At 46.5% G+C, this 117,076-nt stretch overlaps 1 protein-coding gene across 1 annotated transcript; it reads left to right on the top strand.

The window, feature by feature from the left end:
• Positions 1-11,844: 11,844 nt before the first annotated feature.
• On the top strand, positions 11,845-83,071 carry CDHR3 (cadherin related family member 3). Its single transcript, XM_029234022.1, has 18 exons — positions 11,845-11,890; positions 26,024-26,223; positions 32,365-32,530; positions 35,933-36,030; positions 45,462-45,556; positions 46,334-46,438; positions 51,146-51,294; positions 53,217-53,406; positions 65,494-65,665; positions 66,917-67,019; positions 68,230-68,328; positions 69,781-70,007; positions 72,302-72,473; positions 74,027-74,277; positions 75,994-76,175; positions 78,230-78,239; positions 81,196-81,244; positions 82,767-83,071. The coding sequence occupies exons 1-18, from the start codon at positions 11,845-11,847 to the stop codon at positions 83,069-83,071; spliced, it is 2,619 nt and encodes an 872-aa protein (XP_029089855.1).
• The last annotated feature ends 34,005 nt before the right edge of the window (positions 83,072-117,076 follow it).

The following is a 117,076-nucleotide window of genomic DNA, read 5'->3' as shown; positions in this document are numbered from 1 at the left end:
CCTTCCTTCCTTCCTTCCTTCCTTCCTTCCTTCCTTCCTTCCTTCCTTCCTTCCTTTCTTTCCTTCATTTATGACAGCGTTGTAGTGGAAAGTATCCTAACCTGTAAATGGGGAGACCTTTGTAAAAATCATGGGAATGATGTAGTACTCAGTGACTCTCTGTGGGATGCAATAATACCATGTCTGAGCAGCTGCAATGTGCCAGGACTGGATGCTTCACAGATGCTCCCTTTGACTCTCATAATCAGCTCTGTGATGGAGAAGATACTATTATTTCTACCTTGCACATGAGGAAGCAGAGTCAGGGGGTTTAAGTGACCTGCCCAGTCACAAAGCAGGTAAGTGGAGAAGCAGTGTTCCACCCCCACTTCCAATCCTCACATACATCATTCACTTGTATCCTGAATAGTTTCTGTTATGGGTTGAGTTGTGTTCCTCCAAAAGATGTGCTGAAGTTCTAATCCCCAGTACCTAAGAAAGTGACTGTATTAATAATATTAGTCAAGGTTCCTTAGAGAAAGAAGACTATCTATCTATCTATCTAGAGGTTTATTGTAAGGAATTGGCTCATGTGATTGTGGAAGCTTGGCAATTCCAAAATCTGCAAAATACGCTGGTAAGATGGGTACCCAGAGAGAAGTTTCAGTCCGAGTCCAAAGGCAGTCTGTCTGCTACCAGAATCCCTTCTTGTTAGGAGGAGGTCAGCCTTTGTTCTATGTAGGCCTTCAACTGACTGGATGAGGCCCACTCATGTTATGAAGGGTAATGTGCTTTACTAGAAGCTTATGGATTTACATGTTAATCTCATTTAAAAAATACCTTCACAGAAACATCTGACTAATGTTTGACCAAATATCTGACTGCCATAGTCTAGTCAAACTGACACATAAATTAACTATCACAGTGACCTTATTTGCAGATGTAATTAGTTAAAATGCAGTCCTAGGATAGACTTCAATCCAATATGACTGGTGTTCTTATAAAAAGGAAAACTTGGACACAGAGACAGACAGGCACACAGAGAAAATGCCACGGGAAGATGAAAGCAGAGATTAGGGTGCCAACAAACCACCAGAAGCTAGGAAGAGGCATGGAACAGATTCTTCTTCAGAGCCTTCAAAAGGAACCAATTTGCTGACATCTTGATCTCAGACTTCTAGCCTCCAGGACTGGGAGACAAATTTCTGTTGTTTAAGCCACCCATCTTGTGATACTTCTTCATGGCAGCCCTAGCTTCCCATAATCCAAACAGTGCAGAAATAGAGAACAAAGATACCAACTCCTCAGCTTCAGAATCCACTATCCAACTATGGACAGAAGAAAAATCTGAAATAAGATATAAGCAGGCAGCACCCATTTCTCCCTGCTTTCTCTCCATCCACATCCTCCCCCACTTCCAAGCTAACAGATAAAGCCCTCAACCCGAATAGAGAGAGCACAGTTGAAGAGGAAATAAGAGAGTTAGACACAGTGTGGAAGTTGTGCATCATTTCAGTCCTCCCTACACGAGCCAGCTCACAGATGTGGGTGTGTCTGTTGAAGATACACAAGGGATTCCTTCTAAGTTTGGAGATCTGAGAATGGAAAGGACCTGTACTCTGTATGATGGATGACGTGCAGGGCAACTGTAAGCTTGCTCCATTGTTGTGTATCAACCATGGGGTAGAAATGGCAGCATGTCATACAGGGCCAGAGGCTATCCTGAGTTCCCTGTATTCCTAAAGGGGTGTGGTGGCCATCAGAAAATACCCAAGACTCCTGAGTGAGACACAAGAGAGAGCAGGCCCATGGGGCCTTGAGACCAGAACAAGGGGACACTACATCAGAAGGGTGCAGCCCATGGTCAGGACTGCGGGAGATCCGGGAGGAATGTTTAGGCAGGATGGGGTGCATCTGAAGCAGCAGGCCATCAGAGCACCAAAAAGTAGGTGTCTAGCCACCACCCCCTTCCCAAGCCCTCAACACCATGTTGGCAAATGTGAAAGCAGCCAGACATTAGTGTCAGCTTCAGGGATAAGGAGAAAGAGGGAGAAGAGAATCTTGATTGTGAATCGGCTATAAAACCAGACTGGGGGCTTCCCTGGTGGCGCAGTGGTTAAGAATCCGCCTGCCAATGCAGGGGGCATGGGTTTGAGCCCTGGTCCGGGAAGATCCCACATGCCTCAGAGCAACTAAACCCGTGCGCCACAACTACTGAGCCTGCGCTCTAGAGCCCATGAGCCACAACTACTGAAGCCCACCCACCTAGAGCCCGAGCTCCGCAACAAGAGAAGCCACCGCAATGAGAAGCCCGCGCACCACAACCAAGAGTAGCCCCCGCTCACCGCAACTAGATAAAGCCGCGTGCAGCAGCAAAGACCCAATGCAGCCAAAAAATAAATAATAAATAAATAAATAAATTTATATATATATATAAAAAACAGACTGGCTAGGAAGGCACTGAATTTGACTGTGTGTATCTGAAAATAGCTAGATTAAATTTTCTGTATCAGTTTAAATGAGAATCAGATGGAAAATCTCCTTTCCTGGTCATACCTTCATACACGTGCAGATTTGTGCATTTACATACACATTTGGCATCTGTTGGCAGAATCTGCTGTTTCTCCCTGACCACCATCTTCTGAATCAGAGCTCCCCAAGGCTGGGGACCTTAGGTAAGTCACCCTTTATGTTGTGCCCTGGGGAGGTCTATGACGGCAGTGATGGTCATGTCTAGATGGCTACTGACCATCCATTCCCATGCCTCAGGCCCTTCCTCAGGACTGTTTATCCATGAATTTTTTTTTTTTATCTATTAAGCAGCCACTTTGCCTATGAATCCTCCACAGCCAGATGTCTGTGACATGATATCTATATTCTCACATTATCTGTTGAGAGACAAAGGCAGCAGCTTGAAAGGCTTAACTGGTAAGTTCTAAGTGGTGGTTCATAAAGTCATCAGAACAGAAGGCGTTATCTGCATGTGAACGTGCTTTCCAAGAAGTAACACACACATATTAGTAACAGTCACATATTTCCTGCTGCTGCTGTGCTCCTCCTACTATTATTATCACATTTGTAGAGTAGGAGAAAGATAGCAGGGCTGAGAATCCAGAGGCCTGGCATCCATTCCCGGACCTCTACTAACTGGCTTTGGGAACCAGGGCAAGTCATCTAAAGTTTTTTCTTATCTAGGAAATGCAAAGCTTGTATAACTCACACAGGACTCAACTAGAAGATCCTTATGGCCCTTTCAAGCTCTAAAATTCTATAGTTTTACACAGTTCTTACATTTTCTAGTTGTTTGAGGGAACCTCATGAATATAATCAAATGAATGTCCAGAAAACTTAATGATCTCTTAGGAGATCAGAGGAGAAAGAGTTTTCTTGTTTTTAATACAGTAGAAACTTGAAATGCAGGTTAGAGAGGGCCCACAAAAGTACAGAGGGTTGTTTAAAGCCCAACTGCTTGAATTGGAATTTATTTTTAATGTGGGTTTACCCACCACACAAACACATGCACACACACACACAAAAGAATCTCATATTAAGAGGTAATATGTTTCTAAAAATATGCATATTAAGTTAAATTTTTGTTAATTGAAATATTTTGATTACACAGAGAGTATACTAATTTTTTTCAAAAAGAAAGAAAACCCTAGTAAGTCCTCAAAGCTAAGCAAAACCAAACCAAACCACACCAAACCAACACAATTCTAAATTTTTGTCTTACAAGGACTCATATTATCATTTATTTGCTTACAATTAAGAGTTTTTTCCCTTGGAGGTCAGTTTTTAAATGAGGCATACCTATAAATGATTATGATGCAATAATAACAATGATTTTCATACGCTCTTTGTGAATTTTGTTTACCGTTTTGAAGTTTTATTTCACTTACAGTAAGTCTGGTTATCTGACACGCCTCAGCAGGAGTCATGATTTGTAGGCACTTCTTTCAAATCTATTTATGCCTCTGGTTTTGAAAATGTAACACAACAAAAATTAATAATAATATCATCATCTACTCAGTGAATATGTGTTTCACCTGGCAACAGACCATTTGAGCTTTAGAAACAGGTATCAACTTGTACGTTTTCAAAACGAGGAAGTTACAACAGACCTCGAAGAACAGCTCATTTTGTAGTCTCACAGCAAAAGTCGAATGTTGGAATCGTAGGACATGAAGGATAAAATGAAAACCTTAAAAGCTACTGGAAAGAAAGACATATTTCTCAAAACAAAAACGAAAAACCACATCAGACTAACAACAAACTACTCGCAAGTAGGAACAGATGGCAAGAATACAGGGAGAAAATATCTTCAAGGAGTGGACAGAAAGTAACTGTCAACGTAGACTTATACACTCAGTTAAGCTATTAATTACAAGTGCAGGTAAAGTAAAAGGTATTATTACAAAGTACTTATTGCCCACTGACTGTAACTGAAAGAACTACTAAAGGATATAAGTAAGAAGGAAAATGCATCTAGAAAAAAAGGACTGAGATGCCAGAAGCAAAGACAGGCAAAGCAATCTGCAAAACATCTTGGTAAATATAAATATTGACAATGTTTATGGTTAAAATTCCAACCCTTTTTGATGTTTCAAACAAGGAGGAACTTAATTGTAAATAACGTGGAAAACACAGAAAATGGGAGGAGGAGTTTCAGATGGAAGTTAAAAACTAACCAAGGTCTCTGTTTTGGGAGGAGGAAAATAAAAATAATAATGATCTTAACATCTTTTTGAAAAATATAAAGTTATGTTTTATGTTTTAAAATGTATATTACAAAAACAATAGAAATGGAATGTGTATCTTCCAAGTTGATAGAGAGAAGATAAAGGAAAATAAAGAGAAGAGTGTTAGAAAAAGAGAAAGAAGTAAAGGTTTGGTTAATAGTAAAAAAGAAATAAGAGTAGAAATGAGACTAAATATCTCGTCAACCAAAATAAATGTAACTGTAATTATTTGTTAAAAAGAAAGGGAGTTTTAGGTTGAATTTTAAAAATCAAGGTATAACCTATCAATCAAGAATCATACCTAAAAATTTACATAGAAAGTTTGAAATAAAGACACACGAGGCTAATACTTATCAAAGCATATTTTGTTTTCCTCCTCCATAGCAGGACAGATTTGCATTGGGAGCTTATATCAGAGACTCTAAGCTAGTTTGTTAGCATCTCGAGAGCTTTTTCATTCAAGCACCTCCACGACCAGCACAGTGCCTTACACATAGTATGTATCTAGTAAATGCTCACAGAAAGGGCAGATAGGAAATTTTGGAAAAGCATTTGAAATTATCTATCCCACCACTTAATTTTACATGTATTATGGGACATGTATTAGTTGACTTTCCCAAAGGTACACAGGTATTCCTACTACCTCTAGTAAATAAACACCCTATGCCCTACAGTTTACAATGGGCTTTTAACATTTTTTATTTAGGTATATTCATGTAAAAATGGACTGTGTACAACTTGACGAATTTTGACAACTGTATATGCCCCTGAAACCACCACAATCAGGATGCAGAACATTTCTATTACCCCAGGCCCTCTGAAGTTTACCCCTCCCTCCACCCCCATCCCTAGGTAACCATGGATCTGCCTTTTGACATGATAGATTGGCTTGCATTTTCTAGAATTTTATGTAAATGGAGTCAAACAATACGTGCTCTTTTGTGTCTGGCCTCTTTTGCTGAGCATGATTTTGAGATTCATCCATGTTGTTGAATGTATCCGTAGTTCTTTTCTCCTTCTTCCTTCTTCTCCTCCTTCTTTTTTTTTGGCTGAGCAGTATTCCATTTTATGGATGCACCACAATGTCTTTATCCATTTGCCAATTGATGAACATTTGGGTGGTTTCTAGTTTGGGGTTGCAGTGAATTAAGCTCTATGAACATTTATGTGGACAAGTCTTTGTGTGGTCATGGGTTCTCATTTCTTTTGGGTAAATACTTAGAAGTAGAATGACTGTATAGTAGGTTTACTTTTTTTTTTTTTTTTTTACCATTTTTATGGAGATATAATTAACATACCACACGACTCACCCATTTAAAGTGTACAATTCAATGGTTTTTAGTATATTTAGAGAGCTGTGCAACCATCATCACACTGAATTCTAGAACATTTTCATCACCTGAAAAAAAGCCCTCTTAGCTATTATCCTTCCACCACGTCATTTCCCACACCCCCAACCACTAATTCATAGCCAGAATTGCTAACTAGAGGGCTGTGGGTATAAATCAGGTCATCAGGCTCTCTGGTCTCTGGGCAGGTAAGGGTAATAAGGACATAGCTTCATGCTTAGGCAAAGGCAGGGACAGTAGAACTGTGTACTTGAGCCTGAAGAATGAGACTCACTTTTGGTGCCCACAGGGAGTTAGTGACACTGACGACATAGTCTCCATCTATTCAGCCCAGTGCTTTGTGTGGGACGGGATTACTATATACACAGCTGACAGGCACGGGACATTCAGTCGCCTGCCTCCATGCAGATGTGGGGAACGAGGCCAGGAAAAGCAAGTCATGGCCTGATTCTTTCATGCAGGGGGAAGTCCCAGTTCTTTCTTGAATGGCCTATTCTGGGCTGGGGGAAAATCCCTCCCTCTTTTCTACCAGGTACAGCGGGGAACAGGCTAGAGGCACATTTTCTTGGCTTAATTGTTCTATCCTAAGCTTAACCACCCATTTGGAGATGAAGAAAAAACATTATTCCACTGTCCCCAATCTTGGAGCTGATCAGGAGGGTTCTGGGTAAGCTGGTTAAAGAGAACTCTGAGACAGCTGCTGGAAAGCAGAGTTCCCACTGGATCCTACCTCATACCTGAAGGAATGTCTCCAAAGAAATCAGAGGCCCCCATTGGAAATAAAATCATAAAAGTATGTTTTAGTCTAATCAGGCTGCTATAACAAAATGCCACAAACTGGGTGCCTTATAAAAAACAGAAATTTATTTCTCACAGTTCTGAAGGCTGGAAGTCTGAGATCAGGATGCCAGCAATGGTCAGGTGAGAACCCTTTTCCCATTGCATCTTCACATGGTGGATGGGGAGCTAGCTCTCTGGGGCCTCTGTGGTGTCTCATTTATAAGGGCACTAATGCTTTCCATGGGAGCTCCATCTTCATGACCTAATCAACTCCCAAAGGTGCCATCTCCTAATACCATCACATTGGGATGTCAACATATGAATTTTAGGGAGCTACAAACATCCAGACCATAGCAAAGTACTAGAAGAAAATATGAAATTTTAAAAATTATCTCAGAGAGAAGGTTTTGTGTGCTACTTAGCCATGGAATACAAGATGATAAATTTGACTATATAAGAATTAAAAATTTTTTACATGGCCAAGATTCCTATAAACAAAGTCAAAAATAAAATGATAAGCTGGGAAAATATTTGCAATGCCTATTACAGACAAAGTGTTAATTTCCTTAACATATCAAGACTTCCCACAAGCCAGCAAGAAATGTACCAAAAATCCAGTAGAAAAATGGTAGAAAGGAACAGAAAAGCCACAGAAAAGGAAAGAGTATTGATTCCTTAATATTGGGGAAAGATGCTCAACTCTACTCATGAGAAGGGAAATGCAAATAGAAAAGAGATACTGTTTTTTGCCTGGAGGTGGACACCACATCCAGACAAACTCTGTCACGAACAATCACACCTCCTCTCTATTCTTCTAAGGGCCCTTTCATCTTTCCTAAAAATCACTTTCTCTCCCCTAAGATCATGTACATCCCCCTTCCCCTTCCCCTATTAAGATGGTGTTTAAACCTGAATTCTAAGCCACCGTGGGATTCACTCACTTTCCCCTGGCTATCTCCCCTGTATCCATGAGGTATACATGTTAAAACTTCTCTTGTTAATCTGTCTTTTATTACAGGGGTCTCAGCTAAGGACTTAGAAGGGCAGAGGGAAATTATTTTTCCTCTCCTACAGGGCCTTGGCTTCAGAGGACCCCATCCGGGGATGTTCAGGACCAGTCAGGGAGTGAGTGTTCCTGAGGTTCCAGAAGGGAGGAAGGCTGTGGAACTTTATTTCCTTCTCTGAAAGAGCGGAGGGTCTCTCACTGGTTGGGTGTTCTGGGTGGGGGAGAGAGTGGCACAGGGCAAGGGAGCGGAAAGTAAATTTAGTAAGTTCGCAATATTTTGCTCAGTGTTACACGTGAAGCAACCAGGATGCAATGAATATGAGCTTCTCTAGCCTGGAAAGGCTTGCCAAGACTGGCTGGAGACAAATATGTGGGAGAACCATGGGAGTGGGGTGCTAAAGCCATGTGCGTGCTGGTCCAGTGGCCCACAGGGGAGCCATTGTAGAGAGCTGCAAGAAGCTTCATGCCATCAGCATGGCCACTGCCGCTGGGAGTGTGAGCCGGGCCCTGAGTGCTTTCTGCCCAAGGCGGGCCTGCAATGTACAGGTGCTTGAGTGGTGCAACCTGGGTGTCCCATCCTAGGGTTTGGATCCTAGAAGCCCATGGTTCCAGTACTGGATGAACAGGGGCCATGGACAGAGCTTCCCCACAGATATAAAGATGGCTGGGTTTGTTGGCTCTCCCCTCACTGCCCGCGGATCTGCTGAAGGAGCTGGACTCTGGAACATTCACAGCAATGCTTCTTCTTGTCATCTTAAGTCTGTCATGTTTCAAGTACATTATCGATAACGTAAGCGTTTGTAGGCTGCAAGCAGTCCATCCGTAGCTAAGCGTGTTCCAAGGTCCAACTTAACACAGCTTCGGAACATGATTCCTTTGCTAGCAAATTAGACACTTGCAGTAGCTGGATGCCAGGAAAGTCCCTTTAAATACTTTAAGGGCCTGAACCATTGCTGATGTGGGAGAAGACTCCCCAGGTCTTTCATGTGAAGCTGGAGGGGTGCCTGCCCCAAAGATTCTGGCCCTGCCCTCCAGCTACCTGATCCATCTCACCTGGCTGAGACCTAGGTGGAACCAGGATTCAGCATCTCAGAGGTCAGGAACAAGACAGCAAGGGGCATCCGGGTCCCTTTCAGGCTCTGTGTGATTCTGGCCCAGTTGGGTCCTTGGTGCCAGGACCACAGGCTTTCAGAAGGAGATTTGAGCTGACAAACGGACAACAGAACATCATAATGGCAGAAACAACCTCAGGGCTGGAAACAGACGCTGTAATCACAGGAGAAAAAACCCACAACAAATTCCAAAATTTGACCCTTAAGATCCCTGGATCAGGGAGGGGAAGGACAGGGAGATTGCCCTTATGGTAGAAACAGGGTAACATGAAGAACGCAGTCAAGCTGAAAATTAAACAGACGTGAGTTTCTTTAATTCAAAGCCTTAATTATTCTGACGTCTTCCATAACTTAATCTAAGCCATCACTTCAGCTTTAATTATGCATAATGAAATGGATTACTTACAGTAACTAATATGATAGGAAAAACTGAGAGGTGAGAATTGGTAACTTAGCAACTGTTTATTCATCTTTTTCTTCAGCCCATGTTTATTGACTACCTACTATGTTGCAGCCTTTACTACAGTCCTATTAGGAAAAATATAGCATATACTATGGGCCAGTTTCTTTTACTTCATTAGCTCATGGACTGCTTGCAATAATACTGCATCACAGGTATTATTCTCCCTGATTTATAGAAGTGGAACTGAGATTCTGAAAGGGTAAGTAACTTGCCTAAGGTCACACAGAAAAAACTTTTTTTTTTTTTTTTGCCATTTACCTATTTTAGAGAGAAACATACAGACTGACATTTTGAATCTTAACTCCTGTTTTTGTTTTTGTTTTGGTCGCACCGCACAGCTTGTGGGATCTCAGTTCCCCAACTCAGGATTGAACCTGGGCCGTGGCGGTGAAAGCCTGGAATCCTAACCACTAGGCCACCAGGGAACTCCCTTAACTCCTGTTTTACATAGGAAAAGTCAACTTTTCCTAAGGGAAAAATGAGTGACCAAAATTGTCCTTTTGGGAAATTAACCTGACAGTTGCCTGTAGGATGCATCGGATGCTACAGAGACAGTCCAGGTCAGAGGCCAGGACCTAAGTCAGAGAGGTGGCAGCCAAACTGGAAAAAGAAGCTACATGGGGCACTGTGGAGGCTAGAAGGGGCTCGATGAAGATTTGGACATGATGGGCAAGTTACTCATCCTCTCCGAGCCTTAGTTTCCTTGTGCCCAGAAGGGGCTGTAACCGGTTTATTTAGCAGTTTCAATCCAGGGGCATATAAACAGAAATGTTTTTATTTTTCCTCCAGTCATCGTTTTTAATCTGCCTCTACTACATCTCCCTTTCTTGTTTCTTAATACCTTGCTTCCTGGTCACTTTCAGTTAGTCATCGTCCTTGATAGTCACAGCTTCCATCTCAAACTCAGTTCTCATTTCCAGCCTCTCCCCTGCTGCACCCTTGGCGCCTGGGCGTGGGGTGTGGTCCTGCTCCCTTGCCCTGGGGGGGGAAGGTGGGAAGGAGGGAGAGGAAAGGGGATGAGCGTGGCTCCCTAGCTGGCCCTCCTTGCTGTCTCCCTCCATTGGTTGTGGTAGCTCTCTGGGTTCATACAGACTAACTAGCCAGGGGTGACCTCTGTGTATCCAAATGCTGGTTCACTAGTGGGGCACACGTGCTCTTCAGAGCACCTGGGGGTCTCCCCGCGGCTCACGTCCCTGGTGGGGAGGAACAATGCCCCCATCCATCCCCTGCCACCAGCCTTGGGTTGCTGGGCACCCCTTCCCAGCAAGCAGTTCTCGAGTGAAAGGAGCAGGAGAGAGGGTCCAAGTCCTGCTTCCTTCCACTCTGTCCACTGTCTTCCTCCTGCACCATGTTGAGGGCAGGGGCTGCTCCACCACCACCTTCCCTCTGCACAGCCACCGCTCCTTGTCTGGGTGGAGGCTGGACTCGAGCTGTGGTTCACTCACCAGGTCTTGTAGCCTGGCACAGGGCTGCATGAGGCATGAAAGCACTGCACAGGGCAACACCTGGCCCCAAGGGATAGGCCACATCACCCTGCAGTGGGCAGAAGCTTCCTTCAAAATCTTCCTCCACTGACATCTTTGAGGGCTGGAGGGGCGGTGGATGGAGTCAAAGGGCAGTGTCTACAGTTGCAGATCTGCCTTGAGGAGGGGTCTGGCCCTTGGTTCCTCTCTTTATTTTATTTTTATTTATTTTTATTTTTTGGCTTCTCTCTTTGGAATGAGTGCTTTAGTCTCCAACTCTGAGTCTGACTCATAAATTCAGGAGAGCAGAAAAATTCCTACTTGCCTACCCCTGTTTCTGAGAATGACAACGTGCCTGGTGACAGGGAGCCCATCATGGATGACTCTGTTTATGTCCAGCTTTTACCATCCACTCTTTCTTTGCTCTTTTGACTTTTATTCTGGGGTTCTCTGTACAGATGCATGGTGGGTGTGGACTTTTTTTTTTTTTGCGGTACGTGGGCCTCTCACTGTTGTGGCCTCTCCCATTGAGGAGCACAGGCTCCGGACACGCAGGCTCAGCGGCCATGGCTCACAGGCCCAGCCGCTCCGCGGCACGTGGGATCTTCCCGGACTGGGGCACGAACCCGTGTCCCCTGCATCGGCAGGCAGACTCTCAACCACTGTGCCACCAGGGAAGCCCGGGTGTGGACTTTTAAGATGGACTCCTAGCTGACCAGGGCTGGTTGGCTGGCCTCTTGGTACCATGCGGTCACAGAAGGGGGGAATCAAAGAACAAACAGTCCTGTGGTGTTTGGAGTCTCCCTTAGTGACACTAAAGCCTCTGTTTGATTTCTCGCATGGTAACAAAACCAGGAGGGGAAGGTGAGTGGCACCTGGAATACACTCTGGGTGTAAGGCAGGTTTCAGGTCCTGGATAACACGCTGGAAGGGTGCACAGAAGTGAACTAAAGATGCAGGAGGCCATCCTCCTCCTGCTTCTCCTGGGCGCCCTGTCAGGTAGGAACTCTGTTTTGCCACCTGTCTTGGCCCATTCAGTTTGCTTGATATCATTGTGTAATAAAGTCCCCAAAGAGGAAATTGCCTCTGGGAGGCTTTGTTCAAGTGTGGGCTTCTCAGCATCAGGGGGCCCTGAGAGGCTGGGATGGCGTATCTGGAGAAGAGGGTACCCAAAAAGCCACCATCTAATCAATGTTCATACAGACTTCACTTCCCCTCTTGTGCTAACTGGCCTGTGTGGTCCTTTCAACACCTAAAATTGGGGAAAGAATTTTCCTAGTAGGGCTTTTTATGTATGTCAGCCAGCCTTTGTGGAGATTCTGGCCTTACTCTGGAGCCTTCTGGGGGCAAACTGAGGTTGCAAATCACCCTATGGGAAAACCGAGGTACTGAGGGGCTAGTGTCTCAAGTCTTGAGCAAAGAAAATTTCTGATAGAAGCCAAAGATTCACCTCGTGCTTCTGGCACTCCCTCTTCCTAACTCAAGAGCTTCAAGAATCTTGGATGATTTTTCAGTGTTGTCAGCTTGTATTACTTAAATTGAGCCTTCTAAATTAAATCTTATTTTTGAGTAGGTAGTATATGCATTATGTATGGAATTCAATCATGTTAAATTTGCAGATTAATTTAGGGATAATTTACATCTTTGATGAGTTATATAGTAAAAATGCTTAGAGGAGTGTCTGGTACCTAGTAAATGCTTAGTAAATGTTAGTGATTATTATGTATGACATTGAGTCTTCCTATCCAAGAACAGGGCTCTAGAAACTTGTTCAAGTCTTCATTTGTTTTCTCAGGAGTATTTGGAGAGTTTTTCTTTCATATAGATCTTGCAAATTCTGATTGTTTATTTCTAGTTCTTTTTCTTTTTAGCAGTTGTAAATAGAATTTTCTCTTCCCTCTTACCTTTCAATAGATTATTATATAATGTATGGAAGTTTTTTGATGAATTTTCTTATTATTTGTAATGATGTTTCAGTTGATTCTCATGCATTTTCCAGGTTTGAAGATGATAAATATTTGTTCTTTTCCTCGTTTGTTTTTTTTTTAATCTCTTATTTCTTTCTCTTATCCAACTACTGGGCCTGTATCTTCAGATTGTTGTTCAATAATGATGAGTGTATACGCTTGTCTTGTTCTCCATGAAGCATGATGTTAGCTTTTGGTATGAAATAGCTTTGGGTATGTTTTATATGTTAAGGAGATAGCTTTTATTCTTATTTAGGCTATTTGCTTGTAAGTCAAAATGGATTTTTAAATCAGATGTTTTTTCAAGATCTATAGAAAGGACCACTTGATTTTCCTCTTTGATCTGTTAATAACATAAATAAATCATGGTTTCCTAATAATATTGAACTGTCTTTAACCTTGGGCTTTTTAGAGGGCAGGAGGAACTGTGAGTGTGAAGCTGGGCCTTGAGCTTCTCAGACTCTCACTTGAAGTAAACATTGGAGATATTCCCAGAAATATAGGCTTTTAGGGTCATAATCATTTGAGTTAAGAGGTGACATTTATTGTCATTGGGGGAAGAGTGAGGTTAGGAAGAATCCAGCATCTTATACTGAAACATTATCATTTGGAACCTTCTCATCAGATGTGTGAAAGGAACAGATCACAAAAGTTTGCAAGAAATACTTGAGATTCTTTATAAAAACCACACTCCAATCCCTCCCTCTCCAAAAGACAATGCACTGTACTGCACTTTTGCCTCCACAGGTCAAATCCTACTTTTTGGAAGGTCTACTGTGATGCAGACTGTTTCTCCCTCACTTTCTTAGGTGAGTCTGAGAACCTGATCCTTACCCTTGATCTCAAAAACATCAGGGTCACAGAGGATTGGGAGAGGGGAAGAGCCACACCAGTCCCCGCCTTTGGGGAATTGGAAACACACATCACCAAAATAATCTCAAACAAAGTAACATTCTCCAGTATCCTTTTTCCTCTCGTTTGGTCTAACTCCTATGCATCCTCCAAGGCCCAATCAGGCCCAACCTCCTCCATGGAGCCTTCCCAGATTGCCCTAGCTCTTGGTGCACACTCTCCCTGCTGCACCCTGGAGCTCCTTTCGTCTACACATGGAATGCGTTTTAAGGGTTTAGTACAGAGCCTAACACAGAGTAAGTGCTCAACGAAAGGTAGCAGGAGTTATACTATAATTCATCCGTTATGTGTCTGCCCTGTCTCCTCAAGTGGAATGTCAGCCCTACAATAAGAGGTTTCACGTTTCTTCTTGCTCTGTGGTCCCTGAGTGCCAACACATATAGCGTAGCTAATAAATGTTGTTTTTGTTGATCATTATCCCTTTGGGGACCTGTTTTTTCCCCCACATTTACTGATATCCCCTAAATGCAGAAATTTAGATCATCTGCCTACTTAATATTGGCATTGAGATTGGCTTCTGTCTTCTTCACCTCCTATTAAGATGAGGGAAAGAAAACATTTTCTCTTTGGGATGCTAAAGTGTCCCATTCCAGGGACAACTTAGAAAGGAAGGCCCTAAAAGAACATAAACTACACAAGACTCCCAACTGTAGCAGGGGAAAGAGTTGAGATGAAACAATCTCTGGCTCCATCCAGACCAAAGGACCATGTGTCATTCGTGGGAGATAGAGGACTTAGCAAAGGCCCCTTGGTGTATTTAAATCCACTGCACACTGAAGTTGTCTCCACTTTGAGAAAGTCTCCAGGGAACTAGCTTTTGTCTGAGTCTCAGGGAAATGAAAAGTACCAGTGTGTTTAATGGAAGAAGGGCTCCTTGGTAGCTGGAAGACCCACAGGAACATGAAAAAGTTACCAGGCCCACTGACCTGAGTTTTGTCCACGGAGCACCAGGTGTGAGGCCATCTTGGTCTCTCTAGGACAATCCCCAAGTCTGCCATCTGGGCCTAGACCCCTGCTAGGTGGTGTCAGGAATCAAAAGAGGCCCCAGGCTCAGTGTATTTTGCTGCTGAGGAAGCAGGTGCAACCCCTCTTGAATGCTCTTATTAATTTGAAAAGGCAGGAAGGTATAGTCCATTTCCAGAAAGTCTTTCTGTGGGTGATTAATCCTTTGTATGGGATCCAAAGAACATTACAAAAAGTTTCTACTTTTTCTCTCATGTCACTTTCCTATTCAGACAACCTCAGAGAAGCAAAAGGCCATCCCTCCTCTCAGTCCTCCCTCCCTCTTCCTTTTCCATGGCAACCAGTTGTCTCCCCCTCACCTCCAGCTGAAGCACTCACTTCCTGGAATCTGCCTGCTTTTCCACCTCCAAGGAGCTGCAGGAGGTTTGCGAGAAGCCAGCCCCCCTCAGGCCAGCACCAGAGTGACGTGGCAAGACGAACAACCCCCTCTCTCGTTAATGATGACCTAGAGCCATTTACACTGTAGGTGTAAGTGCAGATTTCACAGAATCATTACAAGACTCACCATCCTTTCTTCTGTGTCCTACTAAGGGCTCCCTTCTATTAGCCTTTGCGGGGTAAAGAATCAGCCCCCCAAAGTGGGTGGGTGAGCATCCCATCCAGGAAGGCATACACTGTGGAAATGAAAGACATAGGATAGGAAGACGTTGCATATAGTGAAACAACACTGTATAATGTTTTCTAGTATGTTGAGTGTATGCATTTTCTTATACAGTACCTGTGACAGTGAATTCCAGTAGGGCTGCAGTTAGTCTGAGTGGCTTTGGTAAAGTTCCTGCACAGAGCTGACTCCCGTTCGAGGCAGGAAGCCTGCTGATTACTAGCACTGCTTTGTAACCACGGCTTCCGGGAGTTTGGGGACAGTTTGCAGCGGCCTGGAAGCATTGTTATTGATGACGGTGAGACTGATGATTGGCACCTGGCCTCGGTGAGCTCCTCAGAGGGCTCTGCTCTTGGCTCTGGTTATGTAACAGGATGGTACCTACAGGAGCATCAAAATAGAAACAGTTCCAGCAGAGACTCTAACTTGGGCTCACTGTTTCCAGGGTATCAGTGACTATGTTGGTGGTTCCTGATCTGAGCAAGTGCACTTTGTTCTGGCTCTTAGGGACAAGAGGACAGCAGAAGCTGGCACCGGGCCTCTCCCGTCCTCTTGCTACGAGGCAGTGTTCAGCTGGGATGCACATCCTTACTTGAATGTTGTTGCTATACCGAATCCTTTTTCTGTAATCAACTATAGATGTGGAAGCATTCTCATTTGGGTCCTGTGTGTCTTCTTGAACAATTGAACAATTAGAAGTGTTTAATGGCTACTGTCAGTGTAGCAACACAGCCCTGAGAGATAGAGTTGACAGAGGGCCCAACAGAAGTTAAGGGATCAGCCTAAGGTCACATAGTCAAGTAGCAGCAAGGCACAAAGCAGCTCTGATTCCAAATCCTTCTCTTTTCACAACACTCCTCTGACTTCTTTCACTACCATTTGGATTGGTTAATAGAGAGAATGAAGAGGTATTTATCACCTCAGGTGAGACCTGCCCTGTGTACCAAAAGCAGAGCTGTAAGTAAGAGCTGCTGCATCCCCGGAGGGAGAAGATGGCATTGCCCCACACTTCCTGGACCACGTCACCAACTTTGGTGTCAGAGATCCAGATGGTCAGCTTCCTCCCCTGGAACCGAGGCTGCGGAGGCCTTCATTATCCCCACACGTGCTCCAGGGAGGGGGCCTCCTTGGTTCCTTTCTGGCAAGGCAGTGGTTTTGCTCATTTGGAAACAAGCGAGCCCATCATCCAGCCAGCTCTCAACCACAAGCTAGATGTTTCAGTGGGCTCAGTGACTGATAATAAACCTTTTTTTGTGCTTTTTCTTTTTCAAAGTGTACCCGTCAAGCAATTATACTTTGCTTCTTAATTAAGATGCATGTGTAAGTCAAATTCCATTAAAGCCTCTTTCTTGCTCTCAAGCACTCAGACCACCAGAGAAAGTTTGGAACACCAGTCTCAAAAGGAAAGTGCATGATGTCTTAGGGAGAGTGGGCCCCTGGCTCCCAACTTTCCCTCTGCCACCGATTAGGTGGGTGCCTTTGGACACATACCTTGAAAAAAAAAGAAAAGAAAAGAAAAAAAAGTTTAAAGTCTTTACTGGAGTATAACTGCTTTACAATGGTGTTAGTTTCTGCTGTATAACAAAGTGAATCAGCTATACGTACACATATATCCCCCCTCTTGCGTCTCCCTCTAATCCTCCCTATCCCACCCCTCTAGGTGGTCACAAAGCACCAAGCTGATCTCCCTCTGCTTTGCGGCTGCTTCCCACTAGCTATCTATTTTACATCTGGTAGTGTATATATGTCCATGCCACTCTCTCACTTCGTCTCAGCTTACACTTACCCCTCCCCATGTCCTCAAGTCCATTCTCTACATCTGCATCTTTATTCCTGTCTTGCCCCTAGGTTCTTCAGAACCTTTTTTTTTTCTTTTAGATTCCATATATATGTGTTAGCATACAGTATTTGTTTTTCTCTTTCTGACTTACTTCACTTTGTATGACAGAATCTAGGTCCATCCATCTCACTACAAATAACTCAATTTCGTTTCTTTTTATGGCTGAGTAATATTCCATTGTATATACGTGCCACATCTTCTTTATCCATTCATCTGTGAATGGACACTTAGGCTGCTTCTATGTCCTGGCTATTGTAAATAGAGCTGCAATGAACATCGTGGTACATGACTCTTTTTGAATTACGGTTTTCTCAGGGTATATGCCCAGTAGTGGGAATGCTGGGTCATATGGTAGTTCTATTTTTAGTTTTTTCAGGAACCTCCATACTGTTCTCTATAGTGGCTGTATCAATTTACATTCCCACCAACAGGCCAAGAGGGCTCCCTTTTCACCACACCCTCTCCAGCATTTATTGTTTGTAGATTTTTTGATGATGGCCATTCTGACTGGTGTGAGGTGATACCTCACTGTAGTTTTGCTTTGCATTTCTCTAATGATTAGTGATGTTGAGCATTGTTTCATGTGTTTGTTGGCAATCTGTATATCTTCTTTGGAGAAATGTCTGTTTAGCTCTTCTGCCCATTTCTGGATTGGGTTGTTTGCTTTTTTGATATTGAGCTGCCTGAGCTGCTTGTGTATTTTGGAGATTAATCCTTTGTCAGCTGCTTCGTTTACAAATATTTCATCCCATTCTGAGGGTTGTCTTTTCATCTTGTTTATGGTTTCCTTTGCTGTGCAAAAGCTTTTATGCTTCATTAGGTCCCATTAGTTTATTTTTGTTTTTATTTCCATTTCTCTAGGAGGTGGGTCAAAAAGGATCTTGCTGTGATTTATGTCATAGAGTGTTCTGCCTATGTTTTCCTCTAAGAGTTTGATAGTGTCTTGCCTTACCTTTAGGTCTTTAATCCATTTTGAGTTTTTGTGTATGGTGTTACGGAGTGTTCTAATTTCATTCTTTTACATGTAGCTGTCCAGTTTTCCCAGCACCACTTATTGCAGAGGCTGTCTTTTCTCCAGTGTATATTCTTGCCTCCTTTATCAAAGATAAGGTGACCATATGTGCATGGGCTTATCTCTGGGCTTTCTAATCTGTTCCATGGATCTATATTTCTGTTTCTGTGTCAGTATCATACTGTCTTTATTACTGTATCTTTGTAGTATAGTCTGAAGTCCAGGAGCCTGATTCCTCCAGCTCTGTTTTTCTTTCTCAAGATTGCTTTGGCTATTCGGGGTCTTTTGTGTTTCCATACAAATTGTGAAATTTTTTGCTCTAGCTCTGTGAAAAATGCCATTGGTAGTTTGACAGGGATTGCATTGAATCTGTAGATTGCTTTGGGTAGTATACTCATTTTCACAATGTTGATTCTTCCAATCCAAGAACATGGTATATCTCTCCATCTATTTGTATCATCTTTAATTTCTTTCATAAGTGTCTTACAGTTTTCTGCATACAGGTCTTTTGTCTCCTTAGGTAGGTTTGTTCCTAGGTATTTTATTCTTTTTGTTGCAGTGGTAAATGGGAGTGTTTCCTTAATTTCTCTTTCAGATTTTTTCATCATTAGTGTACAGGAATGCAAGAGATTTCTGTGCATTAATTTTGTATCCTGCTACTTTACCAAATTCATTGATCAGCTCTAGTAGTTTCCTGGTAGCATCTTTAGGATTCTCTATGTATAGTATCATGTCATCTGCAAACAGTGACACTTTCACTTTTTCTTTTCCAATTTGGATTCCTTTTAGTTCTTTTTCTTCTCTGATTGCTGTGACTAAAACTTCCAAAACTATGTTGAATAATAGTGATGAGAGTGGGCAATCTTGTCTTGTTCCTGATCTTAGTGGAAATGGTTTCAGATTTTCACCATTGAGAATGATGTTTGATTTGGGTTTGTTGTATATGGCCTTTTTTATGTTGAGGTAGGTTCCCTCTATGCCCACTTTCTGGAGAGTTTTTATCAAAAATGGGTGTTGAATTTTGTCAAAAGCTTTCTCTGCATCTATTGGGATGATCATAGGGTTTTTCTCCTTCAGTTTGTGAAGATGGTGTATCACATTGATTGATTTGCGGATATTGAAGAATCCTTGCATTCCTGGGATAAACCCCACTTGATCACAGTGTATGATCCTTTTAATGTGCTGTTGGATTTTGTTTGCTAGTATTTTGTTGAGGATTTTTGCATCTATGTTTATCAGTGATATTGGCCTGTAGTTTTCTTTTTTTGTGACATCTTTGTCTGGTTTTGGTATCAGGGTGATGGTGGCCTCGTAGAATAAGCTTGGGAGTGTTCCTCCCTCTGCTATAATTTGTAAGAGTTTGAGAAGGATAGGTGTTAGTTCTTCCTTAAATGTTTGATAGATTTCGTCTGTGAAGCCATCTGGTCGTGGGCTTTTGTTTGTTGGAAGATTTTTAATCACAGTTTCAATTTCAGTGCTTGTGATTGGTCTGTTTACATTTTCTGTTTCTTCCTGTTTCAGTCTTGGAAGGTTGTCCCTTTCTAAGAATTTGTCCATTTCTTCCAGGTTGTCCATTTTATTGGCATATAGTTGCTTGTAGTAATCTCTCATGACCCTTTGTATTTCTGCAGTGTCAGTTGTTACCTCTCCTTTTTCATTTCTAATTCTATTGATTTGAGTCTTCTCCCTTTTTTTCTTGATGACTCTGGCTAATGGTTTATCATTTTGCTTATCTTCTGAAAGGACCAGCTTTGAGTTTTATTGATCTTTGCTATAGTGTCCTTCATTTCTTTTTCATTTATATCTGATCTGATCTTTATGATTTCTTTCCCTCTGCTAACTTTGGGGTTTTTATTGTTCTTCTTTCGCTAATTGTTTTAGGTGTAAGGTTAGGTTGTTTATTTGAGACGTCTCTTTTTTCTTGAGGTAGGATGGCATTGCTATAAACTTTCCTCTTAGAACTGCTTTTGCTGCATCCCATAGGTTTTGGGTTGCCGTGTTTTCATTATCATTTGTTTCTAGGTATATTTTGATTTCCTCTTTGATTTCTTCAGTGATCTCTTGGTTATTTAGTAGTGTATTATTTAGCCTCCATGTGTTTGTATTTTTTACAGATTTTTTCCTGTAACTGATATCTAGTCTCATAGCATTGTGGTTGGAAAAGATACTTGATATGATTTCAATTTTCATAAATTTACCAAGGCTTGATTTGTGACCTAAGATATGATCTATCCTGGAGAATGTTCCATGAGCACTGGAGAAGAAAGTGTATTCTGTTGTTTGTGGATGGAATGTCCTATAAATGTCAATTAAGTCCATCCTGTTTAATGTATCATTTAAAGCTTGTGTTTCCTTATTTATTTTCATTTTGGATGATCTGTCCATTGGTGAAAGTGGGGTGTTAAAGTCCCCTACTATGATTGTGTTACTGTCGACTTCCCCTTTTATGGTTGTTAGCATTTGCCTTATGTACTGAGGTGCTCCTATGCTGGGTGCATGAATATTTACAATTGTTATATCTTCTTCTTGGATTGATCCCTTGATCATTATGTAATGTCTTTCTTTGTCTCTTGTAATTTTCTTTATTTTAAAGTCTATTTTGTCTGATATGAGAATTGCTACTCCAGCTTTCTTTTGATTCCCATTTGCATGGAATATCTTATTCCATCCCCTCACTTTCAGTCTGTAGGTGTCCCTAGGTCTGCAGTGGGTCTCTTGTAGACAGCATATATACAGGTCTTGTTTTTGTAACCATTCAGCCAGTCTATGTCTTTTGGTTGGAGCATTTAATCCATTTACATTTAAGGTAGTTATTGATATGTATGTTCCTATTCCCATTTTCTTAATTGTTTTGGATTTGTTATTTTAGGTCTTCTCCTTCTCTTGTGTTTCCTGCCTAGAGAAGTTCCTTTAGCACTTGTTGTAAAGCTGGTTTGGTGGTGCTGAATTCTCTTAGCTTTTGTTTGTCTGTGAATGTTTTATTTCTCCATCAAATCTGAATGAGATCCTTGCTGGGTAGAGTAATCTTGGTTGTAGTTTTTTGTACCCTTTTTTTTTTTTTTTTTTTTTTTGCGGTACGTGGGCCTCTCACTGTTGTGGCCTCTCCCATTGTGGAGCACAGGCTCCAGATGCACAGGCTCAGCAGCCATGGCTCACGGGCCCAGCCGCTCCATGGCATGTGGGATCTTCCTGGACCGGGGCACGAACCCATGTCCCATGCATAGGCAGGCGGACTCTCAACCACTGCGCCACCAGGGAAGCCCCTTGGTTGTAGTTTTTTCCCTTTCATCACTTTAAATATGTTCTGCCACTCCCTTCTGGTTTGCAGAGTTTCTGCTGGAAGATCAGCTGTTATCTTTATGGGGATTGCCTTGTATGTTATTTGTTTCTTTTCCTTTGCTGCTTTTAATATTTTTTCTTTGTATTTAATTTTTGATAGTTTGATTAATATGTGTCTTGGTGCGTTTCTCCTTGGATTTATCGTGTATGAGAGTCCCTCCACTTCCTGGACTTGGGTGGCTACTTCCTTTCCCAAATTAGGGAAGTTTTCAACTATAATCTCTTCAAATATTTTCTCAGTCCCTTTTTTTTTCCTCTTCTTTCTTCTGGGACCCCTATAATTCAAATGTTGGTGTGTTTAATGTTGTCCCAGAAGTCTCTGAGACTGTCCTCAATTCTTTTCATTCTTTTTACTTTATTCTGTTCTGTGGTAGTTATTGTCACTATTTTATCTTCCAGGTCACTTATCCGTTTTTCTGCCTCAGTTATTCTGCTACTGATTCCTTCTAGAGAATTTTTAATTTCATTTATTGTGTTGTTCATCCTTGTTTGTTTGCTCTTTAGTTCTTCTAGGTCCTTGTTAAATGTTTCTTGTATTTTCTCCATTCTATTTCCAAGATTTGGGATCATCTTTACTATCATTATTCTGAATTCTTTTTCAGGTAGACTGCCTATTTCCTCTTCATTTGTTTGGTCTGGTGGGTTTTTACCTTGCTCCTTCATCTGCTGTGTATTTCTCTGTCTTCTCATTTTAGTTAACTTACTGTGTTTGGGGTCTCCTTTTCGCAAGCTGTAAGTTCATAGTTCCCATTGTTTTTGGTGAATGCCCCCAGTGGGTAAGGTTGGTTCAGTGGGTTGTGTAGGCTTCCTGGTGGAGGGAACTGGTGCCTGTGTTCTGGTGGATGGGGCTGGATCTTGTCTTTCTGGTGACATCCCTTAAACTTATCTGTAGAATGAATGAACTGAATATTTGGTGAATTTTATATCTTATTAATTGCTCTATTTTTAGGGTGTGGACCCTAGCCACTAATTATTATTATTACTATTGCTTTAATACTGCTAATACTGCTTTTAATAGCAAGGAAGCTGGAGAAAGTGGGTGTTGGACTAAGAGTTGGGAGATCCAAGCTTGGCCACCTTTCTTATCAGTGTCCCTGGAGTGTCTGCCTCAAAGTTTTTAGGGTTCAGTTACATGACCCTGGCATACATAACTTTTTCCTGGGAAGAGAGGCCTCCAGATGAAGAGCAGAACAGCTCTGGCAAGAATGTCAGCAGAAAGGGCATATTCAAAGACACAGCCTGGTTTTATCCATACATGGAACAGGTAATTCTCAACACAAAGTGCTTAAGGGCCACTGGATAGATCCATTTTTCCCTCTGAAATATTTCCCTCACTGCTATGTGAAATAGGACCACTCAGGGAAGAGCACAACAAGCTCTATAAGTGTAAGGAGGCAGCACGGAGCCATGCAAAGGAGTCCTGTCCTTGGAGTCAAAGACTTGGATTGGAAGGTTGGTTCTTCCATAGAATTAGCCTCTCCAACCTAGGGCTTATCCAAGTTATAATTAACGCAACAAGATCAATGGATACACTCCCCACGAAGCAAACTAGGAGCTTCGGCTGGAGATATTTGGGGAGCACGGCCTCTCCAGTTTGCCACAGGACCCGCAGCAAGGTTGGTGGCTGTGGTAATCTATCTGTTCAAGGTGAGGCTGTGGGGAGCCCTGAGTAGGGCTTAGCAAGCCTCTCATAGCCGAGCCCATATCAAGCTAATACTCCAGCACCATGCCTTATGCTGTTCCCCCAAATGGCCTCTTACAGATCACATCACTCAAATCTAACATCTTGGTCATGGGTCCAATCTCTTACCAGCTCCCAGCACCATCTTGTTATGCTGCTACCAGGTCATAGAATAACCACAATGCATCCCACATGCAGGGTCACCTGATGAGCATGAAGCAACAGACTGTCCGTAGTGGGCGACATGCAGTCTGTTATCTACAGACCCAGATGCATGAGCCAGAGCCCCCCATGGCCACTTACTGGGTGTGTAGTCTCAGGTGTGTGGAATCGTGGCAGCAATACCTACATCCAGGGACCACGGTTAGAATGGATGAAATCAGGCACACCTAGCATGATGCCCAGTGAGTAGGTGCCCAGTGAAGGTGAGTGGTTACTAGTTTCAGTCTGTTCCTTTGGGCTGGGCACTACCTTACCGCAGGCTATTCTTGAGAAAAATGTAGTGAGTTACATCTTTGTTTAAACATGCTCAGAGGCCTCCTTCCTCGTTGGCTAGAGGGGCACGAATCACTGGAGTGAGTGGGAGGGGGCAAGATCAGGTCGGGGGTGGGGCCCTTGGAGACAAATTGCCAACCTTTCATTTTGCTCATGACCATCTTGCCCTGCTGAGCTGGGAGGGAACACACTTGTGAACAGCTTGGGGGAGTGGGGTGGAGATTCCAGTGGTGGGAAAAGAGGGCTTGAGGGAATTATACCCACAAAACCCAACCCACCACAGCAGTTGATTATTTTTCTCGTTTTGAAAAACTATTTTGGGGAACTTTTTGCCTCTAAATACTCCAGGCATACTATTTTGCTGCTGGTTTTTTAATCACAAGAATGCTCTAATATTAAAGTCAATTTTAATAGATTGAAAAAATCCATTTGCATTCACATCACCCTAAACCTCAGCTGTTTTGACATTTCTGAGTCCTTGCACAGTCCTTGCCCATAAAATCGGGTAATGCCGCCAGCAAAAAATAACTTATGCATAATGCATTTTAGTCTCTAAACGAAATCAGATGATTTTAGATTTAGGAATGCTTGTATCGGTGAATGTGTTTATATTTCACTTTCTCCTGCATTTCTACCTACCTCTCTGCATCCCCTCCCCCAAATTTGAAATAAAAACATTCTCTTATACAAGCCAACATTTTCCCATAGCTTGTTTGTTTCTAAAAATTTTGCACCTTTCAGATCTTTCTACTGTTCCCCCCTACCTCCTCCCATTCCAGGAATTTTTGTCCCCAGTGGCTAACGGTGGCCAAGGTTGGAAGCTGGCTAAGAAGCAAGACCTCAGTGTAAATTTTGGCTTCATTACTTATTATTCACCATGTGTCCTTCAGCTTGGTTTCCTCATCTGTAAAATGATGACACTAATATTTATCTGAGAGGATTATTCTGAGGAGTAAATGAGAGAAAGTATTTTACATGATGCATTTATTTGGACCATTGGTTAAGTGGTAATTGTATTAATTTCCTAGGGATGCCGTAACAAATTACCATAAACTGAACAGCTTAAAGCAGCAGAAATTTATTCTCTCACAGTTAAGGAGCCCAGAAGTCTGAAATCAAGGTGTCAATAGGATTGGTTCCTTCCAGAGACTCAGGGAGAAGCTGCTCCAGGCCTACCTCCTGGTTTCTGGGGGTTGCTTGCCATGCCTTGGCTTGTAGCTACATCACTTCAGTTTGTGCCTCTTTCCTAACATGGGCTTCTTCCTTCTGTGTGTGTCTCTGTGTCCTATCCTGTTCTCATAAGGACACCACTCACTACATTTGGGGCCCACTCTAAACCAGCACGACCTCCTCTTAACTAATTACATTTACAAAGACTCTATTTGCAGATAAGCTACATTCTGATGTTCTGGGTGGCCATGAATTTGGGGGGGCACTATTCAACCCCTACAGGAACCATCATTATGGAAGCATAAAGAATATGACCCACTGCTCTCCTCTGTGCTGGCAAAATCCTGCAGAGTGTCAAGGAGACCTTAGAGTGTCCTGAGGCTTTCCTGGAAGAAACACATTTTCTCTGACATCATAACATTCCCTGTTTGTAATGCAGCCCAAGGTAATTCACGGGCCTGCCCTGAGTCTCTCACTACCTTCTCTGTGAAATGGGAGTCACTCTATCGAGCATGATGTACTGATCGACCCTCTCCATGATGCCCACAGCATCCAGTAATAATAAATCATTGTCCGTGAGATTCCTTAGGGATGTGGGGAGAGCTGGCATGATTTTGGAGTTCTCATGCACACTCCATTCTCAATGGCCTCTGAATCAAACACTGACAACGGAGAAGGAAAATAAATTCTTAGAGACTCCCTGGCCCTTGTAAGACAGAGGATGCCATGGCCAGACTGGGTCCTCCAAGGGGTGTCTGTCTTCTAAGGCATCACATTTCCCTCTCCCTGGCTCTTCACAAAGGCTGGGAGAAACCAGAAAGGAAGCAGAGAGACAAAAGAAAGACAGCAGCGTTATTTCCAGAATGACAGAAACAGATTTCATGGTTGTTTGCTGGTGGTTGTTTTCTTGGCTTTGAGATGATCTCGCATTCCTGTTTCCAGCTCTTGGCAAGAGTCTTCATTCTTGGGGCGTGACTGGGTTCCAGTGTTGCCCTGAGCTACGAGTTGAAGCCACAGACCAAGCTGCTAAGTCCTTGTTTCCAGCACAAGGCTTTGTGCTCATGTCATTTTGCATCCTTTTTAAATCCGCAGTGGGACATGCACTACACCTAATCCACTTACCTGCTACAAGCAACGTGGCAGAGAATTCTCCACCTGAGACTTCAGTGCACAAGTTTTCTGTGACATTATCAGCATCACTGTCACCTGTGATCCCAGGGTTTCCCCTAATCAACTCAAGTCCCCTCACTGAGGCCTTCAGGGTGAACTGGCTGTCAGACACTGACTTTGAGGTAAGCACCATCTTACTCCCAATAGGAGCTGCTCACAAAGAGGGGTCCTGAAGATGGGGTGGATGGGATTCTGGATCAGTGATCATTTCCTCCTCTTTCCCTGGTTTAATCTCCCCTCTTGTAAGATCCGGGCATTCTGTTTGGGGCATTCTACAGCCCTCTGTGCTAGATGCCCCTATAGCTTTGGACTTTTTCTCCATTTAATTCAGTCCAAATGAACAATATGTTCAATTTGTTACAAACAAAAGGTTTGTTTCTTATTGCCAACCACCCTCACACGATAACAGGTGTTAGAGGTGCTGACAGTAACTGAATTCTTTGGGTGGCACAGTTTGTGTGATGATCTCCTTAAAAACGAGGCCCTGATGAATTTGTACCGGGTGATTCTTCTTTTCTATGATTCTGTAATTTTTCAGAAGGAAATTTATGAGGAGACATTTCATATGGAAGAATGCACCCTTAACAAAAATATAAGTCTGGATGTCCAGCCATACTATGCGAATGTTTCCTCTTGGACAATTCAGACCCAATCATTCACATTCAAGAGCCACGCCACTGCTGCTCTGTTTTCTCGTTTGTCATTTGGGTCTTTTCCAAAGTTTTCACTTCTCCTTAGGCAGGACAAACCTGCTGATTGCATGTCTACTGGTAACCTCAAAGGCCTTCTAAGGATGTCTTTAGGGCCTAGGTGTCTGGACCCGCTTGTACTGCATTATCCCCCAGGCCTACCTCATTCCTCAATGGGCGTAGGGACCTCCCACAGTCATCATCAGCTTTGCCCCTGCCCCCACCTGCCGTTGCTCTGGGTTTCTGGTGGGACCCAGCGGGCCTGCTTGGTCTAGGCTCGGTTGCCTCTCTGAGATACATAAGGTGTTCTTAAACCCAGCTGATGGTTAGAGCCACTAGGGGAGCTTTCAGAAAGTGTGCATATCTGGGCCCCAGAGCAGACCTGTGGAGCCCAGGACTTGAAGGCAAGAGCCCAGCATCTGGTATTCTCTGCACCCCAGGGGTGGGCCCTCTGGTATGCAAGGAGCACACATTCAGGAAGACTTCACCTCACCATCCAGGGTACATTCCCAGGGCCCACATACTGTTTCTGTGACTTCCCTGCCTATCTACCTGCTCCCTTGACTTCCGGTTCATCTTTAACAGCTGTTGCTTATCTGTGCCTCTAAGCCTTGCCAGTTGCTTACACTTACAGAGCACGTAGTATACACCGGACACTGTGGAAAGTGCTTGACATGTGTTTACTCTTGTAATATTCACAACAAGCCAATGATGTTATTTGTATGATTATCCCCTTTGTACAGGTGGGGGAAATGATGCAAAATTTAACAGAGAGGTGAGATAACTTGCCCTGGGTTGTACAGCTACTGCTGTGCTGAAACTGGAAGGCAGGTAGTCTGGTTTTAGAGCTCTCACTATTTTTTTAAACAGCTCTATTGAGACATAATACACATAGCATATAATTCACCCGTCTAAAGTACACAAGTCAGTGGTTTTTACTCTATTCACATACTATCACCACGATCTAATTGTAGAATGTTTTCATCACCCAAAAACAAAACCCCAAGTCCATTAGCAGTCGCTCCCCTGTCTCCTATCCTCCCAGGCCCTGGGAACCACTAAACTACTTTCTGTCTTAATGGATTTGCCTATTCTGAACCCCTTCATATGAATGGAATCATATTGTATTTGGTTTTTAATGACTGGCTTCTTTTCACTTAAGCATAAAATTTCAAAGGTCACACATGTTGTAGCATGGATCAGTACTTCAGTCCTTTTAATGGCTGAATAATATTCCACTGAATGGATATACTACATTTTGTCTATTTGTTCATCAGTTGACAGATATTTGGGTTATTTCCACTTGAGAGCCCTCATTCTCAGCCTCTCATAGTCTGTAGCCTTTAATGATGAGGATGACCAAGATATTTCAGATTTTCAGATGTTCTAAAGCACATTCAGTGGCTTCCCTTGTGGTCCAGCGGTTAAGAAGCCACCTTCCAACGCAGGGGACTTGGGTTTGATCCCTGGTCGGGGAACTAATATCCCACATGTCACAGGGCAACTAAGCCCACGCGTCAAAACTACTAAGCCTGTGCGCTCTAGAGCCTGTGCGCTCTAGAGCCTGTGCCACAACTAGAGAGCCCACGTGCTGCAGCTACTGAGCCTGCATGCTCTGGAGCCCGCACACCACAACTAGAGAGAAGACCATGCACTGCAATGAAGAGCCCGCGTGCTACAGTGAAAGATCTCGCATGCCACAACTAAGACCTGACACAGCCAAATACACACATACATACATACATACATACATACATAAACATTAATTTAAAAAATGAGGGCTGTTTAAAAAATAAAAAGCACGTCCACATCCTGGTCTCTTAATTGTTACTACTAACACTGATATTATCACTATTAAAATTGCAAATCCCTATTCTAGAAATAACATCACAAAGAGACAGCAAGGTTAACTGCTGATTTGTCTGAGATCACAGAGCCAGAAAGGATGAAATAAGAACTTGACTCAGGTCTTCCCGTTCCCAGTGTCAGGCTCTGTCCCCTACACTGCCCTGCACATCTACTCCTGCTTGCATGAGCCCCCAAATCCTCCGCTATCATACCTGCCCTTCCCACATTCCATGTGTGATTCAAGCAGGGCTGTCAGTCAAGGAGGAGTTCCATCCTGTTCCTGACCTCTAGAAATGGAGAATTTCTGAGCCTCTCCACTGATCTAGGTCACGTGTTCAGTGTCCAGTCCCAGTCCTGGTGCCCTCCTGGCACCAGAGCCAACAGCTGCCCAGGACCCCGTGTCGGTATTAGGATGGGCCACAGGTTCACACGTCCTGAAGCTGTTCTCAAGAATTTGTTGCTGCTCTCCAGAAACTACCCAGTATTATCAACCATCCCCTGCAAGAAGTCGCTATTCTCCAACCCAAACTGCTCACAAGGGCTGTTCCTACAGAACACAACAATGCCATCTCTGTGGCAGAACCTGGCTCCTCCTTGACCCTCGGCAGGGTGACCTAGCCATAAGGTTCTGGGGTCTCTGGCCCAGAGGTCTGGTCACTGTTGGCCTTGGGACTCAGTCATGCAGGGCTTTCTGAGGGTGACCTCCAATCATGCCAGAGGCAGGCTGCCCTACTTTTGGACAGAGCTGCTGAGACTTCGGGGTGGGGGGTTAGGTGGATTAGTAATGCTGATGGTGATGCTGATGACGACAAGTCACATTTATGGCGCATTTACCGTATGCCAGGAGCTCCCCTAAACATTTTGTGAACGCATTCATTTAATCCTCATAACAATGCTATGAAGTGGTACGCTATTATTACTTACATGTTAAAGGTGGGGAAACGGAGGCATAGAGAGGTTGAGCAACTCGCCCAAGTTCACACAGCTAACTGGTGGCAGACTTGAGATTTCAGGTCAGGCAGGCTGGCCCCAAGAACACTTGCTCATCGCCCCCAAGCCGCGCTGCCTCACTCTTGCCTCCCAAGAGGGATATCCAAGCCTCATCCAGCAGCGCATGTGGCTCACCTCTGGAGCAGCACCAAGAAGGAGAGCTCTGAGGAGTCAGGGAGGCGGGACTAACGGACATCCACGAGAGCTGTAAGGGCAGGCGCTCTCTGAGGCTGCGTGGCGGCCGCGCTTGCCCCGCTGCCATTGGCCCATCTCTGAGCTTGACACCGCTCTGTCCTCATCTGCTGTCGTGAGCTCTGTGGACCTTGTAAATTTGGTCAGCCTTGTCCAGAACAACCTCAAACTTAACACACCTAAAACTAAACTTATCGTCTTTTAGCAAAACTCTGCAGCCAGATTGCCCACCATCAGAGAGACTCCACCACGCCCAGCTGTGACCTTTGGAGTTCCTTCTCCTCCCTGCTCTGGTCTCCTGATGTGTGAAAGGGGGAAGTTTTTCCAACCTATGGTTATTGCGATGATTAAATAAAATACTCCACAAAATGTCTTGGCCAGAGCCTTGCACATGAACATTTAATTAATGCTGGTAAAGACAACAGCAAAAGCAACTTTTCCATGTGTTGGCAGCAACCTAATTCCTTTGGTTCCAAGATATAACACTTCAGACTTTTTTTTTTTGGCGGTACGCAGGCCTCTCGCTGTTGTGGCTTCTCCCCCTTGCGGAGCACAGGCTCCCAACGCGCAGGCTCAGCGGCCATGGCTCACGGGCCCAGCCGCTCCGCGGCATGTGGGATCTTCCCGGACCGGGGCACTAATCCATGTCCCCTGCATCGGCAGGCGTACTCTCAACCACTGTGCCACCAGGGAAGCCCTAGACCTTTTTTTGACTGTTCTATTTTCTTCCTCTAGGGTGTTAGAGCCAGGCCCCAAGGAGAAAGGCTGTCAATAGGTAACATTGGGGTGAAGGATCTGCAAGCATGGAGTTCAGGAGAGGACTCCAGGCTTAGGTAGCTGGAAGCTAGGGTGTAAATCAGGAAGCACAGAGGACCATTGTGACGGGGTAGCTCTGGTGGATACACATTCACTGAACAGTTTTCGACATCTAATGATAATAAAACTCAGCATTTGCTGGGTGCTCGCTCAGCACCAGACAGGGATCAAAGTATTCCATGGATTAGCTCATGGAGTCCTCCCAGCAACTGCAGAAAGCAGATGCCATTAGTATCCCCACTTTACAGATGGTAAAATTGAGGCACGGAAAGGTTAAGTAATGGGAAGGCTGAGCTTTGAAGCCGGTCAGTCTGGCGCCAGAGTCTACACTCTTGACTCCTATGTTATGCTGCCTCTCACCTCCCACGTGCCAAGCAGAGAGACAGGTCATCTCCACTTGTGTGGAGCCCAGGCTGACCCTGTTCATTGGTGGTGACAAGATTACTGTGTTTTCCCCTCTCAACCCTTCTTCATACGTGCCCCCTCCACTGCATGTGCTCATTCACATCTGTGGCCATCCTCTCCTCTCATAATCAATCCAGATCGTACAAAGTCAAACACAATGCCCACCACCTCCTCCATGAAGTCCTCCTCGACTAAACACATCTCACAATGAACTTTTTTCCCCATGATTTTCCATAGTACTGTGGTCTAGCTCTTTGTTATAATACCTTGTATTATACTTCAGTTGTTTAACTAGGGCGAGAATTATTTACCTAACGATAGTCGTGTGGAAACAAAATCAGGGAAAGGTCAGGTAACTTTCCCAAGGTCACAAAGAAGTCCAGTGGTGGAAACTGGATAGGAGCTAAGTGCTTTTCTCAGTAGAGGATACTGAATGCCTCCCTGCCTGGCCCCAGTTGTATTAATAACCAAAAGGTTCTTCTATGAGCATAAATTAAGATATTTATGAAATTTAGTCCTTGATATCTCAAACGGCTCTGGGCCTTCTGGGAGCTCCACAGGCTAAGCTGGTGGCAGGGATGTGCATATAGATGTGCGAGGTCACAGACTGGCCTCCAGTTAACCTCAGCAGGGCCCTTCTACCATGGACCACAGGGATTCCTGCTGGCAACAGTCTAGATTCCGGTGATATGTCTCTGGCCCTGGTGCTTGGTGCCCCTTCCACATCTCCACTCCAAAACACTTGTCTTGCACAGGACACATTTCTGACAGTGGAAGAATGTGTGGAAATGTACCAAAAACCCAAAGAGCCTGTTGGTGTAAGTAAATATCATTTCTTATTTCTGCAGATGTATCCTTCTCTTGTTTATTCTTAGATGTGGCCTTGGGAAACTTAGAGGGGAATGATGAGTCAAGACGTAACTTAACAGCAATCCCAGGGAAGTGCAGCATCTTATTCTTAAAGACAAGAAAATCAAACTGTATTCAGGGTAGCTAAGGGACTTGCCTAGGAGCCTACCCCAAGTAGTGACAGGTTTTAAATTTTTCGGGCTTTCCATCTCCAGTAGATGGAACTAGGATGTCTCCTGAATATTTGTCTTTCCTATGAAGAGCAGTAGCCCACAGAGGAGTCCCTTTAGTGAAGTGTCACGGGGTTTGTGTCGGAAAGACACAGGCAAAACCACCAGTTCCCCTGACAGTGAGTGAAAGATGGTTTCCAGGGTGCTGGTTGCCTCCTTCCTAGTAATATCCCTTTGCAAAATGTGTGCATACAAAACAGATCTTCTTTCACATTGTTACTAAGAATTGTGCATTTGCTTTTAGGTTGTCACCACCGGGAAGGAACAACTAGATTTTGAAACAGGACCACACATATTTGATTTGCAGATTTGTGTGAAGGATGACGTGGGTGTCACTGACCTGCAGGTCCTGACTGTCCAGGTAACAGATGTGAATGAGCCGCCTGAGTTTCAAGGCAACTTGGCAACAGGTAAGACACACTGGGGTGTGCGATGCAGCCCAGACGGTGGCATCAGGCAGGACGCTGGGTGACAGAGTGAAATAGAAAAGTAAATAAACAAGCAGCTGTTTCCCTGGAAAAGGCAACTGCTTAATGAGTGGGGAATAAGTGAAACGTCCACCAGCCCTGGACTCCCAATAGTAACACCCAATAATTTACAAAGCCCTTTCCATCCATGGCTTCTCTTGGGCCTCTCCTGGGGAGGAACCTGGGGCTCAAGGACCTCAAGTGGATCATGATGGAGGAAACTGGGCTGAGCCCGTTTACAGGCTTAGCACTGGATACCGGCCATTGACTGACTGGTGCATTCTCCGCATGGATGCTGACCCCTCGAGGGGACTGTGTATTTGGGGTCTGCTACAGGGTAGGGACAATACAGGGGACCGGAGCATAGGGTAACATCCTGCGTGATCTCTCCCTGGCTCATGGCTTTGAAGGCCATCCATACACTGACAACTCCCAAGTCCACTGTTATTTTTGTTTGTTTTCTATTTTTTGGATTCAATCATCTTTATTAACCTATCAATGTCACATTTTATATCAGTACATACTACCTTGTTATTTTTTCAAAGGAATCTACTTTAGTACATCATATTAATAGTAAAAAGTCAAATAAGATGGCTAAACATCAACCTAGCGTATTAATGTCCTCTGGACAAGGCAAGCTAGAAACGCAGTCACTTTACACACATGTAAGGGTAGTGTTCCAAATTAACAAAGAAGCTGCTACACCAGCTTCACCCTTGAACTCCTGACTCAGATAAAAACTGTCCTACCCAACATCTCCATTTGGATGTCTAATGGACATCCATGATATTGTGATTTATAATAAAAACATATATTTTGTCTTTGTCCCCTCCTGGCACAGATCCTAAAATCGTTGGAATGTCCTAAGTGATAAGAGTGATAAAGGTGTCTTTTCTTACATTAATGAGGTGACTTTTGGACCCCACCTAAGGATGGGTGTTGCCCACTAGAGAAACCAACCATATGATTAGAAGGTTGGACAGTGGAGACGGGGGAGGGGCTGGAGATTGAGTTAAATTGGGTTCAGTCACTAATGGCCAATGATTTAATCAGTCGTGCCTACGCAATGAAGCTTCCATAAAAGCCCAAAAGAACAGGGCTCAGAGAGCTTCCGGGTTGGTGAACACGTGGAACCTGGGGAGAGTGGGTGCCTGGAGAGGGCATGGGAACTCTCTGCTCCTTTCCCATACTGTGCCCTATGCACCTCTTCCATCTGGCTGATCCTGACTTATACCCTTTTATAATAGCCCAATAATCTAGAAAGTAAAATGTTTCCCTGTGTTCACTAGACAGCAAACCCCTCTAGCAAATTATTGGAACCCGAGGAGGGGGTTGTGGGAACCTCCCATCTAGAGCCGATTGGGACGTGTGATTGGCATCTGAAGGGGCAGGGGCTGTCTTGTATGATGGAGCCCTGCAGCTGTGGAATCTGACGCTATCTCTGGGTAGACAGTGTCAGAATCGAGTTGAGTTGTAGGACACGCAGCTGGTGTTGGAGAATTGCTTGGTCGTGTGGGAACCCCCCTAGACACACACTGGAACTGGTGTTAGAATCTGACATCTCAGACTTAATGTGCCCCCAAACCACTCTTGACTCCCGTCTCCCTCCCCACCATCCCAGCCCAAATCTGCTTCTCTCATCTTTCCCATTTTAGTTACTGGCAACTCCATCTTTCCAGTTTCATGGGCCAAAACCTCGCAGTTACCCTTGATTCCCCTCTGTCTTTCACACCCAACATCAAACCCATTAGGAAATCCTGCCAGCTTCTAAGTTTATGCAGAATCCAACCTCTGCCCAGCAACCCCAGCATGGCTCACCGGGATCACGGCAGTGGCCACCTAATTGGTCTCCTGCTCTGCCCTTGCCCCCTCTAGTTGATTCTTCTTACGACAACCAGAGGGATATTCTTAAACATCGGTTAAATCAAGGCACTCCTCTGCTTAAAACCCTGCAAGAACTTCCCATCTCTCTCACAAGGAGAACCAGAGTCTCCCTAAGGTCCTATCAGATCCAATGAGCCCCTTCCAAACCCCATCTCCTCTCCAACACATCTCCCCTTCACTCCTCTGCTGCCGCAGTCCCGGCCTCCTCACCCGTCTGTGAATATCCCAGGCACGCCCTACCCCGGCATCTTTGCATCCACCGTTTCCTCTGCCCCTTCCCCTGCATCTCTGTCTCCTCCTTTCTTTAAGAATCTTGACTCCAATGTCAGTGAACCTTCCAGAAGCACTCTATTTAACATGGTAACCCAACTCACCACATGCCTTATCCCTGATTCGTCTCCGTAACATTGCTCAGTAACATTCATGTATTTCATTCATTTATTTTATTTTCTATATCTCCCCACTAGAATGCAGGCTTCATGACAGCAGGGTTTTGTGTTTTGTGAATGGCTGTACTACCAATATGTAGATCCGTGTTTGGTACATAGTGAGAACTCAATCAATATTTTTTTGAATGAAAGCCTGAGCAGTGATCAAAGCAAATATAAGCTGGAGCTTGGATGTAAGATGGCCTGGGTTTGAATTGTGATTCTATTACTTAGCAGCTGAGACAACCTCACAACTTCTCTGAGCCTGTGCCCTTGTTTGTAAAGTGGAGATAACTACAATACCTACTTTACAGGGCAGTTGTGAAGACGAAAGGAGGAAACATAAGTCCTCAGCATAGTGTCTCCAAAAGAGTGAGTTAATGTTAACGTTCTCAGTCATCTCTCAGAAAGCTTCTCAGAAAGAGATGCCAGGACAGAGCATGGCGGCCCCTCGGGCAAGCCTGGTGGTGCTAGTGACCCTGTCTGCTCCCTCTTCACCCTGCCGGCCGAGAACTCTGAAGTAGACGGAATCCATGTGTGGTCCCTTTCCTGAACCTTTGTAGCCCTCCCTCTCCTTTTTTCCATATTCTCTCTGTTCCACTATAAGGCCTCTCATTTCAGGGACTCATTTCTGCTGAGATGCTAAGTGCACTTGAGGGGTGACCTAGGCTCGGTTTAGGAGGAATTTGCACGTGAAAGTGGATCTGGAACTCACACTGGAGGTTCCCACTGGGTTACTTTCCACCTCTCTGTCCTTATCACTCCCCTCCCCACCAACCAACAGTACCCTAGTTACCTCTCAACCCGGGAGATACATAAAGACTTGACACCGGCTTGGTCAATCCTAGCTCTTTCTTAATTCCCATAAATGGATCCACCCATGCAAGCTGGTCAGTGGTCTTACTCATGGCCTTAATCACTGCTTTCTTCTTTCCCCCAGTGCTTGGCTCGATATGGCTGTCCTGGTTTGGGAATTCCTCGTTTGTTTTATTTAATAAAATGTTTCTTTTTTCCCCTTTGCATGCCGGTATAGGTCTAGACCTCTACATAGTGGAAGGAGCAAAGCCTGGATTCATTTACCAGGTGGAGGCCTTCGATCCAGAAGACACAAGGCAAAACATACCCCTCGGTGTAAGTCTCCTTGCTAAACTGCAGAGGGGCTTTTCTGTGTGGTCTTTGACACAGGAGCCTGGAGTCTCAGCGGGGTGGGCTGGGTGGGGGCAGTGGGAGGAATCTGCTGTCCACTGCCAGGCACAGAGCTCCGGGGAGGCTGGAATGGGTGAGGGGCTTCTGGGGACAAACACCCCACGTTGGATCCATGGCTCTGTGTGATCCTGGACAAGTTCTTAATCTCTCTGAGCTTCAATTTCTCCATCTATAAGATGGAAGAATAATAGTGTAGCAGCTACCATAGTAGGGGGATGGTTAGTATTAGGTAACACACATAAAGCCACTTAGTCCAGGGCCTGGTGTATCAAAATTGTTCAATAGTTGTTTAATTCTAAGGTGATAAAAAACCAGCTATATTATTCTAAAAATAAGCATAAAATGTATACCTCAAAGGCAGGCATTAACACTTCCTTTTCAAGAGATGAAGACAAGCTGCTTGGAGCCTAGTTTTAAAAGAAAATTAGAAGACAGTCCCAGGAGTTCCGAAGAAAAGGAGGATTTCCACAGAGAAAAGCAGGAGACTGAGTCCTGCAGCATTGCCTCATGGTTCAGTCTGAGACTGCTGATCCCCACCTTTTTAATCAGTTTCCTTAAGGGGGCTGCCAGTGGAGCTCTTGTAACCACTAACACTCAGGTCAAGAAGCCTCTTAGCTTATCCCTGGGCAAGGATGCCTCAGCTCCCAGCTCTGCCCACCGATGAGTGGGTGCACAGCTCCCAGTTTGTGTACCCAACGCAGCTGGGCAGCCCAGGCTGGAGGGGAAAACACCAAAGCTAATGCCACCTGTCTAATCTTGGAGCAGACAAAACTCCAGCAAACCCACCGTACAGAGAAGAGAATTCTTGAAATATGACACCTGGGGAATTGGCAACGCCAGGAGGCTGTCTCTGCATTTGCTGCGTGATTTGCAGCTTCAACTGGACTACTTTCTCTAACAGGAGGGAGCTTTGGGAATGAACTCCAGAACCAATAGAATATGGTTCTACAGGGTTTGCAACAAAGCTGTTTTAAGATTATTGAACATATCTTAAGTTAGGGAATAATTTGTTATCATTGGAAGACAATCCTTCTGTCAAAAAAACAACCAATCAACCCATTCGTTCATCCAAGATTCTATCTGCATGAATAAGTGATTAATATGCAAACACTTAGTGGGTCCCTACTACCTGCTAAGAGCAATACTAGGTGCTTTAAATGCGTACTTATTAATAACACACTTGTTCTATAACTTACAAATGTGTTTGTCTGAAAGTAACAGAAAACTTAACCACAGTGGTGGATATGAGATTTGTTTTCCTTCCATAACAAGAAGACCAGAGGCAGGCACGCAAGCAGTCCAGGGCTGGCACAGCTGCTACCCTCAGCAACCTTGGCTCTTCCTATCTTTCTGCTATTTCATCCAGTGTATGTTGGCTTTGTTCTCCCTTTGTTAACCTCATGATTACAAGATGGCTGCTGTACCTCCAGGCTTTACCTCTAAGTTCCAGGCAGGAAGAAGAAGAGAAAAAGAAAGCAGGATGGGGTACAGGATAAAGGAGGCAGGCCAACCTAGTTTGTCCCTTTTTTGGTGGGGAAACCAAGACCCTCCTGGAAACCCTACCCAGGGGTCTTCTGCTTACTTCTCAATGGCCAGAACTGTGTCTTATGGCCACTGTTGCTTGGTGGTGACCAGGGGAAAAGGGATTCTGGATGGACATTAAGTCAGCAACCCAAAGCATAGTACCACACTTATACATTTAGTTCATTTCAACATTTACCAAGAATCCACTATGTGCCAGGCTTTCTATTAGATGCTTTGGATACAAAGACGAATAAGACACATCTTTGTACCTCAAGAAGTTTACAGTCTGGATGGGAGACATTCATGTGTACACCAAATAATGATAATTCAATAAGATCATTACTATAAAGTTTGTACAAGATGCAGTGGGGGCAGAGTGGAAGGAATCTTGGCTGTGAAGAAAAATATTTATTTTTAAATCTCCATTTCAATATATATTTCGAAAATTAGGCAGAAGGAACAAGGTCATGGCCCTTTCAAAAATACTTCCTAAGTCAGGTTGTTACCCTTTCAGATGAAGGGAAGCAGCCCAGGTGGGGAGCAAATACAGTAGGTGTTGCTCCCTTAAAAGAAAATGTAATGCCATCCAAAGATATCGGAGAGCAGCTGCAGACCCTTGGAACCTGGAGCCGGGTGGCTGCAACTGTGGCTTCTGCAGTGAGTTTAGGATTGTTTGGAGAGGGGGCACTGCAGCAGAAATCGTTAATGAAGTATTTAACACCTGTGCTGGAACTGACAGCTGCACAGAAAGTCAACAGCCAGCCCTCAGGAGCAGTGAACATAACCTAGAAGGAACCTTTCTCAGACTAGCAAAAGGTAATAACAGTTCAGGAAGTAACATGCCACGGCCTTTGTACATAGACATTTTATTCTGCCCGCTTGGTGGTACTAAATGATATATTTTGCTCCCTACAAGGAGAAAGGAGATGGGTTAATTTGCTATTGACCAAACCTGTGCTTCTCAACCTTGGCTGTAAATTGAAACCACCAGAGGAACTTGCAAAAGCACAGAGATCTGGGTCCCACACCCTAAGAGTCTGATGTGATTGACCTGGGGTGTGGCCCAGGCATCAGGTTTTTAAAGCACCCCACCCAGTGATCTCTTGTGCTGCCAGGGTTGAGAACCGCTGCTTTTCTTTTTTTAATCGAAGTATAGTTGATGTACAATATTATAGGTTACAGGTGTCCAATATAGTGAATCACCATTTTTAAAGGTTATACTCTATTTAGAGTTATTATAAAATGTCAGCTACATTCCCCGTGTTGTACAATATCTCCTTGTAGCTTATTTAATACCTAATAGTTTGTACCTCTTAACACCCTACCCCTAAATCGCCCCCTCTTCCCTCTGCCCACTGGTAACCACTAGTTTCTTCTCTATATCTGTGAGTCTGCTTCTTTTTTGTTATATTCACTAGTTTGTTGTATTTTTTAGATTCCACACTAAGTGATATCATCCATTACGTGTCTTTCTCTGACTTATTTTACGGCTTTAAGACACTGTTTCCCACACTCCCCAGGTCTCTCCCTCGGAGTTTTGGATTCTGTGGGTCTGAGATGGGGCCAGGAATCTACAGATTTGCCAGATACCTTGGGTGACTGTTCTGGTCAGAAAGGCTGGGAACACTGGTTTATGAGTGCTTCTCACTGGGTGTTCAAGACCCTGCATGAGAACATACCTAGGATGCTTCAAAAACGCAGATTCCTAGACTCTGCATCGGAATGCTGAATTGGACCACAAACTTCCCAGGTGATTCTGATGTATTCTGCCCTTGGAGAACCACTGACCTGAGTAAACAAGCACAGACTTTAATAAAATACCAAAGCATGTGCAGGAAGCCACCTGGGCTTGGTTTGTGCCTGTCATCTTACCTGGTGGGTTCCAGGAGTCACCTTGCTCATGGCAGCGACTAGAGGAGGAAGGATAAATTAAATATTAGCTCTAGGACACTTCTGGAACCTGCAACTCTTTTACAACAAATCCTCCACCCTCATCCAGCTTAATAAAGTGAAACTGTGTTTGTCACAGATTGTGCAAAATTGGGGCTAATACAGAAACCACTGGTATTTGCTCCCTCCCTTTTAAAGAAAGTTCTAAAGCATGTGGTTGTACATTGTTTGGACCCGCACTGCCCAATAGAGCTAGACTGTGAGCCAGAAATTAGTGCTGTGCCTTTAAATGTTCTAGTAGCCCCATCAAGAAGGTAAAACGAAACAGATGAAATTCATTTTAATACAGTTGAACTCCATATATCCAAACTATTATCATTTCAACATACAATCAACATAAAAATGACTCGTGAGATATTATACATCCTTTTTTTCATAGTATCTCTTCAGACTCGTGTATTTTACACTTAAAGCTCATCTCCTTTTGGACCAGCCACAGTGCAGATGCTCTGCGGTCACAGGTGCCCGTCGCTGGTGGCCTCTGTGCTGGATGGTGTGGCTGGGGCCCAGCATTCGCTCCCCTGCCGGTACACCTTCTGTGCTGTGATGGGTGCAGATGGAGGAGGCTCAGAGGCAAAGCATCAGGACACAGAGACGCGCAGGACGGTCCCTGTGTGAATAATTAGATTTACTGGCATTTCTGCCTGCCCTTTCTCCACCTCCTGAAGGAGGCTCTCTGGGGCCCACTCCCTCCCACCCAACTCCCACACTCCCCGCCCCTCATGCTTGGAAATGGCCACCGTGACTGCAGCAGAGCTTCCTTGGAGACTCGAAGGACGTTAATCAGTTTCGCAGCTGGAGGCAAAGTGATCTAGTGCAGCAATTCTTCCATTAAGGGGCTTTCGCTTGGCCTTTCCATTAGGGAAGGACTTTTGCATAAAGTGAAATGTGCTTTGTCTCCACCAGGGCAGACAAAGGATGAAATTAAAAGAGCAATAACCTTGCTACCAGCTGGGCTACCAGGAGGGCAGCAGGGGAAGCAATTCTCTCTCCACCTCCATCTTGCTCATGGCTCTGAGAAGTGGCATCACCTTGCAATCTTCCTGAGAGTAGAGTGATCAGCAGATGACTGTCAGTCCCACTGGATGGAAGTTTTCAGGTCCCCTGAGCAGCCCCCTATTTCCTGGCGAGGGAAGGATCTGAGGCCCTCGCCTGGGCCAGGTAATGCCAATGAAAATCAAGGGATTCTGCTCATCCCCTTCCACCCACCCACACACACCCCTACTATTCACTGCCCCCCAGGCATCTGCCTAACTCAGGAGTCTCCGCTGGAAGTCTTTACCAAACGCTTTATACTCCAGGTTCTCGTGAGAATGCTTGAGAAGGGAACAAGCAGTGCTATTTGAAAGTTCCCACTCCAAATACACCACCACTGATGACGGTTCATACGTCGTCGGGAGAGATACTTCCTCAAATAGAAGGGCATCATTGTTCTTAAGATTAGTGACATCTGAATCAAAGAACAGGACCCAGGCTGATCACGGAAAAAGACTGACAGAATACAGGAAGATCTGCAGCTTCCTCAGTAAAGGATTGCATCCTTTACATATCTATAGCATGTTGCATTTATACATGTGGCTCTTCTTAAAAACAAGTATTTGTCTATAACCCACCTAGCTCACCCTCATGATAATAACACACACAAGCAGAGCCCAGTTGAGTTAAGGGCTTGCAGTAGGTTTTTTTATGGTAGCTGTTTTTTTCCTCCTAGGCGCCCTTCCCTCCCACTCCCGTCCCCCACCTCCCACCTCTGAGCTGCTTTGGGGTGGAATAGGGGGAAAAGAAAGGATATAAAACATTCAGCTTACACTGAAAAATAATAGGACTGTGGCGTCATCTTTATAACTTGCCCTGGCCCAGTAGAGAGATGCTGCCTGTCTGGGCCCTCTAGGTGGGCTTGGGGGCATGTTCTCAGTGGCTGGTAGGGTCATTGGCACTCCCCGAACTTGGGAGGAATAAAGGTCCTGCTTCCCCCTGGAAACTTGGCCCCTGGAAATTGACTGCTCTCTTCCTTCGAGCTGGGAGGCTGAATTCTTGTCGCTTGATTCCACTGCAGGCCCGAAAGCAACCGAGGGCTGCAAATCAGCACAGGTTGGATCATTATTCGCCCGTGACTCCAGCTGTAGCGGCGGGGGCGGGGGGGGGGGGGGCCGGCCCGGAGGTGGCGTGCCCTCCCCAGGGAGCCTGACATTTCAGGAAACTGGGCCAGCTCCCTCGCAGCCTTTTTTCTCTCCGCACCGGTGGCACAATAAAGGATGAATGGGGCAGGAAGCCTGCTCATCGTTCTCCACCCCGAAGCTCTGTGTCCGTGAGCAAAACATTGCCGCCAAGGGGCTGCAAAGAGAGAAACCTGGGGTGACGGTAAAGGAATATTCCCTGCGGGGACGCTCGAGAGCTTGTCTGACAAGCATTTGTTCACAGAATTGATCTGATTACTCAGGACTTTTCTTAGCCAGTATTGGAGCAGAGAGGGGCTGCCGTTGCTTTTCATCCTATTTAATTTCTGTTTTCCAAGAACGAATATCAAGGGAGCAGCTTTGATTAAACAAGCCTTTAAAAAGGGAAGAGAATGCCAGGTTTTACAGAAAGCTTTGCTGAGTCGCTGGCAAATGGCCACATGACATAATATTTTTAGTCTATGGATATTATCTCCTTTCTAAGTACCAAACTGCTATTCCCATTAACAGAAGCTCGTAGGTTCAGGGATAAAGGAAATTAGCCTGGCTCTAAAGGAAAAAAAAAATCGGGATTCCAGGAAATCAGCCTCTTAATAAAAATTTAAAAGAAATTCCCTGTGTTCTAATCCTACAGCTTTCTACCCTTTCTGTCTGCTGTTGCTTTTTTCTTGCTTGCTGAGACTGGAGGACGATTTCATACCCAAGTCCAGCATTACCAAATTGAAACAGACTTTTTATAAAGGTTGGCAACGTTTTTGTTGTTGTTGCCTTTTTAAGATCCTTTAAGGTGGGAATGGGGGTCTCAGATGGGAAATACGCGAGAAGAAAGCCCCAATATTGAACATTTAACAAATATTTATTGAGCACCTAGTATGTGTTAGGCGTAGGGATAGAGCAGTGAATAAAATGAAGCCCCTTCCCTCATGGATCTCACATTCTAACTGGACAGTAGTAGTTAACATACATGGACAGCTTACCTCTGCTAGGCACTGTTCTAGAACTTTACGTGATCTCCCCATGGGGCATGCCTTATTATTATTCCTCTTTGTTGCACAAGCTCTCATAAAATGGTAGAACCAGGATTCAGATTCAGCAGTCTGGCTCCAGCCTGGATCCAGAGCCACTTCACGACTCAACTGCCCCAATGTGTGACTCATGTTCCAGATGGGTCTAAGAGGCCGCCTTCTCTGTTGCCCTAATATCCTATATTTATCCCTCGTGGAGCACCTGTCCCACATCTTCTTTGTATGTGCCTTCAATTGACCATCATCTTTGGCAGAGCAGGGCTGTCTGTCATCTCCATATCCCAAGACCTTGCACTGTTTGGGCAACAACCAGCTCCGGGGACCTATCTCCTAGAGCGTTTTAAAACACATGTGGAAAGGCATCCCGATTCAGGTGCACATAGTAAATTCCTTGCCGGGGTCTCTGAACTCTGCCATTCCAGCACATCCAGCTTGAGCCTCTGATATGTGGATATGTGAGGATTCTCTGCAGGAAAGGCTCAGCTCACAGAGCCAGGACAGCTCCACGTGCTGCCAGCTGCAGGCCCAGGCAGTGAGCTGGAGAGTTGGTGGGGGGCTTGGGATTTAAACATCACACCTCTGAGTGCTGTCAAGGTGCTTATACAATTTGGAGGGCGGGGTAGCTGGGAGAAGGGCACTTCTTGGCATTGCCCAAATATTCCCTCTTAAAAATGGGTTGGAAGCACCTAAGTAACCAGCAAGAAAGACTTAGTAAAATAAGCCCTTACAGTAGAAGGCCATATCGTCATTAACCAACCAGTCTATAAAATGAGACAAGAATATGGGCCAATGCTCAAGCTATAAATAAAAAGAACAAAATATTATAATTGTGGTTAGAACATCATCTCAATTTTTTGGAGGGCGTATGTTTGCATAGAAAAGAACAGAAGACTTCATGAAAATGATGAGATTTTACAGGTGATTAATATTTTCTTTTTTAGACTTTTCAGTCCCAGTTTTTTGGTTAAAAATATGTTCATTACAATTAGAAAAATGTTATTAAATAATAAACAGACAGTAAACACTTTAAAAAATCGTTTAAAAATCTTACATTGGCCCCAAAGGAGAGCTTTCATCTATTTTCTGTGCGTTCTCTCTCCTCTACGGGGAGCTCAGCTGCGATCACAACACAGCAAATCACTGGGTTGGAAAGCTCGGCTGACGTTTCCTTTGATTCTAGACTTCAGGGGCTGTGGCTCTGGTTGCATAACCTCCACTTATGATCTGATCCAGAGATCATCCCTCACCCTAGTGGGAAATAATGAAACCTTCTGCCCTTAAAGCCCTTTGGAACAGATGGCTATAAATACGTAAGCCTCACGTGTTGCCGCGCAGCCCTTCACGTTTTCCAGTGTGCCTTCCGATTTAATCCTTACCATAATGCGGACGAGCTGCTGGTGGTCTCAGCCCTAAGTTACAGGCAAGGAAGGGACTTGTCCCAGGTCCTGAGGTGAGAACCAGAGCTTGGACTCAGCTCTTCTATTCCAGGGCCTTCCCCTGCTTCTTGACTCCACGATGGGAGCAAGGAAGCAATTCTGACAAGCGCCTGTGGACGGACAGGGGTGGGCCTCCTATGGGCTGGCCCTCAGTGGGATGTGCAAAGAAGCCTATGTCCTTATCAGAGCAACTGGTGCTGGGAAAGGGGTCCTCAAGAGAGCTGGGCTGAGCACTGGGAACCAAGGAGGACAGACCCTCAACTCCCCAGGATGTGCAAAGGCTTGACCAGAGGCCATAGCCCTGAGATGGGATGTTAAAAAACGCGTCTACATCCCAAACCAGCTTCCCACTTGGACTCTAGTACCTGCTAAGGTTCATTCTCTCTAACACTTGTCTCTTTCCTTTTCCCTGCCATCATTGTAATGAATGATGCTTTGTGAACATTTTCACACCGCACCGTATCCTGAGTTCTTTTAAGGAAAGAGACCAGATCGTATTTGCTTTAGTACTGTCCTATTTCCTAATGCATGGGAGCTGTGTTGAAACAGTGTTGGTTAAAGCCAAGACACCAAATCAAAGCCAGAAGTTGTCCTGGGAAGCAGAAGTGAGAATACAGTGATGGGGATAAGTATGCTGGACTCAGAAGCAGGGAGCTGTTTATGTGTATTTTCTGTAACTGAAGCAGGATCCAGTGACCAGCTTCTCAGGGTGTAGCCGATCAGGGTCAGAGGCTCAGACCAACTGATCCAGAGCCTTCTTGAATCAAGAACCATTAAGCCTGAGAACTGCCTATTTGGGCCTCATCCTGATACATCAAAAACGTTGCGCGAGGGCTTCCCTGGTAGCGCAGTGGTTGAGAATCTGCCTGCCAATGCAGGGGGCACGGGTTCGAGCCCTGGTCTGGGAAGATCCCACATGCCATGGAGCAACTAGGCCCCTGAGCCACAACTACTGAGCCTGTGTGTCTGGAGCTTGTGCTCCACAACAAGAGAGGCTGCGACAGTGAGTGGCCCGCGCACCGCGATGAAGAGTGGCCCCCGCTCGCCGCAACTAGAGAAAGCCCACACATAGAAACGAAGACCCAACACAGCCAAAAATAAATAAATAAATAAATAGCGTGCCCTTTAAAAAAAAAAAAAAAAGTTGCGCGGGCCAAGAATATAAAATGGGAAGTGAACAAACTCATCTCTTGGGAAAAGCTACACAGGTGTGCTTAGTAATATTTTTTTTCCTTGTTTTTTAGTATTTCCTGATTTCCCCTTCAAAGAGTTTCAGAATGTCTGCTAATGGGACCCTCTTCTCCACAACAGAATTTGACTTTGAAGCAGGACACAGCAGGTAGCCTTTGCCAATGACTTTGCTTGAAGTACCTTTTATCTGAGTGTCCAAGGAACAGGCCTAGTGCAGACTGAGGGGAGCTGCGGAGGCCCTGAGTGGTCTGTTGCCTTGCTGCTAGGTTCAGAGGGTAGTGAGCTCCAAAGAGGGATCAGGAGTAAGGCCATTATCTGAAGGCCTCCTTCCCACCCAAAATCTACATCTCTGGATCACAAGAGCGAAGGTGTGGGAGGGGGCCCCTGAAGCATCCGGAGGACTGCCTCAGATGCCCTTCTGGCTCTGGAGAGGCAGGTGTCAGAGCTGTTCGCCGACATCAGAGCAGAATGGTGGAGGTGAGCAGGCCTCTGGGGAAATAGATGAGGAGTAGCCAGGGTTTGAGGGTGAAAACACCCAGGCCTTGGGGTCCACACAGGTTTGGCTCTGGGATCTGCAGCAGGTGTGAGAAGCAGGGCTAGTTATCTAATCCATGGCAGCCTCAGTTTCCTTACGTGGGTGGATGAGGCACTTTGCCAAGATAATGGGAGGGAGGATGGAGAAAGGGTGTGCAACGTGGCGGGCGGGAGATGGCAGCCGTCAGTAATAACTATAGGATGAGAAATGGAGGGGTGGGGTTTTAGAGATGAGGAAAGAAGGGTAGACCTAGCAGATCTGACTCTGAAGGGGGATATGGAGGGGGGGTGGCCAGAAAGGGGACGGACACTTTCCTCCCTCCCTCCCCCCACCCCATTTGCAGTCATGTCAGCAAAGCTTGACTCCCTGACTTGGGCTGTTTCCTGACAGGTACCATCTCATCGTGGAAGTGAGAGATAGCCAGGGGCTCAGAGCCTCCATGGAGCTGCAGGTGAACATCGTGAATATCAATGATGAGATCCCTCGCTTTACCAGGTAGGCCTGAGGGCTTGGGAGGGGGTCTCCGTGGGCCGGGGGGGTACCATGTCTCTTAAGTGGCTGAGCTGCCTCAGACACACTTCATGCAAGGCAGAGGGCTGCCCTTTGCTCTGGCCTGGAGGAGAGGTAAGAGGCTCATTTACCTGGACCTCCAGACTTAACATCTTCCACCTCTGTTCCCCCCGTCTCCACACCCCACAGACGTGTGCACCATGGGATTCTGGGTATGGTGGGGAAGGGGTGGAGGCCAGACACCACGCCCCTGGTGCAAGGCTTGCCACTGGGCACATGCAGAAGGCAGAAGGCGGGTACTCGTAGGATAGGAGGCTCACCGCTAATAACAGCAGAATCCTAGAGCACGTCATCAGTCCAGGCTCCATAAAGCCCACTGTCAGGAGGTCATCCTCTCCGACTGAGGAAAGGGCTGTCTCGATGGTGCCTAAGGGGCCTGCCCACTGCTGGGTGCTCTAAGTTTACTCCTGTTGTGGTGGATTCAGAAAGGAGATCTGCCTTGTCTGGCAGCTCCTCCATCCAACAGACGTGAGGAAGGTAAGTGAATCTGGTAGAGGCAGCCTGTGGGAATGTGCCCGGCACCAGCCCAGGCACAAAGGCGAGACCAGAGCCTGTCACAGACAAGGATTTAGGAGGGGGAGATGGGATTCTGAGCTGGCATGTGACCCTGCAAACAGCCTGGTTACTGGTTACAAGACTCCACCCCCCACCGTACCCCACAGTTGCTGAGCCAGGCTCAGGAACCAGCCACAAGAAAACTGGCAAACTCCCCTGCCTGGGTTCACTGTATTCATGGAATACATTCAGCTCGGGAGACTCCACCAACCAAAAGCCACTGGGCCCCAGACCTATGTAGAATGCTTGCAAAAGTATTCTGAGATTGAGGTATTAAAGCAACTCCACTCACAGGCTAACCAAGTGCCTTTTGGCAAAACACACCACAATTGTGAAACTTCTGGACGTTATCACAGTCTACAGCCCAGTTGCTGAGTGTCAACATGGAGGGAGCAGCAGCAGAGGCACTCCCACAAAATGCTTGTTGCCGGGTTAAGCTCAGCAGGACGGTGCAGTGCATTTCTGCTGACGGGCTCTTCCAGGAACACAGTACAGGCAGTTTATAAATAATTGTGACATCCCAGCCTGGATTCGGACTCAAGTATTGGCGAACACAGCAATGCGGATTCATCAGTGATCCCCCAGAGGAAGGTGATGGCGGTGGGGCTAGAGCTGACACGTTCTGCGATGCCCTCTCCACACCCCAAGGCTGTGAGGTGGGAAAGCAGACTAATGGGCCTGCAAAGGGGAAAATAATCAGTTCGCCCAAGGGGCAGAACGTGTAGGCCATCTGGTTTGGACTACATCTTCCAAAATAAAGCAATTGGCCTCAGCAGAAAGAGAACATGACCTTGGCTGTTTGTTGGGGTCCCCCAGAGATTGCTCCGGAACTCTGGTTCTCATTTTTGGTTTGAGAGATGAACCTGTTAGGCTCCATCCCAGACAAGGAAGCATGACCTCTGTGACTGTCTAACCATTTTTTAAAAAAATCAGTCGACTTTATTTCAAACAGTGTTCCCTGGATGTTGGTAAGGATGGGTCTGGGAGAGCCTGTGATCTAGAAGGATGTGTGGCAGGATTTGGGGCAGGATGGCTGCCCTACTTTGCCAGGGCTGCTCAATTAGAGCCAAGCTAGTCCCTCAGCCATCCTCACTTTCAACAAGTTTGCTCAGTTTCAAACTAGGTACTAACTTTGAGGGTTTCCTGGTTCTCTTGAACCATCATCCTTCTTTTCTCCCAAATCAGTGCTAGGACTAACCATAAGTTATTTAATTCAGGATGAACAAAATTAAATCCTCAAATGGACTCAAGTAGACTGAGTTTGAGTGTGAAGTTAGAAATGCAAAATGTGGAAACAACTCTTCTATCTTTACTATTTGTTAAGGTCCTGCAATGAAATACAACCAAAGCAAGTACTATTTCTGCTGTTGAAAATGCCTCACCATTTTTCTTCCGGGTGGTGACAAATGCTGAACGTTTCATGTTCTCGTGATGTGCACTCCAGGATGCTGCCATTATGAAAGTCGGGCAGTTTATTATAAGAGTACCCGACTTACATTCACCCTCTACCTCGCAAACAGTGCTCGCTATTCTTGCAAAGAACTTTGTTTTAGAGTCAGGCAGGTGGGTCTTTCTCCCCTTCTGCCCATTTCTTTTGCATTCATTCACAGTCCTTTTCAACCTGGCGCGAGGCAGTGTAGACACACTTTATGGACTTACAGAAGCCATCCCAGGTCATCCCGGATTCACACCCTTTCCCCTGAGTGTGGTCCTGGGTCCAGGCTCTGGTGAGCCAGTGTCACGGGGAGAAGAGTGTGGGAATTAGTGATATCAGAGCTTTCCCCTGTCGGGGGGGCTGCAGGGGTCCTGGCTTCACCGCATTTGAACAGATTTCTACTGTGGTTTGAGGATAATACTTCTAAGTTAAGTGATATTTTAAACATACTTGGGTCTTGGATCCCCAAACCAAATAAACCACAGATTTTATCTTCTGCCAGGCTCAATATCAAGTCAGCCAAGGACAGGATGTTGTACCCGGGGAGTTGTGTCTTCACCAACAGCCTGATCAATCCTCTTCACGAGGACCTGATTTCCCGGAGCGCCCAGTGTGGACTGGAGGATCCCGCAGATGAGGGTCCTAAACAGCTGCACTCCTGACATTTGGAGCGGGATAATTCCTGCGGTGGGGCTGTCCTGGGCATCGTAGGCTGTTTAGCAGCATCCCTGGCCTCGACTCACTACACGCCGATAGCAGCCTGCTCCTCTAGTTGTGACAAACAACATAATCGTCTGCAGCTGAGAACCACTGTCTTCGAGGGGACGAAGGAGGGTGGGAGGGAGGGGATTTCTCTCCCAAGGTGTCCTCTGTCTGCCCTATGAGAGGCTGGGAGCCTCTGGCTGTCACCTCTGGTGACTCCTCATAATAGTCCTTCGCAAACTTTAAAGTGCTACCCCGCCCCCGCCCCCGCACATCTGGTGAAACTCTGGCTCCTGATTCAGTGGTCTGGAGTGGCCGGAGGACCCAGCATGCTCAGGAAGGCAGTTAGGAAGGCGGGGACCACCCCTGGGGTAGCAAAGGCGAGGCTGTGAAGGTCGCACGGTGTCTTAGTGATCTCTGTTGGAAATTAACGGAAGCCCCTCAATGCAGCCAAAGGAAAAAATCTAATACATGAGAAACAGGGTCTCTCACACAGTGGAATAAGGGCTTAGTCCAGCCTGGGGAGCCAGGGCCATCCCCCTCTCTCCTCTGGCTCTGCTTTTGGTTCCTGCCACCCCGCCTCCTCGGCTGCCTCCCACTTTGTCCGTCCCTGGACCCACTGGTGGGCGGCACGGATTCCCTGACAACGGTGTGTGTCAGGTAAGTAAATGGACAAACGGCAGCTTCTGTGGGACCCCTGGTAGTGAGAGGTCCAGAGCACTGAGGTGGCTTCTTGGCCTGAACAAGATTACTGTCCCCCATCAATGGAGCAAGCCTACAGGAGGTCGCCCCAGGAGTGGGGGCCGGCCCAGGATCCCGAGAGCAGCCTGGCTGGGCAGGCCCTGGTTCCAGCTGTTCTCGGCCTGCCTCTGACTCCCCTGGAGGTCCCCGCCTCTTTCTCCTCCCTCTGGCCCTACAGATGATGGGACGGAACCGCAGAGACCTTCTGAGCTCATGAAATGAACACAATCCTTTAGATCCGAGGTAGAGTATTCATTCCCCTCTTAAAGACAATCCCACATGGGAAAACCCAAATTTAGGAAACTGGTAAATTAAAGATGACTATTTGTCCCACTGAAGTGATTTTCCCTCCACAAAAGGACTTCCTGCAGAGTTATTTTAAACAATAAGCTTCCTTTGGTACATTCAAAATTATTCAATTTACGCAGGTTGTGCAGTTAAAACCTCAAACATATCTGTCTGGTTTCGGGCCTTTTCCAAGGCAGCAGAGGTCTGAGGAAGGTGCATAAGTTAGCAGTTTGGGCTTACTTTGTAAGAAGTCATCCTTGGAGGGCAGCGCGCTGACCTTAGCTTCTGCCAGTGGGACTCATTTCTCCCTTCAGAGAGCTGACCTCACGGTTAACGCAACTTGGAAAGGCATACACGTTCTGTGTGTAAATTCTGCCTCCTCAGAACAAAAAAAAAAGGGGGGGGGGAAGAAATAAAAAGTGAGCAGAGGCCCTGGGATAGAGAAGGTTCACAATGTAATCAGCTTCTGGGGGCAGCCACGGTGTGGGCGTCAGGAAGTTATAGTTTTGGATATTGTGTCCAGAGGGATTTTTAAAAGAATTCAGGAAAATTCTGCACACGAACTGGGAGAAGAGAAGACAGCTGGACAGGCCGACTATCCTTATTTTAAAAGGTGTTAATGCCAAGGCTGACCTGAAATGGCATCAGGCCTGCGTGGAGTCAGGGACCGTGGCTGGTATAAATCGTTGCCATCGCAGCATGGCAACTTCTTTGCATCCACAGGGATGTGATCTGTGGCAACACAAAAGCCAGTCACCCCTCCTTTCAGCTGCTGAGCTCTCCCTCCCCAACACATTGATGCAACTCCAACAGCTCAGCGCTATATTTAGCACGAACTAAAATACCCACCTCCCAGACTCCACCCTCCTGTGCCCCTGAAATGAGCTGTGTCTGCTGTATTTCTGTTCCAGCCCAACGCACGTGTACACGATTCCCGAGGAGCTGGGTCCAGGAGCAATTGTGGCCAATATCACAGCTGAGGACCCTGATGATAAAGGTTTTACCAGCTTCCTCTTCTACAGCATCACTACTGTCAACAGCTATTTCATGATCAATCAGTGTAAGTCACACACACACACACACACACATCCTTATGTGCATCCTTTAATTCAGCCATTTGGATTGTTTTACAAATATTTTCTCTGTCTTCTGGTCTGGGGCATGCCTTTCCGTCTAGACTATCGTAAGTTATCGGGGTAACAGGTGTATTTTTTCTTTTGGCCGCACCTCGTGGCTTTGGAGATCTTAGTTCCCTGACCAGGGATTGAACGCAGGCCCCGGCAGTGAAAGCATGGAGTCCTAACCACTGGACCACCAGGGAATTCCCTGTAATAGGTGCATTAAAAGCAGCTGGCATAAGGTTTGGGGACATTGAACAGGGCCCTGTGTCGATAGCTGTATCATCAGCTGTATCACCACTCCACCTTTGAGGCAGGTGGCCATCTAAGGATGGATGAGTTCACTATCCTGAGGGTACCTTGAAGTCTCCTGAACAGAGGATTCAGACCAGCACTGTCCAGAAGAAATACAGTGGAAGCCACACATGTAATTTTAAAGTGGCCACAAAAAGTAGAAACAGGTGAAATTAATCTTAATAAGGCATTTTATTTAGCCCAATATATCCAAAATATTATCACTTTAACTTGTAATCAAGATTTTAAAGTTACTCATGAGATATTAATTCTTTGAAATCCGTTGTGTGTTATACTTACCGCATCTCAATTTGGCCTAGCCACATTTCAAGTGCTAAAGAGCCACATGTGGCTAGTGGTTACCATATTGGATTGCATCAATCTATTGATACATCCATCTGCTGGATTCCTGGCAGATTTTCCCATCTAAGTATCTTGGTGCAGAGAAGGAGAGTTTCTCCCTCTTAATGACCATCTTTTAGTCCATACCAGGCAGGATGCTGCGTGATCCACATGCATTCTATCTTAAGTACCCAGCAGAGCAACCCAATGAACTACCATAATCCACATTTTACAGATGAGGAAACTGAGGCTTGGAGAGAAACTCGGACAGGTTAAGTGACTCATCCAAGGTCTCACAGCTTGTAGGTTGTGAAGCAGCGATACAAATCAAAGCTGCCCGACTCCAAAGGCTGCGCTCTTCCCTACTCCTAGACTATACCACCTCATAAATCCCTGTCACATCACCCAAAAGGACTTCACTTTACATAATGATTTTGTGGAGGCCAGCACTGGACAATCCCAAAAAGACCATGTGTTACTCATCCCATAGGCTTTAGGGCAAAGTTTACCTGTGCCCAGGAGAGGCGGGCAAAGGCGGTGCTGTCTGTCATTGAGGACCTCACTCCAGTCAGTGATCATGGCAGGATGGACAACTGTGGTTTAGAATTCTGTTCATTCGAGTATTGCAAATTGAACTTTTAACAAATACAGTGGGTTTTTTTGTAGTATATTCATTAAGACTCTTTGGTTGCAAGTAACAGAAACTAAGGCCAGCCAAACCAAGCAAGAGAAAAAAAAAGTAGGGGACACCTATCACCAGGATACTGCATATCTCATGAGAAAGAGTAAACAGTCAGGGCACAGGAAGGATGGGAAGCAGTGCTGCTCCAGTGACCTCAGCAGCTAGAGTTCTGGCATCTTATCTGTAGCTCCACTAGGAACCTGACTTGTGTCTCCCAGTTACAAATTCTCCAGAAAGAGAACTCAGGGGTTGGAGTCAGCTGTCTATCAGTCCAATGAATGACGGGCAAGGACAGCTGCCAGGGGGCCTAACCCTGAGGCATGAGGTGCAAAATTCTAGAAGGATCAGGCAAGACACCCCAGTCAATGTCCAAGACAGGAACTTACATGAGGTTTTTTTTTAAAATGTACTTGTATAAAGAATATTCTCTTTGTAAGCCAGTCCTCACATCAGAATGTTCTTTTCAAATGTACTCCAAGTTTCCACCTACCTTTGACTCTTCATTTCTCTCCAAAGAGCCATATTCTGACCTTTGCTTTCTAACAGTGACTGGGACCATCCAAGTGGTGCGCAGGATAGACCGAGATGCAGGTGAATTAAGACAAAATCCCTCCATATCTCTGGAGGTTCTGGTGAAGGATAGACCCTCTGGGGGTCAGGAGAATCGCAAGCAGATAACCTTCATTGTGGAAGACATTAATGACAACCCCTCGACATGCACCAAGTTCACCTTCAGGTATTTGCCTTCTGAGACACATGTGGGCACGTCACCTCTTTGGGGGTGCTTGGTTTTTCTGGTATAGTCTGGCGGGGACTGAAGGATTGTGGGCACCTGTGACACAGCTCAATAAAATAAGTAGATTTGAACTGTCCCTTTAGGTGAGAGATTTTCCTTCCTCAACTTTTTTCTTCCCTCTCTTCCATTTTCTTTCCTCTTTGTAATCTCCCTTCTCCACTTTCTTACTCTGTTAAAAAATATTTTTATTTTGCTCTCTTCTACAACACGTTCATCTCCGTTGGTGACAAGTCCACAGGACTTGTCAGGCGCTCTCTGGACTGTACCTTTTCTTTATTTATTGCCACCCATGGCAAGATGGTGCTGTTTGGTTAGCAGTTATAGTAGATACTTGAGACTTAGGATCGGTAACTAGGAGCTCCCAGAGAAGTGCGCCACCAGTAATGCGAATAAATGAAACCAAGTATTTACTTAAAACAAAACAAAGCATCTAATTCACTTTACACAACTTAACTGCCTGTGAACAAAAGGCAATGGAGCGGGGGGGAAAGGCAGATACAAGTTCTTTTGGATATTTTGACCTGTTCTTTGTCTCACAATCTACTCACCGTTATTTTAAAACAAAGTCCCTTGGAGGAGGAACCAAGATGGCGGAGTAGAAGGACGTGCTCTCACTCCCTCTCGTGAGAACACCAGAATCACAACTAGCTGCTGGACAATCATTGACAGGAAGACACTGGAACTCACCAAAAAAGATACCCCACAGCCAAAGACAAAGGAGAAGCCACAATGAGACGGTAGGAGGGGTGCAATCACAGTAAAATCAAATCCCATAACTGCTGGGTGGGTGACTCACAGACTGGAGAACACTTATACTACAGAAGCCCACCCACTGGAGTGAAGTTTCTGAGCCCCACATCAGGCTTCCCAACCTGTGGGTCTGGCAACAGGAGGAGGAATTCCTAGAGAATCAGACTTGGAAGGCTAGCGGGATTTGATTGCAGGACTTCGACAGGACTGGGGGAAACAGAGACTCCACTCTTGGAGGGCACACACAAAGTAGTGTGCACATCGGGACCCAGGGGAAGGAGCAGTGACCCCATATGAGACTGAACCAGACCTATCTGCTAGTGTTGGAGGGTCTCCTGCAGAGGCGGGGGAGTGGCTGTGGCTCACCGTGGGGACAAGGACACTGGCAGCAGAAGTTCTGGGAAGTACTCCTTGGCATGAGCCCTCCCAGAGTCTGCCATTAGCCCCACAAAAGAGCCCAGGTAAGCTCCAGTGTTGGGTCGCCTCAGGCCAAACAACCAAGAGGGAGGGAACCCAGCCCCACCCATCAGCAGTCAAGTGGATTAAAGTTTTACTGAGCTCTGCCCACCAGAGCAAGAGTCAGCTCTACCCACCACCAGTCACTCCCATCAGGAAACTTGCACAAGCCTCTTAGAAAGCCTCATCCACCAGAGGGCAGACAGCAGAAGCAAGAAGAACTACAATCCTGCAGCCTGTGGAACAAAAACCACATTCACAGAAAGACAGACAAGATGAAAAGGCAGAGGGCTATGTACCAGATGAAGGAACAAGATAAAACCCCAGAAAAACACCTAATGAAGTGGAGATAGGCAACCTTCCAGAGAAAGAATTCAGAATAATGATAGTGAAGATGATCCAGGACCTCGGAAAAAGAATGGAGGCAAGGTCGAGAAGATGCAAGAAATGTTTAACAAAGACCTAGAAGAATTAAAGAACAAACAAACAGAGATGAACAATACAATAACTGAAATGAGAACTACACTAGAAGGAATCAATAGCAGAATAACTGAGGCAGAAGAATGGATAAGTGACCTGGAAGACAGAATGGTGGAATTCACTGCTGCGGAAGAGAATAAAGAAAAAAGAATGAAAAGACATGAAGACAGCCTAAGAGGCCTCTGGGACAACATTAAATGCAACAACATTCACATTATAGGGGTCCCAGAAGTAGAAGAGAGAGAGAAAGGACCCGAGAAAATATTTGAAGAGATTATAGTTGAAAACTTCCCTAACCTGGGAAAGGAAATAGCCACCCAAGTCCAGGAAGCACAGAGAGTCCCATACAGGATAAACCCAAGGAGAAACACACCGAGACACATAGTAATAAAACTGGCAAAAATTAAAGACAAAGAAAAATTATTGAAAGCAGCAAGGGAAAAACGACAAATAACATACAAGGGAACTCCCATAAGGTTAACAGCTGATTTCTCAGCAGAAACTCTACAAGCCAGAAGGGAGTGGCATGATATACTTAAAGTGATGAAAGGGAAGAACCTACAACCACGATTACTCTACCCGGCAAGGATCTCATTCAGATTTGATGGAGAAGTCAAAAGCTTTACAGACAAGCAAAAGCTAAGAGATTTCAGCACCACCAAACCAGCTCTACAACAAATGCTAAAGGAAATTTTCTAAGTGGGAAACACAAGAGAAGAAAAGGACCTACAAAAACAAACCCAAAACAATTAAGAAAATGGTCATAGGAACATACATATCGATAATTACCTTAAACGTGAATGGAGTAAATGCTCCAACCAAAAGACACAGGCTTGCTGAATGGATACAAAAACAAGACCCATCTATATGCTGTCTGCAAGAGACCCACTTCAGATCTAGGGACACATACAGATTGAAAGTGAGGGGATGGAAAAAGATATTCCATGCAAAAGGAAATCAAAAGAAAGCTGGAGTACCAATACTCATATCAGATAAAATAGACTTTAAAATAAAGAATGTTACAAGAGACAAGGAAGGACACTACAGAATGATCAAGGGATCAATCCAAGAAGAAGATATAACAATTATAAATATATATGCACCCAACATAGGAGCACCTCAATACACAAGGCAACTGCTAACAGCTATAAAAGAGGAAATCAACAGTAATACAATAATAGTGGGGGACTTTAACACCTCACTTACACCAATGAACAGATCATCCAAAATGAAAATAAATAGGGAACAGGAGCTTTAAATTACAAAATAGACCAGATAGATTTAATTGATACTTATAGGACATTCCATCCAAAAACAGAAGATTACACTTTCTTCTCAAGTACGCACTGAACATTCTCCAGGATAGATCACATCTTGGGTCACAAAGCAAGCCACAGTAAATTTAAGAAAACTGAAATCATATCAAGCATCTTTTCTGACCACAACGCTATGAGATTAGAAATGAATTACAGGGAAAAACATGTAAAAAACACAAACACACGGAGGCTGAACAATATGTTACTAAATAACCAAGAGATCACTGAAGAAATCAAAGAGGAAATCAAAAAATACCTAGACACAAATGACAATGAAAACACAACAATCCAAACGCTATGGGATGCAGCAAAACCAGTTCTAAGAGGGAAGTTTATATACAAGCCTACCTCGAGAAACAAGAAAAATCTCAAATAAACAATCTAACCTTACACCTAAAGGAACTAGAGGAAGAAGAACCAACAAAACCCAAAGTTAGCAGAAGGAAAGAAATCATAAAGATCAGAGCAGAAATAAATGAAATAAAATCAAAGAAAACAATAGCAAAGATCAATAAAACTAAAAGCTGGATCTTTGAGAAGATAAACAAAACTGATAAACCATTAGCCAGACTCATCAAGAAAAAGAGGGAGAGGACTCAAATCAATAAAATTAGATACGAAAAAGGAGAAGTTACAACACACACCACAGAAATACAAAGCATCCTGAGAGACTACTACAAGCAACTCTATGCCAAAAAAATGGACAACCTGGAGGAAATGGACAAATTCCTAGAAAGGTATAACCTTCCAAGACTGAACAAGGAAGAAATAGAAAATATGAACAAACCAATCACAAGTAATGAAATTGAAACTGTGATTAAAAATCTTCCAGCAAACAAAAGTCCAGGACCAGATGGCTTCACAGGTGAATTCTATCAAACATTTAGAGAAGAGCTAACACCCATCCTTCTCAAAATCTTCCAAAAAATTGCAGAGGAAGGAACACTCCCAAACTCATTCTATGAGGCCACCATCACCATGATACCAAAACCAAAGATACTACAAAATAAGAAAATTACAGACCAGTATCACTGATGAATATAGATGCAAAAATCCTCAACAAAATACTAGCAAACAGAATCCAACAGCACATTAAAAGGATCATACACCATGATCAAGTGGGATTTATCCCAGGGATGCAAGGATTCTTCAATATACGTAAATCAATCAATGTGATAAACCATATTAACAAATTGAAGAATAAAAACCATATGATCATCTCAATAGATGCAGAAGAAGCTTCTGAAAAAATTCAACACCCATTTATGATAAAAACTCTCCAGAAAGTGGGCATAGAGGGAACCTACCTCAACATAATATAGGCCATATACGACAAACCCACAGCCAACATCATTCTCAATGGTGAAAAACTGAAAACATTTGCTCTAAGATCAGGAACAAGACAAGGATGTCCACTCTCACCACTATTATTCAGCCTAGTTTTAGAAGTCCTAGCCATGGCAATCAGAGAAGAAAAAGAAATAAAAGGAATACAAATTGGAAAAGAAGAAGTAAAACTGTCACTGTTTGCAGATGACATGATACTATACATAGAGAATCCTAAACATGCCACCAGAAAACTGCTAGAGCTAATCAATGAAATTGGTAAAGTTGCAGAATACAAAATTAATGCACAGAAATCTCTTGCATTCCTATACTCTAATAATGAAAAATCTGAAAGAGAAATTAAGGAAACACTCCAATTTACCACTGCAACAAAAAGAATAAAATACCTAGGAATAAACCTACCTAGGAAGACAAAAGACCTGTATGCAGAAAACTATAAGACACTGATGAAAGAAATTAAAGATGATACCAACAGATGGAGAGATATACCACGTTCTTGGATTGGAAGAATCAATATTGTGAAAATGACTATACTACCCAAAGCAATCTACAGATTCAATGCAATCCCTATCAAATTACCAATGGCATTTTTTATGGAACTAGAACAAAAAATCTTAAAATTTGTATGGAGACACACAGACCCCGAATAGCCAAAGCAGTCTTGAGGGAAAAAAATGGAGCTGGAGAAATCAGACTCCCTGACTTCAGACTATACTACAAAGCTACAGTAATCAAGACAATATGGTACTAGCACAAAAACAGAAACATAGATCAATGGAACAAGATAGAAAGCCCAGAGATAAACCCATGCACCTATGGTCAACTAATCTATGACAAAGGAGGCAAGGGTATACAATGGAGAAAAGACAGTCTCTTCAATAAGTGGTGCTGAGAAAACTGGATAGCTACATGTAAAAGAATGAAATTAGAACACTCCTGAACACCACACACAAAAATATAAACTCAAAATGGATTAGAGATCTAAATTTAAGACCAGACACTATAAAACTCTTAGAGGAAAACATAGGAAGAACACTCTTTGACATAAATCACAGCAAGATCTTTTTGGATCCACCTCCTAGAGTAATGGAAGTAAAAACAAAAATAAACAAATGGGACCTAATGAAATTTAAAAACTTTTGCACAGCATGGAAACTATAAACAAGACATAAAGACAACCCTCAGAATGGGAGAAAATATTTGCAAATGAATCAACGGACAAAGGATTAATCTCCAAAATATATAAATAGCTCATGCAGCTCAATATTAAAGAAACAAACAACCCAATCCAAAAATGGGCAGAAGACCTAAATAGACATTTCTCCAAAGAAGACATACAGATGGCCAAGAAGCACATGAAAAGCTGCTCAACATCACTAATCATTAGAGAAATGCAAATCAAAACTACAATGAGGTATCACCTCACACCAGTTAGAATGGGCATCATCAGAAAATCTACAAACAACAAATGCTGGAGAGGGTGTGGAGAAAAGGGAACCCTCTTGCACTGTTGGTGGGAATGTAAATTGATAAAGCCACTATGGAGAACAGTATGGAGGTGCCTTAAAAAACTAAAAATAGAATTACCATATGATCCAGCAATCCCACTACTGGGTATATACCAAGAGAAAACCATAATTCAAAGAGACACATGCACCCCAAAGTTCACTGCAGCACTATTTACAATAGCCAGGTCATGGAAGCAACCTAAATGCCCATCGACAGATGAATGGATAAAGAAGATGTGGTACATATATACAATGGAATATTACTCAGCCATAAAAAGGAACGAAATTGGGTCATTTGTTGAGACGTGGATGGATCTCGAGTGTGTTATACAGAGTGAAGTAAGTCAGAAAGAGAAAAACAAATATCATATATTAATGCATATATGTGGAACCTAGAAAAATGGTACAGATGAACCAGTTTGCAGGGCAGAAATTGAGACACACATGTAGAGAACAATCGAATGGACACCAAGGGGGGAAAGTGGCTGGGGGGTGGTGGTGGTGGTGTGATGAGTTGGGCGATTGGGATTGACATGTATACACTGATGTGTATAAAATTGATGACTAATAAGAACCTGCTGTATAAAAAAATAAATTTAATTTAATTTAAAAATTAAAAAAAATAAATCAATGAAGTCCCTTGTGATTCTGGGTTAATATGACTTTTGGTAAACAGTACTGTCTTTCCACTAACTATTTTGTCTCAATGGCACAAGATGAATAATTCCCCAGGTTAGCTTCATCTCTGTGGTTTCTTAATAACTAGTCTCCAGTTTCTTGGGAGTGTGAAGGTGGTTCCTCCTGGGGGTGGGGAGGGCATCTCTACAGTGACCCTTGCTGAGAGAATGTCCTGTGTCTGGAGCAAAGCTGAACACCAGAGCTGGTCTCACTTTCAGATCTCCCTAGGGAAAGAGTCTCCCTCTGAGATTATCTTTGGTTTTGCAAGTTCATTTTTTAAGCTCTAGGTAACTCTGGACATAGACCCGATACATAGTGTGGCCATGCAAAGGACAAAGGACCTAGACAAAGATTATCTAGGATAAGCAGTAGAAATACAAACTCCTGGGGCTTCCCTGGTGGCACAGTCGTTGAGAGTCTGCCTGCCGATGCAGGGGACACGGGTTCGTGCCCCGGTCCGGGAAGATCCCACATGCCGCGAAGCGGCTGCGCCCGTGAGCCATGGCCGCTGAGCCTGCGCGTCCGGAGCCTGTGCTCCGCAACGGGAGAGGCCACGAGAGTGAGAGGCCCGCGTACAGCAAAAAAAGAAATACAAACTCTTTTATTATGCTCTTCAATGTCCCCCCGTTTTCCCCGGTGGCATGCCCAGCATAGTGCTAAGAATCAAGTGGTCCTGAGCCTGGCATCAAAACAGCTAAACCCTGTTCTGGACATACCCTACTTGCCTCTTCAGATCTAGCTCCCAGCCTCCCCAACCCTGCTCTGTGCCCCAGGAGGCTGACCTCTATGGATATCAACTGCTCCCTTGCCCTGCACCTTCCCATTGGCCCACGGGAAGCCCTGGAATGAGGGGGAGAGAGAAGTCAGGGTATTTATCCCCTGGCTCCCTCCCTGTCAGCGGCATGAGCCCCTCCACGTCCTGAAGGTCTCAGCTCCTATTAGGCCGCCCTCTGCGCACAGCACCCTCTGTCCCTGGTTCCGGTTTCAGGAACTGCTCCCTCCTCTGGCTCCTTGAGGCCTAGCAGTGGAAAGGGAGGCCCACTCTTCCTAGACCTAGACCATCCTTTGAAGTTCCCATGTACTGTGTGTACACGTTGTAACAGTCCCTTTACTAAACCCTCCCGGAATTATCTTAATTTGCCATCTGCTTCTTACTGAGGCCCCTATCAAATCAATAATGGCCTTGACCATGTGATAGGTTCCTATCCCAACCCCAAGAACAGAGTCCGTTTGATGGGTGAGAACAGTTGTCATGGATAGTTAGGACCGTGACTTCCACACCATTTTCTGCATAAATCAAACCCACCACTGTTAAGAGAAGTCTGGTCCCTGTGATGGAGCAGAGGTGATCCACAGAGTCACTCTTCCACTTTCTTTGAAAATCTAAAGCTATGCTAGTGCCTTTGGGTGGCTCCAGTGCATCTTGGGAAATTCTTCTCCTCATGTCCTGCTCTTCTAGACCCTCCTGCTTTCCGCTTTGTTCTCCTGCCCTGAGAGGTGGGGGAAGATAGTTGAAGCGTAAGAACTCTGGGTATCAATGATTGGAGAGGACTGTGCTATCTCCAATCTTCCTGGTCAATTTTCTCCCCTCAGTGCATTTCTGGTAAGTGTGTACTGTGGCTTCCTGTGGTCCAGAGTCCCCTGATGTGTGAGATGACAGTATACAAACTGCATTCCATATTAGCTAGTAAAATCACATTTTGATAATCTTCTCTCCAAATTAGCCTTGAAGGTCAATGCCAGCCAGTAACTGAACTAATTGTATTTATTACTAAAGGTAACTCTAAACAATGTTCCAGGAGGGCTCTGGGCTTTTCCAGTGGGAGGAACTTGCAGTTGTCCTGTAAAAGCCAAGATATGAGGAGGGCTCATATCAAAAGGGCTCCTCCCTCAGCAGTCCAGGAAGTGAAAGGTTTTACTCCCAAACCCCAGCTTCGTTTGCAGACTCCAGGGAGGGGCTGGGAAACCCTGACCCTGCATCACCCACCACTCTCCCCCGCCTAGCATCTTGTCCATTCCCACCACACCACAGTGGAAGCACCCGGGCAGGTCAAAAGCAAGCCAAACGACAGCACTGGCGCTGCCATGGGCTCTGGCAGCCCTGTCCCTGAATATTTACTCTTTCTTCAGGGCTCTTGGCACAGTGCCTGCGGCAGAGTCTGGGGGAGCAGGTAGAATAGGCTGGGAGGGCGTCAAGCACCCAGTGGATCCCACGAGGCAGGTGGCTTTGTGCCAGGTCCCCTGCCATCCCCGTGGGTCCATGCAGGCTCTCAGGAGGCCGAGAGACAGAAACAGCCCCTGCGGCTTTCCCAGGCTGGTGATGAATGAGCCCAAGGCCCTGATGGAGGCATCAAAGGCCCCGTGACAGAGCCGCTGTGGTTGTAAATCATCAGGCGCTTGGCTGAAAGCGCTTCGCAAGCTGTTTGTGAGCCAAAGGCAGAGGGTGTCGGCTGTGCCTGTCACCTCCAAGTGGGGGGGACCGTGGTCAGATGGCTGGCAGTGAGAGCAGCCCGCCTTTGAGGCAGGGAGTGATGAATGGGGGGGAGTCGTTTTCCAAGTCATGCGTTTAGCGGAAAAATACCAAGTGGCAGGGGAAAATGAAAAGAACATGCCAGGTGGCCCTAAAGGGCCAAGTGTGAAGGCTCTTTTGGAGGGCGTGAAATGTCTGGCTTCAGGACCCTCGAGTCTTTGGGTGATGCAAACTTCCAGCTTCTGCAGACTTGTAATCAAGGCTCAGATCACTGAACCCTCTGTTGGCCTGGAGAGTCATTGATAGAACCGAAAGTAAAATTTACTGTGACTCTTAACACTGACAAGGAGATGGTGCCTGGATACATCAGCTTTCTGCGACAGGTCTTGAAACCACCCTGAATCTTTCTTCATCTGTAAAATGGGGACAAGAACACAAACCTCTAGGCGATGAGGGGATTAGAGATAGAGTTTTTAAAGTGTTTGGTAAGATACCACATATAGTTGGTATTTAACATATCTATTCTAAGTATTTATGAGTAAAACCATGACATCGTGCCATCGAGACAAGAATGGAAATGCTCGGACTCCAGTCCTCCTGAGACACAGAGACATCATGGAGATTCAGTTACACCTGTGAGAAAGACCGCTTTCCCAGAACAAACCCAGTTATCCTCAGCAGCACAAAAACAACCTTGCCGTCAGACTTGGCTCCATGTTTGCTAAGCCCATTTTAGCTGCCATGAAAAGCTGATGTGGAATGTAGAAAGCAGCATAATTCTGTTTCAGAGAGAGGTGATAGTACAGAGGATTAGAGACACGTGTTGACGCTCTGAGAACAAGATGCCAAGACAGGATTAAATGTGCGAGGCTTTTATTAGTGGAAATGCCTGTGGGAGAAGATGGGGAGAGAGCTAGGCTAGGCTGCGAGGGTCATCAGACCGTGATGCAAGTCTGACCTGAGTAAAGGAAGGAGGGAGGGTGCATGGGTGGGAATGTTCTAGTCTGTTCTGCAGTCCATGAACTTGGCTAGGGCACTGGGGAATCCTGGAGCCAAAGTCAGCTGTCACAGGACAGGAATGAGTCTGCCTTAGTATCTCTGCCCTCCTCTGTCGTTGGTACACGACCTCACTGCAAATGCAGTGATGGATTTCATAGCCCAGCAGCTGGGGTCTGTGGTCATTCTATTCCTGCAGCTGTAGGTCTTCCAGGCACATTCTCCTGGCATCCCCAATATATTTTTGTAAGAAATCCTGCCCAAGGCAAAACATGATTATGGTAGGCAAAGAAAGAAAGAAAGAGAGAAAGGGAGAAAGGGAGGAAGGGAGGAAGGAGAGAGAGAGAGAAAAAGAGAAAGAAAATACTAGCCACACAAATTCCTCTTTGCCTGTACATGAGCCCCTTTGCAGTGTGATTTTGCCATTCCTCCCATCAAGAGATGGGTATCTCTTTCTACTCCTTGAATCTGGACTTGACCAGGTGAATTGCTTTGGCCATCGGAACATTCACAAACATGGCACAGCAGAGGATTGAAAGGTGTGTATGCAGTGGGACTTGCCCTCTCTTGCTACTTTTGGAAGCCTAAGATCTCCATGCGAAGAGCACAGACTAGCCTCCTGGAGGATGAGAGGCAATATGAAGCAGAAACCACCCACCTTCCCACCATACCTGTGAGTGAGGCCATCCTGGAGCATCCAGCCCCCACCGAGCTGCCAGTGACTGGAGAGACCAGCCAAGCTGGACTAGAACCAAAAGAGTGAATGGATAACCCTTAGTGTTGTAAGAAAGAATAAATGCCTGTTGTTTTAAGCCACAAGGTTTTGGGCTGGTTTGTTATGTAGCAAAAGCTAATCAACATGCCCATCTTATAGATGGAAAAGCTGAAACCTGGAGACCTGTGAAGTCCCTTAATGGGTCTGGAGGTGTTACCATGCTTCCTCAGTCTCCCACTCCAAGCTGGGCTTGACCAGATGGCTCTGAGTTTGGGGGCAGCTTTACTCATTTGCATACTATTTGCCTCCCTGCTGGAGTGAACTGAGATTGGGACCCAGAATTCAACCTTTAATAAGCCTCTATTGAATGAATGATGCTAAGGTGTCAGGAGGCCCTTCTATGACTTTGAAGCCATGAGAACACAAGTGGAGGAATTTCCAGTCCTCTAAGCAGGGGAGGGAGGGGTGCAGGGGTACAGCGATACCCCCCAACCAGATTATCAATTCCTGCAGGCAGGGGCAGAATTTCTATTTCTCTTATATTCTTCTTCACTCCTGTGCTAGTCCCATAAGCTACCATTCATTCATTCACTCAACAAATATTTCTTGAGTGTGCAAAGAACAAAGCAGATAAAGATCCCCAGTCTTGTGGAGCTTACATTCTTGGGGGCAAACAGGCAATAAACAGGATATGTAAGTAAACTGTATAGTATATTGGAAAATGGTAAGCACCAAGCATTAAACCTACAGGGGGGAAGGGGAGAGGGAGCAATGGGCTGGGGGCGTTGACATTTTAGTTGCGGTAGCCAGGGAGCCTCCTGAGAAGGTGCCATTTGATTCGAGACTAAAGATAGGGAAAGAGCAAGCCATGCGGTGCACAGTTAAGTGCAATGGCCCTGAGGCCAGAGCCTGGGGAGTGTCCAGAAGCACAGGGAGGCCAGGGTGGAAGGAGAGTGAACAAGAAGAATTAGTAGGAGATGAGTTCAGACAGGTAAGGGGTGGGCGCACGTCATGAAAGATGCTGTAGATCAGAGTCACGACTTTGAGTGAAATCAGGAGCCCTTTGCGATTTAGGAGCAGCAGAGCGACGTGATCTGACATTTTCACAGGATCCCTCTGGCTGCTGTGTTAAGAATCCTCTGAAAGGAGTCAAGGGCAGAGTGGGGACACCAGTTAGGCAGGTACTGCCTTAACCACGGACTTGCTTTCAATTGAAATGAAAGCCGGGGTGTCTAGCCTGGGGCCTGTGTTAGAAGGAATGCTCAGTCACTATTTGTTGGGGGAAAATATTGAATCGTGTCTTTTCGCCAGCATTATGGTGCCTGAGAGAGCAGCCAAGGGGACGTTGCTTCTGGACCTGAGCAAGTTCTGCTTTGATGATGACAGTGAAGCACCAAACAACCAATTCAACTTCACCACGCCATCCGGAGTGGGGAGCGGCAGCAGATTTTTACAGGATCCAGCCGGCTCTGGGACAATCGTGGTCAGTTAACGGTCATTGCATCATCGAAAGGGCATTGGGGAAGTTGGTCTAACAGGCATAGTGCTTTTGCTGCCCCATAGAGAGAAATTTCCAAAGTAACTCCCTCTCCAAGCGACTGTAACTGACAAACCTAATAGTGACTCTGTTTTCCCCATTTGCTCTTTATTTTACCCAAGTTCCAGGAATTGTTTGTTATGCATGGTTATGCCTGGGGTGCTAAGGATTGGATTCTTTCTTGCATAGCTCGCGGTTTGCAGGCTGCCTGCCTGGTTAGCGTGCTTCCACAGTCACATATCAGTGCCCTCTGGGCTCAAGCACTTTTGTTTATTTCAGCGCTCATTCCTCGCCATAGAGGTGTGAGGTGAGAGAGAGCAGGGCCAGGGCCATGCGTGTGTCCTGCTGAATTCCGCAATGTAGAACCACTGGAGACCCAAAAAAGAGGGGCATCTCCACTGGGGCAAATATGTAATTGGAAAAGGAATGGGAGCAAAAGGCAGGTCTCAATGAGCTGTGTGAGACATTTAACAACAAGGTTCCCACTGGAGGGTTGGGGGGAAAGGAGGAGAGAGATAGAAGGGCAGGGTAAGGTGGAGGTCTTACAGGGGGGTGGTCTTGATGGGGGAGATCTTTGCATCAGAGATAAAGCCTCAGGAAGAAGAGCAAGCAGCCCACTAGCCATCCTCTCAAACACCCCCTTCTCCACCTCCCATCCCCCAAAAAGTCGTACCAATTTTATTCACTGTGTCAATTAAAAATAACTTTTTTTTTTCTGTTTGAGAAATTAATACATGTTCACTGTAGAAAATGTAGGAAACACAGAAAGGCATTACTATTCAGTAATAACCACTATTAACATGTTGATATATTTCTTTCTTGTCTTCTTCCCTATGCATAGATTTTATGTATAGTCTATACATATATGCATAAGTATTCTAAATGATGGAAATAACCTTGCATGTAGGATTCTGTATCATGCTTCTCTTTGACTTAACCTGAAATCTTGAGGCTATGCTGGGCAATAGTGCTTGATGAACATCTTTAAACAGATTCTCTCTCCTGATAAATTCTTTCAAATAAGTTCTCTAGCAGTGAGCAAAGGTATGGACATAACTTTTTAAAGCTCCTCCTATGGGAAAAAGTGCTTTCCAGAAAGGTTTTGCAATTTACATTTCCACTAACGTACATGAAAGTGTCAGTTCAATTAAAAGTATTGTTTATTCTGTGTAATCTGATCTCTCTGTTTTAATCTAGTTGATTGGTGATCTAGATTATGAAAATTCAAGTAATCTAGCAGCCGGCAATAAATACACTGTGATAATCCAGGTGCAGGATGTTGCCCCTCCTTACTATAAAAGCAAGTATCATTTTGGTTTATTTCATGAAGCATCTTCCTTGAGTAGCAATGACTAAACTGTGCTGGACAATGCTTGGGCTTGGGCTGGGGATGTATTTATGTTCAAAAGGAGAATTCCAAAAGCCCCAACACTTCGGAATCAGCCCAGCCTCCTCCTGTCCTTCACCAAGAGCAGTTAATCAGTCTCCAAGTCCTTTCTTCTGTGTCACCTACTACTAAAATCTAAGGATTTTAGTAAGGATCTGCTGCCTTCCCCCCAACTCCACTGCACCTCCATCCCACTAGTATTGCTCTAATACAGAACCTCCTCTATCGGAGCTGAATTACAACACCAAGAGTGTTTCAAGAGTCTTTCTGCCCACCTTTAGTCTTGTCCCTTTCCAACGCATCCACCACATTTCTGACAGTGATTTTCAGGAAACGCAAATGCCACCGTATTACTTCTTGCTGAAAGCCCTTGAGTGTCTCCCCATAGCTGTCAAGTTCACATTCAAACTCTTTGGCTTGGCACAAAGCAATAAAGAGAGTCACGTGAATTTTTTTGGTTTCCAAATGCATATAAAAGTTATATTTACACTATATACTGTAATCTGTTAAGTGTGCAATAGCATTGTCTTAAAAACATAATGAACATACTTTAATTAAAAATACTTTATTGCTGGGCTTCCCTGGTGGCACAGTGGTTGAGAGTCCGCCTGCCGGTGCAGGGGACACGGGTTCGTGCCCCGGTCCGGGAAGATCCCACATGCCGCGGAGCGGCTGGGCCCATAAGCCATGGCTGCTGAGCCTGCGCGTCCGGAGCCTGTGCTCCGCAACAGGAGAGGCCACAACAGTGAGAGGCCCGCGTACCGCAAAAAAAAAAAAAAAAAAAACTTTATTGCTAAAAAATGCCAACCATCATCTGAACCTTCAGTGAGTCGTAATCTTTTTGCAATGGTAACATCAAAGATCACTGATCACAGATCACCATAACAATATAATGATGAGGAAAATGTCTGAAATATTGCAAGAATTACCAAAACATGGCACTGAGACACAAAGTGAGCAAACACTGTTGGAAACATGGTGCCGATAGATTTGCTCGACACAGGGTTGCCACAATGTTCAATCTGTAAAAAACACAATACCTGCAAACTGTAATACGTAAAACGCAACAGAATGAGGGATGCCTGTATTGTGATTTAATTATTTTTCCTGTTTCTGTTTATAGATAATATCTACATTTATATCCTAACAAGCCCAGAAAATGAGTTTCCTCTTGTCTTTGATAGCCCACCCTACGTATTTGCCGTGTCGGAATTAAGCCCATGTAAGTAACCGACGAGACACAGACTCCAGTGCTCTTGATAGACCCTTTCATCCGGAGGCACTTGGGTGGAGGAGGCTCCCCGTCAGAGGCCCTGGTGGTGTTGTGCACAGCGACTCACAGCTGATTCCTGGTTATTGCATGTCTTACTTCTTTTTAAATTCTCCTCACTGTGGAGGAGCCCTTCAGGTGAAATCCAGATTTTGAAAACTGTTGGTTAAACTGCATTTCTCTGAACCCCCGATTGCCTCTTTGTCTGGGTGCCTGATTCCAACTAATCCTCTCTTTTTGCAGCCTAAGTTTTCCCTTGGTCTCCACTGTGATTTTTATCCAGCTCACTCAGAGAACTGAAATTTAAAAATAGAGAGAAGGCTTCCCATTTCTAGATTTCTTTCATTTAAAAACAAAATAAAGATGTTTTCTCTCTCCCTTTGAAGGATTCCCTGGAGGCCTCTTTTTCCACCCTTTAGGATGCCTCGATTTCTGCAGGCTCCTCCCCACTCCAGCTGGGTTTCTCCCCGTCTCTCCCAGTGAAGGGGAGACTGTTAACTCTAGATAATCAGACCTCACCACAGTCTTTGAGACTTGGATTGTGTATACTTCTACACTAAAAACCAAACAAAACAAGCCCCAAAATCTCCCTCGAAAATGATCTCCTCTTCATTTCGTTCTCTCTCTTGATGATGAGCTCCATTTCCTGACATTACATTTTAAACAAAATACAAAAAGAGGGTCTGAAGAAAACACTGTCGATTCCTTATGCCTTATCCAGTGAATAATAAGTGCAACAGGAATAGGCTTTTTATGAATTCACAGATCTTGCTACAATTATTAATCACCTACTCTGGGTCAAGCACGTAGTGCTGTTCTATATAGTTGAATAAGAGAAGATGCTGCCCTTGAGGAGTATAATTTATGAGGAAGAACTTCTATAAAACAAGCAAGCCCGAAGTCCAGCAGCCCACCAGCAAGACTTGAAAAATAAGCAAAATGGAACAGGATTTAAAACTCAAAAACATTCCAATCATCCTGTTGCTAAACCTTTAAAAATCATGTTTTTCATCTGGTTTTGTAACAGCAACCCATGCTCAGTATAGAAAATTTGAAAAATAAAAAAGACAACACTGCTGCAAAAAGATGTATATGTGAAGGTTCTTTGCAGCGTTAGGATCATGTCATAATTGGTGTGCTTGGAGTCTATATGAGGGTATGAATTGTCTTTTAGACTTCGCAGTACTGCTTGAATCATACGGCCAGTTTCCTAGTGGGTGTCATTAGTGTAATTTGAATTTAAAAGATGTAAAATATACAGAGTTTGAACAGCAAAGAGGCCCCCAAAAGTCTTTCGCCCATGGCACTGAGAGTGTCTGCTCCTGATTCCTCCTCTCACCCCCAAAGCAGGACTAATCTCAGATATTATTCTCAGCAGTAATCGCAGGTACTTTATTCTTCCAGCTAGAACCCGGGTTGGACGGATGCAAGCGACAGATAAAGACTTCCCCCAGAGAGGCATCGTGTACTCCATCTCCACCGGAGGGGCCAGCCAGCACTACCCAAACATATTTTGGATTAATCCCCAAACGGGAGAACTCCAGCTGGTGACTAAAGCGGACTACGAGACAACCCGCTTCTTTATTCTCAGAATCCAGGCCACCAACGGCGAGGACAGCAGCTCAGTCACTGTGAGTGGGGCTATTTGGTGCATTCACACCAGCCCAAGTGGTTGACTTCGGGTCTCCCTGGCACCCTCCAGGTGTGGCCGTAGCAATAAGGAATCTTAATAGGGTACCTCCTGCAGACATGACAAGAAATGGCTAGGGGTGTCCCAGACAGCACAATCGGACACACATAGCAGTGCCAGGAAATAAAGATTGACATCTGTAAGCCCACATTTATGGGTGACTGTAGAAGCGCTGAGATGGATGGCCACCCTGGGGGACAAGCTTCTTCCTGTTGCCCTTAAATCCCCCCTTGCTGTTGAGGTGGGCTGTAGCTGTGCATCGCCCCCAAGTAGTTTTACCCTGTTCCTACCCTGAGCCCCATCATACCAGATGGGATAGGTCTTAAAATGATCTGGCTTGATCGCTATGCTGCTTTGTAACCTCTGATGTTGAGAATCTGGTTAAATGCATTTCTGAGTCAGTAGGTCTGAGTAGGGCCTGAGAACCTGCATTTCTAACATGCTTCCAAGTGGTGCCGAGGCAGCTGGTCCATGGCCGTGCTTTGAGGAGCCAGGCTTTGACAGGTCTGTGCTGCCAGTGGTTAGGAATATTTGAGGGTAATATGATGGTCACAAAGAGGAAACTATTTCTTGGTCTTTCCCGTTAGTAAAGTGAAAAAGCCTAAGGCAAAATGAACTCAGCTAGCGGCAGGCAGCCCTGTGTGATAGAATGACTGGTCCAGGGTCAGGAGGCAGAGTTCACTTCTCAACTTTGATCCCCATTTGCCAAGGGGGTCCGAGCAATGCTTATCTTTGTACCCTGATTTCTCTCTCACACATGGAGAGTCACCTCATAACCCAATGCCTGAAGAGTCCAGTTCCTCTGATGACTTGCTTTGAATTAGTGGGACGATGTTTTCAATGATGTGTAAGGCTTGGCATTGCTAGCTGAGAAAAAGATGTGCTAAGTTGAAGGTAATTGTCGTGTTTGTTAGCCTGGGTTTTTGAGAGGAATGAATGGAGTCCACTTTGGGGGCTAACTAGAGAGAACATTTCAATTTATCCCTGGGCTCAGGAATAGCTGAAATCCCCAAATTTCAGAGGTAGAATGAATACGACTCAAAAATTCATAAGCTTTTAAAAAGGGTGATGATCACATAAGTCCCTTTCAGGGCTGACATTCTGTGATTCCGTGCTGGCAGGCACCCCAGTCCATATTCCAATTCACCAGGCATAAAAGACAGTGATGAAAGAGAACAGGCTGGCCCCTGCTTGTGGCAGGCCAGCGCCACCGGCTCAGTGCAGTGCTGAGATCCTGGGTTACACACAAGACCCTGGCTAAGCCAGGTCTCCTCCTTCTATCCCAGTGGTTCTCAACCCTGGCTGAGTATTAGAATCAGCTGGGGAACATAAAAATCGTGCCTGGGGACTTCCCTCGTGGCGCAGTGGTTAAGAATCCACCTGACAATGCAGAGGACACGGGTTCAAGCCCTGGTCCGGGAAGATCCCACATGCCGCAGTGCAACTAAGCCCGTGCACCACAGCTACTGAGCCTGCGCTTAGAGCACACGAGCCACAACTACTGAAGCCCGCGCGCCTAGTGCCTGTGCTCTGCAACAAGAGAAGCCACCGCAATGAGAAGCCCGTGCACCGCAACAAAGAGTAAACCCCGCTCACCGCAACTAGAGGAAGCCAGTGCACAGCAACGAAGACCCAAGTCAGCCAATCAATCAATCAAGGAAGAAAAAAAAAAAAATCAGGCCTGGGCCCCACCCTCCAATTCATTGGTCTGGAGAGGGCCAGACAAAGTGGAGCCATGGTTGAGAGCCATTGTTCGATCTTCCAAAGTTAAAGACAGAACTTCCAACTCACAGGGGCAGCAAGCAAGGAAGCACAGGAGGGTCACCGTAAATCCATCATCGTTACTGGAAAAACAACTCAGCATCATCTGGGGATAAACACATGTGTCTAGCTGCATATGTGTGTAGGGGTGTGGAAATGTATTATTACGTATATTATGCACACGTGCATGTACACACACAACACACAGTAGAGAAGTTAATAGCATAGGACTTGGAGTAAGACAGACCTAAGTTCAAATCCCAGCTCTGCCACTCACCAACTGAATGACCTTAGGTCAATTACCTAATCTCCCTAAGCCTCAGCTTCCCCATCTGTAAAATGGGAATAAACGTATTATCGATCTTGGATGAGGTTAAACCTCACTAATTCACAAAAAGCACACAGCCCAGCGCGTGGCACACAGTAAGGGCTCAATGATAACTACTCAGTGAGGCCACTTTCCTGCTGCTCTAGGTGACTGTGAACATCATTGAAGAAAATGATGAAAAACCAATCTGTACCCCAAACTCGTACTTCCTGGCCATCCCAGTGGATCTGAAAATTGGCACAAATATTTACAATTTCAAGCTCACGTGTACTGACCTTGATTCCAGCCCCAGGTCTTTTCGTTACTCCATTGGCTCAGGTATGGTATTGATGTCAGTGGTCCTGGACCCTTGCTGAGGGCTCCTGGTACTGGGGGCTGTAGCAGCTGTTTAGGGAGAAGGGGTGGGGGTCTGAGCTCACACACTGATCTGGCACAGCGTGTAGGGGGTGGGGTGTTTTGAATGAGGAAACCAAGGGTGAGGAGTCAATTGGTTCTGGAATTCCCAGTCCCCGCCCCCGCTTGGCTTCCCCTTCTCACCTAACTCTTCCCAGACTCCCATACCTGGCTGCCCAAAGGCCAAAGGAACAGTGAATCCCATTGATGGTGACCCGCCCCCCCCACCCCCAATTCCCAGCCTGTCGTAGGATTCATGAATCAGATTAGTGTAGCTTAAAAACATTTTTTTAGTCCAACTCCTCCCCCACCTCTTTTCCTGCAAGCTTGTTGGTGGGGGGGGGGGGGGGGCAGGGGAATCCCAGTCCTTTCTCTGGATAATAATAGATGAAATAGATTAAATGCATTTTGAAACGCGTCCTCAGGAATTCTCTTCTGCTCCATTCATTTTCTCTCTTTAAAAATATACCATTGTGAGAGGGAAAGAAAAGAGCACCCCTCAATGGAAATGAGACCAAAATAGTTCATCTAATGAAGTGCCGGGGCCAGAGATTTAAACCCAAACAAGCAGAGCAGTTTCACGTGAAAGACTGAAAATCCAGCTCCGCCGCCTGCTGAGCCCTGGCAGAGCCGGAACTGGAGCAGCAGGAAGCCTCTCGAGCGGGCAGTGTCACAAAACCCAGGGGCAGAGCCCACCTCGAGACTGCAGTGGCCAGAGATGGGAACAATCCATACTGAGACCCCTCAGGCCTTTATGGGGCACTTCATTGCTTGGGAGTAAAATTGCATCATCCCCTGGTCCATTTACTGGTTTTTAGTTGGTAGTGAGTCTGCAGCCACCGGAGGAATGAACAAGAGCTGCTTGGGCGGGCAGCTTCTCTGCTCTGGGCTCCCTAAGCTGTGAGCCTGCAGCCCCAGACGAGCTGCTGGGGAGGTGGGGGTGGGGACTACTGTCCCTGCCAGCCCAGGACGCACCTTCCTTTGGGGGACTCCAGGGACATCTGTCACGGGTGTGACCAGCCCGGTTTCATGAAAGGCGTGCAGTGAACTTGGCCCATGGCTAGGGACGTGGCCCCCTCTTCCCTCTTGCCGCCCACTGATTGGTCTGAGCGTGAGTTACACATTGTTACCAAGTTAATGCTGACGATGAGCACTGGCCGCACCAGGATTGCTAGCTCTCTGCCTGATGCTCAGCGCGGTGGCGGCCATTCTCCCTGGACACCTGTGCTGGTGCCCTTTTCTACTCTCATTTTCATTGCAGCCACACTGGTCGTAAGCCGGAGTCTCTCTGTACTCATGAAATCTCTGGTGCTGTTAAGGCCCATATCCTATCACTGCCCCCACCCTGGTACATCAGAAGTAGTCTACACCTGAGGTGGGATGTTTAAGAAAAAGACTGAATGTAGTTTTCTTCTAACCCTTATTTCTCACGCTCTTTTCTTCCTTTTCCCAAAATCCTTGCATCAAATCTCATTTAGGGAACATCAACAGTCATTTCACCTTCTCTCCCAACGCCGGGTCCAACGTTACAAGCCTGATCCTCGCGACTCGCTTTGACTATGCTAGTGGGCTTGATAAGATCTGGAACTACAAACTACTTGTCTACATAACTGATGACAACTTGCTGTCCGACAGGAAGAGAGCTGCAGCTCTTGTTGAAACAGGCACAGTGACCCTGAGCATTAGTGTCATTCCTCACCCAACCACGACTGTCACCACAACCCCCAGGGTAAGGGTTTTGGGAGATGGACTTCCCAGTTACATCCCTTGTAATTGATGTTGATGGAGCCCCTTGGCCTAGGAGAAATGTGGGGTGGACTGAAAAGAGTTGAGGGGTTAGGATGTTGCCAGAAACGCCAACCGTGGGCTGGATTGGAATAGTCACTGGGTGGTAGAAAAAATCTGGGTGAGACCTTGGACTTATAGAACCACTGACATTTCCTAGTCTGGTAAAGAAGGAGGTACACATATGCACAGACTTGTGATAGATCAGGCACTGCCCATCCAGGGTATGGACATGTTGCTGCCTTCACAAGCCCTTCTCTGCTTGCTCTTAAGAGCCAATACAAGTCCGTGTCCATGAGAGCAGCTAGCTGCCAGATGCTCTTCTCTCCTTCTGAAGAGTCACCATTTGTCAGTCTGTACCCTACTTCCCACCTCCACTCCGAAAAGAAATCCACTTATTCCATCTGCAGATGTTGATTTAATACCTATAATATGTCAAGCACTTTGGTGAATAAGCCAGAAATGATCTCTGCTCTCTCACGGAGCTTATAGTATAGGTTAGTGGTTCTCAAGTGTGGTCCCCAGACCAGCAGCAGCAGCAGCATCACCTGGAAACTTGTTAGAAAAAGCAAACTCTTGAGCCCACCCCGGAACACTAAAGTTATACCTCATCCAACTATGATCATCACTACGACTTCCAGGGAAGGATGTTGAAACCTGGAGTCCTCACCAAATCCCCAGACCTACTGGATTAGAAACTGTGGTGTGGGACCCAACAATCTGTGTTTTTAATAAGGCTTCCAGGCCATTCTGATTGCACTAAAGTTTTAGAGCCTCTGATCTAGAGGGGGAGACGGATTACAAACAGGTGTGCAAATTAATAAACTACCTACAGACTGTTGTAAACAGTAGGAAGAAAAGCAGCCCCATACTTGGCGTATGCCAGAGGAAAAGGAACCAGAACCTCAGAAAGCCACCTGTGACAGGTGGTCAAATTCTGCTTCTCAGAGTCTTACCAAGAGCTGCTTAATATTCCTTCCTGTGGGCTGGAGTCAATATTACCCCCAATGAATGGAGGCATTAGGTGACTTGAAGGGCTTTCAGTTGTGGTAGGAGCCAGTAGGTGCCCCAAGTAAGGAATTGCCACCTTTCTGCAACTTACAACACAACCCAGCTCTGACATCTCCAACCTGGAAATCTCCATAACTTTTTGTTATCAGTCTCCCTCTCTGGGAAGCAAATGCTGAACTTGAGGTCTCACTGTGATAACAGCCTGCTCAGCTGGCAGCACAGCTGGTAGTGACTGAACACTGAGACGCTTACAAAGTGTTTAAAAAAAAAGAAACAAAAAACCCCAACTTTCATGGCTCATGCCTTCCCAGTGAGAGACAATAGCTATATTAGTCCCTAGCTTATGCCATGATTTGGCAGGGAAAAAAAGCCAATGGAATTTTTAGCTTTGGGGAAGGAGAAGAAAGAGAATGAAATTAGGCCTAGAGTTGCTCTCCAGTTCCCTACATTTTCTGGGTTTTGGTCTAATGGACGTCTGGCAAGACTATAAATAAGGTGATGGGTTGAAGAGTGAGAACGATGAGCACACAGATGTCCGACCTTTAGAGCAAGAACAAAAAGCAGGATGAACATTCAACCACCCAACGTGAGAGGGTTCTGATGTCAAAGACTACCAGCCTCCACTCATCTCCCTCTTTTGTCATTCAAGCCCAGGATCACCTACCGGATCCTGAGGAAGAACGTGTATTCTCCATCGGCCTGGTATGTGCCTTTTGTCATCACTTTGGGCTCCATGCTGCTTCTGGGTCTCCTGGTGTCCCTGATCGTCCTGTTGGCCAAAGCCATCCACAGACACTGTCCCTGCAAGACTGGGAAGCACAAGAAACCTCTGTAAGTTGCCAGTGGGCTGGGCCCTTCCCCCATTTCCTTTCGGAGGATACTGCCTCTGGTGATGCCAGGAGAAGGAAAGGGAGACAGCTGGGATTTCTCCACAGGGTAAAGAGGGTGCCTGGAATGAAGAAAGGAAACGGAGCTACGGGGGAGATGTCCCAGCTCCCCTTGTCCTGGTGGACCCCCTTCATCACCTGCCAGGCCAGGAAACTGTTCCTTTGCTTTTCCCTGGCACCTGCCCCATACTTGATGAGTTCTCAATGAAATCGGGGCTTCAGCCTCTTGGTGGCCTTGTCCTGGATAAAAGCTCCAGAAACAAGGCCGGTTGTGAGTAGTAGTAGAATATGCCGTGCTGTTATTTGTGGAATATTTAAAGGATGGGATGGAATTAGAGGAAGCATAAAAAGGAATAAGGGAATTAAGCTTTTGGCTCCAGTGACTGAACTGGGCTCTGGTGTGACTAAATAATCATTGTTCTTTTGCGTGTGGCCCTCTCAAGGGCTGTAAACGCAGGCCTGCTTCCTCTCCCTGGGATGCTCACCTGCTCACTTATATGCCTCTTTCGGTGACGCTCTGCGGAGTGTCTTTTACTGGCTAAAGGGAGGTACTAGAGTAAAGTGGAGAAAGCATCAAATTGTTACAAGCTTCCCCAGAGCCAGTTTCTTGAGTCTTAGTAGCTCTTACAGTGAGGACGTGATGGTTCTGAGCCTGGGCTTTGGAGTCAGATAAGGTTGAGGTTCAAATCTTGGGTCTGCCATTTTCTGGGTATATGGCTTTGGGCAAGTGACAACCTCTGTGAATCTCAATTTCTTTATTTGAAAACCAAACAATTAAATGAGCAAATGCAAAGGAACCACTTAGCACTGTTCCTGATGTGGAGTAAATGCTTAATACACTATTTTTTTTTTAATCTTGTGGCATGATTTTTCATGGCTGAGTCCCAGTGAGCTTAGGATTCTAGATTCTAAGTTTAGTTCTGTACACCCAAGTATCTTGAGGTATTGGAACTTGAATTTTGGAATTTCTCACCGGCAAAAAGAAGGGGTGATAAGACTCATGTGCCTTTTAAAGGTATTTTGAAGATTAACTACTACTGTCAAATAATTTAAAATCTATGGATGAAAGGCTGTATAAAAGTATAAGTATTAGCATAAAGATGTGCATTGCATTTTGCCATATTTATTGGGGGCATTCGTTGCTATTGGCAACCTTGACTTCAAGGTAAGAAATCCTTGAGCATCTGCTGAAATTTAAAAAGGTCTTTTTATTTGGACTATACTCACAAATTGATTTGAGAAGAAAAAAACAGCTCCAAAAGAGTGATGCTTAAGCTTGTAAGGATGGCAGTGCTCTGTAATGGGATTTGGGCAGAAGTTCTTAAAGGAAGTAATCCAATACTGGACACTGCAACTCACATGCAATTTATAGTCAAATGTGCGCCTTGAACCTGGTGGTTTCAGTTACCTTCTAAATATTGTTTTCAACATGGTTGACTTTTAAAAAACTAGTGATTCAGACTCAGACCTGGCCTCTCTGGCAATTTGTTGTACCATATGGCAACCAATATTTGTCCCATAGCAGAGAATAAAATTAGAGTCACAGAATGAAGGGTCTTAAGAGTCCAGGTGTCCAGCTCTTCACATTACACGAAGCCAGGGTTTAACTGCTAGTCATCGAACCTTCCCACTGTGGGTCAAATCTTCTGCTCACATGGTTACTGGGGAGGAAAACCAGGCAGGAAGAATCGCTGGGCCATCTGATGGGGTCGTCATGCCCTCACTCAGTGTTGTCAGAGAAAATAGGTTCCCTGAAGTTCTCTAAAGCAATAGTTTTCAAACTTATCAAACTCCTAAGCCTCCTTAGTCCCAACCCAGCAGTGATAGAGCAGGGCTGGGAGCCCATTCTGCATTTTAGTCCCCTGCCCTGGTCCCTCTTTCAATCGACCCCTGAATCCTGGGGAACACAGTTGCCCAAAGGCCCCCATGTTGTCACGTGTGTACCAGGGCAGAGTTCTCTCAGGTTAATTCTTGTCCATCCCTTCTCCCCCGATACAGGGTGAAGAAAGTAGGTATGTACGGTGCCGATTACCTTTGTTTGTTGCTATTATTGTTTTTTCCTTGCTCTGTTGTACTACATAAAAGGGTTCCAACTCGGTGGAGAATCAGGGCACAGTCCTGTGTTGGTGGGTTTTCCGCCACATCATCTGTGGATGGAACGAAACAGAGGTCGGACGTAGCTGGAGGAAGGGGAGGGCAGGGCAGGGTGCATGGGGCCGTTGGCCCGCTTGGGTCTCATTCGGTCCTGCCTGTTCCTTACTGAGTCACCTCCAATCAGCTTCACATCAGCACCTAAAGGTCTGCTCCCTACCAAACGGGTCAGGAATGGAGAATTCTCCGTGAGTTAAACACAGAATCTACTTGCTGCTACACACAGAGGGGGTGACCCCTCCTGAGGACAGCTAGTGCCCTGCATTAGACAGATGCCTCTTTTTAAAGAACAAATGATACTTTATTCTCAGATTGTGATGGATTTGATCATTCTCACATGTTACTTAGGTTAGGGTAGTTAGAAATCGGGGCTGGGTGCAGTCAGATGGTCTGGGAGAGCTGAGTGATTTCAGGGCGTTGGTGAAATGAGCAAGGCCTATCTGAGGAGACATCACCACTGTCTCCAAAGCTGTGGTCTCAGGGAGACTCCAAGCTATGGGGAGAGACAGGACAAAGAACTGGAAAGAGTGTTTTTGAAAAATGATTGTTCTAATCACTCCAGCCATAGGTGTGTGCATGTGACATGCACAAGGGATATCTCAGCAGGGTTAGAAATTTAACTACAGTGGTTATTGATCATATTGAATGAGATAATTCTAATAAATGAGATTTTTCACAAACTATCTCCCATCCTAGTTACTTTGTAAAAAGGGCATAAGGAATGGATGCAAAGAATCCTCAGATGAGAAACAAAGGTAGCAACCCCCTCTTTCTTTTTTACCTATAAAGCCATTTAAAACCTAGTTTCCAGTAATGACAATAAGCTGGAAAAAGAATTAAAAATTTTTAATGGTGTATTATGAGAGTGTGTGTGTTTCTGAGAAGGTGGAAGGAGGTCAACAAACATGTCTAGAGACAGAAAATTCTTTGCTATGCCTGCAATACTAAGCTCAAATCCTGCTTAAGAGAGATCTCTTTGTAGGGGTAAAATTTTAAGGTCAATTTAGTGTCCAAGAACCTTAACTTCTGTCTGTCCTCTTCCCTGCAGAAATGAAGAACACAAAGAGAGAGGCGGCGGTGGTGAGGCTGGCTGGCCCCAGGGCGCCGGGTTGGGGAGGGGCTCTGGTCTCCCCCCGGCTGTCTCACCACAGTCCCACGGGGGTGTTTATCATTCAGGGAGATGCTTGTATCTGGCCACTGGAGCAGACTGCTGTGTGACGAGCTCCTGATAGAATTTGTTCCCTCCACTGAACCTGTCTGCTGCTATATTTGCAGAAGAACTGGATTTCATAAATATTGAATAGTGGTGTTTATTATCTACACTAGTTCTCCAGGAGAGTGAGTTAGGGGGAGAGGAGCTTAAAGACCAGAACTGGTGCTTCAGCCTTCAATGGGATTTACTTTTGCTTTGCTTTTCCACACCTTGAGGGAAAAGTGATAGAAAAAGAGCACAGTGGGAGGCTGAGGCTGGCTCTGCCCTCTCGGCCATATGACCTTGACCTCAGGGACTCCCTCGGCCTCTTTAAGCTTTAGATTCCTCACCTGTGGAACGGGAGTGAGAACAGCTGCCCTGAGATAACAGGTGGGGAAATACTGGGAAAATTATGACGAGTCATGTAAATGCAAAGTGTCACAGGACAGCTGGGGAGTTACCTCCTCACGTGACCTCCTGAGTTTTCTTTCACTGAACCTGATCCACCCACTGGAAGTGACGGAACTTGAAGGTGACCCCCTCCCAGGTCTCCCCTAACCCCTAATAATAGGACTTTGTTATGATCTAAGATCCATGAATTTGGGAAATGACAGGCAGGAGGCGGAGGAAGTATCGCTTCAGGCCAGTCTCCTAAGTGCTTATAAGCACTGGTCTGCAAACAGGAGGAAGGGGTGATCTCCTGTCTCCTGGGTCTTATTATTGCCTAAGGCAAGTACCCTTGATGATGCCACTCAGAGACTTAGACATATGTAGAGTTAAATTCGTCGATTAAGTAAATCAATCCCCCTGGCCGTAAAAAGTGCAGCTTCTGAGTTGATCAAATGGAGGAAAGCTGTACAATCTCGATTCCTTCTGTTTTCACAGAGGGGAGCTGTGGGCAAGTGAGTAGGTAACGGCTTATGTGATGAAAACGGGGGTCAAAGGCCCATTAAACTCCCAACACCGTCCTCGTGAGTGTGCTGAAGAACGGCGTTGTTGGAGGGCACCGTGTGAGGGAAGGGGGTGTTTCCAGGGGGCAGAGGTCAGGTCCTGGAGGGTGGCACAGAGTACAGGTCAGAGGAAAGAATAAGGAGTGGAACACCAGGCTTAGGGGAGGCAGGCCAGGCCCGGAGGCAGCGCTGCACTGGCCTAGGCTGACTCATCTGTGCCGGCCCTGCACGTAACATCTGCCTGGCAGATCCCGCGTAGGTGATGTCCATCTTGGCCGGTGCTGCGTGGCATTTCTGCTCTTCCTTCTGTGCAGCTTAGATGGCGTTTACTCAGGATGCTTTCCTACCCCCCAAGTCTGCATTAAATGTCCTTTTCCCACCCCTGTTCCCCCACGCCCCCATAGCATGCTATATTCCCCCATCATAGGCTTCATCACAGTAAATTGCAGTGCCTCTTTGTCAATGGCTCCTGCTTGATTGCAAGCTTTGGGCGGGCGGTAACCAGCCCTGCCTTGTTCACCGATGTGTCCCGAGCACCTAGCACAGTGCCTACTGAATAAATAAATGTCAGGGAGGCCCTGGGTAAGGAACCTGGGCTGTAAGGAAGAACAGCCTCTCCTGGGGGGAGGAGTGTAGGGCTGTGCTTGAAGCCGTCTCTTTCTTTTCCTTAGGAAACAATCCAGATGAACACTGTCTTTGATGGAGAAGCCGCAGACCCAGGTAATTAAGTGGCAGTGTCGCCCATAAGGGCACTGATCATATTCCAGGCTGGTGGAGTCATGGAGGACCATATCCCACGTCCTGCTCTTCACTCAGTCTGCCAGTGCGTTTGGTTGTCGGGCCTACACAGTGCTGATACTTCCAGGCGGCACCGCAACGTGAGATCGGCTCAAAACAGAGCTGGCTTGTAGACACTCAAGCACATGATCACGTGTGAGGCCTCAGCAGGTTTCCACCTAAAGGGTCCCACTCAAGGACCACGCCCCTGTCCAGCCTCCCTCCCTGAATCACAGGCCAGTTCAGGGAATTGGTGAATTCAACAACCCACTGTGTCTTCTGCTCACTGGGACTCAACCTCCCCCCACCTGCCTCATCCTTTCTGAATGCTTCTAAACACCATCCTATTGGTAACGAGAGATATGGAGAAATGGCAAGCTTGGCTTCTTTTTTTCCTCGAGCAGGGCCAAGAATTCCTTCTTGGACAGCAAGATGAACATAAGGTAAAGCTGGCCTCCAGAGCTCTCATCACCCCCATGAAATCAGCTCCAAATTTAGCTCCTTTACACACATCCTTTCACTTACAAAGGCTCAATTATAGACGTGAATAAAGGGAAGGAAACCAAATTCGGGAGGCAAGTGCATTGGCTCCCTGCCACCCTCACATGCGAACGGCTCCGCTTGGTCCTCCTCAGAGGGAGGATGGCTCCTCTCCAGGACAGGCTGCTGCTGCTGCTGGAATTAAATTTCCCTCTATTATTAGGTACTTGTTACCATAATGTGCCCACATTAGCATAAGTGCTGGTGGGATCCTCTGCCTGAGAGGCCACTCATGCTGTAGGGAAACAGCAGGAGCAGGGGCACGCCGGAAACTAGATCTTCTGGGGCAAAAGCCAGGGAGGACCGAGGCTGTTCTGCGTCTGTGTGTTTGTGAGAAGGAAAAAGGAAGCGATGAGCCAACTGGACTAATGTGAACAAACATCAATTAGCGTCTGCAGGCTCCGACACAATAAAAATGGCTCCCTTGCATCATCTCAACTGGGGCCAGATTTGTGTGTCTGTGTCTGCAAATCTCTGCTAACATAACATAGATAAAAATCAAAGTCTTTCCCTCCTTCCTTGGTGAACTCCTGTTTATATCAGGGATTCAGGGGATCTTCTTAAACAAACAAATCAGAACGTAATGGGTCACCCCATGAGAAACTGAGCCTAACTTATCTGAAGCTCATGTTGAGTTCAAGACTTCTGTGGCCTCTCATCTTGCCATTGAGGTGACCTTGAGACTCTCCTAAACCTTTTTTTCCAGGGAAGCGTGAGATTTGCTACCTGTGTGGTCAGAGCCACACAGCTCAGCTCGTGGAAAGGGCAGGCAGGTGAAGATTGTGTTCTTCACAAGCCTGCTTTCAATCTTTCTAGCTGCTTCATCTTTCCTTGGGGGCGAGAAGAGAGCAGGGTGGAGATGGGGGAGCAGAGAAGCATTTGGATTCCTTTGTTTATACATTGATGGTGTAATTTTTTTCCCTAGTTACTGGGGCAATGTATGAATTCAACACAAAAACTGGAGCCAGAAAGTGGAAAGATCCCTTAACCCAAATGCCAAAATGGAAGGAGTCCAGCCCTCAGGGAGCTGCTCCAAGAAGGCCTGTCACTGGGGAAGGGGCCGGGCCACTAAGGAGCACCCACAAGGAAGGAGATGGGCTGAGAGACAAAGCACAGGCCAAGAATACAGTCCCATGGTCCAGGAACCAGGACAGCAAGCCAAGCACCCCAAAGAACAGAAACTCAGCCCTTACGGGTGGGGGGTCCCCCAAACCGCACCCAGAAAAGTGAACGGTGTCTGGCTGCCTGGCCCACAGCACAGCACAGGGAGGGGGCTTGACTGTCTGGGACGCTGCCTCACCCTACATTCTTCGAGGGCAGGGTCGGCGTGGAGGGCTGAAAATGTGGAGGATCCAGGGTCCCAGGTGGAATGTTTGACAGACTTTAAAATGAAGGGCTTTCATCTCAGAGTTGCCTTTTTCTGAGACAGCCCAGGAGAGATTTTGCCCTGGCCTCAGTACCTCTGATCAGCTGGACTGCTAACTGGTGGGTGTGGACTTGTGTTTCTTCTTCACATTGACCTCTAGGAAGCTCTGTTCCGTTCGCCCCTAGGAAGTGCACGAGACCTCCTGCCTAAATTCTGAGGACTACCCTCCCACCTGGTTTCACCTTATTTTCCTGCCTTTATTTTAGCGTCACCCAGATTTCTTCACTTATAAATACAGTTCAACACCGTATACCATTGTAAGTCACGTCTAATCTTTTTCAAAAGAGGCAGAGCAGTGGGAAAAAAAGGATGAATAATGAGTTGTTCACCTGGGAAGAAGAAAACACACTAAATACCTTTAATTCTTTTTCATTAAGGTAAAACTGATAATGCAATAAAGCACACAGATCGAAGGCATTCAGCTCAGTACTATGTAGACTCTTCCCTGATGCAACCAATATTTGGGTCTTTATTGTCACAGAGTACTTTTGCCTTTTTGAAATTTCCTATAAATGGAAAAAGAGCTCCCCATTTCTTTTGTATCTGGCTCCTTTGGCTGAGCACCATATCTGTGAGATTCACCCAGCTGTACTGTGAACCAGTCATGCAGGGCTCTTCACTGTGTCTCTTATCCCACTGAGGGAATCTACCACATGTCATTTATCCATTCCACACTTGGGTAGCTGCTCCAAGTTTTTTACTATTATAAGGTATAGCACTGTGTACTTCCTTGTACATGTCTTTCCATAGCATAAACACGTGTTTCTTCTGAGCCTCCTCCTAGGAGTGGGATTGCAAGAGCCATTGCTGGAATCTGCTGAGAATTCTGAAGTTGGTGGCTCCAACTTATGCTTTCAACGATGGAGAGTTCTGACTGCTTTACTCCCTTGTCAACACTTGGTGTTGTCGGTCCTTTTCATTTTAGCCATCCTGGTGAAAATTCCTCTTGAACTAAAGTCACTGTTTTTCTCAAAGCTAAAACAACACCAGCCCTACAACCTACCTGCCCGGCTCCTTCCCTACCTTCTGTGATTGGTGGAGGGGGGAACCACAGAACTCAGAGCAGAGACACAGTGGGAAGCTCTAGCCATTCATACAGCTGGGACTTTCACCTGTGGCCACAAGCAGTGACCTGAAAATAAATCTCTCTGCAATGCAACAGAAAATGGAAATTTTCAGTGTGTGCCTGGTGAAGGCCAAGCAATCCTCACCTTTGCTCCATGTCCTGCTCCCCAGCTGCTGGGCCCCTAGTCCAGTAACCAGAAGAAAGGACTAGATGAGAGTCTACTGGAGCAGCACCCCGTTTCCCAGTTGGAGAGCCAGATGAGAACTCTCCAGGCCCAGGATGGCCTGTAGAGGGCAGGCAGGATCCATCCTGCAAATGCAGAACTTCGGAGGGAGGAGCTGCCCGTTTATTGTGTGCCCCTGCGTCTGTGTGACTTCTCAAGAAAAAGAAACATTTTTAAAATGCCCTGTCCTGGCCTAGAGCAAGCACAATTTATTAATAAGGCTTGGTTGCCAGGGAACTCCCTTGAATAGGTTTAAATTTTGCAAAGAAGGCAGAGCTGCTCATTTGTGGAGGTTAAAGTGGGTGAAGTGGCTGACTACCCATTTAAGACTCTGCAAGTCTGTGGAGCCCCGGGTAAAAGACCTTCCTCAGAAGCTCTCAGCCTCAATGCAAGTAAAATGAGGCTCCGAGAAGGCTGAAGGGGGTGCCTGATAACTCTTTATGAGCCCATTAAGGATGATTAAAAGGAGGGCGGTGAGCAGCTGTTATCCCTTCTCTGGTGATGACAGGGCAGGAGGGGATCATGCTTCTCGGCCAGAAGAAGAGATTTAAGTTAGGCACAGGGAGGGACTTCCCAAAGGCTGGGCTCTGTTTGAAGAGTCAGTTCTTTCCCTGGTGACGGGCAGGAAGAGCTGATTATCTTCCAAGCCCCAAGATGTGAACCTCGAGGAACCCAAGACATGGGTCAGGAGTGGTACCAGGAAGCTTCAAAACCACCTTTTCTTTTTGCATATTTGACTATTTGATCGGGGAAATCAGAAATCTCAGGTCCAGGGCTCAGGACATTTGGTTTCTAACATTTACCAGGTTTCAAAAATAAATTATCTGAATAAAATCAAGCCAGGGACCATTGGGGACCTTGTGAAAGTTTTCTCACATTTCTCTCCCAAGGCCTTAATCATATGAATTTATTGTAGCTAATGTTGACTTGCCTGATGCTGAGTCATTAAAAATTAAAGCAAAGATGTTCAGGGATCAGGACAAGGAGGGGTCCACTGTTGAGGGATGTGGAACCCCGTGGTGAATTCTTTTTTTGTTGTTCACTTTTTTTTTTTGCGGTACGCGGCCTCTCACTGTTGTAGCCTCTCCCGTTACAGAGCACAGGCTCCAGACGCGCAGGCTCAGCAGCCACGGCTCACGGGCCCAGCCGCTCCACGGCATGTGGGATCTTCCCGGACTGGGGCACGAACCCGTGTCCCCTGCATCGGCAGGCGGACTCTCAACCACTGCGCCACCAGGGAAGCCCCCGTGGTGAATTCTTAAGTTTGAGCTTTCCCTGTGCTCAGCAGGAAGCCAGGTCCGCATCGCTGTCCGCCTGTGTTAAAAGCATGTGTGGCTCATGAGCAGAAACCGGGCAATGATGCTTTTGCTGCATAGAGCCCTTGCTCACGTCTGTAGATCTACCGTTTGCCTTTTTATGTAATGTGTTTTGTAATGGCTGAGAAAATTAAAGCAACCAAGTGAGTGAATCTAGAAAATGATGGCTATTGAAACGTGGCATTTCTCATTTCAAACTTAGTGTGTTTATACCTCCCATTCATTCAGTAAATACTTATGGAGTGACTACTGTGTGCCAGGTGCTGACTCATTAGTAAACACAGCAGCCCCAGGACCCTGCCCTTGAGGAGCTTACATTCTGTCTGCTGCAGCTGAAGGCGGCCTGCTGATACACATCCCCAAAGATTCTATTTCCACTTCCATCCTGGCCTCTGTTTCTTGGTTCCCTGAGTGTTCTATCTGAAAGATAAATTAACCCAAGTCTGGAATTTCCTTTCTGGAAGAAGATATTTCAGAACTACTTAAATATTGTTTACAACTTAATGGGGAGCCTTTATCAGAAAATAGTTGAGGGGTCTTCCCTGGTGGACCAGTGGTTAAGGCTCTGCACTTCCACCGTAGGGGGCACAAGCTCAATCCCTGGTCAGGGAACTAAGATCCCACATGTGCACAGCGCGGCCAAAAAAAAAAAAAAAAAAAGAAGGAAAGAAAATAGTTGAGATGCCCAAGGAGGGGCCCCAGCCTTGGGTTATCTGACCAGCGTATGGCTTATAACCTCCGGATGGCAGCTCTGAGCAGGTGTGACTTCCTTGTGTGGAGGATGGGAGTATCCTGAGGCCAGAGAGACCTTTGATCTGGAGCCCAGGGAAAAGGTCAGACATAGGATGGGATGGAGAATCGGGGGGAGACTCAGATCACTGAGACCCTACTATGTGTCACCTGTATTGGGGGTGAGATGGGGCTCCTGCTCTAAGGAATAATCCCACTGAGAAGGTAACCAGCTCTTTGAAAAACCACAGCAACCCCCCAGGCACTGCATGAGAAGTAAATGAGTTTCATAGGTAGTGGGTGCGGGAAAAAGCAGATGGAGCCCCAGCGATCTCTAAAAGTGTGAGGGAAGACCTGGACGCTGAAGGGTTCTTAAAGCTAGCTATGCGTCCAAAGTGGAGGAGGAGAGAAATGTTGAGCAAAGGCTAAAGCATTCAGAATCCTGGTTGTCAATCAATTTTCAGCCAGTGTTTGTCCTATGTCACCTGGGGTGAATAACCACAGCCCATACAGAGCCTCCTGGGGGTGTAGCAAGCGCTCAAAACACATTTGTAGAACTGGATTGAATTAAGCAAGCTGGCAGTTGGTTTCCGACCCAAGTCATGTAGCAGAGTCACAACTTTTCTAACTAGATCTACATGAACATTATGATGATCAACGATAAAAAATTACTGAGTGCCGACTAGGTCCCAGGCACTGTTCTAGGCTCTGGGGAGATAGCAGTAAATAAAACAATGTTCTTAGTGTTTACATCCTAGTGAAGGACCAGAGACTGAACGTACAAACGGACAATGGCTGGACCATATATAAAAATAGAACTTGGACCTACAACCTACAGCAACCTGCCCAGGAAACCAACCCCCTTATCTACAATAAACAGCCCAGGAAGCCAGCCTGCCTAAGTCAGACTTGCAGGAAGCAGAATGGCTGTTTCTAGTAACAATCCAGGAAGCTCAACAATAACTTCTGTAACAATCAGCCCCAAATGGCCAGGACTTGATTAGTAACAGACAGCTTCCCTAATTTTTATCCCCGCTTCTAACTTAGGACCAGCCAGAGAAAACTAAATATACACCATGGGATGGACCGCCTCCAGTGAGCCCACCTACAGCTTCCCCAGGCCAAGAGCCTCCAATCAGAGCACCCCGGAGCCTTCCCTTTGTTCCCCGACAAAGCTCTCCCACTCCTCTGCCCGCCTTTGAGTCTCTGACAAAATGGGAGTGATGGTGGCTGACTCACTTGCTATAGTAAGAGAAAAATAAATACCCTTTGCTTTTCCCATATGGTTGGTCTTTGTTTATTTCCACAGGAATGATAGATAAGCAGATTATACATATACGTGTATATATAGCATATGTATGTATATCTCATATGTATGCACATATCATAGGTATGTACATATATATATATCTTATATGCACACATACGATATTTCAATGGTGGTAAATGCTATTGACGACAACGAACAGGGTCAGTGTTATGGAGGGTGGGGACGGCCTCTTCAAACAGGTAGTCAAAGAAGGCCGATGGTAAGATGAGAGTCAAGCAGCAGAAGTGGGGAAAGAGCCATGCAGGTCACGGGGAAGAGCCCCCAGGCAGAGAGCGCAAAGGCAAGGCCAGGTTGAGGATTAGCTGGAGGCGCGGAGCGATGAACATGAGGACCCGAGGAGAGTCCTTCGCACAGGTGCGTGTGGGGAAGTAGGTGTGTATTTGGGGGTGGCGGTGGGGACACGTGGCCTGCAGGGCGTGAATGGTGAGGCAGAGGAGGAGGGTATGCTCATCGTGTAGGGCTTTGTGAACCGCTGTAAAGACTTTGGCTTTTACTCTGAGTGTGATGAGGAGATGTTGCAGGGTTTGGGGAGCAACGTATTTTCTGTTTTGAAAGCATGTCTCTCTGAGTACTGATTTGAGAACAGATTTCAGGAAGGCAGGGAGCAGGGGTGGAAGCAGCGAGACCAGTGAGGTGCTATTGGACTAATCCAGGTATGAGATGGCGGTGGCTTTTGGTGCAGGGTGGTGGGCACATGGAAACCTTGCAGGACCTTTTGGAAGGAGTGTCCCAGCTGCAAAAGAAGCCCTGAGTTCTCCTGGGCCTACTCCCATATTAGATAAAGGTGCCCCAGAAGGGTCTAGCCACTCCCTCAGAGGAAGCCTCCAGATACAGCTATTTCACATAACACCAAACAGTGCTTCCTGAACGCAACTGCCCCCTGCCTAGTCTGTGAAATCTGTTGCTGTTGCTATCCGGCATGGTGGTGAGAGTGCGTGTGCATGTGTGTGTGCGTGCGTGTGTGTGCGTGTGTGTGTGTGGTGTGTTGGGGGAGAGAAGCCCTTAGTGTTTCTGCCACATTGAACTGAATCCTGTCAAGATTCCAAACAGGCTTCACGGAAGCAGAGCAAACAGGCCTGGACGGTGTTTTCTCTGTCTGGACTCTGTGCCTTGCTGTGCAAAAGGTCGCAGGTACCTCATTCATCCGTGACATGCATTAGATTAGCTCTCACTCTGAAAAAGTACAGTTCTGATTAAAAGCCGTTCACCAGGAGACCTGAGTTGTATGAAAAAACTGTGGCCTGTGACTTCCAAGAGAGTCTAAGTTCTTAGGAAACCACTCTGTTTAGAGGGAAACCGGGAGGCAAGTGTGTCCTAGAAAACTGGAGCCTTATGATCAGATTTTTGGAGACATTCGCTACTTAAAATGATATCACCTACTGTTCCCATGAGTACGAACCATAATTATCAGTCGTGATTCTGGGTTTAGAGAACATGATCCTTGCAAGTCTTAAGACCAAAGTAAAGCATGCTTACGAGAGCTTTGCACTCTTCTGGGTGGTGCCTGCTAGGTTAGGCAGGCCCAGTGCTTGGACGAGAGCATCCCACTGCCCATTTGGGGCCCCAGCGTACTCAGAAGCCCTGGGAATCTTGAGGTGTTCAGAAACAATCTGCGGCTGCTGTAGCCCCTGCAGACCCAGGCACAGCTGAGGGAGGGAAGCTGGTTAATCTGATTTATAGGTGAGGCTCACAAGAGCTCCACTCCCTGCACTGCCCATCTCATTTGCTCGCCCACAGTCAGAACACCCTCCAGCTGGTCTTTTTTTTTTTTTGGTAACATTTTTATTGGTATTGTGATTTAATTCACATACCACTAAATTCAGTGGTTTTCCAAGTATATTCACAGAGCTGTGCAACCATCACCACTATCTAACTCTAACACACTTTTATTACCACCCCAATAAGCCCCACACCCATTAGTAGTCATTCCCCATCCCCAAGCCCTAGCACCCACTAATCTACTGTCTGTCTGTATGGATATTTCATATAAATAGCATCGTATCGTATTTTTCCTTTTGTATCTGGCTTATTTCACTTAGCATGTTTTCAAGAATTATCTATGTTGTAGCAGATATCAGTACTTTATTCCTTTTTATGGCTGAATAATGTTCTACTGCATGAGTATACCACATTTTATTTATCTACTCACTGGTTGATGGGTATTTGGGTTATTTCTACCTTTTGGCTATTATGAATACTGTGCAGTGAACGTTAGTGTACAAGTTCTTGTGTAGACACATGTAATTTCTCATGGGTATATACCTAGGAGTGGAACTGCTGGGTCATATGATAATTCTATATTTATCTTTTTAAGAAACTGCAAACTGTTTTTCAAAGTGGCTGCACCATTTTACATTCCACCAGTCTTTCACAAAGTTTGGTGTTTTTTTTTGTTTGTTTGTTTTTTGTGGTTCGCGGGCCTCTCACTGTCACGGCCTCTCCCGTTGCAGAGCGCAGGCTCAGCAGCCATGGCTCACGGGCCCAGCCGCTCCGCGGCATGTGGGATCCTCGCGGACCAGGACACGAACCCGCGTCCCCTGCATCGGCAGGTGGACTCTCAACCACTACGCCACCAGGGAAGCCCCACAAACTTTTTAAACAGACAAGAGGTGCCCTCAGCCCAGGTTGTGGTGGTGTCAGCGCTTCCCAGACTGTGTCAGGCTCTGGCCTAAGGAGGCTGCCTGTGGTCTGGAGTGCTGGTCGACCTCACTGAGCTTCCTTTGCACCTGAGTGGTCTGCAGATAGGTCTCTACAAACCTCAGGATTGCAACTGTGTGTCTAACATATGCTGGGCACACTAGCTACACAGTCTCCAAATCCTCACAGTACTCTTTTGAGGATGGTCCAGTTAGCTGCATTTTACAGATGAGAAAGCTGAGGGGTGGAGAGATAAGGGAACTTGCCCAGAGGTCACAGAGCCGGGACACCAAACTGGGTCTGTCTCCTTGGAGCTTAGGCCAAAGGGCTCAGTTATGGCCTTTGATTTGTGTTCTGGGGGAGCTTTCAGGGAAAAGATACTCAGTCAGAGGATGACTGAACCCTCAGACGGATCCTCTGACAAAGTATCTCTTCCCTGAAAGCCCAAGGCTACTCATGCCTGCAAAAATCAAACCCTCACACGTGCAGCATCAATACCAGCTTCTGGACCAGCAGACAGGCTCTGAGAGCATCCTCTCCTGCCTGGCTTGAGCTGGGATCTGAAATAGCCGCCGGCCTCCTGCAGCCCTGCAAGCTCAGAGCATGCGGCTTTGGGCTGTGTGAAAGGCACAGTCTATTCTTTTCTCGTTTCTGCACACATTCCCCACCTGTCTGCTGCTCAACAGAAGCAGTCTCATCTTGGCTATGAGTATTCAAGTGCCTTCCAAAGACGTTAAATCAAGGTCTGGGTCACTCAGAAACAGCCCCCTCCTCCCCAAGGGGAAGGGGCTGCAGTTATACATGTTGGCCAGCAGGGGCTCTTTTTGCCATTTGGCTTCCTCTGAGTGGTCCAGAAACGCCTCCAATAAACTGGTCCTCCTCCTTTCCACCTTTCCCCAAGCTTTTCAGGGTATGTGGCCGCGGGCCCTGCAGACAGCAGCCGCAGGGCACCCATAGTCAGGATTCCGCCTTGTGGCCGCCCACAAAAACCCACAACAGCAATGTGGTTGCTAGGAACCTGGAGGGCCCTACCAAACTTTCTGGAGGAGGGAGTGAGTGGCCGACTCCACCCATGAGTAGCCTTTTCCTGGAAGACCCCTGGACAGTGATTAGGGCATTTTGCCAAGCAAGCTATGGCTAGTGATGAAGACAGCTCCCAGCTGGGCTCAGAACAACTTTATCACTGTTGACTTAGGAACAGAGGATTAGAATCAGCTGTGGGGCTTGGCATCTCTGAATAAATACCCCCAGATTTTGTTCCCTTAACACACCATCTTGCCACATGTTCCAGAGAATGAGGGTCCCAAATTCTATGCCTTTGTTTGGTTGAGTGTGTGATGTGTCCGTGTACTAATAATTAAAATCAAATTTTGCATTTATAGAATGCTTGCAATGTGCAAGATCTTGTGGGGTCCTTTGTATTTATAGTTGTATTTAATATAATGCATCTGGAGGTACTCTCTAATTTACCTATGAAGAACTGAGGCTCAGAAAGGGTGATTTACCTCCCAAAGGTCTCACGGCTAGTAAGTGGCAGAGAGAGGTGGAGTCCGAAAGCAGGTGTGGCTTCTAAGCCCCTTCATGCTCCCACCCCAACACTGCCTTCAACTTGGGGCTGCTTTAGAAGAAGGCGCGAGGCTGGGCATAGAATCAGAAGGGGAAGGTGTGGACAGAATTTACAAGCTAGTTTATGCTGGAGCTGGTTTGGGTGCCTTGAAATTCATCAGTGCTTGGACGAGTCTTCCAGGATGCGGACCCTTACCATGGAGCAGCCAGGGGCTCATTAGTGTCACTGAGCACCGGGTGAGAACGATAAAAAGGAAAGTGAAAGGCAAAAAGGGAGGAGGACAACAGGGCTGAAGCAAGCAATGAAGAGCAGAGAGAGAGGTGGCTGGTGGCCTGAAGACCCTTGCCTCGGAGCCCCCTGCCTGGGGAGCTGGTAGAGCAAGAACAGCCTTCATTCTCTCCTGCAGGACCAACAAAGGGCAGCTGAATCACGGGATTTCTCAAGAAATAAAAATTCCTAGCACACCCCTGGGGCCTCGGGGAGAAAAACTGACAACGTGTTGATTGAAAACAGACCCAGCTGAAGTGTGCCCGCAGCACGAGGCCAGGCTCTTGCAGGTTCACAGCGACACCTAGTGGTCTCTGTGGGCACCTGCCGCCATCGTGGAAACGATGAGGCCTGTGGTCTGGTGAAGTGTTATCTGGGATCTAGAGCAGAAGTGTCTTCTTTTCCCTAGCTGTCAAAGGCCATATTTTGCTCTGTGTAACAGGTCAGTATTCTAATGGGAATTCCCAGGGATGGCGGGGGCACTGGTCAAAGACTGGACTTCCTACTATAGCCAGTTATGTATATCTGACAGACTTTAGCTAGATTTTCTAAAGTGGTCGTTATTTCTTCTAGTTTTATTCTTTTCATGTGTTAAATCTAACTGAATGTATTTAGTGGTGATACCTTTAGAAGACTTTTACACAAATGAATTGACCAATCCCAGACATTTCTTTGTTAGATTCCGTGTTGAGAAAATATAACAACTATGCTTCTACATTAGGTCAAAGACCTTAGCTTCCATCATCACCCTGATCAATAAGTCTGCTTAAAAATGAAAACTATGCACCTCTTTCTTGGGTAATGGCACTTTAACATTTCGTCCCCTTCCTTGCCTCCCCTTGCTCCATTTAAGCTTTGGCTAATTTACTTGCCTGAGGGCTCCCTGGGGGCAGAGTATGTCCAGTGCTAGTACAAGGCCTGGGACATAGTTAATACTCAGAAACGATCTCCTAATTGAATGACTTCAGCTGCTGGTCAGGCAGTGGCAGGGCAGGGGAGGGAGGCCAGATAAACCAATATCCTGGGAAGCGCTGCTATAGGATTCCAGACTCTGAGGGGAATTTATCAGACCTTGGCAACTCAGCTTCCTGTCAATGGCTGGGGACAGTCTGTGGTTAAACAGTAGCCCAGGGTGGCACTTGTAGAGCTCTGTAAAAAGGCCTATTAAATGTTTGTGGGTTGGCACTCCTGGGAGGGCTCCTCGAGGCCATATTTAAAGGGACTGTCAAGAGACCCACTGAAGGCTTTCCTGTTGAAAAAGAAACCATGAGCTTCTGCAATCCAATTTTACTGGGAAGGAAACACTTCCCCCAAGCTAAATTTTATCTAAATTACATTGGCCAAATTACCTGCATTAACTGGGTTCCATTGGTTGCAAAGATCAAAGAGACTCAGATTTACTGGGAAGCCGCTTGTGGAAATAAAGAGCATTGGCCCCATTGCTTGATCTCTCCAGAACCCAGAAGATGCAGAAGACCTGACTATTTGAAGTGTGGTGGCATGGATGGGGGTCATATTGGTGCCAGCCCAGCATCATTTGAATAGCCTTCCTAAATTAGGAAAACAGGCCATGTTAGGGTCATTACCTCACCAGGGTGGAGATCAGAACTCAGTTTCCCAGACCGACTCTGCAGCTAGGACACAGATATGTGACCTGGGCTCTGCCAGTTGGATGCAGCAACGTGAAATTTGCACAGAAGCGTGAAAAGCAGCGAAGCAGCTGCTGCATGGGATTGCATCTCGGTGATGGGGGCCGGGCATGCGGAGCCCCCAGAGGAAGCAGCGGCAGAGGTACTCCCAGTAACATGAGCCAAAGGCAGTGGGATCAAGCCTGTGACTGGACCAGGGGGGATACGAGATGAGTATTGTTTATGGCTACAGAGCCTCAAGCCCTCTTCTCTAACTCTGCCAGAGATTCTGTGAGCCACTAATATCCTCTTACACATTCCTGCTTAAACAAAGTAGAGTGTTTTGTTGTTTGTAAGTAAGAACCCAGATTGATAAACCCACCATGAAATTATAGTTAGCTTTCATGGACATTGGAATCAGAAAGTCATTCCACATTCAAGGCAGCCATAGGAGGTTCATGTCAGCAGTTCAAGGATCACTACCTCAGAGAGGTTGTACTCAACTATTTTGTTTGGGGCTGAGGTGGATATCTGTTGTGACTGCCTATTCAACATGCCTCCAGTTACAACCATTTTTCTATTGTTAATTTAAGCCTTGTCTTCTGGTGGTACTGACATCATGCCCTAGATCCAAAGCCGAGCACATGACCCAGGCCAGGCCAGTGTCTGCCACCATGTCAAGTGTGGGAGTTGCTGCCGACCAAAGAATAAAGCCAACTGGAGGAAAGCAAAAGTAAGAGAGAGGTAATAATTCCCAATGATACTGCACATTTGGATCCAGCCAGGACTGAAGTCAATTCCATCCTTAGATTTTTCAATTACGTGCGCCATCCAATTCCTTCGTAAGTTAATTTGAGTTCAGTCTCTGTCACTTAAAACCAAAAGGGTCCTGACTAATACCATAGTGCACGTTCAAATACTAGAATTTTTGGCAAGGCTTCAAATGGATTAAATTACATCCCCACTTATCATATCATTCACTTGATTACTCTTCAAGCCTGTGTTTTCATTTGAGGATAACTGTTATGGCCCCAATTGTGCTCTCTTCTGTACTCACGAGACCAAGTTTGCACACATCCTAGGAAACACGTGGTTCCTTTGTACATGCTTGTCATTATACTCTACCTCTGCCATCCAATGTGCCCGTTTGGGATTCTCCCATTCTACATGAAGCACTCCTCTCAACATTCTGTCTGAGGAACACTGCTGTAACAGCATATATCCTCAGTTACAACAAAAGGTACATCCTCCAGCTTGAACACAATATGGTACCCACCTGTGAGGGTAGCTTCCAGCCCGTGTGCACAGGTATTTGGGTTCAGAACCACTGGTCCTGGAGCTCCAGCATCAGTGTGATTCAGTGACTGCAATCTTCACGCCCCTCTTCTAAGTGTATCTTCATGATTCTTGTCCTGCTACCAGCTGGCTCATTTTCTCTTTATTTCTAAAATCAATTCCCAAAGAGAGAAAGATATAATTTGATTGATCTCATCTGGGCAGGGTTGATTGAGCTGGACCACATCAGACAATACCAGTCAGCCCATACATGGAGGTCCTGGGCAAGGCATCCGCCTCTGTCCAATCACTGGCCAAAGGAGGGTGCAGGTCATGTGGTCAAAACACAGCCAAGTTTGGATGAGCAACAGCTTGGGGACGCTTCTTTCCTTGGGAGCTATGACTAGGGCAGTTTTCTTAGTCAGAAATGGTGTGTTTGACAGCTTCCATGTTCAATGTGTCTGGTACCTTCTCCTGTCCTATAAATAATAGAATAAAATCATGATAAAGTTAGGGATGGGGATGCTAATAATAATTGTGAAGAGCTGGCTTCAGGTTCAATACCTCCATTCTTCCTGCGTCACACTTACTGGATGTCTCTGAAAGTTGTCAGTTTTTATTTTCCTATAAGCCAAAGGATTAACTGGGTTTATGTTCTTTGAGGGTCTCTGACGAGACAGCATGGATTTAAATACCACTTTGTGAGCTTCCCTGGTGGCACAGTGGTTAAGAATCCACCTGCCAATGCAGGGGACACGGGTTTGAGCCCTGGTCCAGGAAGATCCCACATGCCACGGAGCAACTAAGCCTGTGCGCCACAACTACTGAGCCCACATGCCTAGAGCCCATGCTCTGCAACTAGAGAAGCCACTGCAATGAGAAGCCTGCGCACCACAGCGAAGAGTAGTCACCGCTCGCTGCAACTAGAGAAAGCTCGCGTGCAGCAACAAAGACCCAGCTCAGCCAAAAATTAAAAAATAAAAACCAAACAAACAAAAAAACACCACTTTTCCCTGACACAGAGTACCCAGCTGCCACCCTCACTGTGGGTCAACTGCCTTTAGAGGCGTCAACAGTCTCAACTGCTTTCCCTAAGCCTGATGAGAGCCTATTTCCCCTGTCACTGGGAGAGGGCTGTGAATATCCACATGCTGGCATCCAGCTTGTTCCTAGTTTATTCTGTGGTATTGCATCAACCCTCTAAGGTCAACTCCAGAACCTCCAGCTTTAAGCCAAAGTACTTTCAACATAACAAGAAGTTCATACCTGGGAGGCCTGTCTCAGGCCAGCCACACACAAGGGGTGTTGGAAGCTCTACCATTAACTCATTGTGCAAGTTTTCAGTGAATTGAAAGATACCAGGATGCCTCCCTTGTTAGTAAAATAACCATAACCACCAGGGTTGGCAATGGGAAGGAATCTGGTGAGGAGGGTGGGCTGTACCAGAAGCCCACACTTCAACTTGGAGTTTCCCCCGGTCAGGCGCTGACCCTGGTTGGGCCAGGATGTTAAACTGGGGATGCACCCTCTCCCCCTGGGCTGACTCCTTCAAGGTCTAGAATGCCATCAGTAAAGTCTAATTCTCTTTTGTATTTGAAGGCGCCTAGAATCCTAAAGATAAAACTTCTCAAAACTCAGTAGCTAATTTCTCCAAAGTTGTGGGAACTTTGTTCAGATTTATATATTTAATTCACCTCCTGAGGACTCTTTGGACTTTTGCTGCCAGACAGTGTCTCAAGACAAAAAATCATCTCTAGTCTACGTGGACAAACCAAGGTGACCTGTTCCTGTTCTTGAGGTGACGTGGCTTAGTGGTTAAGGGTGTGGACTCTGATATTAAATACACTTGGGGTCAAATATTTGTGACCTTGAGTAAGTTATTTAACATCTTTGTGCTTTGTTTCCTACTGTGTAAAATGGGGATGATGATGACGTAAGTCTGCCCCATGGTGAAGTGTGTATGTTAAATGAGATCATGTACATGTAAGTGGTAAACACCCACTGTTTTTTTCCAGCTAAGTGGGATTTCCCAGGGACCCATCAGAACTTTCCCTTAGAAACCTGCTGGGGATGCCTGCACTTTGGAGCCCTTCCAGCTGAGGGCGACAGAAACATCATAGCGGGCATATGGGGTCCTCCTCCCAGCTCTGTTCCTCCTGCCTCTCTGGGGGCAATGTCACTGGTTCCAGAGAAGACGGCCAAGGCTACAGCTGACATGGAACCTGCAAGTCTGGACTGGGGCCTCTCACTGCATGGAAAGTGTGTTGAGCACTGATGGGCATGAGTGACCCACCACTCTTCGGTGCTAGATGTCCTTTTAGGCATATTGCTGCTAGATGTCACTGGGCCTATACTTCAGGTCAGAGGATGGGCGTGGGTTAGAAGCCCCAGCCCCTGCCAGCCTCCTGGTCTGAGAAGGTCACATGGCTCTTTGAAAGTGGCTCCACCGGACAGGCCCTCAAGTCCTGGCTCCAAGAAACCTAACCTGGGCTCAGCCAGGCTTTTGTTAAATCGCTGATCTAAGAGGCTGGCAAATCCATTAAGAACAGTATCTGAGGGACTTCCCTGGTGGCGCAGTGGATAAGACTCTGTGCTCCCAATTCAAGGGGCCCAGGTTTGATTCCGGGGCAGACTTATGTGATCAGGGAACTAGATCCCACGTGCATGCCTCAACTAAGGAGCCCAGGTGCTGCAACTAAGGAGCACAGGAGCCGCAACTAAGGAGCCTGTCTGCCACAGCTAAGACCTGGCACAACCAAATAAATAAATAAATATTAAAAAAAAAAAAAGAACAGTATCTGGGAGGATTCCTGGACCAAGCAGGGCTCACAGACTCATCTTCACTAGAAGGGCTGGTGTGCCCAGTGCTTTTCAGTTTCCAGGAGCTTTCATGCACCTCGTGCCAGTCGCAGAACAATCCTGTGGGTTAGGCAGAGTTTAGAGGAAAGAAAACTCCCCATGGAGTCTTAAACCTGCAAATAGCTTTGAGGTCAGCTTCTTCAACCCCTCTGCCATGCAGATAAGGAGAGGAAAGTCCAGAGAGGGCTAGGTGACCGAGCTAATAGGAGCAGGGCCAGACCCACTGCCTGGGACCTCTGTCCCTCTCCCACACCAAGCTGCACCAGAGGCCAGGGAGCCCTTGCTTGGCTGGGAAGACAGCCTCCCTGAAAGCCCAGGCTGAGATTTAGGCTGCTTTGTGCCTGAGCCCAGGTCCCTGTCATTAGCACACCTTCAGCAATAGTCCTTGGTGCGGGAGAGGGGACAAAGCCAGCCTGGGTGACTGCTCCAGCTTTCAGCTGCCCTAAGGAGTTTCTGTGAGTCTTTACAAGTCCCAGATTGGGAATGTCAGACCTCAGGCAAGAATTCTTCAACATGAGGATGAGTCAACCCGGGCTCAGGGAGCATTCCTTGGCCTGTCCTGCTTTTCACAGAATCCCCTAAAGTGCTGGAACTTAGGATGGAACTTGAATGACTGACCCCTGGTTTTAGTCCATCAAAGTTGCTGAGCACAGACTATTTTCCCAGCACTGGACTGGTAGGTGCCACTCGAGGTCAGGGGCTGTCCCTTCCTCATTGAAGGACCCCGGAGTCCTCAGCACAGAGAGGAATGGAGGGGGGAGGACAGGAGGGAGGAGGAAACTTCACGGAGGGGGCTGGGTGCCATTTACACTTTCAATTCCCCCAGAGAGGCAGCTGTGGGCACTCTCCTCCAGGGCCCCAGAGGCTGGCCGAGTCTGTGGTCTGTCTAGGCCAAGGGGGTGAGGTTACCCATACAAGCACATTTCCTCAGAAACATCTGCTCCACCACAGGAAAAACAGCAACTCTCTGACTTATTTAGCGTCCATTAAGTTCATATTCAAATGAACATGCAGGGAAGGAGAGGGGCGGGGTCCCAGCAGCACAGAGGCTGGGAGAGGCATTTAAAACGTATGAAGATCTGTGTACCAGATGTTCGTTTCACCTCAAGAAAATAAAATGATGCAACGACACAGAACAAAACATCTCAACCAAACGTCTGACTCTGAGAGCAGCAAGGGAAAGTCTGCTCTGTCTCCTGTCCTGCCTTCTCCGGGTCTACTCCACGTTCATATGGAGAGGCTTCCAGTCACAGGGTTTCAGCTCTTGGTGTGAACGACACAGTTACGGCTGAGACTACTAGTGCACACCTAAGACTTTCCCAAATCTTGAACAACACAGACCCTCTTTGCACATGGAGGGTCTCAGACAGTGGGCTGGTGTCCAGTGGGCTGTGCCAGAGGCCCATCTGAATGCTAATGAGCATGCAGCTGCCCCCGGGGTTGCAGGGCAAAGGGCAGGAGCATCGGAATGGGTCCCTGGAAGCTCTCTCTGCATCACTGGGATGGTCAGCTAGCTGGGACCAGGTCCCCTCTCCCTGCAGGAGGGGCTGCACCCAAGCTCATGTTCCTGCAGACCAAGGCTTTCTCCCCTGCCCCCATCGGTGCCCAGGGAGCATTGCAACACCCCAGGTAATGCCTGCACATCTCCTTTGCCTGGAGCCCAGTAGCCTGTGTGTTCCTCCAGCAACCTGGGGGAGGGTCCTCCAGAGACATGAAAACCTACCCTGTGGGTCCACTCACCCTGACCCCAGGAATGATGACAGGATGGGGGATGCATGCCCGTCTGTGTCTTGGGGCTCTCCTTTGGCCTTGTGAGTTCCCCCCCACCCTGCCCCGGTTTCCTTAACCCATGCTGTGTGATGTTATGGAATTGCCTCATATCTCATATCTGGTTCCTGAGGGGAGGAATTCAGATAGGACCAAGTGGCAGGACGCCTGGATAAGGTATCTAGTCACCCCGCAGAGCTGCTTCCATCGCACTTAGAAACACAAAGGCCCAACACAAATGAACAGCACTTAAATGCCACCACCAAGCCTAGAGGCACAAAGCAAGGGAAGGGCAGGGTCCTCCAAGGAGCTCTGGGAAGGAACTTCTGTAAGCGTGACTGCACAAGGGAAAGGGCTGCGGCAGCTTCTGCCGATGCTCCTGGGACGGTCCTCCTCATCTGTCCCTTCTAAGAGCCCAGCCCTGCTTGATCTCAACACCCAGCCCATCACTGCCTGCTTTATGACTCTCAAAGTCTCCTAGAAATGGACGGTTCTGCAGGGTTGCTGGGATCTTTCTGAAGCCTTTGCAATAACCGGCATTTCTCACTGAATAAGGTGGATGGCGCTGTCTTCAGGCCAACCTGAGCTTGTGGCCCTGGGGAAATAAGCCCCTTTGCTCCCTGACAAACGGGGAGAAGAATGCTCTGCCCAAAAACCGACCAAGCCCTGATGAGCAGTGTGTGTAAGCTCGGGCAGGAGGGGTAGCTGCGAGAAGAGCCACTGAGGTCACTTTCACTGAGTTTCTTTCGGTTCCACAATGCCCTGTGCTTCCTCACATCTCAGAGCGCTCGGCCCTGCAACCCTGCTGTCTGGATTCAGTCACTCATTCATTCAACACACATCTGCCGAGATTCTCTTACACACCAGCCACTGTCTCCAAGGTGCGGGGTGAACAAGCAGCTGGTGTGGTGGGCTGTGGAAATGACAGCGAGGTGTGGCCTGTGCCTTTGTCATCTCCAGTACCCCGTGTGCCAAAGCATCACGGTGAGGTTATCTGACCTGTGGTTCTCAGGGCTGATCAACAAAGAAACCCACAGGGACACATGGGTTGAAAGAGAAATGCCAGCCTCTGAGGGTGATCCAGGAGGGCTGGAAATTCAACCCCTCTTTTTCCCCAATATTCATCAAGGCAAGTTCTCAACTTTTTGACCATGATCCACTAGGAGAACCATCTCTAACATTACAATCCAGTACACACATACATATATGTGTGTGCATATGAATATACACACAGCTGCAAAATGTTATATTATCAAACTTCACTATGTATGATGAATTCTGATATATTTTTTATTCATTCTTATCTTATCCTATCCTATCCTATCCTACTCTACTCTACTCTATTCTATCCAAAATGCTGGTCATGAATTTTGCAGCCCACTAAAGGATGACAAATGTCAGTTTAAAAAACACCAAAGTAGGGAAAGGAAGGAAGGCAACACTTCGTGTCAGGAAGAAGTTACAATCAAATCTTATTTTAAATGCCTTCAAGGAACCTTCGTCTTAGATTCTTCTATAAATCAAATCAATCTACTCTTAATTTGCATTGATGAGGACCCAACCTTCTGCTTTGGGGTTTGCTTAAAGCAAAGTATGGCCTACCAGCCAGATCCAGCCCTCTGCCTGTTTTTGTAGACCCATGAGCTAAGAATCATTTTAAATGGAAAAAAAAAAAGAAGGAAATCAAAAGAAGAAAAATTTCCTGACACATGAAAATTACATGAAATTCAAATTTCAGTGTCTGTATTTGTTGGATCTCAGCCATACTCATTCGTTTGCATATCGTCTGTGGTGGCTTTTGCACTACAATGGCAGACTTGAGCGTGGCCTGCAAAGCCTAAAATATTTACTATGTGGCCCTGACCCCTGGCTTAAAGCATGGTATTTCTCATGCTAGGGATGGGATTACCCCTAAAGAAATGGTATTGCTGGCGTGAGGCCTTTAAAGGAGCAGCTGAATGAGACAAATTTGGCTTTGCTGAGGCTGCCTTCTCTGATCCTCTCCTTGGCCAGCAGGAGCATCGTCTTAACCCCAGGACTGACTGATGGGTGAGCAGCCATCCAGCAGCTGCCCAGAGGCCCCAGCTGCCCTCAGGCACTGTGTGGCCTGGCCCAGGGGGATGGGGCCAGGCTCAGGAAGGACAGACAGCCTTTGAAAAAATCAGCCAGCATTAGATTCAGACCTCTGTCTCCACTTGACCTTTCTTTTCCCTCTTGTCTAGCTAGCAACACTTTTCTCTGGTCCTTTTCTATTTTTCTTTGGGCTTATATGGACTCTGGGTCACACCTGCCCAGCAAAGTATATGGCAAAGTCAATTTTTTGAAATATTAATAAACACCTTCTTCCCCCCGTGGTCTTTTCTTTTTTAAATATCTCCTCTCCTCAAACTCCCTGCCACTCCCAAGAGCTAGGCTGTTCTGCGCTCCTGTCTCGAGGCAGCTGGGGTGAGGGGGACAGGAAGCATCTTTGGCTTTAACTTCAGGGCAGGGAGGCCTTAAGAGCTCTCAGCCAAAACTGTTTCAGGGGAACATTAAGGTAGAGATCGGGGCTTCCCCCACCATGTTCTCTGGGGTGAAGGGGGTGGAAATAGAGGGGGAGGCTCTGTGCAGAAAAATCAGTGGGGTGAGGGAGGGAGACATACCCCTGAAAATGCAGAGTCCAGCACTCAGGAATTGTCAGCAGACACCTTGACCATCAGCCTTCACTCAGGGCCACTGGCTGGCCTTCCCTCATCTTGGTGGGAGTTTCTTCTACGGCAACCAGCATGTCCCCACAGGGCATGATACCATCCTAGCCTCCAGCTGTGGCTCTGTCGCCATCTGCCATCTGATCTGCCCTAGGAATTCATGCCCTGCAAGTTCCCGGGATCTGATTTAATCCCAGAGAGAGAGAGAGGGAGAGAGACTTGACATTTAGTGGATGGACCCACCTGAGATTCCTCTCTGACCTGGGACAAGCTTGGTGTGTCAAAGTGACTGATATAATAGTATTCACCGCGGGGTGTGTGTGTGGGTGTGTGTGTGTCTTCCTGAACACTCATGAAAGTTAGTGTGTCTATGAGGGTGTGTAATGGGATTTGGGACTTAGTGGAGGTTGAGAATGAATGGATGGAGAGCAAAGTAGCCAGACACATGTTGGGATGTTCAGAAGCAATTCCTGCTCTCCACAAGAGGCTGGGCCCCAGGCTGCCACCCTGACTTTGGACTTTGGGACAGAGTCTCTGCTTTTTCTGCTCCATTCCTAATTTTTTTTTCTTCCCGGGATGATCCCACAGTGGAGGGAGGAGTAGAGCAAAAAGAGGTTGAATTTTCTCATCTCCCCACATCTCTGACCCAACCCTGGACCAGTGGTAGCTTTGCCTAATTTCAGAGATGGAGAGGCTTTCTCCAGCCCCTCTCTTGCTAATGGACAGCAGCAAACTTCCTTCCTCTCATCTGCCAGGGTTTGAAAGCTTGACCTTTCACAGAAGTCAGCTTGAGTTCATTTACAGTAGATTGCCTGATCTCATTTATTTTCTCCTGTATACTTGAAGTTAGGACAGCTATAATTTGAAATGGAAATTTATGCAAATACTATGTAAATCAGGTCATTCCCAGATTAACTGGGGGAAAAAAATCTGGTCGCCTTAGCAGGTACCATCTGTTCCCTCCTCATTCTTTCCATATCTGAACCCCAGCCCCCTCTTCCCAATCTACTTTGAAACTTGTTTTCCTGTGGCTGAGAAAAGAGATCTTTTAAGGGAAGGACACAAATCACCCATCAGTGTCCCAGGTAGGCCGTTCTAATGTCCATTCAGTTGTGGGAAGAAGTTCAGGTGAGGGGCCAGGATGAGGTTTAGGGTTAGCCGCAGGCTAATGGTGCTTCCTTGAAGGAGAGAGTCTCTAGGGCTGGCTGTGCTGGACTGTTCTGAGCTGTCTCGGAGAGACCTGCCACACACCACAGGTCCGTCATGTTCCCCCTCTTTCCTCTCGGCCTCTGTTTTCCTTATGATTCTTCTTTCATCCTTCTCATTGCCTTTGCCCGAAGCCCTCTTATAGCACCCAGAAGCTCTCTTACTCAGTACTGTGGTAGTTGGAGAAGAAATGTTTAGGAGTTGTGCAATCTTGGGCACTTGTGGGTCCAGGTGTATGTTGGTTGGCAGTGCCAGGGGGGTGCTCCAGTGCCCAGGCCTCTGGTTCCTCCCCGTGGCTGCAGCCCATTCCTGCTTTGTGGCAGTGACAGCTTCAGTCCTGCTCTGGGAAGGCAGAGCCTAGTATCCCTATAGCCAGAGGAGGAAGTTTCTATTCCACAACTCTTAGCCCTCCTTTTCTCATAAAGGCTGTTAATGTGGGGGAAAAGGAGGGCTCCTGGCTCCTTTGTTCAGTGTCACTTTCGCCTTGAAGGGGGTAAAAGTGAGAGACTGCCTGGCAGGTCATTAGCTCCTCCAATCTGCAATGAAGAAGCCTTGTGGAGCAAAGCCACAGCTGACGCCCAGCAAATAGGTAACTTCAACGTAAAGACTTTTGTGGCTGTTAGCCACCGAGATTTTGAGGTCGTTATTGCAGCAAAACTTAATGAGAGCTGACCAATATACCCTCCATAATCTTCATTGACCTTTCCCCAAAGCCTCCTCAAATTTCAAAAAAAAAGTGCTCGTGATATTTTCTCTGTCTGAGGTCAAATGAGAATAAAAGCATCTTCATAGAGATTTGCTTTTTCTTGATTCCTTATATGACAGTACAAACCACATTTGCATAATTAGTTTCAAAAGCACACCTCCTGGCAGCGGGAACAGTCAGTGCAAAGGCCCTGAGGCCAGAATATAAAGAGCCCAGTGTGGTAGGATCAGAATAGTAGGAAATGAGGTCAGAGAGTTGGGGGTGGACGGTGGGAGGCTTGAGCTTGGCCCCAGAGGAGGTGCAATTTTAGAACAGAAGCACAAGGTGGCACCATGACATTCCTCACAGTCACGGTTGACCACACATGCTGGTAGCAGAGGAGGCGGACGCCCCCCAGAAAGGTTCCGCCAGGGAATCAAAGTCCAGCGGGCACTAAGTAATCATAAAAGATTCTTAGAAATGGAAAAGCTTTTGAGATCTCCCCATCCAATCGATTGCCGTGTGGGGTCCATGATGCCTATGGAGGGGCTCCAGGATTCTGGGAATCCCTTGAATTGCAAAATTCACTATACAGGGGAAACCTCCAAAGCTTTCATGCCAAGGGGTCTATAACCCAAAGAGGGTAAAGGACCTCTGGCTCCAACCAATGTTCCTTCCAGGGTCAGACTTGATGAGAACTTACTCAGCTGCACTCAGCCTGGGCCAAATCCATGTTACCAGGTGCCCTGGACCCAGACCTGGGCTGTAAGCCCTGTTCTTTCTTAGTGGAGGAACCCAGAGAAAGCCCTGAAGCTCCAGGCCTGAGGATACCAGGGCCCCTTCAAGAAACTAGGGCTTTTGTGAGGCGGCTGCAGACTCTCCACTGACTTTCCACTGAACAAACAACAAACCCTGTACACCTAGGCACTGGTGGTTTTCAGAGGTGCCTAGATGTTCTTTGGATAAATGTCACTAAATGTGGTTACTGAATTCATAGTCGCTTTGATCATCAGAGAGTTTCTCACCTACTGGATGTTCTCTCTCTACATATCTTACAAGTCTAATATAAGTCTAATATATATTGTATTCCACATGAGTCTATTATAATGGGGGGGTTGTCTGCCAAATATTTTGAGCTAAATGGGAATCTTTACACTCAAAATGGCCCGTGGAAAGAGAGGGGAGACCGTGTGTGGGAAGGTCTGATGACTGGGGGCTGGCTAGGGCATGGACGCCCCAGTGGGAAGTCGTTGTGGGCGGCAGGCAGAGCATGGAGGCAGAAGTGAGTCCTGAGCCATGGGACTGCTCAAATGGAACCACAGACGGAGACCAAGGCTCGCTCCTCTGACAGGGAAGATGCAAATTTTTAATGCAGCAGCTTGTTTAAAAAAAAAAAAAAAAATCCCCTGATACTACTGTATTTGCTATCGGTGTCTTAAAACACCAATTTAAATACCACATTTACTGGTGTCCCTTCTCAAAGCCTGACTTCCCCCTCCTTGCCTGAGAGCGGGGCTCAGAAAACCCAAGCATCTACCTCGGGTGGTTAGACCTGCAGGTGGGCAGTTCCCCGGGGACCCTTCCAAACCAAACCCAGAAAAGAAAGAAGAGCTGAGGATTGGGGTTCCTTTCAAGGGCTCCAATCATCTTTTCTCCCCTTCACTGCCTAAGCGTGTCCTCCAGATGTGGGCCCAGGGGCCAGAGCGACTGAATATTTATCAAGGGCCTTCTGGCGGACGTGAAGACTGAGAACAGGAAAATCAGGCCCTGGTGGGTGTCTACGGAGCCTGCCTGGGTGCTGGCCAGACTTGGCCAGGTTCAAGTTGCCCAGGTGACTGCTGAGTCACGCCCTGCCCCACTGCCCACCTTGAGAGGCACGCTGTGGACTTGGCCACTGCCAGAGTTTGCCTCTTGTTGCCATTCCCCACACTGACCACCCTGCTCGCCCAGACCCCACTGTGGCTCCATTGTCCACGGTGGCCTGGGCTGACCAGCTCAGCCTGGAGCCCTGCCCTGGGAAGATGCAGGCTACCACGGCGTCACAAAGCACTGCTTTGTGGCCCTGACAGGAGGAATTTGTCTTTAGCTGTGAGATGGCCCCTGGCAGATCCTGGCATGTGGTGAGCAGACAGCTCTGTGCTGGTCGCAGTATTTTGAGAAGCCCCAGTCGGATGTGATGCCTCCACCTCCACGTGGACTCCTACAGCCTCGGGTCCACTGGCACCTTTTGTGCTGACCCAGAGTAGGGGTAGGGCTGGCACAAGAGCATGCAGTTTGTGCCCAGTGCCTATCGCTGTGCAGGTTTGACAGCAACGGCGCCGTGAAGATTGTGCCCTGAAATGCTGGTCCTCCTGGCATCAAGGCATGCTCAGAGCCCGTCTATCCCCGCTGGGGCCTGGGCCCGGGTTCCTCAACAGTGGCAGCGTCCTGCAGGTGCCATATGCGACCAGAAGAGAATGGAAGCGGGTATTGTGGCGTAGGGAAGAATTTCTTAACTGAGACACACACACACACACACAAAATCACAAACGACAAAATTAAAGATGAATAATTTCAACTACTATAAATTTGAGAACCTCAGTTCATCACAGGTGCTTTAAAGAAACTCAAAAGGTAAGCCACAAACCAGGAAAACAAATGCACACGTAAGTGACAAAGGATTCGAATATAGAATATATCAAGAGTCTGGTCCTCCTCGCAGGGTGGAGGCGGTAGGGAAGGGTCTAACAGTTCAGTAGAAAAACAGGCAAAAACAATGGGCATTCTACAGAAGAGGAAACACATAGGGCTAAGTAAACATGGAGATGCCAACCTTGTCAGGATCCAGGAAAACGCAAACCAAGACCGTGATGAGGTCTGGCTCCTCGGCTGAGGCATGAAGGGCTCCCGGCCTGGAGAGCTCTCTTCAGAGGGTTCTCAGCGACCCTGGGGCTTTCCCTCGGAGGGAGGCCTGGACTGCGGGGCCCTGCAGAGTGTCTGCTTTGACCTTCCCCCAAGTATCTTCCCACCCAGAGCATGAGTGGGACCCCTGTCCTTTCCCTTCCTGTCCCCACCAGTGGGGGTATGGGGGTGAAGATCCCCCAGTCTCAGGCAGATCCCTCCAGCCCCCATTCTCGGCATCTTCCCTTGGCTCTCCTCCCAGGTCTCAGTCTGGCCACCTGGGCTGCAAAAACATCTTTTCAGTCTGAAATTCAGACGTACAATCTGTGCACGTCACCTCACAAGCCCATGGGGAACTCAGGGCAGACTATTTATGACAATGTAAATATGCTGACGATGAGCACCTTCTAGACTAAGTCCAGGTAAAAGAGGGCCTCCCTTATAACCAAGCAAGACCCTGTGGGGCCTTCCTGGGGCACCCCCAGCCCACCCCATGTCCTCTGCCTGCCTCCTCTCTGTAGAAAAACATTAGCCTCCTAGGCCTTCCCCAAGTTCCAAAGATTAAATTTAATCAGAGAAGTGAGAAAACGCAGAAAGAAGACCGTCAAGCAAGACAAAATGTAGCCATTAAACAAAGTCAAGGACCTTTAGTTCCTCCTCAAGAGCTATAGATAATATTCTGAGCCATGTCCTTTGAGCTGTTCTACAGATACTGAAACCCGCACCAGGTGGGAGAAGTTAACTGCAGGCTGCCCACAAGCACGTAGACCCCAGACTGACTGGAACCAGGCTGATGGTGTTGACTCCTGATTCCCTCACCACCAACCAATCAGAAGAACGTCCACAAGCTGATCACTCACCCGGCAACCCTCTCCCTCATCCTGTCTTTTAAAAACCTTTCCCTGAAAGACCACTGGGGAGTTCAGCTCTTTTAAGTTCTAGCTGCCTGGACTCCTTGCTTGGTGCCCTGTAATTAACACTGCATTTTTCATCACCGCAACTCCGTGTCAGCAGATGGGTTTTACTGCGCGCAGGTGGGCAGACTGAGATTTGGCTGGGTGGCACCCTCCGCTGATGGTTATCTGCTCTCCTCCCTCGTGGGCAGCACTGCCCTGCTATTGGCTGAAGCAGAAGCCATGTGTGACAAGGAGCATGTGCGGACTTGGGCTGAATTTGAGGAGGCCCCACTCCTAACCACCACTCCCTTGGTCTGCCCACTCCAGAATCTCACTTGCCCTTTTCATTTGGGGCTTGCCTGGCCATGAAACCTTTCCTGATCAGCCTTTAAGAACTAAACAGGCAGCTAAAAGAATATCCTGAAATCACGGAACACACGTCTGTATTGAGAACCAGATGCAGCTTAGCCTATAGAGGACTTTTGCATAATTATGTGTCCAACAAATAACTACTGAGCAGTGGCGGTTGAGTGCCACTTCCAAACTCAGTGCTCTTAGGAATGGTGAGACGTTTAGTCAGGTGTGACTGAGGGACTGTAATGGGTCGTGGGACTGCTCTTGGCCATCTGGATCCCAGCTCCCCTCTCTCCCTCAGGGCCCGTGCCATGTGTATTCTGAGCCAGCCCAGGCCACCGTGGTTGCCATCCTTCGGCGTGGTCTTTACAAACACAGCAGGCAGGGTATATCTTTGATCTGCAAAAGCTCCCCCTGAACAGAGCTTGTTAACTGTATTCCTAAGGAGATTTACTTCCTTCTTTTCCAGTCCGTCTCTTTCTTTTTTTTCTGTCTTTCACTCAACAAGCCAAGTTTTATTAGGCACCAAATAGTCTTCTAGGCACTGAGGATACATGAGTGAACAACGTAATCACACAAATCCCTGCCCTCAAGAAAATGATATTCCAATTCGGGAGACAGGACATAAAATGAAAAGCGAAACCCATGACATGTGAAGCGTGGTAAACAGCCCTGAGAAGGATTTCTACGTGCCCGGCACCACAGCCATGAGAAGAGTTCACTTCACTGGCCACTGAGTGACAGTGAACACGGTTTGAGCGACCACTGTATACAGGTATAGCGCCCAGTGATTTACATGCATTACCTCATTTAAATCCCGTAACAACCCACATGGTAGGTGCTATTACCGTCCCCACATGGGGAATCTGGCACACAGAGAGATTCAGGGGCTACCGAAGACCACCCAGCTGCTAAGAAAGGGAGTCAGGATTTGAATCTAAACTCCGGGACTCTGCTTTCTTTGTTCTTATGCCTCCCAGCTCTGCCCTCACCCTATTCAGTGCTCACGCTGCAGCCTCTGGACGGCACCACAGTGAGGAGGACACCCCTGGACCACATCGCAGCTGGGAGGGGGTACCTAGCCTCGGAACATGTAGGTGGGTCTCAAATGAACACTGTTTTCCTTCTGTGCTGAAGGCACTCATCCTGGCAGTGGCTGCCTGGCGGTGCCTTTAGAACCTGTGGGGTGTGTGGTCAGGCCCCCACCCACACCTGTCTGAGAAACAGCATAGGTCAGAGGTGCCTTCCATGGCTTCTTAGCCCAGGACCTCAACAAAGCAGGCCCTGAGTGAGCCCGCGGGTCTGGGGACAGGCTGAATGTGCCCGGGGCAAGACTAAAGGTGTTCTCAGACTCCAGAGGTGCCACCAGGCCTGCAGCCCCTACATACTGGTTTCTTAAAGTGCGGTCTGTAGTATGGGGTCGGGAGTAACTTTCCATGTCCCTTCCCTGCCCATAGTGACAGGACGGTGAACCCAGGAAAGAAACAGAACGTGAGTGTACGTGTGTATGCAAAATGTCTTCCCAAACTCAATACATAAGGCTGAACAATGGCTCCCTCCTGCCTGGCCTGTAATAGGGGGAGCACTGAGTCTAGGGGGCATGAGTTCCAGTCCTTCAAGTAATAAGCTGTGTGACCTTGGCCAAGTTGCTCAACCTCTCTGGGACTCAATGCTTTTGTCTGTAAAATGGGGCAAAGGACTCCTTTCCTGCCTGCCTCGGGATTTGTGGTGACCATCACAGGAAACAGTGTACCCGAGTGTGCTGTGTAAAGTGACACGCACATCCATCTTCCTTGCAGCTGAAAGGACTGAAACACCGAATTCCACCAGAAGGAATCGCGGTGAGGCTTGTATAGGTTTAGACCAATCAGGGGTTAAAATTCCTGCTCCTGGGAACAGGCCACACGTATTGAAAACCCTCCGCTCTGTTCCAGAACCATTACTGGCAAGACTCATCCCTCCCCTTCCTCCTCAGGGCCAACAGGTGAGAAACTGGGGAGGCGGGAGGAGTGGGGGGCGTGGAGGGGGAGCTGCGAGAGAGCAGAAGATGCCTAAGTACGGGGTTGCAGGGAGGCCCTTCTGCAGGGCGCCGGGCGACAGCCGCGGCATAAGGCCTCTCCGCAAGCTAAGTGCCAGCCCAGCAGATGTACCACGCGCTCTCCATGGTGTGACCCTAAAACCAAGAAAGTTCCTGCCCTGACAGGCTCAGCGGGCTTCACACCCTCCCTCTGGAGGTAAGGGATCAAGGATTCCAGTCACTCAGAAAAAGAGAACTCTCATTTATCGGGCCCCCTCCTGCTTGCCACATGTTCCTTGGTTTAACGCACCCATCCGCTCTGGAGCCACACTTTACATCCGAGAAAGCTGAGCCCTGGAGAGGCGGAGACACCTCGGGCCTCACAGCTCCAAGTGCAACGGGGATTCGTGGCGCCCCAAGGCCCCCTCTGACAGGGCTCATTATTAATCAGGCAATGAATACTGCTTAAGTACCTGTTCGTCCGGGAACTGCTGAGGACGTGGACCTTGCAGGAGGCAAGATGCGGCCTCCCGGCGTGGGGCAAACCTAGGTAGGGGTAGCAGGGGTCCCGCAGGGGTGTTTCCCTGCGCCCAGGGCCGTGAGGGCCGCGAGGGCCGCGAGGGCCGCGAGGACCAGGGCGCTCAGGAGGCTCCGCTAGCAGGGCGGTGTGAGTCCTCCGAGCCAAACCCCTCCGAGGCTGGAAGCTCCTCTTGGGCCCTGGGGACCCTGAGTCACTAACTCGTGCTCCGGTGATGAAGCTCCTTAGCTGAGCCAGCACTTACACTTCCAGCTCAGGGCTCTTTCTACACCCACCACTTGTGAGGTGAGGCTTGAGGCGGCGCTGTTTGAGGCGGCGCGGTGGGCGTGGCTGCGACCACTAAGGGACCAGAGCCTGGGCTCCGCCTCCTGCCCTGGAGTCTGCGCAGATCTGCGCTGGCCAAGCCGGCTGTCCGGCTGAGCAGCTGTTTCCACTTAACGTGCGGCCAGGGTTCTGGGAGCCCCGCCAGCATTCAGAGCCATTTCCCTCCCTTTCCTTTGTGTAAAATAGAAAACTGCTCAAGGCTGCCAGAGTAGGCAGCTTGCTCCCGGGGGGCCTTGCCCACCATTTGCCTGGTCTGGAGGGGAGGCCTCTTGGGAGCCCCCTTTTTCTCTGGGGCTGGCCATCTGGGACCTTCCCATCCAGCAGCTGCTGGAATCCACTCTCCTGTAGCGTCTTCCCTCATGGGGCTCCCTTTTCCCAGTCTCAACCCCCTGCCCTTCGTTCTGAAATCAAGCAGTGTTACTGAACCAAACGTGGGTCCCATCACCTGCACACAGTAAAGCCAATCTCCTGATACCTGGTTGTGGTGAAGGAAAGTGCAGTGGTTTATTTTAAGGTGCCAGACAGGGAGTCCCAGGCATCTAATGCTCAAAAAACCCCCAACTCCCAGATGGATGTCAGGGAAGCAGTTTTAAAGGCAAGGTGAGGGAGTGGGGGGTCGCAGGGCATGTGATCAGCTTATGCACAATTCTCTGGTTGATGGTGAGGTGACAGGGTGGTGTCACAGGGGTTAACATTACTCATCTTCAGGCTCCAGCCGGTCTGGGGGCTACATGCTCATGGTCATCGTGTAGTTAACTTCTTCCACTTGGTGGGGGCTTTAGCATCTGTAAAACAACTCAGGAAATGTGCATCAGATACTGTTATCTAAGTACTTCAGGGAGGAACTAAAGATTCTGTGACTGCAGTATGGCTGATATACTGTTTAAATTGTTACCAGTTCTCCTGGTTCAGTTGCTACTTTTGTCACTACATGTTCACATCCTTTCAATCATTAATTCTTGAGCCAGGTTTCTGTGACTCAGGGGAGGCCTGGGAGACTACAGCTTTTATACAAAGAAGAGGCAGGCAGAGGGCATGGGGGAAGGGGTCTGTCCCAGGAAGGGCCCATAGGGTTCTGCTCGGTTATAGCAGCTTGTTGTCAGTCTGACACCTCCAGTGGATGGGGATCCCCTTGGTGGAGTGTCCTGCAACAAGGTCTTGCTGGCCACGGTGACATGGGTGACTTAGAGGCAGCTTGACCCGGAACTCTCTGGGGTGCGTCTGAGAGCTGAGTCTGAAGCAAGGGGAGGGAAGCCTCATTCACCCTTGTCCCCCAGCCCCTTCCCCTTCCTCCAGGGCTGGCTGTTCCTATGTGAAATCCAGTGTCCTGGGATGAGCAGGGCTCCTTTCCAGAATGATCTGTAGCTTGTTTTCTCACCCCACTGGAAGGCTTCTCCCAAACTCAAAGTTCCCCATGCCAACAGCAAATTATTCCACAAACACATGGAAGTTTCATTTACAGATCTCTTGTTTTCTTATGTGACTTTCTATGACTTTCCCTGGAGGCTTTTATCTACATAAGCTCTTTTTATAGGTAAACAGGAAAGGAGATTGATTCACTATCCTCAGAAATTAGGAAGAATGCAATTATACAGGCTCTGACACTCCTGCTGACACTCCCATCAGCACTCAGCCAGCAACTGCCCTGCCCCAAGCTGGACTGTGCTCCCCAGCATCTTCCTGGCAGCCAGGCAGCTCCCTTGAGCCTCTCCCAGGCCCCAAGGACCCCAGCTTCCTTCATTCGTGACCTGGGACTAACCCCTGTCCCAGGGCCCCTCTGAGAGTTAAGTAGTGTGAGAGGAATTTCCATGCCTTTGAGTTGTTCCCCTTTGGTCTTGCAGATTTCTGGAAGTCACCGCGAGACGCTGGTGTCACCTTAAGCTTTTTAACACTGGGCTACATGTGACTTTGGGTTGGTGTTAATTTAGCCTCAAGACCTATGATTATTTTCCATACAAGAAAGTTATTAAAGGCAGTGGAATTCCACAGAATCATTTGAAAGATAACACTTTTTTTTTAGGCCCTAGAGACAGTGTGAACCAGGCTAGGAGGTCTACTCGTGCTTACCCAGTCTCTAAAGCGCAGTATGCTGGAGGAGAAAAAGTCAAACTATCTGAGATCAAATTCTGACCCTGCAGTGTAACTTAGGGCAAGGTGATTAACCTCTCTGCACTTCTGTTTCCTCATCTGTCAAAGGGGAATGACAATACCTATCTCACTGTGTTGCTGTGAAGATTAAATAAGGAAACAGATATAAACTCCCTCACACAATACCTGGCACATAGCAAGGGCTTAGTCAATGAGAATTCTCTTTCTCTTCTGAAATCTGGGGTTGCCTGAGAAGGAGTCTAGCATTAGAGATCTCGCAACATTTCAGCAGAGTTGCTTGAGAGATCAGAAATGTCTGGGAAGGGGCTTAGAAGGGAAAAAGGGTCTATGAGAATGTCACGTGGTCACAAGGAATCAAGGATGTGAGAAGTTCTTTAGCAGAAATTAGGAGATGACCTCTTTCATTTGAATCCTAGTGATGGATGCTTTATGGATGTAAGTATGAGTATAATTACACAGAAATGAAAACCTTTTCCATTGTGATATAGGAAAACCATCTCCCTGACTTAGGGCCACAGGCTGTAGGCAGCTCAATGCCACTCTCCAGGTACATGGGACCAATCATACATCGTGGTTCAATCTCCTTCATCCGCCCTGGTCTTTGGGAAGTTTGTAAAAGTCTTCATAAGTGCATGAAAATAACTGCTCAAGACCACTGGTGTGTTTCCCCCAAATCCTCTTGCTCATTAATAAAACAGAAACAACTGCGATAAAGGGATATTACCCAGGGTCACTGGGAACTGAGTTCCCGTCCAGTGCTCCTCGGACCTGCCAATTGCCAAGGCTATCTTAGGCAGAGACCAGCAGCAGCAAGTTCAAGGCCCTGTCAAGAAGGTTTTCTTTTAATAACACCCATCCATACACATGAAACACAGGCTTCCCTGGAATTGTTGAAAGAAAGTAGAGATAAAAATACTTGAACGAGAAAGTTCATTGCAGGGGACTTCCCTTGTGGTCCAGTGGTTAAGAATCCACCTTCCAATGCAGGGGACAAGGGTTCGATCCCTGGTCGGGGAACTAAGATCCCACATGTTGTGGGGCACCTAAGCCCGCATGCTCTAGAGCCCGTGCGCCACAACGACTGAGCCCATGTACTATGGAAACTGCATGCCACAACTAGAGAGAAGCCTGCGTGCTGCAAGGAAGAGCCTGCATGCTGCAACTAAGACCTGATGCAGGGACTTCCCTGGTGGCGCAGCAGTTAAGAATCCACCTGCCAGTGCAGGGGACATGGGTTCGAGCCCTGGTCTGGGAAGATCCCACATGCTGCAGAGCAGCTAAGCCCGTGTGCCACAACTGCTGAGCCTGCACGCCTAGAGCCTGCAAGCCACAACTACTGAACCCGTGAGCCTAGAGCCCGTGCTCCGCAACAAGAGAAGCCACCACAATGACAAGCCCGTGCACCACAACGAAGAGTAGCCCCTGCTCACCGCAACTAGAGAAAGCCCACGTGCAGTAAGAGACCCCACGCAGCCAAAAATAAATTAAAAAAACAAAAATCTGATGCAGCCAAATAAATAAATAAATATTTTTTTTAAAAAAAGAAAGTTCATTCCAGCTTTATTCCAAACAACCCAAATGCCCATCAGCAGGAGAATGGTACAAACTTGTGGTGTATTTATACAGTGGACTATTACACAGCTATAAAAAAGAGCAGATTTCTGAAGCACACCAAAGTGAACCATTATGCTGAAATAAGCTACATACAAAAAACATATACACTGTCTGATTCTATTTAAATGAAGTTCAAAAAAATCAGCAAAAATAATCTAAGATGACAAAATTGCAAAACAACTATACCACCCCCGCCCCCCCTCCCCCCCAAAAATCTAAGATGATAGAAGTCAGAACACTGGTTACCTTGGGGTGGGGATGGTTACCTTGGACTTGGAAGGGGCACAGAGAACTTCCTGGGGGACATGGGGATGCTCTGTATCTTGATTTGGGTGGTGGTTACATGGTTTATGCATAGGTACAAATTCATAGAGATGTCCACTAGAGATCTGTGCATTTTACTGCATGTAAATAAAAAACTGAAAATTTTAATTATATCAATAAAAATATTGAAAAAGAAAAGAGGAATTGGAGAAGAGTGAATAGGTCAAGTTAAATGGGGGCTATCCATGTTGGAGCTGGCCTCAGTCATCAGAAAGCCCAGTAACCTGCTTCTCCGTGCGTCTGTGAGCCTTAGGACTGAGGCCGAACCACATTCCGACCCTGACACCAGCAACAGACTACTTGCTATTGAATTTATGTCAAACAATGCTTCCAGGCCTTTACTTCAGTTTTGCAGATAATATTAAGCCAAAATTTTTCCCTTTGAAATTCTCCCCATTTCTCCTGAACTCCCTGAACCATTAACCTAGTCACCCCAATATCCATCTGTGACCCCTACTTGTTTGCACCCCATCAATCACCAAGTTCCATCAATTCTACATCCTTAATAGCTTTAACACTCATCCATTTTTTTCTCTACCTCTAACGGCCTAAATCCAGACAGCGTCATCCTCCTGGATTACGCACCAACCTGCTACCTGGTCTTCCAGCCTCCCATGGTCTTGTTCTCCTTCAGTGAGCTCCCCACACTGCTAAAGGCATCATTGCCCTAAAATGAGAATCACAAAATACTTGAAAGGATCTCTAAAGCTGCCAGATAGATAGGATGGTCATAAACAGGATGGTCAGGGAAGGTAATATATGAGCAGAAGCCTGAAGGAAGTCATTGCTTGCCACCTCACACCGCACGTGTATCCCATAGTCATTCTGATCTCTTGGCAATTCTGATCTCCTAGAATAGGCTCTGATCCCTCCAGCCTCAGGGCCTTTGCATATTCTGCTTCCTCTACCTGCAATGCTCCAAGCTGTCAAGAACTGTGAAGGGCATGCAATTTTACCCTACTCGTGGGCTCATAAGTTAACCTGCCATAATTCATGGATGTTGGTGGAAGACATGAGACTCCTGGGTCAGAGAAGGACACTTTATTATCCCTAGAAATAGTAGTAGCCAGAGTGTCAGCGTTTTTTCACTGTTTTTCTGACCCCCAGATGACCCATCAGTCATTGGTGGTGATGACTCACCACCATTCAGTAAGACAGATGAGGTCTAAATAAATAAGTAAACTGTTATGCAAGGAACAGAGACCATAGCAATTAAGATGATAACAGTTGAGACAAGAATCTTTGGAACTGACTGCAATCTTCACAGAGCTTTGGCATTGGCAGAGGCCTCCTTAGTAGGTGATGGAAGCCCCACCCTGAACAGTTGCTGCCCTTGAGAATCTGCTCAGGGCCTGGTGGGGAGACTGACACATCTACAGATGAATTGCAAGGCTGTGCTCTTAAGCTCTGGTAGAGATGTGCACAAAGGAAGTGCACAGGATGGACAGGAGGAGGCCACTGGGGCTAAATCTTGACTGAGGGACAGGAATTCCTCCGAAGGACTTAAAAGA

This window comes from Monodon monoceros, unplaced genomic scaffold, assembly GCF_005190385.1.
Source record: "Monodon monoceros isolate NGI ecotype Baffin Bay Population unplaced genomic scaffold, NGI_Narwhal_1 Super_Scaffold_2, whole genome shotgun sequence".
NCBI lineage: Eukaryota > Metazoa > Chordata > Mammalia > Artiodactyla > Monodontidae > Monodon > Monodon monoceros.
The sequence above is the reverse complement of the archived record's forward strand: the minus strand, read 5'-3'. Positions and strand labels throughout refer to the sequence as shown.

Bases quoted from the DNA above. Each gene is read 5' to 3' on its own strand.
- CDHR3 (XM_029234022.1), top strand. From the start codon at position 11,845: ATGCAGGAGGCCATCCTCCTCCTGCTTCTCCTGGGCGCCCTGTCAG. The intron at 51,295-53,216 runs GTAAGTCACACA...GCTTTCTAACAG, and splicing joins CTATTTCATGATCAATCAGT to TGACTGGGACCATCCAAGTG. The intron at 70,008-72,301 runs GTGAGTGGGGCT...CTGCTGCTCTAG, and splicing joins AGGACAGCAGCTCAGTCACT to GTGACTGTGAACATCATTGA.